The 118,888-nt window shown below is 36.4% G+C and overlaps 2 protein-coding genes, 1 long non-coding RNA gene and 1 pseudogene across 7 annotated transcripts; 2 read left to right on the forward strand and 2 right to left on the reverse strand.

Moving 5' to 3' along the window:
- Window positions 1–933: 933 nt before the first annotated feature.
- Uba6 (ubiquitin like modifier activating enzyme 6) lies at window positions 934–79,996 on the reverse strand. Of its 2 annotated transcripts, XM_027390982.2 has the most exons (34): window positions 78,064–78,132; window positions 75,854–75,991; window positions 74,922–75,016; window positions 68,946–69,040; window positions 68,319–68,347; window positions 65,089–65,183; window positions 64,276–64,387; window positions 59,518–59,598; window positions 58,045–58,167; window positions 57,771–57,894; window positions 52,981–53,084; window positions 51,514–51,576; window positions 51,114–51,190; window positions 50,502–50,568; window positions 48,459–48,602; window positions 47,189–47,256; window positions 45,379–45,457; window positions 44,361–44,441; window positions 40,586–40,663; window positions 39,158–39,339; window positions 37,788–37,893; window positions 35,699–35,788; window positions 35,515–35,595; window positions 34,712–34,840; window positions 33,089–33,140; window positions 32,937–33,000; window positions 31,741–31,810; window positions 30,680–30,751; window positions 28,560–28,677; window positions 26,070–26,263; window positions 25,056–25,183; window positions 23,791–23,878; window positions 22,528–22,622; window positions 934–7,447 (listed from the first exon to the last, which is right to left on the reverse strand). In XM_027390982.2, exons 4-34 carry the CDS (start codon window positions 69,007–69,009, stop codon window positions 7,309–7,311), a joined length of 2,997 nt encoding a protein of 998 aa, XP_027246783.1. In that variant the 5' UTR covers window positions 69,010–69,040; window positions 74,922–75,016; window positions 75,854–75,991; window positions 78,064–78,132; the 3' UTR covers window positions 934–7,308. The 2 variants fall into 2 exon arrangements, with proteins under 2 accessions (XP_027246783.1, XP_027246781.1); XM_027390980.2 differs by lacking the exons at window positions 74,922–75,016; window positions 75,854–75,991 and adding an exon at window positions 79,858–79,996 and having other exon boundaries at window positions 4,003–7,447; window positions 78,064–78,126.
- Window positions 27,810–28,156, forward strand: LOC100761305 (annotated as a pseudogene).
- Window positions 79,997–80,000: 4 nt separating the features above from the next.
- LOC107977289 lies at window positions 80,001–96,915 on the forward strand. 2 transcript variants are annotated; one of them, XR_004772225.1, is made up of 4 exons: window positions 80,001–80,112; window positions 95,514–95,631; window positions 95,870–95,964; window positions 96,545–96,915. It is a non-coding gene; the product is annotated as an uncharacterized LOC107977289 (long non-coding RNA). The 2 variants fall into 2 exon arrangements; XR_003480233.2 differs by having other exon boundaries at window positions 80,003–80,112; window positions 95,873–95,964.
- Window positions 87,679–106,917, reverse strand: Gnrhr (gonadotropin releasing hormone receptor). Of its 3 annotated transcripts, none has more exons than XM_027390983.1 (3): window positions 106,393–106,914; window positions 96,535–96,792; window positions 87,679–87,696 (listed from the first exon to the last, which is right to left on the reverse strand). In XM_027390983.1, exons 1-3 carry the CDS (start codon window positions 106,912–106,914, stop codon window positions 87,679–87,681), a joined length of 798 nt encoding a protein of 265 aa, XP_027246784.1. The 3 variants fall into 3 exon arrangements, with proteins under 3 accessions (XP_027246784.1, XP_027246787.1, XP_027246785.1); XM_027390986.2 differs by lacking the exon at window positions 87,679–87,696 and adding an exon at window positions 94,248–94,492 and having other exon boundaries at window positions 96,573–96,792; window positions 106,393–106,917; XM_027390984.1 differs by lacking the exon at window positions 87,679–87,696 and adding an exon at window positions 94,465–94,492 and having other exon boundaries at window positions 96,573–96,664.
- Window positions 106,918–118,888: the final 11,971 nt, after the last annotated feature.

The raw sequence follows: 118,888 nt of genomic DNA on the forward strand, positions 1-118,888 counted from the left end.
CTGAGGCATAAGGTAATATTTAGAGAATTTGATAATGAACACCTAGCATTGTGTTAGCTCATGCACCAACTGATGGACTTTAACTTAACATCTGAAACTGTTAAGTCAATCATTCCTCCAAGAAAATACAGTGCTTAAAATCTAAAAATTAGCGTTTTTTTTTAAAAAAAGATTTTATGTATTTTAATGTGCCAGATCCCCTGGAACTGGATTACTGACAGGTTTGAGTTGCCATGTGGGTGCTGGGAAATGAAGTTGGATTCTCTCGAAGAGCAGCCCATACTCTTAACTGCTGAACCATCTCTCCAGCCCAGAATAAATACTTTCAATGTGCTAATGGATATGAAAAAGATCAAAGAAAGTTACATACGTACATAAAAATACAAGCATTGACTATTGTCTTATAGAATTCAGAGACTGTAGTATACAACAACAGAACTAAAATAATATATAAAAAATGTGTGATGAAATGCTAAGTTGGAAAAACAAAGTCTATACCTGTATTATAGAACTCTAAAACTTAACCATTGTCATGGATTTGGCAGGTCAATTCAGGAAGGAATGGCTAGTCTCTGGTCTACAAAGTCAAGGCCTAGGCTCACTTTAGAGGCTTTTTGCTCACAAGTCTGATACCTGAGGCTGTTGACAGACTCAATTATTCACGTGGGCTACTCTGGTTTTCTTCACAAACTGATTCTAGGAGTAAGTTTTTAGGAGTAAGTTTTACAAGGGAAATGGTATGCAACAGAATGACATCAAGCCAGTAAGGGTGCTTTGACCCAAGCATGATAATCTTAAATAGGGCTGGGAGTGGTAACATTTGAGGAATATGTAGTCTGTCATATGGTAACGTTAAGGTAAGTTTCATTTTATGCAAGTAGACAGAATTTAATATAGTAAAACCCACTAGTCAAGAGAAAACAATGCATATCCTTTAAGAAAACAGAAATCATGATTTATTTTAATAGAGAATTTAACATAAAAACTGGTGAACATATTTTGGGAGAAATGGAAATATCCACATAAAACACAACTAAAAAAGGAAGGTTAGAACATTATAGAGGCTGGGAGAAATATTCTGCAAGATGGCAGAAAACTACTATAGCCTGCCAAACAATCACCATCAAATCCTAGCAACTGTGGTATGTACTAGGCAAACATCTAAAAATTAGACTATGCAAAGGTTCAAACTAAATGGACAGGAAAATTATTCCATGAGAATACTGACCAAAAAGAACTCCAAGAAGGTTAACGATAAGACTTTAAGGCACAACAAGATAATTCACATTGAGAAGATACAATTCAGCAGGAAAATATAACAAACTAGATTTACACTCTTAGTCACTGTTCTATTGCTGTGAAGAGACAACATGACCAAAGCAACATTTATGAAAGGAAGCATTTTTTGCTTACAGTTTCACAAGTTAGTATATTATTATTATCAGGTGCATGGGGGCTGGCATGGCACTGGAGAACTAGTTAAGAGTTACATCTGATCTGAAGGTGCATGAGCACACACACATACCCACCACACTCACACCCAGAGGGCCTGGCATGGGCTTCTGAAACTTCAAAGCCCACACTCAGTGCCACATTTCCTCCAACAAGACCACACCTCCTAATCCTTCTAATCCTTTATAGTTCCACTCCCTGATGAGTAACCATTCAAGTATGTGAGCCTATGGGAGCCATTCTTACTCAAACCACCACAGATGCACTTACTAATGTTGCCTCAACATATACAACAGAAGCATTCTCTGGGAGTAAAAAGCAAATAAACAGATGATTTTTAATATAACTCTTTGGCTAACTCACATTATAGTTTGTTAAAAACACATAAGGATATAGAAAATTTAATAATATTAAGAGATTTGATGTCACTGACATATACAGCACACAGCTCCTATTGACTACAAAATGTATTAGTTTGAAATTCATAAAAACTGTCATATACTGGACCACAAAGTGAGTCTGAAATGGATTTAAGAATTTAAAAAAATCTTTTAAATTTTCATTAGGATTTTTTTTTTTTATGTTAAAGGAGTGAAGGCTTATTTTGTTCATGGGTGTGGACACTGGAAGACCAAATGTACAGCACTGAAAATTGTGTAGGAACTCTTCCTGGGTCTCAACCTGGCCAGGACCTCCAATGTGAGCCAGAAAAATCATCTTAAGTCAAGTCACTTCCACCTTTGAAATGATTGGTGCTATGGCTGTTTCCCAGTGTCATGATCTCCTCTAACGTAATCACCTTTTAAAGTATCACCTAAAAATAACAATAGCATAGATACTTGGGACTATGTTCCAAACGTGTACTCTTTAGGGACCCACTAAAACAACAGTAAAAGGATGTGAGTTAGGGTTGCAGTGCTACATTTCAGTGATCCTAGATCATTAGAATGTTTTTAAAAACTGGGTTTTTAAATCATCAGTATTTTCCAAGCATAAGGCTTTTGTAATAACCTTTTCATTTGAGTTTCAGTTTAGCTGGATTTTGGTTAAGAAAAAAAAAGATCTACTAATTTTTAGGGCCATTCAAGAGGTGAGGACCCTGCTAACCTCAAACCACATTTGGAACTTTGAAGGGATGAACTTTAAGGGTAAGGGCAGACAAGAAATAAAAGAACAGTAGTCTGAAGTTCAACCTTGAATCACATTAGAAGGGCTAGGAACTACGAGTGCCTGAAATTCCATCAAAGTGATTTTAGTCCCCAGGCAGAAGCAAAACCAAGTCTTTGAAGAATGAAAATATTATTCTAACAAATGATCTCTGCACAATTTCAAGTAAAATACTGGCAAGTATTAAAAGCATACTGGATACAGAGAAAGAACACAAGAAACAAAAGTCAGGTAACAGACTCAGAGGAAGGCTTTAGATTCTGAAATGAGGCAGACTATGCTGCTTGGGCTGGAGACATGGCTAAGGGCACTTGCTGCTCCTGTAGAGGACTAGGATCTGGTTCACAGCATCCCTTCTTGGGCAACTCACAAATGCCTGTAGGACATCTGATGCCTTCTTCTGGCCATTACAGGCACCTGCATATACATGGTATATGGATAAACAGAGGAAGGTGTGCACATGCTTGGAAACACACACCACATACACACATAAACGAGAGATTAAGGGTTTTTTTGGTAAGAAAAGTAAAAACTGCCAGAGTGATCAGTTTGCAAGTTTTCAAAGAAATCTGAGAATGAAAAATAGAAGGGCTAAGAACAATCAAAGACATTTTAACAGAAAAAAAGTTTGGAGGATGAATTTTGCCAAACATAAAAATAATATCAGCTACAGTGACAGAAGCAATACATTATCATTAGGACACAAAAGGAAAGGAACAGAAGGTTCAATAGGAGACACACATACTTTCTAATGCTACTATGATAGAAGTAGGGAAACAAAGAACAGTCTTTACCTAAGTACTACTGGTCAAGTATTAGCCATTATGTTCAGAATTAACTCCTTGTGAATTATACCTTAAGCCTGAAAGGCAAAACTAAAGTGCTTAGAAGACAAGATCCCACAAGCTGAGAATGAAGTTGTAATTATGGAACAAAAGACTGGTCCTGCTAGATATCTAGCTACAGAAGACATTTAAAACTATAAAGACAATAAGAACATGATTTATAGACTTTTCATGTACCAAATGAGGAAAAGCTATGTAACAGATTTGACAAGACACTTTTTCAAAAAACGAAAGTGGAAATGGCCATGTGAAGGGTGCCTATTCTGCCACTCCCCACCTTGCCAGAATAAGAGTATAGAGGAAACAGTCAATGAAATACAACTGAATATCCACCACACTGTCAAAATATAGAAACAAAAACAATCCAAACTGATCTCAATGTGGAGAAAAGGAACATTAGAGCACTCAGAGGATGGTATATGGGAAGGGTTGAAAGGAGGAAATGGAAGGGGAGGAAATGATGTAATTATATTTTAATTTCAAAACTAAAATATTACAAAAGAATACCTACAATCAAGCAATTTTGATCCTAGACATATTATTTGGAATCAAAGAGAAACAAAATACATTTATTATAGAACTGTAATTATTCAAACTAAATACATCTTTCTCATTCACAGTCAATATAACATAAACTGGTATATTAATGCAAAGATAAACTATTACAGCAATGGTAAATAAAATATGGCTACAACAAAGATGGGTGAATCACAGTGAGTGAAAGACATAAAAGAATGTAGAATGATTCTTTACATACAGTTCAAAAGCAGGCAGAATTCAACTGTTCTGTTTAGATTCACACACAGAGGGGGGTACTACCTCAAGAACAAGGTAACAGTTAATACAAAAAAAAAAACTGGACAATAGTAATTACCAGGGGTTTAAGATTTAGTGACTGGGGAGTGACAAGGAAGGTTTCTGATATTGATATCTATTAATTTCAATACTGTTTGGATAAGCAAATATTTTAACATTATTCCTTAAACTGTATATTCACATTTTATATACTTTCAATGTGCATTTCTCAATTAAGACAGGAAGCTTTGGGGGCTGGAGTGATGGCTCAGTGGTTAAGATAATTGGATGCCTTTGCAGAGAACCTGGTGGGTCACAACTATGTGTAACCCGTCTCAGGGGATCTGACGCCCTCTCCTGGCTTCATGAGCACTGCACACGTGTAGTGCATAGACACATAATCCTCAGTCACAAAAACAATCAAACAAACAAACAGCAAGAGAAAACACAAATTGCGTGCTCATTCTTCATCTGACTCCCTAGATCTAAACGTTCTGGTTTCTGGTTTTGAATTGGGACTCAAAAAACCAGAGTCTTGTGTATGCTAGGTAAGTACTCTAAGATAGAGCTACATACAACCCCAACTATGGTTGTAGTTTGTACTTTGACATTGTCCCAACAATGCGCCATGAAAGGTAAACTATAATAATATTTTTATCAAGTTCTACTTTTGGAACAATGTGTAAAGAACTTAAGACACATAATACAACTGCTTCAAATCCTATAAGGAATCGACTTTTGAAACCCCAAACTAGGTTTCTCATGGAGTGGCTATTCTGCCTGGTTTTCTCATTTATTTTTGCTCCTGGGGACTAAAGTTAGGGTTTTGAACTTGTTAAGAACACTCTGCTCCTCTGACTTATATGCCCCAAACTAGTCTGCTTGCAAACTAGTTTGCATAGAAGCAGTATTAACCACAGAATAAGAAGTATAATTAAAATCTCTGCAATGAAGCACAGAGCATGGTTTATGAAATTTCTTAGACTAATTTTTAGGATATATATATATATATATATATATATATATATAATATTGAATGGAGTAACACCAATTGTTTTTTTTTTTGTTTGTTTTTTACACCCAGTATTCAATAGCTATATTTTAGTAGCAATAATCTTAAGGTACAAAATAACAATGAAAAAAGTTGTCATTAACTTTACTGTGGCTTTCCAATTTAGTAATATACCAGGATAGCAATAATCATTACCTACAGGAAACAAAACAAAACAAAACAAAAAAAACAAATGACGAAATGGTTGTAGGTTTAATTGTAAAATAAGCCTAATCCCAGTTGATTTTGTTCACTGAAGCACTCAACAAAGCACGGTTCTCATTTACTTCCAAAGAGACGTGGACTTAGGTAAACATAGCCAAGCTACTGGTTCATGTTTGAAGATTGCTGAATGGTTAACTAGAAAACATATTGCTACCAAAGAACAGAAAACAAAGTAAAAATTGGGAAAGGGGGCTTCTTTTACAAAACTCCTTTTATTGTTCTGACTCTCACTAGGTTCTAAGCCATGGAGCCTTCTTTTTCCTGTATTCAGTTTTATGTAACATTAATTTTGACGATACTAGGAATATGCACAAAGGAAGAGGTAGGATATGATAAAAACAATAGTTTACTTCAAATTTAGTCATTTCTTTAAAATAGATCTTGCCACTTTTCTTCATCGCTCAATGAACGTAATATTTTATTAGAAAGTCACCCATTTCCCAACTGGATACTTCATAAGAAGAGGAAGCCAAAAGTTGGTTAACATAAAGATTTTAAATTATTTGTAAATGGAAAGTAAGCACAGAGTCTAAAGAGAGACCGTTGGAATTAATACTGATGTATTTAATTCATCAAAGTAGCTACTAATGGTCTGAACAAGAGTAGGAGCTCCAGGCAGTGACTTTCGGAGGCTGGAAGCACTTGCTGTTTCAAGTGCATGATAACCCTTGTAAAAGAGTCCCTTGTTTTCACTGATTTCACAGCCAAGCACTGTTTGTATCTTTTAATGGACCCAATTATATTATTAATTGCAATTGTTCATATCAGGAAACAGTATTTCTCTCAATGAAGAAAACCTAAAAAAATATAATTTTTCTATCTCTTGTCAATTCCCATTTTGGGAATGAAGAGTAAAATGACATGCTTCCTTTAAAAAAAAATACTATTTTTTTCTCCATTACATTGCTGGAAGGAAAAAAAAAAGCCAACTCTACTAGTATTAATTTTAAATTTTCATCTATTTCTAAGGATATTCCCTTTATAAAACTTTTCAGTCTTATATACTATGACTAGTTTATAGTTTCAGATAAATAAAATAAAGGCATATTAACAATCAAATGATCTGCTCACATTTATGGATTTTTCTGAGAGTTTTCAGAGTGCATATAACACTGTTAACAATTAGTCCAAGTTAACATGTCATCATCATGGTTTACAACACTGATCATACAGCAAAACTCTTGATTTAGGGAAGGGAGTAATGTAACAAACTCTGTTAGCAGAGGTAACAGGACGCCAACTGTAGCTACACAACTATAAACTCCATTCTTTCATCTATCACTACCATCCCTCCTCCTCTCAGTGCTAAGAAATTTCCAAAGCCTAATTGTGTCAGAGGTACATTATCACACTGTTTATATTGAAAAACTGGGTCTCAAATACCAAATAAAAAAGAAAACGATAAAACAGGATTTGGCTTTTTGAATAGCCGGGATTCACTATTTTCTATTTCTTCATCTTTATTTCTTCTGGCCATAGATAAATGCTTTCTTTTTTCCTTCTTTCCATCCATGTTTAATATACAAACTTGTAAGCATTAGAAAATGGTATTCCAGTTCAAAGTTGCTGTGATCATAGCTGTATGAAGCAACAGATGTGTACTATGCTCCAAAATGTTTTGTAATTCTTCAGTGTAGTTAAGTTTCCTACTGATGTTTCCCTTAAACTTAAGGCAAAAAGAAATCCACAGTATTATGAGCTGATTAATTTTGGCTTCTGAATTAAGTACACTTTCCAAAATAAAGTAGTCCTGGAGTAAGTCTATGACAACTTTTATTCATCAGTGTCATCACTGAAGTAGTATCTTACTGGAGGTCCTGGCAAATCTTCATCTCCATCAGTGTCTGGGGCAAACGACACAGTAAGATCCACATACTTCTTCTCAGTGGAAGGCTTCACAAGTTTATGCATTCTAAGAAAAATAAGCAAGGATGAATACTGTGGTAATTCAGTAAAATGAAATACTTTGCTAATTTAATTGGTACTATTCAGAGACTGTGGACTTGTACATATACTTTAAATTATAATAATCTGCCTAAGCTCTATTAATTTTTCAGTACTAAAAGCTCCATATTGAAAACACTTATCTAATATGACCTCTGCTGGTAATGAGAAAAAAGAAAGGAAAAAAAAAATCCCAAGGAGTATTCAGTGAATCTGAAAAACCGACCTTCTTCCTACACCTCTTCAAGTTTAGAAACATCAGGACCCTCTAGCATTCTTTTTGTTTGTTTGATTTTGTTTTTTTTTTTGTTTTGTTTTGTTTTTGTTTATTGAGACAGGATTTGTCTGTATTGCTTTGGATGTTGTCCTGGAACTTGCTCTGTAGACCAGGCTGGCCTCAAACTCACAGAGATCCACCTGCCTCCCGAGTGCTGGGATTAAAGGCGTCCGTCACCAATGCCCAGCCCCCTCTAGCACTCTTTTAAAGAGAAAAGGTAAGCTTCATTAAAATTCTAAAATACAAGCTGTCCCCATCTATTCTTTCTCCTATGATATGGCTGTCAGAATTCTCCTGAAATGTAAATTGAGGAGTTACCTCATGTCAGGCTCTGGCTATGTTACTAGTTCATTCCCCACATAGCTCTTTCTATTTGACAAGGATACTTGGTCTTCATTCTTTCTATCACTCATATCCATATCATCTGACTTTCCAAAGAGAGATCAAGTGTACTTTTTTACTTCTTAAGCTAAATGTATATGCGCAAGCTGTTTGCTTTTGCATATAATAATCCTCCGTCAAATGCTCAATATAATCTAACCCAAAATCGAGGTTTGAGTTAAGAAAGTCTATGGTGCAATATTGACATCTTTATTATAATGGTTTTAGTTACATTTAATTAATAACCAATGTGTTAGTTTCTCTGAGTAGACTACAACAGGGCTATTTGTATAATAACAAGATAAGTAACAGAACTAGCAATTACAGAATACTACTCCTGTACTATTACATTTTTAGGGTTTACTATTACTTTAACACTGAGTAGCTGTGAGAACAAACATGGAAGAGAATCTTTTCAAACTTACTCAAGGAGCTAAAACAAGTATTAATAAATACCCAAGCATGTGAACATGTCTTTATAAAGCCAAGCTCATGCTCTTACCAAGCTCTTACTGAGTGATCTAAAGTGTCCAGCACTTAAGTAATAAATAAATACCCACTAAATTAAAAATGTAGAACATAAGAAATATAATTCATAAAGCATCTCATGCAACAGGGATCATATACTGGACAACTCTCAAAACAGGTTATTTTTTGCAGCCAATTTTAAATTACATTAATTAACACATGACCACACATTTCACTCACATCTAGGTGGCACACATCACAAGGACTTCTGATGGGGGAAGTACTTCTGTGTATGTTTATCCTATTGATTATTTAATAAAGTTCTGCTTGGCCAATGAAACGGCAAGTTAGGCAGGACTAGGAGTCAAAGAGGATTCTGGGAAATGTAGTAGATAACTGATGATCCAGGCAGGAAGTGACATAGCAAGGAGACTCATATTTAAAGAAGGAGAAACAGGATGGGTCTCTCTCTTTTCCCCTCCGCTATTGCTCCAGTGGCACAATGTGATCCACTGGCAAGGAGGGATGCCAATAAGGCATCCGATAAGTCTTATAAAATATATAGAGATTTATGATAATTAAGACTGAGCTAACAGATGAGAAATTCTAGTCATTGGCCAAGCAGCTTTGAACCTAATACAGGTTTCTGTGTATTCATTTGGGCCCTAACTCAGGCGGGCAGCTGGCATAAAGCACACATGTGGCAGTGGGGCTCGGCGGCTTTTGGCAGAAAGATTTATCGTAACAGACTTCAAATACAGCTTTCAAGTTCTCTAAATAATACTCAAGTGTCCTAATAAAAGCAACTGCAAGACAAAATTAGTGTTTACCTAATATAACAATTTTTAAGGCAAAGGTAAGAATTATGACACACACAAGTGATTAACTTCAACTGATAATCATGTTAAAGAAAACCATCATATTGAGATCTACTTATTCATACAAGCTGTTACTGATGCCTATTTTGTGACAAGTATTGGTCTAACTGCTTGACACAGAACAATGAAGAGATAAAATAAAGATTTATGTATTGTGAATCTTAATATTCTACTGTGAGAGGTAGGAATAATGACAGACATTAATAACACAGGCAAATATGTTGCAGCTGTAACGTAACAGTAAGTGTTATGAAAAAGAGAAAAAGGAGAGGCTAAGGAAAATAATATTTGCTGTGCAAGCATGAAGATCCAAGTTTGATAACTAGAAGCCAAATTAAAAAAGCTAAAAGTGGCAGCATTTGTAGTCTCAGTACTGGGGAAATGGGGACTGGGTTTACAGGCACTGACTATGCAGCTTATCCAAGACAGCAAGCTCTAGGTTATGTGAGAGACATTGCTCCCAACACTGACATTAATTTGTGATCTTTACATATGCTAGAGCACACACCTCACCCCTCTATGTGTACATACAGATTCATATGCACATGAAACAAGATGGTTTTCTGAAAAGATAAACACAGTTGGCATACTCTTTAGTCAAACTAACAAAGGGAAAAAAGACCCAAATTAATTAAATAAGGGACAAAAGGAAATATTACAACAAAACAGGAATTAAATCATAAATCCTATGGACATATCCTAGAAACTTATATTTAACTATGTTCGGAAATCCAAAAGAAATGTATGAATTTCTAAATGCATGTGACTTACCAAAATTAAGCCAAAATGAGATAAAACAGTTTAAACATATAGTGAACATCAAGATAAAAGTGTTTTAAAAAAAAAAGTCCAGAACCAGAATGGTCCACTGCAGAACTCTACCAGGCTTTAAAGAATAACTACTATCAATCCTCAAATTATTCAATGAAACAGAAAAGGAAGAAATGCCTTCAAAGTCACTTTGCAAAGTCAGTATTTCCCTGTTACCAAACCCGATAAAGACACACACAGAGGAAAATTACAGATCAGTCTTCTTGATGAACACAGCAAACTGCACTCAAGAACACATCAAAAAGATCACTCATTATGATTAAGTTTGCTTCATTCTAAAGATACAAGGATGGACATATACAAACCAATAAATGTAATATATCACATAAGTAGACTCATGACCCGAAGTTACATGGTCATATTTCAATAGATACAGTAAAATCATTTGGTAACAAAAACTTGGAAGAGACTAGCAATGGAGGACTATATCTCGGCATAATAAAGGTTGTATGTAACAAATCTACAGTGGGAAATGGAGTAAAACTTAAAGCATTCCCACCAAGTTCAGGAACAAGACATCTGTTTAATACAGTGTTTAAGTCTTAACTAGAGCAATAAGATAGGACAAAGAAGCAAAAGGGATACAAAAGGCAAAAAAATCCTTATTTGCAAAATAATAATTCTTTACCTAAGAGACCTTAAATGCTCCACCACAAATCACACAGAGCTGATAAACATTTTCAGCAAAGTGGCAGGATAAACAGTAACATGAAAAAATTCATCAGCCTTCCAATGATAAACATACTGAAAAGCAAACAAAGGTCACTCTTTCATTCATAAAACTACAGAATACTCTAGAATAAACAAAACCAAGGAAGTGAAACCAAGGAAGTGAAACCAAGGAAGTGAAACCAAGGACCTTTAAAATGAAAACTTTAAAACACAGAAAAAGGAAATTGAAGAATATACTTTCAGAAGATAGAAAGACTCCCATGTTCAAGAATAAACTCTGAGCAAATGATCATCCTGCCAAAAGTAATCTACAGCTTCAATGCAATCACCATCAACATTCCAAGACCATTCTTCAGTGAAAAAGAAAAACAAACAAAACAAAACCCTTAAAATTCATATAGAAACATAAAAGAACCTGAGTAGGCAAAGTAATCTTGGGCAGTGGAGGTATCACAAATAACATAAACATAACAGGGGTGGTACCATAACACCTGATTCGAAGTCATAGCACAGTGCCACTATAGTAAAACCAGCACAGAAACAGACATGTAGATCAACAGAATAGAACAGAGGAGCCACATATATAGCCACATGATTTTTGACATACACATATTGGAGAAAAGATAACATCTTCACAACAAACAGTGTTGGGGAAAGTGGATGAAGAATGGAATTAGATCCTCTCTCTTCTTACACAACAATATCAATTCTAACTGCAACAAAGACCTTAGGGTAAAACTGAAACGTTAGAACTGTCAGAGGAAAAAGCAGGGATTTAGCTTAGAGGCACAGGTAACAACTTTGCGGATAGGTCATCACTAGCTTAGGAAATAACATCAATTGACAGGGGGGACCTCATGAAATAAAAAGCTTCTGTATAACAGAATCCACTCAAGAGGCAATCTACCTACAGAAATGGAGAAAATATTCACCAGTTAAACATCTGAAAAAGGGTTAACATCTAGAATACACAAAGACCTAAAAAAAAAAAAAAAAAGGCAAATAACCCTATTTTAAAAAATTCGTTATAGAACTGAACACAAGAGTTTCCAAAGAAATACAAATGGCTAAAAAAAAGTATTCAAAATTATTAACCATCAGGTATCTGTAATTTAAAAGATTCTGAGATTCCATTTTATCCCAGTCAGAATGGCTATCAATAAGAATATAAACAAGGGGCCGCTGGCCTGACCCCTACAGAGGTGAGTGTACCCTCTGCCCCTGCCCTACTCCTGCCCAATGTCCCATTCACCCCGATCTCTCTGGGCCTACTCCTGCTTAGAGTGGACCCACCCAGGCAGGAAGGAGCTCCCTGAGTGTGTAAACACCTCATTCTTCCTTCCCTCTCTGACCCCTACTGAGTGAGGAGACTACCAGGAGAGGCAAGACCATCCAGAGCTGTGAACATTGAAGTCTTGGCCCACACACACCACCAGCTGACAAGAGGAGATAAAGAGACCCAACCTGCACCCACTGGAAGAAGAGATGGGAAGAAGACAGAATAAGAACACACTCAACAATAGAAAGACCAATATGACACCACCAGAATCTAGGGAATCCACAGCAGCAAGATCTGAAAAGCCCAACACAGAGGATGAAGAAGAGATGGACCTGAAAAACTTATCTTAGGAAGATGATAGGCACCTTTAAAGAGGAAACAAGAAAACCCCTTAAAGAAATAGAAGAAAAAAATTACATGAAATGGAGGAAAAGACAACCCCAAAAATTTTAAGAAATAAACAAATCTCTTAAAGAATCTATAGAAAGCTAAGAAAAAAAAACAACCAAACAAGCCAAACACTTGAAACTTTTCAAGGCATGAAAGCTGAAATAGAAAAAATAAAGAAAACACAGAATGGGGGGATGCTGGAAATAGAAAGGCTGGATAAAGGATTAGGAACTAAAGATGTAAGTATATCCAATAGAATTCAAGAGGTGGAAGAGAGAATCTCAGTTGTTGAAGATTCACTAGAGGATATACAGTCATCGACCAAAAAAAATCTCAAGTCCAACAAATCCCTAACACAAAATATCCAGGAAATATGGGACACCTTGAAAAGGCTGAACCTAAGAATAATAGGTATAGAAAAGGGTGAAGAAATACAGCTCAAGGGCACAGAAAACATATTCAACAAAATCATAGAAGAAAACTTCCCCAACCTACAGAAGGATGTGCCTATGAAAGTACAAGAAGCTTACAGGACAGCAAACAGACTGGAACACAAAAAGATGTCCCCTTGACACATAATAATCAAAACACTAAACCTACAGAATAAAGAGAAAATATTAAAAGCAGCAAAGGAAAAAGGCCAAGTAACATATAAAGGGAGAACTATCAGAATCGAACCCGACAACTCAATGGAAACTTTGAAAGCCAGGTATTTGATAGACATCCTACAAGCACTAAGGGAGCATGGATATCAACCTAGACTACTGTACCCAGCAAAACGTTCAATCACTATAGATGGAGAAAACAAGATATTCCATGACAAAACCAGACTTAAACAATACATTTCCACAAATCCAGCACTAAAGAAAGTTCTGGAAGGAAAACTCCAACCCAACAAAGACAACTACACTAACAAAAACATAGGCAATAGAAAATTCAATTTTACCAAACACGAAAAAAAACAGGAGGGTAAAATCCACACACAATGACACCACCAACAATTAATCCACAACAAACAAGAACCAACAAACAATGGATATTAATATCCCTCAATATCAATGGTCTTAATCTGCTTATAAAAAGATACAGGCTAACAGAATGGATACGAAGAGAGAATCCATCCTTCTGCTGTTTACAAGACACACATCTCAACTTCAAAGACAGGCGTTACCTCAGAGTAAAGCATGGGAAAAAATTTTCCAATCAAATGGGCTCAAGAAACAAGCTGGTGTAGCAATCCTAATATCTAACAAATTAGACTTCAAGCTAAAAATCAATCAAAAGAGATGAAGAAGGGCATTTCATACTCATCACAGGAAAAGTCCATCAAGATGAAGTCTCAATCCTCAACATCTATGCCCCAAATACAAAGGCACCCACAATTGTAAAAGAAACATTACTAAAGTTCAAACCACACATAAAACCCAACACACTTATAGCAGGAGACTTCAACACCCTGCCTGTACCACTAGACAGAACCACCAGACAGAAACTTAACAAAGAAACAAAGGATCTAACAGAAGTTATGACCCAATTGGGTTTAACAGACTTCTATAGAACATTCCATCCAAACACAAAAGAATACACCTTCTTCTCAGAGCCATATGAAACCTTCTCTAAAACTGACCACATACTTGGCAACAAAGCAAACCTCCACAGATACAAAAGAATTGAAATAACCCCCTATATCTTATCAGATCACCAAGCTTTAAAGTTAGAATTCAACAACAATACAAATTGCAGAAAACTCATAGAAATTGAATAACATCCAATTACACCATTCCTGGGTTGAGGAAGAAATAAAAAAAAGAAATTAAAGACTTTCTAGAATTTAATGAGAATGTAGACCAACATACCCAAACTTATGGGACACTCTGAAAGCAGTGCTAAGAGGAAAATTCATAGCACTAAGTCCCCACACGAAGAAACTGGAGATAGTCACACTAGAGAATTGACAGAACAACTGAAAGCTTTAGAGCAAAACGAAGCAAACTCACCATGGAGGAGTAGACGCCAGGAAATAATCAAACTGAGGGTTGAAATCAATAAATTAGAAAGTAGGAAAACATTGAAAAGAATCAATGAAACCAAGTGTTGGTTCTTTGAGATCAACAAGATAGACAAATCTCTATCCAAACTAACCAAAAGGCAGAGAGAGCATGCTAATTAACAAAGTCAGAAACGAAAAGGGGGATATAACAACAGACACTGAGGAAATCCAGAGAATCATCAGGTCATACTTTGAAAACCTGTACTCCACAAAATTTGAAAATCTAAAGGAAACGGAAAATTTCTGGATAGATATCACTAACCAAAATTAACCCAAGAACAGATAAGCAGTTTAAATCGACCTATAATCCCAATGAAATAGAAGCAGTCATCAAAAGTCTCCCAACCAAAAAAAGCCCAGGGCCAGATGGCTTCACTGCAGAATTCTACCAGAAATTCAAACAAGAGCTAATACCAGTACTCCTCAAATTGTTCCACACAATAGAAGCAGAAGGGACATTGCCAAACTTTTTACAAGGCTACAATCACTTTGATATCCAAGCCACACAAAGATACAACTAAAAAAGAGAACTACAGAACAATATCCCTCATGGACATCTATGCAAAAATACTGGCGCATCCAATCCCAGAACACGTCAGAAAAATCATCAACTATGATCAAGTAGGATTCATCCCAGGGATGCAAGGATGGTTCAACAGATGAAAATCCATCAATATAATCCACCATATAAACAAACTGAAAAAGAAAAACCACATGATCATCTCACTAGATGCTGAAAAAGCCTTTGACAAAATCTAACATCCCTTTATGATAAAAATCTTGGAAAAAACAGGAATAACAGGAACATATCTAAACATGATAAAAGCAATATATACCAAACCAACAGCAAACATCAAACTAAATGCAGAGAAACTCAAGCGTTTCCTCTAAAATCAGGAACAAGACAAGGCTGTCTACTCTCTCCATATCTCTTCAATATTGTACTTGAAGTTCTAGCTGGAGCAATAAGACAAGAAAAGGAGATAAAAGGGATACAAATTGGAAAGGTAGAAGTCAAACTTTCACTATTTGCAGATAATATAGTCTACGTAAGTGACCCAAAAAACTCTACCAGGGAACTCCTACAGCTGATGAACACTTTCAGCAAAGTAGCACAATACAAAATTAACTCAAAAAAATCGGTAGCCATACTATATACAGATGATAAATGCAATAAGAAAGAAATCAGGGAAACATCACCCTTCACAATATCCACAAGCAACACAAAATATCTTGGGGTAACACTAACCAAAAAAGTGAAAGACCTGTACAGTAAATGAGTCTTTAAAGAAAGAAATTAAAGAATATACCAAAAGAAATTAAAGACAATGGAAAGATCTCCCATGCTCTTGGATAGGTAAAATCAACTTGCAAAAATGGCAATCTTGCCAAAAGTAATCTACAGATTCAATGTAATCCCTATCAAAATCCCAAAACAGTTCTTCACAGACCTTGAAAGAACAATTCTCAACATTATATGGAAAAACCAAAAACACAGGATAGCCAAAACAACTCTATACAATAAAGGATCTTCTAGAGGCATCACAATCTCTGACTTCAAGTTCTACAATAGAGCCATAGTTCTGAAAACAGCTTGGTATTGGCACAAAAATAGACAGATAGACCAATGGAATTGAACTGAAAACCCTGATGTTAACCCACACACCTATGAACACCTGATTTTTGACAAAGAAGCTAAATCTATACAATGGAAAACAGAAAGCATCTTCAACAAATGGTGCTGGTACAACTGGTCGGACATGCAGACGATTGCAGATAGATCCATATCTGTCACCATGCACAAAACTTAAGTCCAAATGAATCAAAGACCTCAACATAAATCCAGCCACACTGAATCTTCTAGAAGAGAAAGTAGGAGATACCCTTGAACGAATTGGTAGAGGAGACCACTTCCTGAACATTACACCAGTAGCACAGACATTGAGATCTACAATTCATTAATGGGACCTCCTGAAACTCAGAAGCTTCTGTAGGGCAAATGACACAGTAAGACCAAACGACAGCCCACAGAATGGGAAAAGATCTTCACCAACCCCACATCTGACAGTGGGCTGATCTCCAAAATATACAATGAACTCAAGAAGCCAGCCACCAAAACACCAAACAATGAAATTAAAAAGTGGGGTGCAGAACTAAAGAGATAATTGTCAACAGAGGAATCTGAAATGGCTGTAAGACACTTAAGAAAGTGCTCAAAATCCTTGGCCATCAGAGAAATGCAACTCAAAACAACTCTGAGATACCACCTCACACCTGTCAGAATGGCTAAAATCAAAAACACCAATGACAATCTATGCTGGAGAGGATGTGGAGAAAAAGGAACACTCCTCCATTGCTGGTGGGAGTGCGAACTTGTAAGACCACTCTGGAAATCAGTATGGCAGTTGCTCAGAAAAATGGGAATCAGTCTACCTCAAGATCCAGCCATTCCTCTCTTGGGCATATACCCAAATAATGCACGTCCATACAAGGACACATGTTCAACCATGTTCATAGCAACATTGCAATAACCAGAACCTGGAAGCAACCTAGATGCCCCTCAACTGAAGGATGGATAGAGAAAATGTGGTACATTTATACAATGGAGAAAAAAGCAGAAAAAAAGCAATGGAATCTTGAAATTCACAGGCAAATGGATGGAACTAGAAGAAACCATCCTGAGTGAGGTAACCCAGTCATAAAAAGACAAACATTGTATGTACTCACTCATATATGAATTTTAGACATAGAGCAAAGAATTATCAGCCAACAATCCTCTTCACCAAAAAAACTAGGAAACAAGGACTCTAAGAGAAAAATGCATGGACTCCCAGAGAATGGGAAGGGGCAGGATCTCCTGAGCTAATTGGGAGCACGAGGGTAAGGGAGAGGGAGATGGCAGAATGAGGGGAGAAGAGGAGGGGAGAAGAGGAAATGGAGGAGCAGAAATGTTGAGTTGGGAGAAGGATAGAGGAGACCTCCTAGTTCCAAGGAGAGATCTGGCACTAGGGGGATTCCAGAGATCTACAAGGATCACACGAACTGAAAATCTAGGCAATGGTGGAGAGGATACCCTAAATGCCCTTCCCCTATAATGATGACTACTTTATATGCCATCCTAGAGCCCTCATCCAGTGGTTGATGGAAGCAGAGGCAGACATCCACAGATATACACTGAACTAAACTCTGGAACCCAGTTGCAAAGAGGGAGGAATGAAGATCAATGGGGTGGGTACCAAGCTGGTGAACCCCACAGAAACAGCCGGGCTGAACAAGGGGGAGCACATGGACCCCAGACTACTGTCTGAGAGGCCAGCACAGGACTGATCCAGACCCCTGAACATGGATGTCAATGAGGAGGCCTCCGCACTCTACGCAACCCCTGGTAGTGGATCAGTATTTTTCCCTGGTGTAAGAAGGGATTTTGAGAGCCCATCCCAAGGGAAGGGATGCTCTCTTGGCCTGGACACACGGGGGAGGGCCTAGGCCCGGCCCAGGATGATGTGGTGGACTTTGGGGAGCCCCCGTCAAGGGCCCTTCCCTGCCTGGGGAGTAGAGTGGTGGTGGTGGTGGTGGTGGGGAGGTGGGGGAAAGGGATAGAGAGGGAGAAGGGATTGACATGTGAAGCAAGCTTGTTCCTAATTTGAACTAATAAAAAAAAAGAATATAAACAATGACAAATGTTGGTGAGATTATAGGGAAATGGGTACACATACTCACTGTTGTTGGCCGGAGTATAAGCAAGTGAACCACTATGGAAATCAGTGTGGAGGTTTCTCAAAATGTCACAAATAGGACTACCACACAGGTTAGCTCTACTGCTCCTAGACATACACAAAGGATTTCACCTCCTACTATAAACCCTTGTATATCATACACACAAAGGACTCTGCATCCTACTATAGACACTTGCACAGTATGTACACAAAGGACTTCACCTCCTACTACAGACCATTGCACAGCATGTACACAAAGGACTTCACATCCTACTACAGAGACATACAGTGAGCATACAGAGCATGCTCACTCTACTCACAATAGCTGCAAAATGGAGTCAGTCTAAATGTTTATCAACTGATGGATTATGAAAATGTACATTCATAATATAGTAAAAGTTTAAAGGGAAATGCATAAGTGGATAATGCTGTTTCCAGAAGCCGTACATTTAAAAAATTCTTAGTTTGTGTATCCATTTATATATGTGCTGTAAAAAAAAAAAGGGGGGGGGGAGTTATGAAATTTACAGAAGAATGGGTGGAACTCGAAAATACACTAAGTAAGGGTGTATTTTCTGGGTGACCCAGACCCAGAAAGACAAATGTTACATATTCAGATATTTAGATATTCTTTCATATTCAGATCCTACCTTCAAATTCTTAGATTTGTATTTATCATATGCTGCCTGTAGAGGCCACGAAACAAGAAGGTGTTAAGGGATGGAGGGTGGGAGGGAAAGGCCTTAAGAGGGAGAAGACAAAACATGTGATAGAAAAGGAGAAAATGTTAGGAGTGTAAAGTTATAAGTGGGGATGTTATAAAGGAATGGTTAACTGAAACTCAGGATTCATGAAATAACCATATGAAACATTATTTTTTTAAGCTAATTAAAAACACATAAGAGTTTAAATGGAAATATGTAAGTGGACAATGTTGTTTCCAGAAACCATTAAGTTATTCAAGAATTTCTTAATTTGTATACCCATGTATATATGTGCTGTACATGTGTGTAGAAGTTTCTGCCAGGGCATATGTGTGTGAAGGTCAGAGGATAACTGTGGAGGTCATTCTTTCCCATTTATGTGGGTTCTGAGGATCCAACTCAGGTTGCCAGGATTGTGTGGCAATCTGTTTTATCCCTTGAGCCATCCATCTCCTTAGCCCATGTCACAGTTTATTAAACAAAAATCCTAGCATTTGTTTAAATTTTCTTATGAATTGTTGCTCAGGGAGGCCCACAGGCCTCTGAAACAATGCCATTTCTTTTGGATGTCCACATGAGCTACATATGATCCTACTTCTGAAGATACTACCTTCTTTGGCTGAAAGATATAAGAGAAATGAAGCTAGAAGTGAGCTGGAAGGATCCACTCTAATGGATACGTTGTACAGTGTGGGTAGGTGCTATGCAGACTTCTAGGGGTTCAGCTCTGAAAACTGAACCATAATACCAACCTGCCAGGCAGTATGTGCCCAATGCCCAATAGCACAACAGTGGCATGACTGTTAGTGGGATAGCCAAGTGTATTGTTACTGATTTCAGGCCCTACTACACAGGAAGAAATTCATGCTTAGTTCAAGGCTAGGGAAGTTGTAGGCCCTGGATGCATCTACTTCTATGTGAAACAGTACATAGTACTGTTGCTTTGCTAACTGGACAAAGTATTAAACCACCTCCTAAATATCTGTTTCAGTTTTGGTCAGAGAAGATTTTGTCAGCAGTGTGCAAAAGTTAATGAAGAAAGTCCATGTGTTGGGAATAAGTGATGACTGAGCAGTCAGCAGTCTTTCAAAGCTCAGGGAACACTGCAGAAGAGGGAATGGAAAGAATACAAGAGGATGGGAAAGAATGCTGTGTAGTGATATCGTCTGGACACAGCAACAGTGGCTGTACAAAACCGGCCAATCAATGTTCCACAGTTAATGAGGAAGGGCTCTTATTTATTTATTTATTTATTTATTTATTTATTTATTTATTGTTTTTGGAGACAGGGTTTCTCTGTGTAGCTTTGGAGCCTATCCTGGCACTGACTCTGGAGACCAGGCTTGCCTTGAACTCACAGAGATCAGTCTGCCTCTGCCTCCCAAGTGCTGGGATTAAAGGCATGGGCCACCAAGACCCGGCCGAGGAAGGGCTCTTATAGTAGCTATGGTTACTGGAGAAAAAGGAGTCACATTACTCACTGGTAAGTTTCCTGAGCACAAAACAAATAATCCCTTATATAGGCTAATGCAAGTAACTTAAATTAAAAGGGAGGGGGAGCAGTGAGTTAGCTCAGTGGGTAAAGAAGCTTTCTATGCAACCCTGGTAATTCCCAGAACCCATGTCAAAAGAGAGAAAGAGAAAACATTCTACTTTGGTTGTTCACATGTGTGAATGTGTGTACACAATTAAAAATAAAAGGATTTGAGGGACAAGGATATCAAAATAGGAGGGGGGAATGTTAGGAAAAGAATGGATTTAATGGGAGGAGAAGAAGACAAGAGGATAATGGGGGGAATATGATCAAAGTATATTATACATTACAGATTTTGAAAGAATAAATGTTTTTAAAAAAGAAGAGCAAATCAGGGCAAGCATACTAACCTAAAGCTGGAGAGTTTCCAGTGTCAAATAGAATTCAGAAATTACTGTAGAAGATTATTTTAAGATGTGGTACATTTGTTTATGTTGTGGAATATTAAATATAACTCAGAAATTTTTGTACAAGATTATTTTAAGATGTGTTACATTTGTTATGTTGTAGAATATTTGCTTAATAATGCAAAGATGTGCTGTATTCTTTATGTTGTGTTGCATTTGTTTAACTCTGTGGAGCTGTGTTAACTGCCTGACTGAAACATCTGATTGGTCTAATAAAGAGTTGAATGGCTGTTAGCAAGACAGGAGAAAGGACCGGCGGAGCTAATAGGCAGAGAGAATAAATAGGAGGAGAAATGTGGGAGAAGAACGAGGAGCAAAAAGAGAAGAGAGAACTCCAGGAGCCAGCCACCCAGCTACACAGCAAGCCATGGAGTAAGAAGTAAAGAAAGAAATACAGAAATAGAGACAGGGAAAAGCCCAGAGACAAAAGGTAAAGAGAATAATTTAAGAAAAACTGGCTAGAAATAAGCCAAGATAAGACTGCACATTCATAAGAAAGAATAAGCCTCCATGTATTTATCTGGGAGCTGAGCGGCAACTCCTCCCAAGAGAAAAAGAACAAAGAATAAAAAAACAAAAATCAACTACAAGAAAGGTCTCTTTAGGAAGTGCAAAGACCAAAACTGAGAATTCATTAGCCCACTCTCTAATCTTCAAGCAGAGGAAATAACTAGAGCAAAGCCATCACAAGAGAACGACCGTAGTATTACAGAAATACACAGACCAGTGTAGAGGGAAGGAAGGAAATAGGGAAGGACATACAAGGATACAGAGGAGCTAGGTCAACCAGCGCCTTGCAAGCAATTATAAAGATTTTGTTTTTCTTTGGTACTTCTCTTCCTCTAAAATGCAGTATCAGCAGGTAAGAATCTAACGTGCAGTGGGGAAATCTAAATTATTAAATATAACAACTCAACCTTCCCGCTCCTTACATGTCTTCCCGTTTTCATCCTTCACTTTCTCTATAGCATCTACCACTACCTGACCGTATGTAGTTTTTATTCAAACTCCTCAAGTAGAAAGGCTTTTGTTCACAACTGTATCCCCAATGCTTTAAACAAGGCTGGACACATAGCAGGCATCTTTAGCAAAAATCCACTAAATAAATAAAAACAATATTTGGCACTCTTGTTTTATATCTCAATTTTATAAATGCAGTTTTCTATGTTTACATGTAAGACATGCATTACTTTTACTTAACAGTATACTGATCAAATTTCTAAGCCTACTAACTGAAAATGATTTGACTTGTCTATAATAAATTTACAAAGGTGTAATTCTATGGGCCTCATTTGAGAGTTGGACTGTTGGCTGTCCCCTAATAGATTCAGTCTTTACTACAGCGTAAGGCAAGAGTAATGCCTTTTGTATAGATTCTACTAACTTTTTTAACTTTCCAATGTGTATCTTACTTATGTTTTGATTTTTGTGACACTTCTGCACATAATGTTAAATACTTACGTTAACTTTAACCTTTTTGCATGACCCGGCATTATAGGAACGTAAAGCATTTTGACTCCCTGTACCACCATTGTCGGCTCAATTCCATATTTCTCCTAAAGGTAAACACCCCAAAGGAAACAATCAAAGCTTCATTCATATGCAAAGTACACAGGTAAAAATATTTTATATTCACCTAAAAGAAGGCAGACTTATATAAAATACAATTTATATCCTTCCATAAATTTAAAGACTAAAAACTATAGTGGTGATCTTTTATCCATGGTTTCATTTTTCTCAGTTAACCATCACTTGAAAATATTAAATGGAAAGTCTCAGAACTGCACAGTTATGTTCATCCCCAGTATTGAAGACTGACTAGGGATGTCGGCCTGGGGCTCTTCCACAAGCCACAGCCTCAGCACTTAGAAGTAAATGTGTTAAGTTTTACATTATATGCCGTTTCAGGCAGTGTGAGGTCTGAAGCTACCCAAATGTGACTCATTTGCTGGTTTTAGGACATCCACACTGTCTACCTTTCAGCTGTTTAAGTATCTGTCTTTGTTATTAGAATGACTTACTTATCTAGAGCTATTGTTCAAGTAAACACCTTTTCAAAATACAGCAGTCCTCAACCTGTGGGTTGTGATAGCTTTGGGGATCAAATGACCCTTTCACAGGGGTTGCCTAAGACCATCAGGAAACACAGACATTTACATTACAATTCATAACAGTAGGAAAATTACAGTTATGAAGTAGCAAAGAAAATAATTTTATTGTTGGGGTCACTATAAAATGAAGAACTGTACTAAAGGGTTACAGCATTAGGAAAGTGGAGAACCACTGGATTAATAGAAGGCACAAGGTGCAACAATAGTGAGGCTGATAATTCCGACATGCCAAAGGGAAACCATAAAGTGCTTCCTTTCAAAGTAGACAGCTCTCAATATCATAAGGAAAGAAAAACAAAACAAAACACAACAACAAAAACCACACAAAACTCAGAGGCTCAGGTTAAGATCTACTGTAAAATAAGCTAAACAGTCTTGAGAGAAATGCTGTTATTATAGCATGGGTTCTAATATAATACCCTTGCTATTCTCTTACGATGTCTTATTTGTAAAGTACATTAGGTATGTACATACAGAAATGAACCAAGTAATGAATTCAGTACTAACATAATTACAAGGTCCTACTGGAATTCCTACAAATTAGGAGGCATGACATTACACAGAAAGCAGATTTCAAGGTACTAATTAAATCAAGAAAATAAAAATATCCTACTTTAACAGCATTTATGAAATCTGAGAGGGTAAAATCTTCATTTCCATGTACAGTCCACCTGTCCCAAATTGTAAATGATATTCCATCTCTGTTACAGAAAAATATTAATATTAAGAATACAAGCATTAAAATCTCTTTCCATGTAGTAATAAAAATTTACTGCAGTTCATTATTTGTAATATGCTTAGAAATTATTGGGTGGTGGGGGGATATAACTTATAAAATATTCAATAAATATTATAGGTAACCACTTTTATGTTTTGTGTATTTTTTCAGTGTCTTAATTTCAAATATAACATACAAAGTACTCCTCATTTTTTCTTTAATACTGTAAGTTCACATACAAAGTAATGCGTTTATCACATTTTCATGCATGTGTATCAGTGCTCTTTACATCATTCTCCTTTGTCCTCTTTCTGATCTTCTCCTTCCACTCACTGTCTCTCTTTTACTTTCATGTCTTACATATTATATATATAGGTCTGTTATGTTGTATTTCTCTCTCCATGTATGTGCATGTGTATGCATGGACACGAATGCATCCCTTTAATTTTTATTTATTTTTTATTTATTTATTTTTATTAGCTCAAATTAGGAACAAGCTTGTTTTACATGTTAATCCCTTCTCCCTCTCCCTCCCCTCACCCCGCATCCCTCTATTTTTAAATAGTTGTAGGGGTTTAATGATGAGGAAGTTCTAGTTATCAATATCTGAACATTTGGAGTGTCCAAATCATTGGCTGTCATAAGTATGCTAGAATGATCACCTTGGAATATATGTAATTTGGCATGTGTGCAATAGCACCTTATTTCATTTATATGGATTACTTTATTTTGTGTTTTCATAAGTAATGTATGAGGGTGGTAAGAGGATTAGCTCTTCCTGACAAGATACTTCTACTCACATTTCTGGCTGTGGCCAACCTGAAATGTCAAAAACAGACACTCAGGAATTGATTTCTGTTGTTATAAATGTGCAGAATTAGATTCTAAATTTCACAGTGTATAGTCAGACAAGAATGCCTTCAAAATTATCCAAGTTAGGAACCCTAAAGTATAATCGTAAATGGTGTGAGAAAACAACTATTGTGAGGATGCTCTAGCTAGTCTACTTGGAAATAATTCATCAAGATGACGTTTGACTGGGTCCTGAAATAGCAGAAAGGATTAACAAGAAATAGAGATGAAAACCAGTATGCTTCCTTCCTAAGGGTAGAATGTACTTTCTTTCTCATTATGGAAGAAAAACAGACTTTTATACATACCTGATTTCAGTTTTTCTTACTTCAGATGTCTCTGTAAACACTATTATTGGAATGGCTAAATTAAGGAAACAGTTTTTATAAGCTTCAAAGGGATAGCCACCAGCTACTTTGATCATTTCCAAGGCAACCTAAATAAGAGAAGGTGACATGATTACCTAGAGAACAAAAAGTTAAAGCTTCTTGGGATTTTATCAGTCTTGTTCCTTGTGAAGGTTCAAGCCTGGATGTCTCTGTAAATAGTAAGAACAGCTATACACTTACAGTAAAATGTATTTCTTATTTATCTGACATTTTTAGTACATTTTACTTTTAATATTCAGTCTATTCTATATATATATAGTGAACAAAGTTATTTCACTATTTAATCATCCTATTTTCAAAGCAGACACCATAACTCAAAACTAAAGCAATTTAACCAATAAAGGAACAGACAACTAACTCCAATTTTGTAGAGTACTGATAGAGTACAATATAATAAATGGTCTTAATTATCTTTCTCAAGAGACTATCTACTTGACATGGAGAGTGACATGATTTCTGTGGAGGGTGGACGGGAAAGTGACAGGATGGCCAGGTGATCCTGTGTTGCTGCCTTTGGCCCTGTGCTCTAGGAGGATGGTATACTACATCTTTCCTCTGAGTCTGTCTGGTTGTCTCTCCCTGGGTTCTCACAATCAAGTACTCCTAAGGTTCCAGAATGGTCTCCTGGGTTCCAGGACCTGCTCCTGAGCTAGCTGTTGGGCTGGGTCCCTTCTTTCCACCGCCCCCAAACTCAGGAGGGAAGGAAAAGTCATTGACAACAACTATACTCTATCTTGAGTTTATTAACACTATTTTTATACATAGGACCTAGGACTTAGAGATATACCTCATTATATTTTCAGAAATATCTTGAAAGTTTAAATTATAAGATCCATTTTTTTTTTTAATCCCTTCATCTCTAAATTCTGCTTGGCCAGCTAAAGTTGGTGTGATGTTGGGAAGATCTGAGACTTTTTAGAAGAATAAACTTACCAAGCCAGAAACTGCAGCAGTAGATGTTGCTATAGCAGGGATAATTTTACCAGCTATGCGCTTAGTTTTAAACCGGTCAGCTGGTTCAATGCTATACATTTTGGCTCGAAGGTTGGATGCAGCTGTGATGAAATCTATGTGTCCATTATTGTCATCATCTTTTTCAAATGAAAGCACTGCCATCTGAAGGTCACCTGACCAGAGTAATCAGAAGAGCGCATGCTAGTTATGGTAAAGGTTTTATGAGATAAAAAGCAAGGTAAAAATGTACACGTATAAAATTTTCAAATAACCAGATTTCTAATAAAGAAATATACAAGTAACAAAGCTGAAGGACCCACTGAAAGCATTGCTTAGTTAACAAAAATATTAATCATAACCATTTTTGTTATGAACAAAATGAAAATGTATAAAGAAATAAGCAACTGAAGTTATAAAAGAACATGAAAACAATGGCATTAGGACCACCAAACTAAAGAAGTTAGTGTATAAAAAACAGTAAATAGTGAAATAAGAAAAGCCATTTGTGACATTAGCTGCTGCCATGTGGATTATAAAAGTAAATCTTTGATACTACTCAAAATTTAACCCATAAATATTACTTTGAAACATTTTCTCTCTGACAACTAACAAAATCATTTGTGCATCTCTTTGAATATTTCAGATTAGTGATTTCCAATATCACTTTCAAGACTATTAACATGACATATAATGAAATTTTACTGGTTCACACATGAAATCACAGAACTTTGAGAATTACTGATTTATCTAACAAAAGATGGTAAGCATGCCTAAGCAGATGAACGACTAGCTGCTTTTAAAGAATTAAAAGTTCAGCTGTAGCAAAGTTGTTTGTAAAGTCAGATTTTATTCCTGGTAAAACCTGAGAAAGCTAAGAGTAAGTAAAGAGCTTGATACACAGCATGAGGACCTAATTTGAGGTTCCAGAATCTACACAAATGTGAAAATCTGTAATCCCAGTGCCTCTACAGAGAGAGAAGGCAGACACAGGAGTAGCCCTTGAAGCTTGTAGGTCAACTAGCCTGGTGCAAGCATCAGAAGAACCAGCAAAGGGAGGACCAGCACCCAAGTTTATCCTCTGACCTCCGTGTGTGTGCCATGGCATGCACATGTCCATACGCTCATCTATACTCCCCCCCACCCCACCCCCGACACTCCCTCACCCACACTCTTTCTCTCTCACATACACACTCTCTAACATACACATACTCACCCTCTCTCTGAGACTTTTGGTAATTCTTTCCCCTAAAGTGGTATGTTTAAAGGTATGAATAGGTTACTAAGCTTATTTTTTTATTTTGAGATAGGGTCTCACTATGTAGCTTAAGATAACTGTGACTCCCTGATCCTGCTGATCCAGTAAGTCCAGCTAATCTGAACCTTCTGCTCCTTAAAAACAAGCTATTTGCTTGTGTTTTTAGAACTGTTCAATATCTGAAGCATAAAAACAGTAAGAATTACAATACAGCAGTTAATGTAATTTGGAGAATTAGTTTTTAAAACTTGAAGGCAAATACATGAGGAAAAAAATGATGACTTTAGTCATTGTTAAAGGACAGAAATTTTTTTCCCACCATTAAGTAACTTTTATTTTACATTGCAACTCCAGTTACTTCTCCCTCTCCTCTCACCTTATCCCCATCCCACTCCCATCAGCTATGATGACTAAGAATTAGTACCCTTGTCAAGTCTTTTATTAAGCGGGCAAGCGGAGGAATGATGGTTTACATCTCGAATGGACAAGTGTTGGACAGTCGAAATCAGTCCCCATGGAGATTGTCTTTTATAACAGATTTTTTCTGGGGAATAGCAGAATTTGTGTTTTTTTTTTTTTTTTTTTCAAAACTCTGCTTCAGCAAGATGTGAAAAAAAGAAGAGGCTATGGAAGCTCATCTAATTTCAGATACGATGATGGAAGAGGGCCACCAGGAAATCCTCCACGAAGAATGGGTTGAATCAGTCATCTTTAAGGCCCCAGCAGTCCTCCAATGGCTGGTGGATGAGGAAGGTAAATGTCTGCTCTAAGAAGCAGACAACTAAACATACACATGTGTAGAAGGAAGCCATCAAGAGGTGAAGAGCAGCTCACATAGGACAAGATGGTGTATGTCTAAACGAGGACTGTTCTGTGTCCTCACAGATGAATGAGGTCATGTTGGGAATTCCCTCTACAGGATCTGGCATGACTGACATGCAGTTCTATAAATGTACATGTTTATCTCCTTACCTTTTTTGTATAGTTTACTAAAGTATTAATATAGTTTTAATAAGTAAGTATTTTAGGTTGCTAAACTTGATTCTTCATCTTTATATGATTAAACCCTAAAAAATTCCTGATCTGGAAGAAATAAAGGCTATGTATTAAAAAAAAAAAAAAAAAAAAAAAAGAATTAGTCCCCTTGTCAATATGGCTCTCTGAGGAAGTAAGTCTATCATCTACTTCAAGGTATTTGAAAAGGATTGCCTTACTTTTGGTAGCTCTGTTAGATGAAATAGCCTTTTCTAGTAGGAAAACAGCATTCCTCTCATCTTCACTGGAGATAGGAACATTGTCTGGTTTCCTTGCAGTTTCATCTGTTTGAACAACCTTTAAACATATATGTATATAGGTTTATTACTATTATCACATTTTACATCCAGGTTTAACTATTGTTTATCTATTTAATCAAATGATAAGAGAAAATATTTGGTCAATGCCTTTTGTTCATTAATCATTATGGCTTAATATATCTCTTCCCTCATACTATAGTTTACTACCTATCTTCATATGCTGGCAGGTATATGCCATAACCAGGCTCTTCACCTTGGTCACTGAAAGGCCTCCAGTATATCTCAAACAATTTATTTTTCTTATTGGAATATTGTTTATACTGGCCAGATTATATAGATATCTTAAAATCCCACACTTAAATGAAGTTGATATTCAAGTTTTGACTCTGACAGGTCTACATTGACTAAAATTGTATAGTTCAAAGTAGCCGATTCATATAGGACAAAAAAGAAAATATTTGCAAAATATGTAATAGGGGCTAAAAATACTTGCTGATTACTGAGTAGTTCTTTTTATAAAGAATACATCTTCCTTCATATACTAAGTACAGCATCATTAATGCAGCATAAACCACAACTGATTGGGAATTACCTAATAGACAGTACACATAATCAGGAGATGTTTTCAAACCAAAAGAATGTCTCCATCATTAATTATTAAAGTACTACTTACTTTAAAAATTCACCAAATCGTGTTCTGAGATATTAAACATCACAAACATTTAGGACGTACTAAAGAATCAATAAAACAGAAACTTCTACCTGCCATCATGTCTAATTAATATTCTGGCTGTCACATCTATATCTACAAGGGCATGCTGGTCTTAAAGCTTCAGTATGAGCTATTTTAAAGAGTCGTAAAACAGACCATAACTCATATTAAAACCTTAAACTACTCAGGGAAACCTATTAGCCCTGAACTGTTGTACTGATAGAAGCAATGAAAGCCAGAAAACATACTGAATCATGTTTACTAGGGTTTACTCTAGTTTTACCAATGAGAAAGATGGCTTGGAAACTTTTCTTACAAATGACACTGCTTTTTTTTTAATTAAATACTATGTTATTAGTTATAGGTTACATGTCACGAATATTTTACTTAGAAAAACTTACTCACTTACACAAAATTCTACTGGCTACAAAGATGCCTTCCTACAAAATAAAAAGGTAAAACAGCTGTATACAGCACATCTTTGTGGCTAATTTTTAAAGTATATAAAAGAAAGGCCTGTAAAAAATACTTTATATATGCATATAAACATTTATACATCTACTTCTTCAAATTTTCCTATTTTACTGACAACTTCACAGGTTCTGACACTTTCTAAGATATTTTCTGGGCATAATTATCAAACCAATTTTCCATCTATTATTTGTCAGCACACACAAGTGCCACAGTGATACCAAAGCTAAATGTGCTTGAATATAATGGCAATCCATAATAGAACACATCACACTGGTGTTATATGGATCCTCAGTGCTGCCCTACATCATCCAACTGACTTTTCTACTCTGGTCTCAATTACCATATACTCACTCTATCTTCATCTTTCTAGCTTCATCCTCAACTGTTAGTTACTTCGTATTCCACTTACGACACTAGCCATCTTTCCTCAGCTCCCTTCAATTTCCCCGAGAAGTTCTGTCAGGACTACAGCAATGTACACAGGGAATCCAGTTCGGTCTCATCTGTCCTATTAGCTACTTCTAAGGCCCCAGACATCTGTTGCCTGTGTTCTTGCAATAACTGACAGCTTTTCCGCTATGCCTGTATTCACCACCATTCACTATAAGGACAGGCTTCTCTGATTAAGGCAAACAGCTGCTTCTGTCTGGTCAGCAGCAGTCGAAGTGGCAGGTCTACTGGAGCAGGCTCCAGGTGCATTTCTGTTTATACGTAGCCCATCTCCTCTTTGGAATAAAATGTCCTTAAGGACAAAGGCTAATCATTATGGGATTCTCCATGCTGAGAATGGGATTTGCTATAAGCAGCAGTTTAATAACCACTAGCTAGCTAAGTGAATGGACTTCTATCTTACCTTGTTGGAAGGTTTGAATTCCTGAATTTTAACTTCTGAAAGAATATCCATGAGGGTATCCACTGATAAGTCCTGTTTTATTAAAAAAAAAAAAAAAAAAAAAAAAAAAAAAAAAGTTAATTTTATCAACACATGTCTTTGAACTCTGAATCTGAGGTTAAACTATAAAAAAACAGTCCTTTTATCACACTATTTAGCAACTTAGTTAAACAACGTATCACTTGTGTATTTATATCCATTTCAAACATTTACCTCCATTTTGCCAGAATTATCTTAAAGACTAGTGGGGGAAAGGAGGCTGGAGAGAAAATGTACTTTAGTTAACAAACTTAAAATTTTTCTTTCTTCTTACAGGTTTAAAAAAAGGTCCATATTCCCATATCCTCACTGTCAAAGGATGACCTCTCCTGAGTAATGTTATACTTTTAAAAACTAATCAAATTCGTACACTATGAAGCAAGAAATGATAATAGTTCAAGTGGAACTGGATGAACCTGCATCTACATGGAAGCTACTATGAAAAACACTGCTTTTTGAGGACAGGCTTGTAATACAAGACTGAACACTATTATTGATTCCTGGGCCTTTATGTGGTGTTTAACTTTCCAGAAAGAGAAATAGGTAAGCAGACTACAAATAGTTTATTACTTAAGTATGACTGCTTTTCACAAATATTACTTCAATATTTAAATTCAGAAAGAAAATTAGTAGTTTCTATTAACCAGCACTGCAATAAGTAAACAGCTTTTGCAAGTTAGAGTGGACAATAACACAAGAAAAATGTAACACTGTTCTTTTTGATCCAAAGGAATGATTCTAGCTGGGCATGAAGGTGCATGCCTATAATCCGAGTACTTATGAGATGAAAGCAGGAAGAAGTGGAGCTTACAGTGAGTTCCAGATGCACAGTGAACTCTGGACAAGCATCAGCTGTGTGAGCTCACATCTCAAACAAACAAACAAAAGAAAGAACGGCTTATGAGCTAAAAACACACTTCAATGCCACCAACCAATTTAACTATCGTTTTGAATCAACTGCTAGAGCCTGGACAGAATCTTACCTTTTCTGAAAATGGAATGCAATATACCATAGCATATAGTTTTGCAGCACTCTGAAGAAAACTGAGATGCCTTTTGAAATGAAAATAAAAAGCAGTTTGAATGGCAGTTTTAAAGAAGATATTTAAGTCAGCAGGAAACATAACCTTTGGATTAAAACTATGAATTACATTTTAAGAATTTTTGTTGCATAATTAATTTTTACCCTTTTTAAAGTTACAACAATGAAATTCTTGTCTAGACTAAAACAACATAGAAGAAAATACCAAATTTTCTTTTGATACAAAAATGCTTATCAAAAATACTCATAATATTCAAGTAGTCACTAGCAATATCATGAAAAGTGAATAAAAAAAGGTAAAACTATTAGAATACTTGGAGAAAACGCCTTTGAATTCATGAGAAAATATCAGGTATGAATGAGAATACATTAGGTTTGAACAAAGCAAAATAATTAACTTAAAACAAAAGTAGGAATGTTGCATTGGAAAGGCAATTTATCATAATGTAACTCGAGTTCTGAAGCATGCAACAGCCAGGAAAATTAAGCAGAGTGCTATCTGTAGAAAAGAGGTTAGTGAAGATAAGCTAGGTGTCTGATGAGAATTAATTCACATTAAGTACGAATCTCAAAACAGTGCAAACACAGAGACAAGCTAAATCATCACCTGTATTAGTTTAGGCAACTAGTATTAACTGCTTTTTCCACCTTAAGTAAAGTATCTTAGGTTTATTTAGTTTAAGAATGTTTGTTATCATTTTATTTCCTTATGGGTAAAAGTAGGGGTGACTTAGTTTTTTATGGAGTCGATATTTCAAACAATAGTTTTTACCATGTAAATAAATGGATGCATATTTATATAGGAAGGTTGGAGCTGGCTCTGCTGACTAGAATGAATTGTTAACTTTGGAGTTAAGAGTTTTAATCAGCTGGGCATTGGTGGCGCACGCCTTTAATCCCAGCATTCGGGAGGCAGAGCAGAGGCAGAGGCAGGCGGATCTCTGTGAGTTGGAGGCCAGCCTGGTCTCCAGAGCCAGTGCCAGGATAGGCTCCAAAGCTACACAGATAAATCCTGTCTCAAAAAACCAAAACCAAAACCAAAAAAAAAAAAAAAAAAAAAAGTTTTAATCATTTAACACTGAAGACCCACATGGTGCAGCTAAGCTACTGACAGTGAAAATATACATATATACTTACAAAGTTTCATTTAAATCAAATTTTATTGGAGAAGGTGGCCTTTTTGGTGATTGCCAAAACAAACCTGGTAAAAACATAAAATATTACTTTCAATAAATACAGTTTATATCCAGTATGGAACATTATAATTTCTTCTCAATACTTATACTCACTGCCATCTTTTAATCGTGTTTCAAGAGGAAAACAGTGAAGAAGCTGTAGAGCCTAAAAGAGAAAAAAAAAAAAGAAAAAAAAAATTCCCTGTAATTTGTTGCTATCCTAAGGAAAAAAAACATGAAATTAAGAAAATATGCTTTGCTCATATTTTCTCAGGCTTCATAAATCAAACAAAACAAACTTTAAAAGACACAGTGAGGTCTCATAGGTAGGCACAAGTCAGTTTGTTTTCTCCTGTCCTGCTGTTACAGCTTTCTCATAGCAAACGTGAATGAATATTCTTTACCTCACAACTTTTGTACAAACAGCATATTTTATTCATAATTTTGCTTTTTCCTAAGAGCTAATGCTTTGAATAAATATAAAAACAAATGGCATTCAGCATTTCAAAGTTATACACTTAATATATGATTGGAAGAGGGTGAAAATGTAATACAGATCTGTAAACAAAGCTTAAATTTAGGTGAAAGTAAATAATGACTACTATCAACACTATACTCTTTATTTCCATGGTTCTTTTTTCTATAATAGTAATAATAATAATAAATAATAATAAAAACTAAAACAGGACTGGTGCTCTATACTATTTCCATTAATTTTTATTTCAATAATGATGATGATAATAAAAATCAACCAAACAGTAGCAGGTAAAGCTACTGACTGCTAAGCACGTTAACCTGAATTTGATCCCCAGGACCCACACAGTAGATAGAAATGATTCCTTTTAACCTCCACATGAGTACTGTGGCATAAGCACACACCACCCTTCCTCAAAACAAATAATCAAAAATGTAATAATAAAAATAAAACCCCAACTAAACAAAAACACAATCACAAAAGATATAAACTAAGAAGAGTAAAGAGAAACAAAAGGTCAATGATAATTATGATGTAGAGTATGGAGGAAACAAGTCCTATTTCCTGGTGAGACACAAGCTTAGAACATTTCTGTAAAAAGCAAACTGTATAAGAAGTGAAAAGACAAGTGTACTCAAAACTTAAATTAAAAGATGAGCGAATAAATTAAGGGCCTAAGGGAGGGATTAAAAATGTACAGGATATAGTCTGTTTGCTACTCAACTGCAATCAAGAATAATAGGTAGTATATTACTAACTATGTGCTTTGGCCTACCCTAAATGCTTTATATGGATTAGCTTATTTGATGCCTACCACTACTGTGCAATGTACGTTTAATCATTTTAGATTTTCAAAGAAAACACGTAAGATGTGTTTATGAGTTATGGTTGGAAAAGGCAAAATTCAAAAAGAATTTCCATCTGAATTATCAGTCTCTTGTTTCTATTTTGAACAAACTTCTCTAGACTAGGAAATTAATGCATTCCTATTACCTAGAGAGAAAAGTTATCCAAAACCCAACTTTGTATTTAGAGTCAGTTCAATGCATAGCTGACAATCAAGCCAGTAAGTAGAAGCAAAATGTTTTAATTAGTAACATTCAAAGTGAAACTGGTCATATGCCTAGACTTACTCTCAGCTAACTTACTATCAATTTGTGAAAGGCTTGGTGAAAGAAACCAACAGACACTTTAAGTCAGGGCCATTAGTAATAAAGAAATAAGCCATGATCTTTGCTTAATGTCTTAGAACGTATACCTACCTTATGGTTAAAATATTTTTCAAACTTTAGTCTTGCTAATTCTACACACTGGGACCAATTTCTAGGTCTTCTGCTAAGTAGCTTAATAACTTGAAAACAGCCATCTAAACTCTGTCCATTTTCTATTTTCTAGAATAAGACAAAAACAAAGAATAAATACATTCAATTATAAACATAAATACGTTTCAAAAGGAGGAGTCTGAAAGATGGACTCATGGACTTTTCTTTCTTTTTTTTTTTTTGGCTCAAGCCCTTATCTCTCATTCTTCTTTCATTATGAGCAGAATAGCTGGGGACAGCAAATGAAATTGTCCTTAATTCACAACGTTTTCCTATGTGTAAGATAGTACATACCAAAGTGGTGCTTAGTATATGGAATCCTAGGAATAACAGTTAATACAAAATTGACCTTTTTACTTATATATGCTAAAGAAATGTAAGGCAGTATCTTCGAAGGTGGCCTTATTGTGAGAGTAATGAGATTACTGTCCAGTCATGATTATTTTCACTTGAATTGACCTGAAGTTTTTCCCAAGGAGTTTACAAAACCCTTTGATTATCTGTTGCTCTCTTATTACTATATCACATCCTCATTGGGTTGAATAACAAAAGCTAAGGTTTGAAGGTCAAGCAGTGACAATGACATACAGTTCAATTAACCTTAAAAAGGCTATCAGTGACCTAATTTCAGGAGATTTGGGCCACTCTTATTTCTGCAGAAAGGTTTTATTTTCAAGTAACTAGAAAATAAGGTTATCATGACATAAAGTATTAGGTCTGTAGTAAAAGGCATTAACTTTTACCTGTAAAACATCTTCTGCAGAAGGATAGGCTTGCCAAAATTTGTTAAACAATGAAGGCTTGTGGGAAAAGGAACTTTCAAACTGTAAAGGAAAAAAAAAACAAACAACACAACCCAAATATATTTAGAAGTTATAATACTGCCTTTTCTAATTCAGAGAAGACAAATTCATTAACAACTTTTACCTTGTCTCTTGCCCACTGGATAGTATGTTCGATAGCAGCTGGAAAGGACTTTAGAGTACAAAATGGTATTTCCTCTTCTGGGGGGTCCCGCTATTGAAAAATAAAGATCTCATTATTATTTATTGCTGAGTACTTGTGTGGTGTGGCAGAAAGTCCTAATGGCAGATCACCACACATTCTTCACTTTTTTTTTTAATTCTCCAAAAATGACATGTAAAATTTTATAAGATTTCTTCCTAGTTTGGAAAGTGATCCAAGAATCCTTAATATCTATGTTTTCAGCATACTCCAGATCTCTACATGAAGAAAAACATTTGAGCATAGAACTCTTGGTAGTCTCCTAGAGAAAACAGGTATAAAATAAATGGGGAATGATTAAGTTGTTTCATTAGAGGAAGTACCACTGAAGATCTTGTCTATTAGAGGCTGTGTTTACAACCTAGGCTTACTGGTCTACTCAGTCAAAAATTTATGCTTTTTTTACTTAGAGATATGTATTTTAATTTGCTGATTTATGAGCTTTCACTAACATTTTATATATCAAAAAGGGACACTATTAAGATTAGATTATAAGAATTTGAAATAAAAAAATAAAAGAAATTTTAGCAGAAGTAGTAGATGAAAGAATTCCCTACTGTGAAAATCTTGCGATGGCATTCTGCATATCATTTCCCTTCTGTTTAATACACTGATTAAACAAACCTTAATCTACTATATTATCATCATTACATGTATCAATGTATTTCATGAAAGACAGGAAAACACTGAACCCTAAGGATTAAAAAAATTTACTATCTCAAACATATTCTTTAAATCAAGGGACACTGATATTTATAAAAAAACATATACCATGAATTATTTTACTTGAATTGTACATTTTAAAATTATAAAGCCCACAATTATTTCCTAGAAACAGTCTCAACTTTAGCAATATTTTAAAATCATTTATGGGAGTCAAAATGCTATATTTTATGATCTACCTAATATACACACACACACACACACACACACACACACACACACGTGTGGTATATATATGTATCTCACACACACACACACACACAACATTCTGGGTAAATTACCAGGTTTCTATTTTTATCAGGTTTCACAAATATTTCTAATAATGTGCATGCCTGGGTCATACATTCTTATGAGGATAAACTTCAGAAATTAGTACACAGCTATTATACTTGTACCCTTCATTCTTTATATATCGTCCAATATCTTACACAATAAAACCACTCCTAGAAGCTTTTTAAAACCTAGGTTTATTAGAAAATTTAAAAGTTCTGAGAAGCTGGGCCGGGAGAGATGGCTCAGAGGTTAAGAGCACCAACAGCTCTTCCAGAGGTCCTGAGTTCAATTCCCAGCAACCACATGGTGGCTCACAACCATCCGTTATAAGATCTGGTGCCCTCTTCTGGTGTGCAGATAAACATGGAAGCAGAATGTTGTATACATAAAAAAATAAATAAAATCTTAAAAAAAAAAAGTTCTGGGAAGCCGGGTGCTGGTGGCACAACCCTTTAATCCCAGGACTCAGGAGGCAGAGGCAGGCGGATCTCTGTGAGTTTGAAGCCAGCCTGGTCTCCAGAGCGAGTGCCAGAATAGGCTCCAAAGCTACACAAGGAAATCCTGTCTCGAAAACCAAAAACAAAAGAAAACAAAAAAGTTCTGAGAAATAGTAAAGAATACTATTCCAGAAAGGACCCATGTAAAAGCTGGTGTGGAGGTATGTGCTTGTAATCTAGCAGGGAGAGGCAGACAGGGGTGGGGTGGGAGTGAGGGGCAGGGGAATCCCTGGCCAGTCAGTTGAGCCAAATCTAGACTTCCAGAACTCAGTGGGAGACCTTGTCCCAAAAAGTAGAGTTAACAGAGGAAGATACCTGACATGGAACTCTGACCTCTCCAAAGGTATATCCCCTTACACCCTGAACACACACTGAAAACCTGTATTCAACATATTTAAAAATGCTGGTGCACATATGTAGTCACAGCTACACCCAGATTAATAAAGCAAATTCACCAATTCCTCAATGAAGACAAAAATTATGACATGAAAAGACATTTATTCAATATACTGACTTACGTGACTGTTATATGATTCAGTCAACTGAGGTACAATAATTTCAGTATGTCCCTTTGTGCCCATTGTTCCAGAATCTAGAAGAGGCCGTAGATTTGCTAAGCAACGGCTATTTGGAGACAAAAAAAAAAAATAATATATATATATATATATATATATATATATATATATATATAAAATACACAAGTGAGTAATAAAAAGTCAACAGAGGACTGCTACTGCTATTTATTTAATGTTCCACATGCTGATAATTTCTGAATCCAGTGTTGTAGGGAATAGAACATGAACCACACAACAGTTCTACTTCCCAGCCCTATCACATATATATAATTTGTTGTTCAATATAGTAATTTCTGTTTCTTTCTACTTAACTCTACCAAATCCTGGGGGTTTTAAACTTCTATTTCCACCTTAATTATTAACTACAGCATTGTTCTTTTTTTACTTATTTTCTATTTATTGTTTGGTTATTTTCTGACTCTAAGCTGTATCACACTGCATTTTCTCAATTAGTCTTTATCCCAAACAGTATTAACTAAATACTTTCATTGGTAATGTTTTTCTTATATTTTTGTACATGGTGCTTCTAACACATAAACACCCAACAATAAATGCAATATATTTTTCCAATTTTTTTTCTTTCTTCTGCTCGAGATTCGTCTTCTTTCTCATTTCTCAACTGGTCAACTTTCTGTTATATGCTCTAGTATCCTAACATTGTAGTCATATAATGATTCATTCAATTACTGATTTAATAAATCACACTGAATGAAATCACATAAGTGGCACTGAAGATACAGTGGTGGAAATAACTGGTCTCTGGATGAAGGAATTAGTAAAGAAACAAACATTAAATACAGACATATGTCAACAAACAAAAAGTGCCACAATGAAAATGTATTAAGAAAGGAAGATAATATCTGTTTTAAAAAAGATATTTAGGCTGAAACTGAAAGATGAAGGAACAGCTTAAAGGAAAGGGCAGGTAGGTATATTTGGGGAGAAGAATTTTGGAGGAAGAGAAATACAATTTCCTGAGGCCAAAAACCAATTTAGATTCTAAAGTAAAAAGGCTTTTGAAGACCCTAAAGGAGGCAATAAATAGATGGTTAGAATAAGGAGAGCCAGAGAAGACTGGACATATTTAAAGTGGGAGCAATGTCCAGGTGGTAGGTATTGCATGAAAAACATTTAGGATGCTTTATCATTTATGAATTTTTCAAATAGGAAATCACTAGCATGCTTGAATTTGAGTAGTACTATTAGTGACATAAAAAATAATCAGAAAGTTTGGTAATTTTTCAAAAGTGAGGGTGAAAAACAAAAATAAAAATGAAAGCAGTTCTTTATGCATTTGAATTTTAAGAACATACCTGTCTACATATCTCCTGGCTTCCACATTATCTAGTGCTGTAATAATGATATCTTGCTTAGTATAAAATTCATCACTGTATATACTCTCAGTGGCTGGACAAACTTTGTTCAGGTGTGCATCTATTTTTAATTGAGGATTTATTTTCAGAGTTGCTTCAGCAGCAGTATAGCTTTTAGGTTTCTAAACAATTAACAAATAAAAACAGAAGGAATAAATGTTAAACAGAAAAGATGAACTATAACTGAATTCACAAATATTACTCATTTGGAATATATATGAGGTGATAGCAAGATAATGAAACTAGCTCAAATAATTTACATATTAACAATCTAGACAACCTTAATTGTGTAGCAAAGTGCTTTAGAGTTATTAAAACATTAAAAAATAGTATTTATGCCTTAAAAATAATTTTTTTATAAAAGGTTTAGTTATCAGAATCATTGTGTCATTTTCAGGTGCTATGAAGGCCCATTTTGAATACTGGCTCTAAATCTACATTCCTTTAGAGCAGAACATCCTTTGGATTTGTGCATCTGAGTTAATGGTCTTTCTGTCTCTTCTGGCTCTATGAGGCTAACATGTTTTACTCTTACTAGGGAATTAATAAATAGATCTTCATTGTCCATGTAGAGATAACATACAAAGTGAACTGTTTTAATAGGACATATTAATAATTCAAAAGAGGCTCCATTACCATCGCCTTTGTATTTATATAAGAGGATATTGGGTTAACTATGAAACCTACTGTAGTCAATTCTTGTTTATAACATAACTAAGCTTCATGTCCTTAAGACTGATAATGAGTTGACAATACAAGGGAAAATTTTAAACCTAAAGCACATGTTATGATTAACACATTTTACTCCTTTTTGCACTGTTTTTTGATATGGGGTTTCACCATGTAGCTCTCACTAGCCTATTGCTCACTGTGATGCTCACTGTGATGACAAGCCTGGCTTTGCACTCAAGAGCTCTACGTGCCTCTGACTTGAGTACACTGATTAAAGGAATGAGCTACCATGCACTGCCTGTTTCTTTTCCTTATTTTAACGTTTTAATCTCTGAGAAAACTAAGAAGTCTTTTACAATAAAAGAGGATGTTAAATAAAAATAGTACAGCAATTTTAAATACTAAACCCTACCTGTTTTATAACACAAAGAAAAATCTGTGCTTTGTTAAAACCTCAAATTAGAGGACTTGCTTATGGTGATTACAAAATGAAAAGTACTCTCACGTTTTGCAACTCAAATATTAACATCCAAAATTTAATGCAAAAACCAACTTTATTATGCATGAAAGGTAATTTTTTATCTTCTCCATTTTGTTCTTTCCAAAGAACATTTTGTTCTTTCTCTTAAGAGTCTAACAAAGGACAGAATTACCCTGCAACCATTATCTATTTATGAGAAAAAAACAGTGACCCACCTGTATGTGATGGGGACGAAACAGGAATTGTCTGTTCAGATTGGATTTTTCAATCAAATCAGGATCTGTAACTGTAACCTTTTATCAAAGGAGAACAAAACAAATGAATCTGCATTTCTCACTATGACTGAAACAGTACCCTCACATTATTTTTTCTAGTAAAAGTCATTTCAAAAAAAAAAAAAAACTCTGAATGATTGCCAATATGCTATCACATATTTAATTCAATTAATGTGTAGTCAATGAGCAACTTAGTCCAACTAAGGCAGGACCTATAATCTACAAGGCAGTTTAATATTTTTTTAAATAATTTTTGTGTCTGTGGCTATTAGCATGTTTCCAGGGCAGAGCCAACTAGCTGTCTCAGGTAATTTATCTATAGGCCTAAAATACTTGCAATTTAGCCTCTTAAGAAAGCTTAGACTCTAATCCTAAAAGATGAAAGAAAACAAAAAAGGTCAAGATAATGTGCAGAATATGTTATGTGCTACTCAACTAGACTTAAGACCAGCCAGGTACAGTACTGCTCAGTATAGGTTCCAGTTTCAGGGGCTGACTAGTGTTCACACACTAATTTTCCTTTAATCATTTTCCTCATGAATGTGCCTACATTTTTTTTGTGGAATTTTTTTGGTAGAGGATATCTCCTTCAATTTAACAACTACAAATAATAGGGTTGGATACAGTATCTGCAAAAAGGCTCACTGTGTCTTTGATTCTGGACTTCTATGAGGTGAGAAGCTTTAGGGTATTCCCACCACTGTAAGCCTGCAATGACAGTCAAGAGATTGATGACTGAAACTTCTAAAACCACGACCAAAACACATCTTCCCTCATTTGAATGTTTTTCCCAGGTACTTGTCTTTTCAAGGTTCAGAATACCTCCTAATTAATCATTGTGATTAATGATGTTTTGCACTTTTGTTTCCTGAAATCCTATGTTTTATTCTTTCCACTTTGTCTTCTACCAGACTCAACAAGTTTCACATTAGATTTGTAAATTAAACATTTTTATTTGGTTCCAAATTTTGGGACACATACCTCTCTTCTAGAAATCCCAGCTACTGTGGAGGCTGAGACAGGAGAATTTTAACTACAAGGCCTACTGAAACTACAAAGTAAATTTAAGGCCAGCTTAGGTAGATCAACAAGATGCTATCTCTAAGTAAAAAAAAAAAGGGGGGGCAGGAATACAGCTTAGTTTTGGGAGATATGAACAGCATGTGCAAGGACCTAGGTTCAATTCCCCATGCAGAGAAATAACTCTAAAATTAGTTTTAATTAAGTTATCTAAACTCTCCACATTCTAACAAAACACTTTAGTAAGATTTGTAAAAATCATTTTCAATTTTAAATCAGTAATTTTTGTTTTGTTTTGTTTTTGTTTTTGGAGACAGGGTTTCTCTGTGTAGCTTTGGAGCCTATCCTGGCACTGGATCTGGAGACCAGGCTGGCCTTGAACTCACATAGATCCGCCTGCCTTTGCCTCTGCCTCCCGAATGCTGGGATTAAAGGCTTGCACCACCAACGCTGGGCCTAAATCAGTAATTCTTAAAAAATAAATCATTTCACTTACTTGAACCTATGTATGCATATTCATAAATCTCACGGCTTATCCTTCACCATGCCTATACATCTAAGATTTTTCATTTATGTCACATACTTTACTATGCCCTCCTTGAAAGATAATTAAATACAGACATGTAGGCTGAGAGCCATTTTTTCCTTTCATTATAAAGCTAATTTCCATTACTGTCTCGCACTGCCTGTTACTTGTATGTCTCTTCTATAACCTCCTTCTATACTTTGTTAACTTCACTATCACTACATCTGGCTTTTAAGTATACTAACCATACAGAATATATTTTGGGAAAATCATCAATGTTCTGTTTTCTTGTGTTCCTACTTCTCTGTATCTTTGTTTTTAAATTTGAAGTTTTTTTTAAATGTATATTTTTCTATTCCCAGAAGTACTCCCTTTCTTATATGTCTCAGGGTGCTTCATTCCTCTGTGATGGCCGACTCCTCTATAAAGTGGTTCCTTCTCTACTGCATTATTTTTTTTCTTTAAATTATATGTATTTGAATGTGTGAGTACAAATGCACAAGCCACAGTAGGGCATAAATGTGAAGTGTGCCTGTATGTGTATGTTCATGTTGTATGGGCCAGGGTGCATATGTGAAGGCCAAAGAATAACTCGTGCGAGTCAGTTCCCTCCTTCTATTATGTGGGTCCTTGGGATGAAAATTAGGTTGTCAGGCTTCATGGCAAGTATCTTTACTTCATGAGCCATCTCATTTGGCCAGAGTTCTATTTTTTTAAAATCTGAACCATCAATGGAGAATGTTTATTCTGCAAAGTCTATGTGCATTGGATTCATATAGACAGTTAGGACTGAATTTTATAGCTGTTTAAAGAGCTTTGGAGGTTTCAATGAGTGTGAACTTCCTATAATAAATATCTCTGCTTGAAATGTTACCCAAAATAACACTGGATCCATGTATGAGTATGGAACAAGGTCTATGAGACTTAACTTTCTGGTGAGTGATTTCTTTTCTATTTAAAGTTTTAGACATCAAAGGCAGAGAGAAAAAAACATTTCATTTCTCCATTGATTCTAGGTACCTGGAGATTTCTCTTTCCATCTTGGCTGTGTCTATGAACAATTACAGATTTGTTACAGAAAGTCTGTGTTCAGAGTGACAGTGGCTGTCCACATTACATGCTTTGTTTTGCTATTTGATGTTAATGGGTTTGTTCACTACAGTTCTTGTCCAGACCTTTACCTACTAAAAGCACTGTGACCGTCCATACAGTTAAAACACTCAGGTGACCCACAAGTTTACAGTAAAGAAGGGATTTGTTTTTTTTTAAATCAAATAACTTTTAAGCCAGTAGACTTGTGGTTTATGGAGCACAGCTTAGGAAATGCTAAGCATGGATAATATAAACATATACCTACCTATAACTGTAATAACAATAAGTCCCTTTTAAAATGAGAATAAGCTAAAATATGGATTACCATATACTTTGTAGTTACTTGTATAATGCTATTGTTAGTTACTACAATAAATATGAAGTTACTAATGAAAATTTTTATTTTAAAAGGTAAAATAGCAGCGGAGCGTTGGTGGTGCAAGCCTTTAATCCCAGAACTCTGGAGGCAGAGGCAGGCGGATCTCTGTGAGTTTGAAGCCAGCCTGGTCTCCAGAACGAGTGCCAGGATAGGCTCCAAAGCTACACAGAGAAACCCTATCTCAAAAAAACAAAAACAAAAACAAAACAAAAAAGTAAAATAACACTAAAGAAAAGTATTTTAAATGACATCATTTTGCAATGAATTCAGTAGGAAGACTTTTAACTGTATACCAAAGTATGTATTATTCCCACTGTTTGAAAACTCATCATTTAAACTACATTAGTACTTTCCAACTTTCTAATGTCATCTCTCATGTTAATATTTAGTTAACAATAGTATAAAAAATAACAACATGGTTTTCAGTTTGCAAAACTTTGACAATAAGGTTCTTTTTAATTTTAATATTGACAATTACTACAAAAGATAGTCCATTTTCAGTTTTGGAGTATTTCAGAAAGTTAAGAACTAGGAAGCAGAGAATTTGTCACTTAAAAAGTGACCAGAAAACAATGAAAATCTTCCAATTCTCAGTTTAATGAGCTACCTGAAACACAGGCTGGTATAGTCAAAGACAGTTCAAAACAGGGCAACACTAGAAATATGTACGTTTAACTCTCAAAAGCCTTGTATCTTACCATTCCTTTCTCTCTGCCTGTACCAACACCCAGTAATGCAAAATTTTTTAACATTTCACAGCCTATGGCGCCACATCCTACCTATTGAAGAAAAGAAGAGTATAAATGTCAGAAAATAAAACTATAATGTCTACTTAACAAAGAATTTTAATTCAATTTTCTTTTAAATGTTATTACAGTGAATACTATTTTTAAAAATAACCATTTGTGATTCACTTGTGAGAGATTTTACTTTTTACAGGTTTCATAACACCTTATAAGTGTCTTAATTAAAGAAAAAAAAGCACAAAACAAGGAAAATATACTACTTATAATTTCTTTAAACAAAAAACATTTGAAGATTCTGAGCAAAAGCTGAACACAGAACTCATTTTTTTTTTTTTTCAGAACTCATTTTTATAGAGAACAGAAAACAATGACAGAAAAACAAAAAAAAACCACTCAGGCCCAGAACTAGGTAATATGAAAAAAATCTCTTGGACATTTTTCAGCTTATCTGAAAGGTGAGGTAAGTAGAATTTTAAGTAAACCAGATATTTGAAACTTAATTATAAAAGTTTCCATCTATATGCAAAATATCAGTAGCAATTGTTACTTTTTAAAATATTACTTTACAAAAATGATTATTAAAACCAAGTATTATTTTTTAAGACTGGCCAAGAATGTTTTCTGCTCTTGAGAAAAATTTCTCTCAAAATATACTAAGACATTTAAAAAAAGAGAATACATTTACTCATTTCTTAATTTAGTAAGAAAAAAACCCACATTTTAATAGTACTTAATAGGAAATCATTTAATGTTGAAAGCTATAATATTCATGTTTTATTTTGAAATGCACAAATTCTTCAGATCAGAATTGGCTAACTTTTTATGTAAAGGGCCAGACGGTAAATATTTCAAGCTCTGGAGATTATGAGTTGTCAATCACTCATTTAGATCCAGTTGACTTTAAACAATTAACTTGACAGTCAACAGCAGTTTGAGCATACTACATATTCCCATCCTTATTCATACTTACTAGGAAGACATTCAGATTGTGTAGCTTCTGACACAATGCATCCCCAATGCAGGCTCGTAAGGCATCATATCGATCTCCTCTGAAGAAACATTTTCCAAGGAAACAGAAAGATATAAGAAATGCATTTCATTATTGTTAGTAACAATTTAGTATTGTGTTTTAAAGTAGAATATACTGTAAGAGTTTTCTCCATCCCTCCTTACCCCTAAACAAAGAACTAGGTTACTAATGACTGCTAAGAGGGAGAGTCAGCTTCCAGAGAGGAGTCCCCCATTGGTTATCTAATACAAAACAGACAGCCCTGAATTCAAACACACAAAAGCCACACTAATTGGACTTAGAAAGAAGACTGTGTCTATATATTTAAGCATATATGTAAAGACAATTATAAAGAAAGAGGCCATCAATTTGACAGGGAAGGATTGGATAGAAGACAAGGAAGGGGGAATCGATGTAATTATATTTTAATTAAACATTTTTAATATAAAAAAGTTTTCGTCCATTCATGAGAAGAGCTACCTTCTTTGAAAGAGAAAAAAGACCCTACCAATATCCAAATGACTTAAGCGAAGATGACTTTAGTTTACAATAGTCAGTGGATCCAATATAAGATTATCAGTGGATGCCTGAAACTTTGGCTTATACTGATCCCTAAATACACCAAATTTTATAATGTAAGTATGTGCATAAACTTATGACACCAGACACTGGGGTAAGGAAAATTAACAAATTTCTTTCCCTTTCTTTAAAATTTACTGATTTATTTATTTTTGGTTTTACAAGACAGGGTCTTTGTAGCCCTGGCTGTCCAGCAACTTGCTCTGTAGACCAGGTTGGCCTTGAACTCACAGAGATCCACCTGCCTCTGCCTCACAAGTGCTGGGATTAAAGGTGTGCGCCACCAACGCCTGGCTTAAATTTTACTTAATTTAGTTTTGGCTTAGTTGTTTTTTGTTGCGTTGCGACAGGGTCTTGCTTATGATTCCCAGGTTTGTCAGGAACACCTTTCTGCACCCCTACTTAATTATGTGCATGGCTGGCACGCTTGGCTAGACTTACCAAATTTTTACAACCTCAGCATAAAACTTTTTTTTTTCCCTTAGATTAAAAACATTCATTTTTTTTCATATAAAGACTATATCTTACTTTCTTCTCCTTGGTATATTATCACTGCCAGCATCACTACTACCACACATTTGAAGCACACTGCTTACTTCAAAGTTTACTCTGAACGTGTGAAACTCTGATATAAGTTCCAAAGGTTTAATGGACAGACAGAAGGATGATTCATGTCCAAGAAAGGACAGTGTGCAATGTCATCACTCTATACCTAACTATATGTAATTTAAATTCATCAATAGTTATTTCTGTACTTTTCCATTTTTTAATTAAACTGCAGATAAAGAGGGACTACTGTATTCAAGAGAAATAATTTCTAAGATCATAATATTTTTAAAAGGTTCTTAGCAGAATCTATGGGAGGTACCTAGAGTCATTAGCTCATTAAACTGAAAGCAGGACTCTTTGGTTATGTGGTTTTCTAGGATAATGAAATCTCTAGACTTTTAACTGACTTTGAAAAAAATTAATGGCCTCAAATGGAAAGTGATTTATACACCAAAAAAAATCACATACAGCAATCTTTTCCACTAATATGATGACATTTGAATGCTAATCATTCTTATACAAGCCAAGAAGTAAGACGTTAGGAAGAGAGACACCTGACACAGACAGGTGCTTACACAAAATTGCTCAATCTCTGCTTCTTAAAGAGATACTAAGAAAAAACTGAGACAGACTTCAGCATTACCGTGGGAGGAACTCCTCATGACCAGGACTGCCTAGGGATTCCACAGTATCTGCGGCTTCAAGATACAACTTAGAGAAAAGATTAAAAACATAACTATCCATAAAACTTAAATCACAAAAAATCCCCACTTTTCTCTTATAGTTGTTTAATAATCATGGGAAGAAATAACAAAATGGAAATTCAATGTAAAATATTAGAAAAATATATATCCTTAAGACAATTGTGAAACCTGGAAGAACTGTTACAATTCACGTCACTTATCCATCCTAAGGATAATTTTTTTTAATCTTCAGAGGAAATTTTACCTCAAAATCTGTTTTTCTTAACTATAGAAAAATTCCAAAGCCCCATTCAATTTTAAACAAGGAGTACAATTAGCTTGAGAAGGAAGTACCTACTCTGTACTTACTTTCCCACTGTATATATTTTATGTCATCTTTAACCACATACATAGCTATAGAAGAAAAGATACAGGAAGACACTTTCAACATTTTTAGTACAAAAAATAATTTCAAAAACAATTAAAGGAATCTAGCATTACTTATATTTTCATTTAAATAACTTGTTTTAAATTTGAACACAACCAAATGTTTACCTTTGTAAAATAACTGTTAAAAAAACAATTTATATTTCATATGATGTTAATGCTGTAACTACACTGACTTTCACCAATTAACCTGCTATCTATTTAAAATAATTTAGCAGAAAAATGGTATTGTGTGGGTGCAATGTTATATTCAAAATAACTTAAACAAAAAGGACCTGAAGAATGTCTGTAGATTTTTTTGCTAATCAGTTTCCTTCTGGAAACAGATGGGAGTGCTTTTAGTTCCTGTGACGTTTTATCTTACATGGATTAAAAACCATTCCTATATTCTCCATCTTCAGGCAGTATCAAGAATAAAACCTGAAGATCCGTGATGGCAAAATTTCTACAGAACAAGTTTAAGAGTACTGGGAACCTCAAAATGCTGAGTGGTACTAGAAAAAACATTATAGCATAGCAAACTCATTATTTTTATTTTACATGATAGGAAATACATCTGAGAGAACAACTGGGTTACATATATCCCAACAGACAAAATATATTCACCTGTTAAGTTTCAATTAAAGAATTAAGTTTTTGAATTAATTATAGAATTATGTCACTTGCCTTTTCTTTTCTAATATATTTATATAATATTATAACTAACAATTATACAATGTTATAATATTGTAAATAGAACACTCAATTTAAAATGTAAAGAAACAGGAAAGAATTTGAACTGACCCACTGACACAAAGGAGAAAACTTCCCTGTCACAGCTTTTAATACTTCTTGGCTGGCAACACCACCAACTGCTGCAGCAAGTGGGGATAAACAGCCTTGAGCAGTCCACGAGAGCCAGCGCACAATGTCAGGATTCATTTCAGGCTAAAACACAAACCAGAAACCACAGTGATACTAACGGTAGTCACAAAATACCTGTGACTTCAGTGACTAACGGCCAATATCATTAGAATTTAATTTCAAACAAACAAAAAACCCCCAAACTACTCAATTTCCTTCCTAAATAAAAATATCATGCTGGCTTAAGTTTTGGGTTTTTTTTTTTTTTATTTTACTAGTCTCTATTCATTTTTGCTTTTCTGACTGTACTCTAGACTACCATTTCGGGTAAAATGAATACCTACAATTTATCAATTTATAGCTTTTGCTGAAAGAACGGTCCTACAATGCCAGTTACATAAGAAAATAACTGGCATATGAACAGCAAGATAAGCCAATAACTGACTTAAGGAAAGTGAAGTAGTACTAGAAGTAACACAGATCAGAGTTGTAACACAGAAGTAATGCAGACCAGAAATGAACAAAGTAAGAAACCAAAATAATGAAACTAAGAGTTGATTCTCTGAAAAGATAAAAGGTTGACATACTGCCAAAATAGCCAAAAGGAAGGGGTGGGTACCCAAATCACTAAAACGGAAAACGTGATGTTTATACAGATAAAACTGAAATGTGAGGTAACAGGGAATACTTATAAAAAACACACCAGTAATTTAGGGAATCTAGAAAAGAATAAACATACTCCTAGATATCTATGACCTATCAAAATGGAACCAAAGGGACACAAAAGCAACTAAGTGGATATACATTGAGAAGGCAAATTGAAGCAGAAGCAATCAATTTCCCAGCAAATCCAATCCAAGCCCAGGACTGGTTGTATTGATGAGTTCCACCAGGTTTTGAAGAAAACTATAACTCTGTCAAAATATAAAACTTTTAGAAGAGCAAAGAATAACTCTGTGACCATGGTTAATATGTTCATGGTTATGTATGTAGCTCAGTGGTAGGTGCCTCCCTAGCATGAATAAAGTCCTAGGATTGAAGTACCACTACAAAATTTTAAAGTTTTTAGAAAAAACTGGGCACAAACGATGAGAAAAAAAGATAAGTATAAGAGAATATTTCTAAAACATACATAAAAAAGACTCATGAAAACTATAAACATAGCCATAGAATTTCTGATCATTAAAAAAATAAAATTATAAATAGGCAAAGCTTTGAAAACCTACTGTATCCAAAGAAATGTACAGTCACACAAAAATACGCTCAAATTCATTGTTGCTTTGGTGAAATGCAGATCAAATTTATGCACTACATTTTCAAACAGAAACTGTACAATCTGAGAGGAAACATAGAGCTCTCAAGAGGTTGGTACAAGTGAAAGTGATCCAGAGCTTATGAGAAAGCAAAATTGTCCAGCTGTTTTGAAAACATACATGATCGGGCATAAGGTACACACCTTTAATCTCAGCACTTAGGAGGTAAGGACAGGTGAATTTCTGAATTTGATGCTGGCCTACATACAGATTGAGTTTTAGACCAGAGAGGGCTACATAGTGAAAGCCTGTCTCAAAACAAGCAATTCCTTACAAATTAACCATTTTATTTTACTTCTATTACATGACTTTGCAATATATTTATAGATATCTTCACAATAGAAATGAAAATATTTGTCCACACAAAACTCTGTATGTATTTGTAGCTTTATTCACAGAACAATGCTAACCTGAATATAAAAGCAAAAGCAGCAATAGTTAAACGCCACATAATATTCTAAGTACTTTATGAAACCAAGTTATTTAATGTCCACACATGTGAGTTAACCAAATTTTATACATACACAAACTAAAGCAAAGAAAGCAAAGAACTTGGTTAATGCCAAAGGATCAGTAAGCATAGGGAGATCTGAATGTACGGGATGTTAATACATAGAACATTTATGCTATATACAAATACTCAGTCAACCCTAATTTTCTAAGTATTTACCTTCTCTTCCAAGGTTTCACATATAGCTATTGTTAGTTTCAGCAGTTCATCTGAGTCTTGCTGACATCTACAATTTGAAACCAAATATCTCAATTTCAATTTTTTTGAATGGCTGCCTAGATCATATTTAAAACTAAATCATAAGACACATATATAAATAAGAATGAGAAAATCTGGTACTATATAGTAAACTTTGTTTTTAAGCTAACTTCAAATTAACTGCTTTATAAAAATATTACTTCAAAATCATGGTCATCTAAGACAGCTCATAAGATTATATTTAATAAACATATAAGGTAAAAACTTTTTGTAATTTCTGACTTAGGCTAGAAAACATTATCACAATTAACAATTCAACAATTAGCAGGTTTTGGTTTTAAAAGCAATAGATTTTAAAGTCTTCAAATATTAAAAACTCCCATGCAGTATGATTCTACTCTAACAAACTAATCTTTCCCTTTCACCAATAAATCACCCTAAATGGCCTGTTTATGCAGTTTGGCATATTTACTAGGAATGTAATTACAAGAGGCTTAGTTTTATTTTTTTACCTATAATTTCTGAGATACAGTTTTCATAAAAAGAGAAGTTATATTAAACAAAAAGCATTACCTGATATTTGGCTTACGGTTGTAGTTTTCCTGAAACTGGTCCAAGGCAAGCATAGCAGCATGAATCTGAAGAGGTGCCTATTTGAACATGAAAAATTGGCCAACAATTGTTAAGTACTATGGAATAGACTAAATGTTTTTCAACTATTATTTAATTTCACCCTCCCAGTAAAAAGTACACTATGAGCCGGTCGTTGGTGGCGCATGCCTTTAATCCCAGCACTCAGGAGGCAGAGGCAGGCGGATCTCTGTGAGTTTGAGGCCAGCCTGGTCTCCAGAGCGAGTGCCAGGATAGGCTCCAAAGCTACACAGAGAAACCCTTAAAATGAAGGTTTGAATCATTTACCTAATCCCATTCACCACTCTACTGACTGCTTTAAACCTGCAAAGTAAATACTTACCTCAGGTTTGCTAAAATCTGCAATAAGGTACCTTGGATGTTTTATCTGCTTCTCCAGGGATTCCTAATAGGAAAAAAAAAAAAAAAAAAAAAAAGCAAGCAAAACAGTATCACTTTACAGCAAATTGAGTGATTATTTCACAAAATACATAAGCACAATTAAAGCAAGTGATCTTTCTCCAAGGGTGAAAATTTGAGGTTGGACTGCTATAAATTGAACTGTTCACTACTACCTTATTACTGTACCCAAACCCAGTTGCTCTACATAGCAACTTCAAAAGAATTAGTGAAACTATCTTCATAATCCCAAACTGTGTCGTAGTGTAAAAGTTACGATGTATTCTGATATCATCAAATAACTGAGACAAGTTATGCCTGGTTAAGACTTGGGTAGATATCCCAAGTTAAAATCCATATGGGTGTCTATAGGCAAAACAAAGAAAAATTTGAAAAGTAACAATTCCTTAAATATGAAATTATTTGACTAACAAAATTATTTAATAAAAAATTAGGAATCTCAGAGCAAGACAAGTATTCAAAAGCAGATCTGCCTAGCTGTCCCATTTTGATTTGAGTGAAGTCTTGAAGAAAAAAACAAAAAAAACAAAAAATAAAACCTTGAGAAAATAAAACAGGCTCCTTAAAGCCTTTAACATCATCATCAATAAAATCCCAGCAACTAAAGACATGCTAAACACAACAGAAGCAGCCTTTGAATTTGCATGACACTCTGTAGTTCTAAGATACAAGTGCCTCTACACTCCAATTAGCAGTTAGTTTTTCTTCACTACAAATCGCCAATGGGAATTATGTTACATTTCAAACATAATAACACTTATAATAAATACTAAAACAGTAATAATATATATTAACAAACAACTGAGTAATAAAAAGTAACAATCTGGGCTGGAGAAATGGCTCAGTAGTTAAGAGCACTGACTGCTCTTCCAGAGGTCCTGAGTTCAATTCCCAGCAACCACATGCTGGCTCACAATCACCTTGAATGAGATCTGGTGCCTCCTGCTGCCATGCAGGCAGAAGACTGTATACATAATAAATAAATAAAATCTTTAAAAATATTTTATTTTTTTCTTAGGCAGTAAATAATAAGTAGGATAAACTTTCATTATATAGGAGGATACAGCGCCTTTGAGGTATAGTCACATGCATCAATCATATAAGTTACTCTTGTTATAAAATTGTATAAGCTTATATGTATTCACCTAATTTTTCAGTACAGAAGACTGTACATACTAAGGAAGTTTGTGAGCTACAGCCCTATGCCTGTATGCAATTTTTATATTATCAGTTTGTCTCTAAGCTGATTATATTTTCTTCAAGTTGGTTATAAATTGAAAAAATACTAAGAACAGTATATTTTTAAGCTAATTTGAATTAATGAGCATTTTATTATTTTGGGTTATTATCTTTTTTAATAGAAAAAACTTTTATGATAAAAAATACTTACAAAGCAAAATGTTTTAGGAGTCTTAATTTGTACAGCTATGCCTCCATGTAAATATGGATCCAGTCCTATAGTATCACCAATGCTGAAGGAAAATGGTGAGACCACTGAGGAAAAAGACAAAATAAGCATTACACACAGGCATTTAAATTTTAATATATATTATCAGATAGATATTATTCTCCATTTATAAAAGGTTCTAAAACAGATCTTTTCTTCTTTTTTTACTGGGCTGGGGATCTGCTAGGAGCCATACCAAGTACTTCTTCCAATATGAGCTCTGGTACTTAAAAATACTTGAGGAAAACCACTGAGTAAAGAAATGTGAAGTACTTATTATGAAATATAAAATATATTAAAACCTCTATATCATGCTAATACAAATTTTATTGGTACATGAACATATAAAAGAAATAAACTGAGGAACTAAGACATACATTCAAGTACACAGAGACAAAATAAAGTAGCAAATAAAGGTAGAACCTTAAATCAGTGGGGAAAAACAAGATTATTTAGTAATTTGTATGCAAGTAAACTGCAAAGAAATATCCCATCTGGCCGGGCGTTGGTGGCGCACGCCTTTAATCCCATCACTCGGGAGGCAGAGGCAGCTAGATCTCTGTGAGTTCGAGGCCAGCCTGGTCTCCAGAGCAAGTGCCAGGATAGGCTCCAAAGCTATACAGAGAAACCCTGTCTTGATAAACCAAAAAAAGAGAAATATCCCATCTGGATAAGAGTTTTAAATATTAAAACATGCTAACTTTAAAAACATATATAAAAGCACAGGAGAAAAACTACTTTAAAACCAGGAGGAAGCTCTTTTGAAACACCCAAAAAGCATTAACCCTGAAACGTTTGTGATAGAAAAACAAACTGCATGAAAACAGACCTACCATAGCAGAGTGGAGACTCTCACTAATAATGTGTTATTGTCAGTATTCAATTAACCTTTATTGCAAAGTAGTACTCCTACTTTGACAATTACCTTCTGACTTTGCTATGTGGCTTTGTTTTCATGCAGTTTGCTTTTTTTAAGAGTCCTGGGAACTGTGAAGATGATGGCCAGCAGTTCAGCAGGAAACTAGTAAAACACATATTGTTCACATTAAAGCGGAAGAAAACAGCTCCAAAGTTCAAGATATTGAAACTCATTTATAATATGAAAATGCAAAAGGCTACAAAGCATAGGTGCTTTCTGTGTAAGAAAGTGTAAGGAAACCCCTTACTGATACATAATAAACCCATGATGGTTGGCTAACTGCTCAGGAAGAATAACCAAGGATGTGCAAAAACATTTACACTGTTGATCCACTTTGTTATTGGACCATTTAATAATCAAAAAATTATCTGGCGGTGTGGAGAAGCTAGGAAACAAGGACTCTAAGAGACACACATGGTCCCCCAGAGAAGGGGAAAGGGACAAGATCTCCTGAGCAAATTGGGAGCATGGGGAGAGGGGGGAGAGGGAGCTAGGAGAATGAGAAGGGGAGAAGAGGAGGGGTGAGGAGGAATAAGGGAGCAGCAGGAAGGTTGTGTAGTGGGAAGAATTGAGAACAAAATAAGAGATACCATAAGAAGGGAGCCAGTATAGGTTTACAGAGAAATCAGGCAGTAGGGAAACGTCTAGAGATCTACAAGGATGAAACCAACTAACAATCCAAGCAACAGTAGAGAACTACCTTAAATGAGATTGACGACTAACTTATATGCCATCCTAGAGCCTTCATCCAGCAGCTGGTGAAGTAGAAGCAGACAACCACGGCTAAACCTCGAACTGAACTGCAATCCAGTTGCAGAAAAGGAGGAGTGATGAGGAAAGGGGTCCATACCAGGCTGGTGAAACCCACAGAAACAGCTGACCTGAACAAGAGGGAGCTGTTGGTCCCCAGACTGATAGCTGGGAAACCAGCATGGAACTGATCCAGACCCCATGAATGTGGGTGTCAGTGAGGAAGCCTAAGAAATCAATGGGGCTCCCCTTGTAGTGGATCAGTACTTATCCTTAGCATAGGAATGGACTTTGGAAGCCCATTTTACATAGAGGGATACTCCCTCAGCCTAGACACATGGAGGTGGGCCTAGGCCCTATCCCAAAGGATATGACAGATTCTGAAGACCCTCCCCCCATAGAAGGCCTCACCCTCCCCAGGGAGCAGAAATGGTACAGGATAGGTATGGTGTTAGTGGGGGGTAGGAGAGGGAGAGGGAACTGGGATTGACATGTGAAACAATCTTATTTCTAATTTAAATTAAAAAATGAAGAAAAAAGTAATAAAAAATTAAAAAAAATTAACCTGAACAATAAGCTTCTTTATACTTACAAATACATGAGCAAATAGTTAATAGTAATAACACTAAATAGAAAAAGTAAGCAGACACCAAGCTTATTTGCATTTTTTTGGAGAATGGAGGAAATATAAAGTGGGACTTAATTCTAACCCTACTTGAATGCATGTGTACAAATATCTACACATGTATTTATATAACATTGTATGAAATATGAATATACTGTTCTAGAATAACCATGTTTTACTTTGAAGTATTTAACAATTTTTTCACACAACAAAATTATCTTAAGGAAGCAAGTACCAAGTAATAAATGTTAAAATTGATCTTTTTAAATAACATCTCAACTTAAGCAACTTTCACCCCAACATAAATTTTTGGTTAAAAAAAAATGTGGGTTTTAAAAGCCGGGCGTTGGTGGCGCACGCCTTTAATCCCAGCACTCGGGAGGCAGAGGCAGGTGGATCTCTGTGAGTTCAAGACCAGCCTGGTCTACAAGAGCTAGTTCCAGGACAGCCTCCAAAGCCAGAGAAACCCTGTCTTGAAACCACCCCCCCCCAAAAAAAGCGGGTTTTAAAATAAAAAAAAAAAACGTTTCTGAGTGGTGGGGTGGTAGTGCACGCCTTTAATCCCAGCACTCAGAGGCAAAAGCCAGCAGATCTCTGTGAGTTTGAAGCCAGCCTGGTCTATAGAGTGAGCTCCAGGACAGCCAGGGCGATATAGAGAAACCCTATCTTGAACAAACAAACAAACAAACAAACAAACAAACAGCCCAACAATCAAAAATAAATAAGTAAAACTTCATTCTTTGATACCAGGCAACATTTTCCTAGATAGGTAGCTCTAAGAATCTGATCTTATCACCACAATCTAACCCTATATGGTCACCAATGTAAACAAATATAATCCCAAATTATCAAGTTAGTCAACTCCCAAAACAAATACAAATTCTTTATTATGTTCTGAACCTGTGTTTAACATAGATGTACTCAAACATCACATTGATAAGCTTCATTACAAAATACACTATAAGCGGGGTAAGCAGACAGCCCACAGAGGAGAAGAAACTAATCTGATAGCTGTATTTCACAATTGTCTAATACTGAGAATAAATAATTTCAACCATATAAAACAAAACTATAAAACTGCTACTCAATAAATGGGTCAATGAGCTGAACATTTTTCTAAAAACAAACAAACAAAAATATTGGCAATAAGGGAATTGTGAATTAAAATAGATTTCCAATAAACAAAACAAAATGAGGCAAAATAAATGATGATAAATGCTGGTAAGGATGAGGAGAAAGAGGCCTCTTACTCCCTGCAGGTCATTATGTCAACTGTTGCAACCATACACGACTGTATTTGTCAAAAGTCCTAAAGATAAAACTGAGTCATTTTCCTTCAAATACATAAACACACCACAAAAACCACATGTGTGTTGACTAGCACAGCCTTTATGTCCTAAACACAACTATAGGTAAAAAACAGAAATTATGTAGACTAATAGTGATATGAATTAATTACCTCAAATGGGCCCGGCAAAATATCTGGCCATCTTTCCCCTTTAAAAATGAGTATTCTCTTAACCTCTAAGCCATCTCTCCAGCCTGAGCAAACTTCTTCTTTTTTTTTTTTTTTTAAAGATTTTTATTTATTATGTATACAGTCTTCTGCCTGCATGCCAGCAAAGTGCACCAGATCTCATTCAAGTTGGTTATGAGCCACCATGTGGTTGCCGGGAATTGAACTCAGGACCTCTGGAAGAATAGTCAGTGCTCTTAACGCGTGAGCCACAAAGATAACACCAACTAACAATCTAAGCAACAGAGGAGAGGCTACCTTAAATGCCCTCCCCTGATAATGAGATTGATGACTACCTTATATGCTATCCTACAGCCTTCATCCAGCAGCTGGTGGAAGTAGAAGCAGACACCCACAACTAATCGCTGAACTGAACTGGAATCCAGTTGCAGAGAAGAACGAGTGATGGGCAAAGGGGTCCAGACCAGGCTGGAAAAACCCACAGAAACAGCTGACCTGAACAATGGGGAGCTCTTGGTCCCCAGACTGATAGCTGGGATGCCAGCATGGGACTGATCCAGACCCCAGGAACATGGGTTTCAGTGAGGAGACCTCAGAAATCTACAGGATGTCCTGTAGATAAGTTCAGTACTTATCCCTAGCATAGGTGTGGGCTTTGGGAGCCCAATCCATACACTCCTGAAGTAGGTTGCTCAAGTAAATCTTTGTTCACCTAACATTTTTCATAACTGTCTTCTGAAATGTGTTAATATTTAAAATTTCAACTTGTATTATCTCACAGTGTATTTCTTTACTCTCTTTCTCTTAATATTAGCACTGTTTAGTATATCCTCCCTTGTACAATGATTTGAGGCTAAGAGATATAAACAGGTCCGAGATGATATGTTCTAAATACTGAATAAAGTATATGATTATAAATATGCTGAACAACTAAATAGGAATTAATAACACACATAACTTACCAGTTATCTGTTGAACTGATCCATTTAAACCTGTCATTCCATTAATTTCTCGAAATGTTATGAACTGTCCTGTTTCAAGTTTGTGAGGATGATTTTCAAGGCAAGTGACAATGCCTGGATTAGCCTAAAAATAAGAGTGCTCAGTTGAAAACCAAGTTTCTATATACTATTATTATCAGAAAAGTTTTATTTTTTAAAAAAATAATAGTCTATAAATCTTAAAAAATTGGCATTTCTATTCTCTAACATTTTATTAAAATTACTATAATCATACTTGCGTTATGTTTGAAATGAAAATTTCCTTTGGTTCTTCTCCTGTTGTATCTGAAACTTCAAATTCATCACCAAAATCACAAAACAACCTGGACCAAATTCCATGTACATCTGCACTAATAAACTGAAAAGACAGAAATAAATTTGTTTATGTGAATAGGAAAAAAAAAACACCTCAATTATCTTACACTGTTTCATAACTTCATTTAGAATTAAGTATATTCTCTGAAATGTAACATGAATCGTGTACAGAATGAGTCATCCATAGATCAATTTGGGAATCAAGAAATGCACTATTTGGTGAGTGGGTACCTGACACATAAAATCAGAAGTACCCTCAATAGATCACCATTGTATACTGTATGCTGTTTCAGTATCAAAAATTCTGGCTTGGTCATAAATTTCAAGTTCAATACATAAGAAGCAGCTATCTTGGTATAATGGTCTAGGAACGGATGCTTATTATTTTACATAAATAGATATGAGTGTACACTCACCAAAAGCATTAATTAGCAGAAATGAGAAAAGGGCATTAAGCTGGGAGTAGTCTACAGAAAAAAATGTCATAGACATCAAAGTGCAAAACAAGCCATGAAAGGTACACATGAGATTCTTTAACTCAATTACAAATGCTTTACTGAAAGTAATTTTTATAATAACAGCACTGTCTCCATCCCAAAATCTGCAAATAAATTATTTTTTTGTACTTAGAGCTCTTTCTACATCTGTTACAAATATATTCAGCTCTAAAAAAAGGTAGTCACAAGATCTGTGTAACAATGGATGGACTTGAAATGTATAACAACAATAAAGGTTACATATTCTCAGAAGAAAAATACACACATTCTTCCTCATATGCAGAATCTAGCCAATAATAATATATGCATGTATGTAAATAAATGTGCAAGTGGGATAGTATAAAATGTGGAAAAGAAAACATGAAGATATAAATATTGAAGTATGAGGAAGGTCTGAATGTAGGCAATGGACAGTGTTATAAAAGAGAACATAGCCAGGCTTTGGTGGCGCACGCCTTTAATCCCAGCACTTGGGAGGCAGAGGCAGGCGGATCTCTGTAAGTTCAAGGCCAGCCTGGTCTCCAGAGCGAGTGCTAGGATAGGCTCCAAAGCTGCACAGAGAAACCCTGTCTCAAAACCAAAAAAAAAAAAAAAAAAACTTACTATGACTGTACACATATAGAGCTTTTAACAATGAAATGTTCCAAACTTCAGTATTAAAAATGTTCTCCCTTGGCTCAGAGGTTAAGAGCACTGACTGCTCTTCCAGAGGTCCTGAGTTCAATTCCCAGCAACCACATGGTGGCTCACAACCATCCTTTACGAGATCTGGTGCCCTCTTCTGGTGTGCAGATATACATGGAAGCAGAATGTTGGATACATAATAAATAAAATCTTTAAAAAAAAGAAAATGTTCTCCCTTTAGTTAGCTGAATGTCATTACTCAATTATATTACCTTAATTGAAGGGCAACGAGAATGGCAAAAGTCATTGATCTTCTTTTGTAATGTCAGTTTCATTTCAGTCAATACTATGCACTGTTGAGAATACAATAAGGATCAGAAAGTACACAATTGCTTTTATAAAATACAAACTTCTCAATTAGCATGTCAATAAATTGTGCCAAAGAATTACTGTTATCCTCACAAGAAAGTTACCATCCTATATTGTTTTCTGTTCTAGGGTTAATAATTATAGAAGTACAAAATGGAAAACCAAAATAAAAATATATAGAGAACATATGCTCATATTAAATAAAGGACTTCAACTGGAAGCAAACCTTAACACCATATATCGTGTTTGTAGTCTTCCAAAAGAGGGCTGGAGATTTTTCTGTCACTGTCCTGAAATCACTGACATGGCCACCAAAACATTACTTTCAGACAAACTGAATGACAATTACATTTTTAAAAGATATGGGATATTAACTGTCTAATTCTGCATTCAACAGATTCACAAAATAAGTCTTTGCTTTACATTAATATCAGTGTTACTGTATTATTAACTATTAACAATATATCATGTTATACAGTATTATTTAAAATAGCAAATAATTTTCAATGCTTAATTTTTTATTAACATTGTGATACAAGTAGGTATGAAAACAAGATTTTAATATAATTACTTTATACTTAAAAGAGGTGAAATATTTTCTTGAAAACCATTTGCCTATAAAACATTAAAAGATAGACTGAAAAACATCAGAAATATATTATCAGGTCTATTCTCTTCTCAGTGCTTACACACAGAAGTTGAGTAATAGTTTACTGCAAGTGTGGGTGTAAAATATGGTGTGCTTCCTACAGTGAGACATTCCTCCAAAGCCTCTCATTTTGTACTCTTACTAAGTATGCCATGAATGTAAGGTCCTGGCCACTCTATACTTGGAGCCATTCTATTTTCTCAGAATTTTATTTTCCTTCTTAAAAACTTGAGACAAGCCGGACGTTGGTGGCGCACACCTTTAATCCCAACATTCAGGAGGCAGAGGCAGGTGGATCTCTGTAAGTTTCACGCCAGCCTGGTCTCCAGAGCAAGTGCCAGAATAGGCTCCAAAGCTACACAGAGAAACCCTGTCTTGAAAAAAAAAAAAAAAAAAAAAAAGCAGACTTGAGGCAAGAGGTAACATCTCCTTCAGGATAAAAGGCTTACTACTTACTGCAAGACAGCAGGTTCCCTAGCTCCACATTGTCCTTTAAAGCAAACCTACTACCCAGTACTCAAGCAGGCATCTACTGAGTCCTCTGCATTATACTGGTGGGGAGGGGAAGGGCAGCGTTGTGGTAGTAAAAAAATAATGTAATATAATGCCCTAACCCTAAAACTTTTACATTAGTGTAGATTAGCATGTAAATAGCATATATTAGTAGGCTGTGTTATAGCATGTATATACTGATGAAATCCAGCCTCTCTTTTACACCTTTCCCCACACCTACCTGTGTCTCTGTGTTAAGACTGACACACACACATACTCACAAACTAAGTTTTATCAATGTATACAGTGAAGGAAGGGCATTTATGTTTGATTACATATATTCAAGCTCAACAGTGCCACAATGAGCATGGCTTGCAGTTCTTGGTAAGATGATTTCATTTAGGTTGGTTATAAACCTATAAGTGGAATAACTACATCATACAGATTATTAATTAACTTTTTACTTTAAAAATTACGTGCATGGTTATTTTTCCTGCATGCATGTTTGTACACCACTTGCATGCCTGGTGGCAGAGGAGGCCAGAAGAGCCTGTGATTCTCTGGGCCGGAGTTATAGATTGTGAACTGCCATGTAGGTGTTGGGACTTGACTACCCAAGATCACTGCAAGAGTGCTCTTAACTACTGAACCAATTTTCCAATCATGATTATTAATTTTGAGGATCATTCTTGCGAGAATTGTGTAATTTATACTTCTGCCAATATGGCATGAGAATTCCTTTTTGGTGTAGATTCTTGCCAGCATGTCATTGTATTTTTTTAAATAATAGCTTTCTAATTGGGGTGCATGAAATTTTTGAAGTTTATTTCATTATTTTTCCTTTTTTTTGCATAGTGGTAAAAGAACACACAGTATTTCTTTTTCCTTTGAGACATGTAGTCCAGGGTAGTCTTGAATTTAGTGTATGTAGCTAAAAATGACATTGAACTTCTGACTCTCCTGTCTCCATTTTTATACTGGCAGTACTATAGGCATGTCTTACATGTAGTTTTATCTGATGCAGGCCATCAAGCTCAGAGTTTTGTGCATGTTAGTAATCAATCTAGCAACTAAACTACATGCCTAGTCTCCACTATAGCAATTTTTGTGAATCTTGTTTTTTGCCCTATTACATAATGTATTTTAAAGACTATTTCATTTGTTGAGGATATATATATTCTATACTTCTTGGATGAAATGTTCTGTAAATGTCTGCTGCTCAGTAATTATCTATAGTACTTATAACAATGTGTCTACATTACTTAAAATTAATACAATGTAAGGATTACTATGTAGAACTGGCTGGCTTTGTACTCACTATTTAACCCAGAATTTCTTTAAACTATGGCAATCCTTTCTTTGCCTTTCAAATAATAGGAAAGGAGGTATGTGTCACCATAACCAGCTTGCTGTTTGTCAATTTTATGTCTGATGATCTGTCCATTGATGAAACTGCAGTGTTGAAGTCCCCCTCTAACACTGTACTGATTCCTACTTCTTAGATATTACTGAATTGATCCCTTAACTAAATGACTATTTCCATCTCACTGTTACTCTTTGTAAAAATATCTTTTGCTTACTTTTGGTTTACATTTGTGTGTGTGTGTGTGTGTGTGTGTGTGTATACATGTGTGAACTCGGGTGTATGCGTGCACACATTTGAAAGCCAGAGAAGGATGTTGGGGTGTCTTTATTGTAAGAGGACTGCCATATTGCCCTGAGTCATGGTCTCTCACTGAGCCAGAACTCACTGGTTCAGCTAAGACAGCGCAGACAGCTAGGATAGTTCTCAGAATCCTCATCTTACTCCCACCACAATGCTGGCAAAGCCATGTTCTGAGTTCTTTTTATCTGAGTTCTAGGGATAAGAATTCAGTTCCACATGCTTGCAGAGAAAGCACTCTTATGCTTATCTTCCTAGGTGTGGAACATTTTCCCCATCTTTTCACTTTCAGTCTCTGTGTGTTAATTACTCAAGTGAGTTTCTGATAGACGGTATACTGCCAAATCTTGTTTTTGATTCAGTCAATTTGTGTCATCTAACTGGGGAATATAGTCCACTTATACTTAAAATTAATACAATGTAAGGATTTAGGTTTTTCCTAACTGTCTTGAATACCACTTGTTTTAGTTTGCCTGTCTTCTTGGGAATAAAACATGCCATTCCATTCCCTCTTGGTCATGTAAGGTTTTTGTTGGACAGTTTACTGGCTGTTGAAAGAGCATATCTTTAAATGTGATTTGTTCATCTTCGTGGTTTGGCTCTTTTCATTCTGTTCTGTGTACTCTTTACAAACAAGATTTATACTTTCATGTGTATTCATGTATTTCATGTGTATGGTTCTTTTGCTTCTGGATATGACCTCCCTTGAGCATCTTTTAGAAGCTTTGTCCAGTAGTAATGAATTCCTTCAACTTTTTTTAATACTGAAATGACTTTTTCATCTTAGTAGGATAGGCTTTCTAGGTATATAGTAAAGCTAGGTGAATTACTTTTTTTCTTATTTCTTGGGTTCCTATGTATGTTAAAATTTATGTTTCTGATGGGTTATTTTTATGGGTTACACCCTGATGTTTTCTGTCAGTATTTATGAAACATTATAGGCTAATATATTAGGGTATAAATTATATAAAATCTAGTACTAGCTCCAGCATATTTTTAATCTGAAAACTTGTGTTCACCAGGTGCTAGAGAATTCTCAGCTAAAACTTTTTAGCAATATTAATTCTTTCTTATATATAGTGTATGCGTATGTAAACTTTCTTAAATGTTTGCATACTAGATGTCTGAGGTGACATCTAGTATCTTCTATTACTTTCCACTATATTTTTCTGAGACAGTCTTTCACTGAACCTGGAGCTCATCAATTAGCTAGGTTGGATGGCCAGCAAGCAATGGGGATCAGCATGGGTCTTAGGGATCTGAACTTACTTCTTTTTCTTGTATAGCTAGCAATTTACCCACAGAGCCATCTCTCCAGCCTGACATTGACTTTTACTATTTCTATATATCTAATCTCACAAAGTGAATTGTAGAACTGACTGCCCTTGTACTCACTATTTAACCCAGCATTTTTTTAAGCTATGGCAATCCTCCTTTCTTTGTCTCTAAAATAATAGGACTGGAGGTATGTGTCACCATTACCAGCTAAGCTGAATTTTCTTTTTATTTCTTACTCAAAGTTTTCCTTATTTCTGTGTTCTACAGGGTAATTTACTCATGCTTATTTTTCAACTCTCCTATATTTATTAAGCACTGTTTATCAAGTAAATTTTAACTTTTAAAAGAGTAGGAACAAATAAATGCATATTGTTAAAAACCACTGAATTTCAAATGTACATTATTGCCAAATACCCAATGTACATTCAGGAGTTACTAGGGCTTTTTCTCTCAAAAGGACCATTTTAATAGGTATTATTTTAACTTGACTTTTTTCATTCTGCTCCTCAATATATGAGGTTAAACTAGTTATATAACTTCCTTGGAATCTATCAATAACACTTAATACAAAATACTAACCTGGTATTTTTCCAAGAAGGAGAGGTCTGTGGTTTCATCAAATGGGGCAGAGGATGATGAGACATGAACATATGGATTTAGCTCTGCAATATGATGAAGTACAGCTTCAGCCCTAGAAAACAAATACATTTACCAATCTCTTGTTTACTATACTTGAATAACATGAGGAAGACCTAGCACATGAAATTTTAAGGAAAACTAAATGAATCATAGATAAACACAGATTCATTTTTTCATATAGCTACACAATCTTAAGACTATAATCATATTCTGCAGCAAGCCTAACAATCTTTACATATGCCCTTTTACTTCTAATCTACAAGCTTAATTTCTTAATGACAGCACTACTACAGACTTCTTTAGACATAAGAGTGGAAAGGGACTATCAGAGGGAACGAAGAGGATATAGCATCATCAAGGCAGGGAACAGAAAAAGGGAATGGAGTATGTACGTCATAAAAGGAGGAGGAAGGACAATCTAAACAAAAGAGGAGAAGGTGAAGAGGGCTGGGAAGTCAGAGTGTGGGGCCAGGATATAAAAGCAAACTACAATGGTAGATGTGTATAAACATGCCACAATAAAACCCATTACTTTGCTAAGGGAAAAAAAAAAAAAAAAACTTCCTTTAATGATGTCAAATTCATTTCAAAACCTTGACAAAGGAAATGAATATATGCCAGTACTTATTTATCTAAAGCAGTGTTTACTTGTTAAAGTAAACACTATGAGTAAACTGACATCCTTGATATAGAAAATATTCTGAATATAAATATTTAAAAAAAATCTCACGACAATATATCAAATATCTTTACCTGTTTCTCTCATTAGTAACATCATCTTCACACAGAAAGAAATTGGTCCCTAGATCCCATGCTTGGCATTTCTTTGTATCATGAATTGTCAGGGCCTTCAAAATAAGAGGAAAATACACGGTAAGTCCAAACAGAACCAGGATGCACACTACCCCTAAGGCTATTTACAGCATACTGACAATACTATGTATGCAGGGGTAAGAACTAAAAAGGGTATACAATTACACCTTTATTCAGAAGACAGGACTATAAACACCCCCCAAACTGCAACAACTTGATGGAGAAACTACTTAGTGAGAAGCTTTAAAGTTTGGAGGCCTGGGCAATCTATGGGGCCTCTGGCAGTGGTATCAGTATTTATCCCTAGTGCACGAATAGGCTTTGGGAGACCATTCCCCATGGAGGGATACTCTCTCAGCCTAGACACACAGGGGAGGGCCTAGTCCCTGCCCCAAATGATTTGACAGACTTTGATGATCCCCCATAGAAGGCCTCACCCTCCCTGGGGAGTCGATGGGGGATGGAAGGGGGAAATCAGTGGGGAGCATGGAAGAATGGGAGGGAGAGGGAAATAGGATAGATATGTAAAATAAGATTGTTTCTAATTTAAATAAAAAATCTGCATAAGGAAAAAAGAAACACAGAAAGAGACAGATTCATAAACTTCAACAGGATATTTATGCATGCATGTATTTGCTTATATTTAAAGACGAATGAAGACTAAATCAAGTTTAAAAGTGAATGGTCTAAGGGAGAACAAAGTAGAGAGAAACCAGACTAACCTGAAAATATTTTATTTTATGCCTAATTTTGAATTAAATAAATACCCATAGTAGTAATATTAAATCCAACCTGAAATAATCCAAACTATTTTTCAGTTGTTTGTATGATTAACTTGAGGAGTTATTGAATATGATTTTCTTTTAAAAAGCTATCAGTCAAAAGCAAGGGGTTTTAGAAAAGGATAAAAGATACTAATTTTCGGGGCTGGAGAGATGGCTCAGAGGTTAAGAGCGCCAACTGCTCTTCGGGAGATCTTGAGTTCAATTCCCAGCAACCACATGGTGGCTCACAACCATCCATTATGAGATCTGGTGCCCTCTTCTGGTGTACAGATATACACTGAAGCAGAATGTTGTATACATAATAAATAAAATCTTTTAAAAAAATGATAATAAAAAAAGATACTAATTTTCAGTAATTTGTTAGTAATATTGAAATTGTTGTTCTGAAACTCTGTCATACAAGGTAAATATAATATTGGACAAATAAGTAGACTGTCACTAAAATCTATGAATCTTACATAAGAGGAAATACAAACACAGGAAGTGAAAGTAATCATCATTCCTATAGTGAATTAGAAATTTTTGTAGTAACTTATAAAATTAAACTTGAATACACTTCAGTGCTTCATGATGATTAATTAATGTTTTTATTTCTCTCCCTCAAGAAGACTTAAAGTGACAAAACTATGGGGTTATGTCAAAAGAAGTCAGAAAAATAAAGATCCCATTAATGAAAGATGAACCAATTTTAGTAGTAATAAAAAGAATGTATAATGCATAAAAATATAACAATGGTACATTTAAATATACAAATTTGTCATGGAATAGATAAAGTTCATTAGCTATAGCTGAGGGATGATAAGGATGACTTTTGGAAGGGGCAAACAGGGGAAAATTCAGTATAATATTTATCCTGCCTTTTGTACACACAGTCTACACTTTAGTGAAATTTAGTAAGCAATGAAGAAAAAATTTTCTTTCTAAATATTATAGCTAATAAATGAGGAAGAAATTGTTAATTCTTAATGAAGTAATGAATATAGACAATGATGATTAATAGATGAAATAAGGGTAAAGAGAATAACAGAATATTATTGCCTCCTGAAAGAACATAGTATTTCCTACAAAATAGTCTTGTCAAAGGAATCAAATCCCAATTTGAATCTGGATATGGCTACCAGTTTGTAGGAAAATGCAAGATGCAAGTATATGCAACAAAGATTTTTTTCATTCTTTCTATTTTGTAGGAGATAGGTCTTGCTCTGGACCTGTGGCTGGTCTGAAACTAACTTGGTAGACTAGGACAGGCTTGGTCTTCTTGCCTCTTGCCTCTGAAGTGCTGTATTTAGACATATGCCACTATATGTGTCACACAATGACTACTTTCTTCAATAAATAAATTTCGTTAAAGAGAAGACAAAAAATAATCAGGGAAGAAAACCTACAAATTAAAAGAAAGGTGCAGTGTACAGATTCTCTTGGTTCCTGATTAGAACAAAATAAACTATAAAAAAGACTTCTCAAGAAAACAAGATTGAACTCTCAATTGGAAATTTCACGTTTATGTTAGCAAGCTTTCAATGTAGCAATCCAGACTTCTTGATATTTGGGCTTTGGGGTAATCCCTTCTCTTGATTATGGGCTAGACTTACTTATGGACTTAGGTGCTAAAGAATAGACTTTGTCTTGTTAAGTGTAGTCCCTCCTTTGTATAGTGCCTACAGAAGCTAGCTGTCATATTGTGAGCAGCACTATGGAGACAGGCATATGGCTAGAAACAGAGAGTGACCTCTGGTCCTTAGTAAAGAACTAAGGTCTACAGTCCTACAATCTACAAAGAAAGAAAGCTGGGAACAACCAAATATGAGCTTTGTAAACAAATTCTTTGACAAACCACTTCCAAGATGACTGGAGCTCCTCTGTATACTGTTTGCAGCCTTGTAAGAGATCCTTACAGAAGAACAAGCTAAAATCTTTGCCCATGCAAACAGGACATAAGAAATGATGCTGCTAAATTTTGGAGTAAATGATTTTATAGCAATAAAAAAACTAATATAACAATCTTAATAAATTATTAGATTTTAAGGTATTAAAATCTTACTAAGCTATGGTTATATTAAAGATGTATACTAAAATATTTAAGAACAATAAAATATCTTAAGTTCTTAAAGAATTTAACAGTTGCAGCCAGTAGGGAATGGGAAGCAAATATATGAAACATAAATGTACATTGAGTTGGTAACTAAAGCTATGTGACAGGTAATTAAGAATGTGTTAAGAACTCTTTTATGTTTAATTTTCAATAAATTTAGAAAAGAACAACATAACATTATTGATTCTGTTATATAAAATGAAACTATATGACAAAGTACATTGTCACTACAAATCAGTAAAAATAAGACAGTTCATCATGAACCACTTTTCATACTGTGGGTATATACTCACTTTAATCCCTGCAAGAACAAGATTCTTTGCTATAAAGGAATAAGAAAATGAATTAATTAGCATTGCAAATTCATACAAAATACATACAAAATGTGAGCTTCATCATATTTCTGGGTAACTATAACTTTTTTTTTTACTTAAGTTAGAAAATCCAGGAGAAAATCTGAATTGATACAATTTTATATACTCATATCACTTAACGATATCTATTCATTTATCAGTTTTATGAATATATTATGAAACCATAATGAATTAAGAATTATCGTTTAGCAAGGTATGGTAGCATATGCCTTTAGTCCCAGCACTAGGAGGCAAAGACAGACAGATCTCTGTGAATTAAAAGCCAATGTGTTCTACATAGTGAGTTCCACACAGCCAGGACTAAATAGTGAGAACCTGTTTAAACAAAACAAAATAAATGATGACTTAATTAATAGCTATTAAGATTGCCACATGAGAGGCATTTTTGCTTTTCTGTGGAAGACCATACTTGTGCTACAAAATATTTTGTCAAAAATATCTGAACAATATTTTGAATCTAATTTCTTCTAAAGAAAATAGAGTTATATTCTTTATCTTATGCAACTCAAAAGTATCACAGAAATTATAGGAAAAAATATTGCTTACCAATTTCAACTCCAAGACCACCCATACCACTTAAGAAGACATGGGACTTGGCCATCTTCTGCATTGCTGTGTCACCAAGAACATACCTCTGTCGACTATATGTAAAACACAAAGAAAAATAATTATTTCTTCAAAATAAAATATACTTTTTAAGTTTCACCAAATAACAATCATGACACTCAAGTCTGTCTCGAGTTGTTTTAGATGATTTGTACAGCGTTTAAAGCTAACCAACTGAGTTCCTAACTATATAAAACACTTTGAAAAATGAATGTAGTCTGGCACCACAATCCACATTAAAGCAAGGCAGAGTTGAGTAGGAATGGTCCTTTTTATGGAATTATGTGAGTAGACTTGTCATAGTTCCATTCCCTCCTTTTCTACTCATTTAATCATTTCAGTGGTCTCTACAGGCACTTGATTCTGCTGTCTTTGTTTTAAAACTGACTACAAACAAGATTTTGGAGGGAAAAATTCAGTTCTCATAAGAACTTGGTCCTGCTTCAACTTGATGTGCCATGCTTTGTTGACTCCCATGGGAGGCCTATCCTTTCTGAATAGAAAGGGAGGGAATGGATGGGTGCATTGCGGGGAGGTTGGGAGAAGGAATGGGAGGAGAGGAGGGAGGGAAAACTGTGGTCGCTATGTAAAATCAATAAAAAAAATTTTAAAGAAAAAAAAGCTTAAATTCACAGAAGGACTAAAGTTATACAAGGCTTGTGGAGGATGAAAGATGAAACTTACAGATGGTAAATGTTTGAGGACTAAAATTTATACATCCCTAAAGGTATAATGACCTATTTATTCACAGTAATAAAAACTAACTTAAAAATCTTAGAAAGAGGGAGGGAGGAGGGAGGGAGGAGGAGGGGAGGGAGGGAGGGAGAGAAAGAGAGAGAGAGAGAGAGAGAGAGAGAGAGAGAGAGAAGAAGAAGAAGACCTGGTAAAGAACACTTAGGAGCTTGTTGAGCTATGCATCCTAAGAAGAAGCAAGATCAGGCCAAGGATTTAAAAAATATGTGTGTACTGGAAATTTAAAAAAGGTCTGCTATATTGACAAGTCAGTAGCAATAGTTTATCTGAATTAATAGGCAACAGTAATATACCAGTCCTTGTAGATAATACAAGTTTCAAAAAATTCTTATGAGAAACAGACATAAAAGAGTTTGGTGTAAGCAACAAATAGTTTTAGTAATAACCCTTTGGTTATAAGTATTTACTTCTGGATTTAAAACACCCAAATACTTAATGTATCTTAAAAATAATTTGCATATTTTAATATTTTAAAAGCCTGGAAGTGTTGTCTGGTTAGATGAAAATTGTTATCTTTATATTTCCTTCATTGTTCTCTAAAACGACAGAATAAAACCAGAATGTTTTGTACATAGTTGAAATTTCAGTGCTGGGGACTGGTCCCTAAAGCTTAAAACTTTTTCAATCAGTATTTACGACTTTAGTTTTAGAAGTGAAAACTGTACATTTACTTTTCATTGAATATCTGTTAGAGTGTGTTTGGCCTATTTTCAACTTTATATAAATTACAACATTTTGAATGTGTGTCTTGTTTTATTTCTTTTTAATGAAATTACAGGAGATTCTCCTGAGATTATGGTTTTTCACTTTAATTTTTTTTTTAATTAAAATGTTTCATAAGCCGGGCGGTGGTGGCGCATGCCTTTAATCCCAGCACTCGGGAGGCAGAGGCAGGCGTATCTCTGCGAGACCAGCCTGTTCTACAAGAGCTAGTTCCAGGACAGCCTCCAAAGCCACAGGGAAACCCTGTCTCGAAAAACAAAACAAAAAAAAAAAAAAAAAAACAAAACAAAACAAAACAAAACAAAAAAAGTTACATAGTTTTTTCTTTCAGTCTTCCTTATAACCCTGTCTCTCCCCATACTTTGCTATCTCACAAATTCATAGCTTCTGGCATCTTTCTAATTGTTGTTCTCTCACACACACATATGAATATTTATAAGTATATGAAAACAATCTGCTCAGCCTGAATAATAATACTCATATACTCATATGTATATAGGTTCAGTGCTAACCACTTAGCATTAGATAGCCAACTGAGGAACTCTTTCCTGGATAAGATTTCTCCCACTCTTGGCATTCCTTAGTTGCTTATTGTTTTTTGTCTAGGGTTGGGATCTCTTGAGATTTCCCTCTTCGAAGTTAACATGATTTATGTACATGTATGTGTGGGGTCTGTGTAAGTATATCCACAGGGGCTACAAGGGTGTATCAGATATCCTGGAACTGAAGTTACAGGATGTTGTGAGCTGCCTGATATAGGTGCTGGGAAGTGAGCTCTAGTTTTCTGCAAAAGCAGTATGTGCTCTTAACTACTGAGCCATCTCACTAGGCACATTTATGAGATTCAGTCATCTTGATTACATTAATTGATTTACATTAAATGGTCAATCATTTTAATTTTTTCTGACGTATATTATACTGGTGACACTATTAATGGGTGTGTCACACAGCAATGAATATGACCAGTAAAAAGAAATCACCAAGGTAATTTGAGAAATTCCTAGCTACTAAATTTCTATCTTCGCTAAAGGAACACTATGTTCTCATTCTTTAACACAGTAACCCTAGTTTTACTTCCCTGAAGCCACACAGAACTCATCTAGTCCCTCTTTGAAGATGTGTAGATTGTATTCACAATTCACCATCTTCTCTCTTAACATCTCCAATTCTGTAATTCCTAAAACAAACTCATTTCCAGTCCCTCTCAATATTCTAAACATTTTCTCCAGGATGCACTTCAATTTACTCTGTGTCCATATTACTTATTAAAAACAGTATTCTAGAAGGCTAGAGAAATGCCTCAATAGTTAAGAGCACTTGTTACTGTAATGGAGGACCTGGGTTTGGTTCTGGGCACCACTCTAATTCCAAGGAATCCCATGCCCTCTTCTGACCTCGCAGGCTCCAGCCATGCATGTGGTGCACATGCACATGCAGGTAAAAACATTCCATACATAAAAATATAAACATCTAATTATTTTACAAATAATATTGCAGGCATTGGATAGCTTCATTGTACAGAGAAAATAATAGAACTTCATTAAGGGTCACATGGTAAAAAGATAAAAAATGTAAACCTATTCAACAAAATATCTAGGACATGCCACTGAGGTAATCAAATACTGTATAAGGCAATACACAGAAGTACCAGAAGCTATGAGACATCAGCAATACAGATGGTTATTTGTATTAATAGGTTAGGAATGGAGGAACTTCAAAATGAGGTTCATTTAGGTTGATTTCTAAAGAATTAGTATTAGTTCAAAGGTTCATCAACATAGGAAAAGCACAGGGATGTGACTCTGTAGAATGACTGCCTAGCATGCACAATGTTCCAGACTCAATCCTCAGCACTATGCAAACTGGCCAGGTGTTGCATGCCTATTCCAGTGCCTGGGAGGCAGAGGCTTGGAGGGTGAGGAATTCAAGGTCATCCTCAGTTATCTAAGTTTATGGCCAGCCAAGCTTGGAGACTCTACTTTGGGCCAATGTGAAATAATAGGAATTACCTTTATTTTGTTTTAAATAACTGAAAGCTGGTAAAATAGAAACAAAATATTTCAAGCACTAAATAATAGTAATTCAAGACATCAATCTCAAATAGATCATACAACAAGGACATCTGTTCAACGATGTTCATAGCAGCACTATTTGTAATAGCCAGAAACTGGAAGCAGCCTAGATGCCCCTCAACCGAAGAATGCATAGAGAAAATGTGGTACATTCACACAATGGAGTACTGCTCAGAGGAAAACAAAACAACAACAACAACAAACAAAACAAAACAAAACAATGGAATCTTGAAATTTGCAGGCAAATGGATGGATCTAGAAGAATCCTGAGGGAGGTAACCCAATCGCAAAAAGACAAACATGGTATGTACTCACATATATGGATTTTAGACATAGAGTAAGGATTACCAGCCTACAATCCACAATGCAAAAGAAGCTAATAAACAAGGAGGTCCCTAAGAGAGACATACATGGTCCCCTGGAGAAGAGGAGAGGTTCAAGATCTGCTGAGCAAATTGGGAGCACGGGAAGAGGGGGGAGGGAGCTAGGAGAATGAGAAGGGAAGAAGAGGGATGCTGAGGACATGAGGGAGCAAAAAGTATGAGTCAGGGGAAGAATACATGATAACAAGAATGGAGATATTATAATAGAGGGAGACATTTTTGGTTTACAGAGAAATCAGGCACTAGGGAAATGTCTGGAGATCTACAAAGATGACACCAGCTAACAATCTAAGCAACATAGGAGAGGATACCTTAAATGCCCTCCCCTGATAATGAGATTGATGACTGATTTATATGCCATCCTATAGCCTTCATCCAGTAGCTGGTGGAAGTAGAAGCAGACACCCATAACTAATCACTGAACTGAACTGGAACCCAGATGCAGAGAAGGACCAGTGAAGAGCACAGAGGTCCAGACCAGGCTGGTGAAATCCACAGAAACAGCTTACCTGAACATCCAGGAACTCTTGCTCCCCATAGCTGGAATACCAGCATGGGATTGATCCAGACCCCAGGAACATGGGTTTCTGTGAGGAAACCTCAGGAATCTATGGGACCTCCTGTAGAAGCCCAGTATTTATCCCTAGCATAGGTGTGGACTTTGGGAGCCCATTCCATACAGAGGAATACTCCCTGAGCCAAGACACATGGGGGTGGGCCAGGACCATATCCCAAAGGAAATGAAAGACTCTGATGACACCCTATGGAAGGCCTCACTATCCAGGGGGAGCAGAAAAGATATGTAACAGATAAAGTTTTAGTTGGGGTGGGGTAAGGGAGGAGGGGTGGGAGAAGGGAACTGGGATTGTCATGTAAAACAATCCTGTTTCTAATTCAAATAAAAAAAGTTGGAAAAAAAAAACTCTAATAGAAAACAAATTGAGCCTCATTTTATTTATTTACTTTTGAGACAGGGTCTCACTATGTAGCTCTGTAGACTATAGAACTCACAGGGATTCTTCTGCCTCTGCCTTCTGCACACTGGGATTAAATGAGAGAGCCATCACACTCACAGCCTTATTTTAAACATAGCCTGAAGATTTGTAGGTTTCAGCAGAGGGAGGGAAATGCAACTGGAATCTGGTAGTCTCCCTAAACGGAAGAGCTGTAAATTTAAGAAGCTAGAGTTTGGTCAGAGGATGGTTCAGCAGGTAAAGGCACCTGTCACCAAGCCTGATGACTTGATTTCAATCCCTGAGACCCACACATATGCCATGAGTGCATATACACATGGAAATATATACAAAAATATTAAAAAGAACGTTAGGATTTTTAAAGTAGAAGACCAGAAATTAGCAGAAGGCTCTCCAACCTAATTTTAGCATAGATTACCAAACACATGTGGAAAAATCTACAGCTGGAAAAAAATCATCTCAAAGGACAAGGACAACATCACCACTATTAAAATAGAGGCCACAAAACTTTGTGTTTTGCTTTAGTTAAGCACAAAATACCTCACAACATAAATAGCATTAGATACATCATTAAGAATATTACATTAATATGAAGAAAATTTTGCTCCATACTAACTGAAGACTCGTTTGGTCTTAAGCTGAAAAGCAAGCCAGGAAAGGAACACACTGTTTTTACGTATTTAATGGTGTTCCTAAATAAAGCTAAAGAATATTTTAGGAATCTTAACTTACCCAGCATCCAGAAAAACATAAAATCTACAAAGTCTGACATCCATAAAAAAGTTACCAGTATACAAAAAGTAGGGAAATATATCCCATAATGAACTAAACATAATCAACAGGTGCACTTTCAAGAATAACAGATGCTAGAATTAAAAGACAAGGACATTCCATCAATTATAAATATGATCCACATGATCAAGAAGGAAAAGGACAATATAACCAAAAAAAAACCTTTGGAGGATAGAAATATAAATCTAAGATAAAAACAGTATGGATGGAACTAACAACCTGAGGTTCAGCACCAGAACTTCCTAACATGAAAACAGACACAGCCCGAGAACGTTATGCAACTTCTTAGCCAAATATATGTGAAACTGGAATTCCTAAAACAGAATATGGAAAGGAGGGAAGAAAAAAAGAGATGAGTGATTGATGTCAACTTTTTTTCAGGAATACTAAACTCACATACTGCAATGTGAACAATTTCCAAATAAGAACTATAAGGAAAACTAACTGCACCATGTTATATCACAAACCTAGAAAGAAGGTAAAATCCTCAAAGTGGCTAGAGACAATGCGGGAAAGGGAAGAGTCCCCATCAGCTGTCCTCCCAGGCAATCAGAAGCACAGTACAGAAAGTTAGAAAAAATAATAGTAATAATAATAACAGCATCAAAACACAGTGACCCACACCCACCAAAAATATTTCTCCAAATAAAAAGTAAAATAAAGACTTCTTCAAGTATATAAAACCTGAAAAGATTAGTTGTTGGAAGACCTTAATATAAAAAATGTTAAGTCACTTAAGCAGGCAGAAAACAGGAAGAGACAATAATCTGAATTTACCAAAAAGCATGGAGAATATTAGAAATGACAAAAAGTATGGATAAATACGTATTTTTTAACCTTAATTTTTAAAAGATAACTATTTAAGTAACAATAATGATAGTGTGAATTTATAATGCACATAGAACTGAATGTAAGACAATAATAGCACAAATCTTCCAACAGGAAAAAGCAGCATACTGTTGTATGATTTTTATACCATATATTGTATAAAACTAATGCTAATTATACGCAATGAAGTAAAACTAAAAAAGCAAGGCTGGCGAGATGGTTCAACAGGCAAAGTGTTAGGCACAAGCAAGACGACTCTGGCACCCATGGCAGAAGGAAGAAACTTCCCAAATAGCACTACCAACTGAGAACCAAGTATTTACGTGAGTGTGTGTGGACATGTCATATTCAAACCATAACATTATGCTTCATCCTCCGCAGTCAACAGTTCTATCACAACAGTATTAGAAGTCTAAGTCCACAGCATATTCGGAAACTAAAGGCAAACTCTTAGCTCTGAGCTGCAAAATAAAAAACAAAGTTATATACTTCTAAGATAAATAGCAGACTAAGTACTTGCACCCTAGTAGGGAACATCGTGGACAGAGAAGGGAAGGACAAAGCAACAGCAAACAGAGCCAACATGAAAACCGGTAGTTCTTTGTCCAGCATATGGTCTCATATTCACCCAGCCCCGCCCTCATGGTCTAACTGGCTGAACTACATGGCTCTTTCCCATTGGTTCTGCACATTGCCTGCAGCTTTCCTGAAGAGACATTTCCTGTACCAGCATCTCCATCAATCTAGCTAGGTCATTGCCTGGAGCTTAAACTTCATCCTCACAGCTCTGAGCATTGCCCTGTCACATGCTACCCACAGGACCTTGACCTTCCACTCTAAGGTCTCATTGAAATTAAGTTCCCAGTCAAGGGACAGCATGTACTATCTGACATGTAGAGATGTGACAGAGCTCTTCATGGATGTTGGTGCTCCCCTCACAAACATGTTTCTTAAAGTATTGATAGACAAATGTTCCAGATCTCTACAATATAGAGGATATGTTTCTACATAGAAAATCTATTTTAGAATTCTAATTTTCTTAAACTTTGTTACTAAAACTATTTCATTGTGTGTATGCTTGAACTGCTATAATTGTGTAACAGTTTGTGTATGGTGGTTCAAGGATAGCTAGTGCAGTAGGTGATTTCCTTCCACAATGTGGGTACTGCGGATTAATCTTGGGCTGTGAGGCTTGATGGCAAGTGCCTTAACTCAGTGAACCATGTGTCCAGCCCTGAGAGATTTGTGTTTATTTCACCTGAAGCTGAGAAACTTTGTTATTTGATCCTAAGATGCCAGAAACAACAATTCAATTCACCACCACCATATCTCTTAGTTTTCTAGAGGTTCTCAACAATCACTAAATTCTCTGACTCTCAAATTGCTAAGTTAGGAGTATCAATGCATTTACTTTACAGATTTCTTTTTTTTTTTTTTTTTTTGGTTTTTCGAGACAGGATTTCTCTGTGTAGCTTTGGAGCCTATCCTGGCACTCGCTCTGGAGACCAGGCTGGCCTCGAACTCAGAAATCCACCTGCCTCTGCCTCCCAAGTGCTGGGATTAAAGGCGTGGGCCACCAACACCTGACTTGCAGATTTCTTTAAATAGTTAATAGCACAGATTATCAGTACTATCAGGAGAGCGTTTACCACCTTTAAAATTAATCAAATTAATAACTACACACACAATTAAGGAAACTCAGTCTGGAAATTCTATTTCTCTAGACTCATTCCTGGTATAAAATCATACTCCTGGTAAGATTATTTGTCTCATTTCTGTGATAAAATACTGGATGGAAAAACAGACTTATCTGATTCACAGTTTCAAAGAGTTCACTTATGGTTGCTTGGTCTCATGCAGCCACCAGATGTAACAAATCACAACAAGCAGCAGAGAGACAGACTGGAACCAACGGCCAGGTACAACCTTCAGAAGTGATCTACTACTTCAAGTGATTTATTCTTCATGTACCCAGGTCCCATTTCCTAAGTGTCTACATTTCCCCCCAAAGTACTGCCACCTCGGGATCCACAAATGTGTGGAAGACTCTTCCTATTTGAGCCATATCTCATTAAAAAACAAAACAAAACAAAAACTCAACTCATTAAATCCCATTCAAATTATAACTCAGTCACATTTCTCCATTTTCTATAGCTTATATTTTGAGAATACACTGAAATGATCATCGTCTAAAATTTGACTACATAACTCAAGTAGCTGAAGAAACTCCTACACTATCAAGAACATTAATAAAGCCTCTTATCTAAATTCAATACATTTACTTTCATATGGGACAATGAAATACTTCTTACTCCTATCATTTAAGTCTAAAGAAACTTGAGTTTATTTACATAACATTACAACTTTCATACTATATATAACATGAGAAAACCCCATAAAAATCCCAATTTGAATTTGAAAGGAATCTGTAGAATATTCACACAAAATTCTGCACAAGCATACTCTTCAAACACACTATGATATTCTGAACTAATGATTGGAAAAGGTGGGTTTGATTCTCTGACGTTCTTACCTGTATAATCCATCATCGATTTCCACAGATTCTGTTGACATGGTGGGTATTTTTTTACTTGCACTAGGGAGAAAAAAAAAAACTAACTTTTAAAGATCAAATATTGCTTTTGAATATTAATACTCTATAATGTGAAATTCAGTCATGCAAAGAGACCAGGTTCACAAGTTACTAAAGGTCCTTATGTACAAATGTATGTTTTATTAGGTGTCAACTTCTCAGGTTTTTAAATGTGCTTAAGTCAATTTCACTAATTGCTGCTCTGTAAGGCTGTATAGTTGAGATTTTAGAGCAACCAGACAGTAACTGCAACCTACGACATCATCTAGCTAATAAAAATCAGCGTATTCATATAACATACTATTCTGGCAATAAAAGTGCATGCGCGCGCGTGTGCACACACATGTATGCACATACAGAGACACAGTTTTCTATCATCTTGTTCCTACTACACTTTCACTTTCTGTCTTATTTTGGCCAAAATTAATTTGGTGGATTTAATTTCTGAGTACAAATGAGAACATCTGTTCTGCCACTTAATGGCTATGCCTGGCACTAGCTTTCCAAAAAGTTCTGTCTCACTGACTGCTTCAAGAATATGTTCAGCCAGGTGGTGGCGCAGGTGTTTTTAATTCCAGCATTAGGAGCAGAGAAAGATGGATTTCTGTGAGTCTGAGGCCATCGTGGTCTACACAGGCAGTTCCAGGGCAAGCTCTAAAGCTACACAGAGAAACCCTGTCTCAAAAAGACAAAACAAAGATTATGATCAAACCAGTCAAGCCTAATTACACATATTTCTAATCTCAAAACTCCAGGGGAGGAGGGGAGAGAATCTGGGGTTCTAAGCCATCCTTGACTAACTAGAAGGCTTACAACCAGCCTCAAAACCAACAATAATTAACAATAATGACACCTATGAGACAATAAAAATGCTCCGACTAAGGGGTGGTTATTTGTAATAAGTAATATTTCTCAAGTCGATTTTAGCAGCATTCACCTGGGCAGACGCTACAGTTACTTAAATCCATACTTGAAGCCTCCTTTTCAATATGCAACGTAATGCTCAAGGCTATGTCAACTGAAATTAATAAACACGTCGCTTCTATACTTAGTATACAGTATTCTTATACGGGGCAGGATACAAGTGGGGCTTTATGCATTCTAAGATGACTGAAGGAGAAATATCCCAAACATCGGTCAGAGTATACCAGGACCCCATCCCCGTAATCTTGCGGGCTGGGAAAGAAAAACTACAAGACCCCTAAGTGGGAAATAATCATAGGAGCCTTGGGCTCCTCCCCGTGCCCCAGCACCCCCCCGTAGTCAACATGGGGTTCTCGGGGTGTCCAAACTGCAACCGATTCATCCAAACTTGTTCCCTCAAGTAACAAACAGTTTTCCAAGTAGTAAGGTGGCACAGCAGGATGGGGCACAGGGGCGCTGCAGCTGCCTCTTAAAGAGAGGTGCCAAGCAACAGGGGCCACAACCCACTCTTGACCAGGCCCGACAGAAGTGGTGACCTGAGGGGAGGATGCCGGACCCGACCCGGAACTGGGAAGACTCGAGAAGAGCAAATCTCCTCAGCGAAGGCGAGCTGCAGGGCCATCGCCCACGCCGCCACACCCACCGCCCGCTCGCTCGCCCGCTCGCCCGCTCGCCCGCTCACTCGTTCCCTGGGGCTCCCCGCGGCCCCGTGGCCTCCGCGCGCTCCGAGACGTCCGGGAGCAAGACGAGAGCCCGCGTCCACGTTCCTCCGCTTCTTTCGGCCCAGCCCGCTCGGGCCAGGCCTCTCACCTGCAATCTCCCCACGAGGAGCAGGACGCCTCTTCCCGGTGAAGAGCAGCCAACGGCTCGGACCTCTTCATCGCCTTCCGACACTCCGCAGCAGCCAGGGAGGCAGAAAGGGGGCGGGGCCGCGAGGGTCAAGGGGCGGGCGTCTACGTCACCCGAGGCGGAGCTAGGAAGAGCGCCCTGGACTGCGTTTCCTGTCAGCCCCTGGGACACCTGACTTCCGGTTGAGGTGGGGCAGCTGGGCGAGCTTCCTTGCAGGTGAGGGGCGTGGCTAAGTGAAGGAGACTGAGCGCTGAGGGGCGAACACGGAACAGAACCACTGAAATGATACGTCACCTCCGGCTGCGGGAGCTAAACGCGCCAGGGGCTGGGGAGCCGCCGGGGTGACGGAGTTTGCTTTGTAAATCCTTGGGTGTCAGCGTGCCTAAAGGACATCATTTTCCCCAAACCCAAGACAGCCTGGCTGGGATTCCACTTAAAGACTCCATTTAAATAGTCTTGGGCATCCAGTACACGTGAGACACAGATTTCTGTAGTCACTTTCCAGAGCTGCAAAATTTCCGCTTTCATTTTATAGGAGGAAAAAAAAAGAGCTCCAGTTAATGATTTGGTCGGAGACATACAGCCGATAACCCAGATTACCAGTGCTAGTGTCTAAGGATTCTCCTGTAATTCTGTTTTCATTGACTCTTATCTTACCATTTTTAGAAAACAATTGTGTGGACACAATATAGTTAAGAATCTTTCTAAATAGCTGTGTATTTGAAGAAACATCAGCCCAATTGAAAATTTTGGCATTTACTTTGACTATCGATATAATACAATGTTCTGTAAAGTAAAATATTTTTAGCTCAAAATTGTCTTAATATTTTGAAATGAGAGTCCTGCAAGCCTGTTATCCTATGTGTCCATCCATGCTGTTTCCAAAGTTGAGCATCTCAAGAAGCTTGGAAGCCTAAGTTGACTATGTGTAGGATGGGAATTTTTTCAATCCAGTTGTGGACCTTTTTTTTTTTCTTTACTTTAACATTTAAATATACTTGAGCTGTGGCTTATTCTTTCAAAGTTCTGCTCTAGCACTAAATATATCCTGTCTTTTTATTATAAAGGGTTTTTTTTGGGGGGGGCAGTGGGTTAGTGTACGGCCCAGACATGACAAGATCAATAGAGGCCTGAGTTTCAGATTACCCTAAGGCAATACCTGGTTCCAGAAAAGACCACAGACTGAGGCTATGCAGGCAAAACTCAGGAACAGACCATCCAAGGGGAAAGTACCTAAGGCTACAAAGGAAATTCCTAACATTCCAACCTTTGTACATAGGATCACCTGATGTCCCTTAGCCCAGCACACACACCCATCCCCTTTCACCCCAGACAAATGTCAGCCAATCAGGGGTTCTGAACTTTAGAAATCCCTCATCCCAACCTTTGCTATGAAAAAACAAAACAAAACAAAAAACACTCCAACTGAGCTTCAGTCTCTTTCATCATGGCAATGTGTTGGACACATGAAGATTCTTCCTTTTAAAATATTTATTGCCTCCTGGTATTTACATACTATTCACTTCTTCAAAACATATTAGGCTTTTCATAGAGGGAAAAAAGAAAAAAAATCAGCATTTAAAGGACATTCAGCAAAAGGGAAACTGTTCTAATTTAAGAAAAGTGGCATATGAGGGGAAAGACGCCATGTGGCAGAGTTCAAAAATCATAAAATGGGGAAAGGGAAGAGGGTAGACCGGCCTCCAGAGATGGGAGCAGCAGGAGAGGGGAAAGAGGGGGAGAGAGGGAGGGATAAGGAGAAGGGGGGACAGTCAGAAAGGGGGGAAAAGAGAGAAGGATGGGAGGTAGGCACGACCCTTTTAAAAGGGAACACAGTAATGTGGGATATTACCAATACCGAGTCAGGTAAAAATACAAGGGAATTTAATAGGGAAAAGCCTGAATGTGCGCAGTTGGTGCTCTTAGTGTCTACAGCTGAGGGCATATCCTGTCAGAACTCCTAGGACAGGCCAGTTCAGATGCCTTAATACCAACAGAGACTTTTTCATTGTGTACTTTGAAGAGGGAAGGTTTCCACATGACCTAAGAATTGAGTGTCCCCAGCCAACAATAAAGAGCATGTTGGCATACAGCTATAAGGAATTAAATTTATCAGCAACCTATACATGCTTGAAAATGACTGGCTGGAGAACAGAATGTAATCAATGTCTTGATTTCAGTCTTGTAAGTCTGTAAGCAGTCTGTTACGTTGTACCTCAAATTTTGACCTGCAGGATAAGTTAACAGAATTGTGTTCTTTTATGCTTGTGGTGGTTTGGATAAAAATGGCCCCCATAGACCCATAGGAAGTGACACTATTAAGTGGAGTGGCTTTCTTGGAGTAGATTTAGCCTTATTGGAGGAAGTGGGTAGCCTTTGAGATCGTAGGTGCTCAAGCCAAGTCTAGCGCAGCATTCTCTTCCTGCTGCCTGTGGATCAAGATATAGAGTTCTTAACTCCTTCTCCAGAACCACATCTGCCTGAATGCCTCCATACTTCTTGTCATGATGATAATGGATTAAACTTCTGAACTGTAAGCCAATCCCAATTAAATGTTTTCTTTTATAAGAGTTGCCATGGTCACAGTGTCTCTTCACAGCAATAAAACCCTTAAGTAAGACAATGCTATTATGCTTATGGAAATTTGTTGTGTAGTAACAAAAAATATATTGTATTATGTCTAAAACCCTCCCATGGTTCTTTAATATATTTGGCATTAGATTATTATCTTCTATCAATATAGAATATGACTGTGAATCATTGTCAGCTTTTCTGCCTCTGACTTGATCAACCTAAAAGGAATACGAGTTTATTATAACTCCTAGCTTCTGAGGTCCTAGCTTTAGGACCATGCAACATATATATCATGACCAGAGCATATGGCAAAGTGTGATGGACACATCATGAGTGCTAGAAAACAAATGAAGGATATGTTCAAGGCTTCAGTATTCCCTTTACAAGCATATTTCCAAGTGATCTAACTTCTTAAAAGTTCTACTATTCACCCCCACCCCAATAGCACCATGGATTTTAGAGAAAGCATTTAACACACTGGTCTTAAAGCGTATTTATGTTCCAAACCACAGTAGCATGTATCTTACATTTGATGAAATGCAGCATACTTACAAACACATGATAAAATGGTGATTCAAATCTCAATGTCTTTTTTTATCATATTTTTATTTGAATTAGAAACAAGATTGATTTACATGACAATCCCAGTTCCCTTCTCCCTCCCGTCTTCCCCTGCCACCACCATCCCCCACCCCCACCCCCCACCCACCTCCCCCCCCCCCACCCCCCACCCCCCACCCCCCACCCCCCGCCAACTAAAACCCTACCTATCACATACCCTTTCTTCTATTCTTCACTTGACTCAAACTTTCTGCTCCCTCGTGACCTCTGCATCCTTCCTCTTCTCTCCTTCTCATTTTGGTAGCTCCCTCCCACTCTTCCCATGCTCTCAATTTGCTCAGGGGATCTTGACCTTTTCCCCTTCTCCAGGGGACAATGTTTGTCTCTTTTAGGGTCCTCCTTGTTTACTAGTTTCTCTGGCAGTGTGGATTGTAGGCTGGTAATCCTTTACTCTAAGTCTAAAAACCACATATGAGTGAGTACATATCATGTTTGTCTTTTTGTGATTGGGTTACCCTCGCTCAGAATGGTTTCTTCTAGTTCCATGCATTTTCCTGCAAATTTCAAGATTCCATTGTTTTTTTAAATTGTTTTTCCATGTTTATACATTGGGAAAAAATTATCACCAGCCATCTTGACAGTGAGGTTTTATGCCATTAGAAATCAGAATAGTACATTTAGATATTAAAGGCAGAATTTACAAGCCAATTATTTTGTACCCAGTAAAATCAACTCTCATGTTCAAATGATAATCACTGTTATCAACATGTGATTATCAGCAACTGATAAACTATCTTCTTCATGAGTCCTTCATAAATTAATGTTAGGGAATATCCTGACCACCAAAGTAACTAAATCTTTATTTGGGAATGGCCTTAAGTTCTGGGGAGCAAATCATAATCCATTGTTTGTGTTAGCTTTTGTCTTACTCCTACTTCATTCTTGATTATTAATTCTCTCAGGTTCTATCTTGCCATTTCTGAGTTTGAAGCACCTCTTTCAGGATTGTTTTCATTGTCTGTGTTGATGTTATGTTCTTCATTCCTTTTTTTCCTTTTGAACTTGATACTCTATTGCTCACTTGTCTGACAGGTCCTTATTGCTGAACTGAACAGGGTAGGAATCTGAGTTCAGTAAGTACAAATCCATTCTGAGGACCTGAGTTGCAAGAGGCAGTCCTAACAGCCGATTTCAGGGAGGAATGAACTTCCCAGAGGAACCATAGATTACCTTTCCAAACAAAGGATTAGAGCAGATTTGCTGTGGGACTTTAGGAGACATTAAAATGAAGTAGCATTCTCATAGGCTAAAACAAAACAAAACAAACAAACAAAAAACAAAACCCTGCTCTAGTTAAAGGGTCTACATTGCTTTCTTGGAAACTAAAAAATACAGATGTGAAATAAGTTCACAAATTTCTTGATTATGGTTTTGCAACTTGTTGGAGGTGGAAGCTATTTATTTCTCTTTGACAAAGTGATTTGGATCTTCTAACAATGAATGATAGATTTATCTTAATGTGGACAATTCAAACAGTAAAGTGTTTGATAATCTATATGATTTTAGATTAAAGGGTTTTGTCAGTGAAGTCCATAGCTACTCAAGACAGAGGATTCTGTGATACATTCAAGTATGTTCTTAAGAAAAATAAGATTTACTAACTTTATGCCAGACTTTATCACTATCTGTTACTGCTGTTATGGAAAGTGGATATTTATTTCCATAGTCCAAGGTGATCTTTATTTCCCATGGATTTAAGGGAAACTTTTTTTTTTTTAACTTAAAACTCTATCTGTTCCTGTTGTGCAGTATTACCAAATGTGGTTCGATGCTTGCAATGTCCCTCACTCATTTGTTATCCACACTGGTGTGCACTATCTGTTTCCTTCATTTCTTCTGTGCTATGTGTCTGTGTACATGTATGTATATGTGAATGCATGGCTGGTCCCTAATGTTGCAGCATAATATTTTTACTTGCCAACATTTGTTTTTGAAGAATTTCAGATTTACAGAAAATTTGCAAAGTAATATAGAGAATTTATCTAAAATCTTCAAATAACTTGCCCAAAAGATACCATTATGTAGACTGCCATTTTTCAAAACTTAAAAATTGATATTTATGCAATACTATCAAAACCATATACTTTACTAGGATACCAGTCTGTTCTGGTGATTTCCTCCCCCTGCCCCTTTCAGAATCCGTTCTAGGATATGAGGATGCATTTAGGATTACCTGATCCTAGTAAATTTTGTAGGTGAGTATTGTGATGTGTATCTTCCTGAAACATGTAAGCATATGTGAGTTCTATAAATAAAACTGTTTACATTGGAAATTATGTGTAGCCAACAGCATTCATATTATTTTATAATTATAGAACACATTCATACTTCTGCAATATTAAATAATAGCACAGTAAAGATGCTCAATATACAATTTTGTTGATTTACAGAGGATGATTCAAAGAGATTAAATGGCACAAATAAATTCATATGATTTTACTCCTACAACTAGGGCTAGAACCTAGAGTTCTTCCTAGACTTCTGTTCTTCTGGTATATTATATCTACATCTTAGAGACTTGACCACAAATTTCAACTAAAATTAGTTACTGAAGTCAAGTCCGCACATTAGCACATAGCTTCCTGAACTTTGTCCAAGGCAGTTGTCCTAAAATTTGAATGGGTTGGAAGCTAATTATTTTAAAATCCCAGAGGAGATTCCTTTGCAAAGGGAACAAGTTTATTAAAATCTTAATAGTTATTCACTTATGGGCTGTGGGCTGTTGGAATACACATGCTGCAGACAGTGTTTATGTCATCTAGATTCAGATGTTGAAACCGAGTCTCTGCAGTGATGGAATTTGAAGATTGCAGTTATCAGAGCTGAAAACTTAGACATCCCTGTCATCCTTCAGGTCCTATAAGGGCATAGCAAGAGATGCTCTTCTCAGAACCACAGAGGACCTTGCCCTAGATATCGAATTTGTGAGACCTTTGTAGCTTTGGGAGAGTGTGAATAATGAACTTCTGGTTCTTTGTAAGTAGAGCATAGTGGTTTATGTAGAAGCCTGCAATGTAAAGATCAGACTTCTAAAAATATTTTAAAAATATTGCTTATAGAATAAGAGAAGAGAAATCATCATAATCTTGCAAATGAAATACAATTTTCAAGCACATTCTGAAGAAAACAGTTGCTTTTATTTTATGTATGTATTTTGTCTGTATGTGTACTACATGTGTTACTGGTGTACCAAATACCTTGAAGCTATAATTATAGATGTTTGTGGGCCACTTTGTGGATGCTGGAAACTAAACCTAGGTCTTCTGGAAAAGTAATAAATGCTCTCAATCACTGAGCCATCTCTCCAGTCCCTCCAGAACATTTAAATTTCTTAATTTCGTAGGCAACAGTGACTGTGAAGAAAAACGTAGCAAAATTATGCTCCTATATTTAACTATTAACCAATAAGAACAGAAAACAGATGAAAAGCCTAAAAATTCCTAAATGGGGCTTCAAATTCTCATGCTATTCTATGTAGTATTCTGTAAATTCATCTGGATCTGTTCTGATGAGGGGAACTGGAGACATTTAAGTGCCCTTGGAGCTCTAGTAGAGAGATTCAGATTTTAGCCACAGTCACTATTCACCCACCAGTAGACTCACTTGTAGATTAAGCTTGTACAAAAAGTGTGGTTGTCATTGGGAGAAATGGAGGCTTCCTTGCTAAAGGTAGTTGTAGCTCAAAGAGCTAAGCTGGTGAAAAACAAAATCAATGACCACCATAGTTACTCCAAACTAGAAGAGTGAATTTTACAGACAGCATGAAAATGAGCTTAGAAAGGAAGATATAATTATAGGTGGGACCTCAAGAGAAAGATCAAAGGAGAGCTCCGGTGTCTCAGGATTAGGTCCCAGAAAATGGGCACCTTCAAGCTCCTAGACTTGGGGCTTTTATAGTACCTAGGGCAGAAACTGGGGAGAGGTGATGAGGAGGGGGAGTCAGTCAATCAGTACCATGACGTTTCCAGGCACTTCTCAGCTTTGGTCATATGTCATATGTCTTTTCCATGCAGTGGTGCTCACTTAAGTTGTACAAAATGAGAAGAAAGATAATAGGAAATGAGATTAGGAACAATCGACTCAAACAGAAGAGAATCAAGTACATTTCTGGCAAAAAATAAGAATTGAGGTCCCTGTCCTGAAACTGCCTGACCAGTCTCTACTTGTTGTCACCAATGCGGATTCATCCCATGCCTTTTCCTCCATTTGACTGAAACAGTCTGCAGGTCATCTTTCTTATCTTCAGCTTCTTTTCTACTTGGCTTGTCAGCCTGATCCTTCAGCCCAGAGGCCATCTTTACCTCCATGTCAAAGTACACTTGATAGACCCTAGTCGTGTTTCTTCTTAGGCATGAGGCTAAGAGTTTGCATGCCTAGTAGTGTTCCCTGGTTATATATGTGGGGCTGTAGGATAGGATCATATTTTGTGTTGTCTAACCTACTTCCTCTATTTCATAGTTTGCGTATCACTTGTGTATAAGTAGGACTTACTACTGAATTCTTGTCTTTGCTGACTTCTAACAGTCTTTGGTCTCTATCCTGATATGTGTGTGTGTAGTTCTGTTCCTTTGGCTCTGACCTGTGGCTTCATTCTCTGAATTCTGTCTTGAATCTTGCCTGAATAATGACACCTCTTTCCAATTTTGTTTTCTTCTTGAGAAATTTCCTGTTTTGCTTGTGCTGATTTAATGCATCTGCTGTAAGACCATATATTATAACTGGGCAATATACAGGGTATTTTATATATTCTAGGGAGAGAGTAATTAGTATTGACCAAGAGTGGTATAAACTACACATTAAAGGTGTACACACACACACACACACACATAATTTTAAAAGCATCTAAACAGCTAACTGGTGATTTAAATTGAAGACAACTAAAAACTAGAGATGGCAAAGGAGGGAATGAAGATACTTCTCTTTTTGTTCCCTCCAGTTTGTTTGCTTGCTGGCTTGTGTGTCTATTTATCATTTCCCCCAAACTTTTGAATCCACTATGATATCTTCATACTCTTATTAAGTATGTGTCAACTAAAGTTTCCAGAAAATAAGATCCATTTTGTGTTAAAGATTCTAGAAGGCTGATTAACTGGTTAGAATTTAAGTGTATATATAGAGTTAAGTGTTGAGGTATATCTTGGCCTAGCTTTATCCCTCTTACTAGCTGTTCCTTGTTTACCTCCGTGTTTCACCATACATCCTTTTAACTATCAGATGAAACATTTTGGAATGCACTAATGGACTCCTGGATTCAACCAAGACAAAGAGCAAGAGACAGATAGCATCTGAGGCTTATAGCAGAGATGTCCTTGCTTTGCTGTAACCCAAGTCCTTGCAATTCCCGCCAGTATACTTTTTTTATTTTATTTTAGAGGCACTCATATTTACATATCCTTCCCCCCATTCCCTCACCCTCCCATCCTCCCATGCTCCCCACCAATCCCCTAACACACCCCCACCTCCTCCCCAGGGATAGTGAGACCCTCCACAGGGGACTGTCAAAGTCCATCATATCATTTGGGGGAGGGCCTAGGCCCTCCTTGCTGTATCTGGGCTGCAATAGTATCCATCCATAGGGAATGGGCTCCCAAAGTCCATTTGTGCTCTAGGGATAAAGACTGGCTCCACTGTTACAGGTTCCATCAACTGACTTGGCCTCCTAGCTGGCACCCACATTCATAGGGCTTGGTTAGGTCCAATGCTGGTTCCCCAGCTTTATGACTAGGGTCTCTGTGCTCTCACTAGGTCAGGTCAGCTGTTTTCTGCGGGTTTCTCCAGCATGCCTTGGCTCTTTTGCTCCTCTCTCCTTCCTCTCTGCAACTGGATTCCGGGAGTATGGCTCACTGCTCAGCTGTGGGTGCCTCCTTCTGCTTTGATCAGCTACTGGATGAAGGCAGAACCCCACCAGTATACTTTTAAATACTTTCATTTGTGACATTTTTGTACTACAACTATAAAAATTTCACTCAAACTGTTACCACATGGTAACTTAAATACATATTGTCAGGGCATGATCATTCATATTTGGCTCCAGATCTCTTATTCTCTTTGAGGGGAGAGCTATGCTGTTGTTCTTGTTTTGACAAATGCATAATTCAAAATACTCCCCTTCTTTGCTCTGACAGCATCTTCTAGAACATCAGAGTGAGGCTTTTGAAAGACAGTGACCTTAAAGTGAGGGAAGCACTGGTCTGTAAACTAAAATCACCAACAGGAGTGTAGCTATCCTATGTGCGAAAAGCATTATTTTTATGCCATAGGCAGAGTCATAGAGTTATCTTCAGGAAGGTCACTTCTCACCATCTAGTTTACTTTGTCAGCCCAGAACCCCTGATTGGATGGGATAAGTTGGGAGTTGGGTACCAAGTAGCCTCAGACATGGTTCTGAAAGGATCCTTATGATGGGGTTATTCCTGGGCCCTCACAAGAAAGAAGTTATTCTCTGTCTGCTTTGTTAAGATGCAATGCGAGATGACCACTGAAAACCAGCAACGGAGCCTTCAAAAGAACCCAGCCATGCTGGAACCCTGCTTTCTTTATTTCTTGGTCTCCAGGTTTTTCGAAATCAATGTCTTTTGTTTAAGCCATGGAGTCTATGCCAAAAGGTTATTGTAGCCTTTGCTAAGACACCAGCTGTACTTTTGTTGTTGTTATTTATATTTTTTTTATTTTTACATCCCAATCAAAGTTTACCCTCTCTTCCCCCTTCCCAGTTCCTCCCCCATTTCCCCTGCCAGTTGTGCTTTCATGTAGTTGTGCAGTGATTTGAGATCGTCTACTGACCTTCTTGCCATATGGCCTCTTTCAACTTAGATCCTCTTGCTTTTTCACTCAGCCAATTTCAGTTCTACTGGAATTCTAGAGCATTCATTAAGAGATAACCCAGTACGTCTTTACATTTCTTTTCAGAGAGAATGGATGATCATCAATGGAATACTAGTGAACATTACAATAAGTCAAATTATTAGTTTTACTAGCCAGGTAATATTAATGACCTAAACAAGAATATTAGTAAGACCAGGATTAAGTTATCAGGTGTTAAGGTTTAAAGGAATATTATCGGGTGCAGACAACTCTTGAAGTTTTCTACAACAGGAGAGTAGAGAAATGGAGGGTAGCAGATAAAGCTGAGATATTGCTAAACATTGCTATTTTAGTCACCTTTGCCATGTTAATATGTAGCCCTAGCTAGCCTACAACTTGCTATGCAGGCCAGACTGCCCTTGAACTAACAAAGTTCTACCTGCCTCTCCCTTCTGAATGCCAGGTGGTTTATGCCACCAAGCCTGGCTAAAGATTTCATTAAAATTTTAATTTTGTGTGTGTTTTGGAGGCTATGTGCACATGAATGCAGTACCCTTAGGGCAGAAGATTGCATGAGATCTTCTGGAGGTAGAGTTTCAGTAGGTTCTGGGCCCCTGATGTTGGTGATGGGAACTGAGTAAGAACAGTAAGCACTCTTAACTGGTGGGTCATTTCTCAGCCTTTCTTAAAGCTATGTGTGTTATGCAATTAGCATGTACAAGTGCAGCATTTAGTCTTTAAGCCGTGTTCTTTATCCTGTGCTATTTAAACTTGTAATATTTACAGTTTCAATTTTGTTTTAAAAACATAATCAGTGATACCCCCAGCCCCCTCGCCCAGAGATTTTGGCTTAAGGGTTGTCATGATACAGTTTGATACAGGATAAAATGCTGTTGTCATGGAAAAGGGCTTCCCAATGAGAAATTGCCTTTTGGCCCTTGAAATGGTGACAAATAACTTCTAGACAGAATAAAAGAAGTCCAGTGTGAGCAAAGAATCTAATGCAAAACTCTGGTGACCAAGTTTTCTATGGCTACTTTTGGATGTGTCCTGACATGAGGTGGGACTATGCTCCTTCTGATTGGAGATGTCTTCACACCCCTCTCTTTCTTATTGTCCTTCCTTCCTTCCTTGCTTCCTTCTTTCTTTACTTTCTTGGTTTTTTTTCTTTTTGACACAAGATCTCACACTGTAGCCCAGGCTGGTCTCAATTTGTGGTTAGTCGCTCTGCATTTGCTTTCCCAGTGCTGCCTCCCTTCCTTCTGCTTTGATATTTCCATTCCTTACAGCAGAGTACATCTTAGTACAAATTCTAAAAGTATCTTTTATGGAGAAAATGCAGTTTCTTTGTGATAACCATGCAGGTTCTGAAATGGACTCATGAAAGGAATCTCTAACTCAGTTCTAGTCCTTGGGACATACTGTTTAGGATTCTTATGACTCCATTCTGCAAGGTATTGTTCTCTCTGAGTCTGAAAATGAATTGCTGCAACATTTGCTCAATTATTATTTAGTCTGCTTAACTTCTTCAAGAAACTGAATTACTTAAAGAAATACATGTTTTTAACTAATTCAGTAGGCTAAATGAAAGATAAGAAATAAGAGAGTTTAATTATCTGACATATTGGATTTACTCTGCATAACATTTCCTTTCTATGAATAATTTTCATCTTCTATAATAGTACAATACATGAATGGAATATCAGATTTGAAATACTCTGTTGAGTGATATAACTTTCATTTAAAGGGCATGTTTAAATTGACACTGTAAACTTTAGTTTAAATCCATATCTGTATGGATTTAAACCATACACAATATTGACATAGAACTTTTACTTCTTGTGAATTTTCCCAAATATACTGAATCTTAAGATTAAATGTTTAAAAGAATGACTAAACATACTGAAGTGATGCAGTTTCAATATCAACACTTGTATGCATGTATATGAACACACAGATAAGGGATATATTTTATTATAGTAATTTCCATACATATAATCAAGCTGGGATTATTATACTTTTTTGTACCTTTTTGGCAGTCTGGATTAGTTAGCAAATTCTTTCTTTGTATAATCATGACAAATGCCTAAAATAATATAAACATAACTAGAACAAAAATACATTGACATATAATTCTATTCATTGGCTACATAAGTTAAGGGCCTCTGTATCCAGACAGTCCTATAGCAAATATATCTTTAAATGCCCAAGGCAATACCTGACTAGAACAGTTTCTTGAATACATAAGAAACCAGTTGAGCAATGTGCATTTTAAACAGAGATAAGAAAAAGCCCTTAAGTTTACCACATATATATATATATATATGTATATATATATATATTTAAATCCAGAAGTAAGATTTATTATAATTTTAGGAATGAGTATGTTATGAAGATGCTTGGTATGCATTGGTGTTATTGTGACATAGCTATGTCCTGTGTCATCTATACAGTCTTGGTATGAGTACACATGTAAACTTAGAGAATTTCTTACAATGCATGGAAAACTTAGCGTTCCACTCAGTTGAATATGGAACTCTATCAGTGACTTCTGCCAGTTTTTTTTTTTAAATAGAAAGTATGATTAACACAGACGATAAAAAGAGAGAATATTGGAAAGTAATGTGGAATCTGAAAAAATACCCAACACTACAGTAAAACACAAAGTAGAAAATAATAAAGGGAAGGGAAGAAGGAATTTGCCATTGGTCAGTAGTTTGCATTCTATTACCACACATGGCCTAGCATATTTGCAGATTACCCTCATATTTTGTATAGCATTACATAGTTCACATGAATATCTGTTAGATAATTATTGAATTTGAGTTCTCATACTTTACCACCAAGTGAATGCTGTACTCCTTTTATTTTCACCTCCTCCCATTTGTCATGAAACAGATGAGCCTGACCTGAGTTGAGTGAAGCCTGTGGTAGTGTGAAGACATATTTTGGGAACTGCAATTGTTTTAGCAGTAGGTGTTGGTTTCATACTCGCAGCTTTATTCCCCCCCCCAATATTCTCTGCTGTTGCCCGTCATCTTTGTAGGGGGAAGTTGTACGGTTTCTCATCTTGAATTCCATCAAACATCCTCTTTTGTTTGTGTACATGTCAAACCTCCTCTTTTTGTTTGTGTATTTCCTTAATGTTTTTCATTGACTTTCCTCATTTCTTTGTGGGAAATGACTTAGTAGGATAAGGAGATAGGCAAAAAATTCCACCATATTATTAAAATGGATTGTATATTATGCTTACAAGGTAATTAGTATGTGCTTTTTCTTAATTGTATTAAATCAGTATTCATGGCAGTCAGTTTACATAAACCCCATATATTATACAGTCTTTGTAATATTCTAATAGCCTATGAAAAAAAATCTATCCCCTTTAATGCTTCTGCTGTGCAGTGGTATGTCCCAATCTGCAACATGTAATGGGATTAGTTTGTATCATATCAATAATCCTGCCAGGTGATGGAATTGGCTGCTGAATAAGAATCAAAATCCCTTTTTTTTGTTTGTTTGTTTGTTTTTTTTTTGAGACAGGGTTTCTCTGTGGCTTTGGAGGCTGTCCTGGAACTAGCTCTTGTAGACCAGGCTGGTCTCAAACTCACAGAGATCCACCTGCCTCTGCCTCTGCCTCCCAAGTGCTGGGATTAAAGGCGTGCACCACCAACCCCGGGTGAATCAAAATCCTTTTAAAGCCAAAGGGAAAATGGGAGTTGAAAATTGACCTGTGGACATACTTCTGCTGTCTCTGTGCTCCTGGTGTTGTGATAGCATCAATCTATTGTTGCTGCTGACCTGTGGATGTGATTCTGCTGTCTCTGTGCTCCAGGTGTTATGATAGCATCAGTCTGTTGCTGCTGCTGACATATGGACGTGATTCTGTCTCCATGTCATAGGTACTATGATAGTGTCGGTCTGTTATCGATGCTGAGCCCCTTGAGGAAAAAAAAAGCTCCCCAAACCATGCTGATGTTATAAACACATTGCGGTTTCCTAGTCTTACCTTTTGGTATCTTTTAACTTTAGGACATGGTTATTTTAAGTATTTATACTTTATTATTTAAGGAGGAAGTGAAAAGAAGTCCAAATCATATGTAATAAAATATACATATTTTATTACAGATAAGGCAGAGGTTAGTTTAGAAACTCATGATTAAGGACAAATTTCAATATTATTTGAGGTCTTTTCCTTTCATGTGAGGCTCTGACAAAAAGACTGTCTACAAGAACAAAGTTGATAACCTTAGCTTAAACACTGCCTTGCTTGTATATAGGTGTATTGCAAGCGTATTCTCAACTAGTGAAATTAGTTACCTTACTTCTATATTTGTTCTTCTGTAGTCTCTCAATTACAAAGAGAAATATCCATATATAAGTGGGTCGAAGCATGGGTTTAAAAATGCAAAGAGAAAGAAAAAGTGATTAACAGGCTCTGACACCCTGTTTAACATTTCAGGATCAAACCAGTACCAAATTCCTAGGACATAATAGGGAGTCCAGCAGACAATGAACGAGGTGGCAAATGCGACTGTCATCTTTAGGGTTCTCAGCCGTGCTCTTGGGATATTATTCTTGGACTGATTCAGCTGTAGTTCTAGTAAATAAAGAAAAAGAGTAAGTGTTTAAAGTCAGCTTTCTCACAAAAGCAAAAGGATGTAAATGGAAGAAAGATTCATGAATCTTAACTATTGATTATAAGAAAAACAATTCCAATAATGATAATTTACTTTAAAAGATTCCTGCCCTACCCCAACCATGTGTAGTAGTACTCGTTCGTACTACTACCAAGGGAGCAAAGGCAGAAGGCTAACCTGGGCTATGTAATAAAACTGTCTCAGCAAAGAAACAAAATATGCTTTTAGAGCAAGTTTTCTTCTAGGAAAGAATGAAGAGTAGAGCAGTCTTAAAATTAAACTAAGTAGGATTTGAAAAATGGAGGTATTCACACAATAAAACATGAAATTGATTGTTTGCTATATGCTAGATATCAGATATTTGGTGGAGTAGCCAGTAGGAGCATGTTTTCATGCTTATCCTGAATTTTTTTTTATTTATTATATATACAACATTCTGCTTCCATGTATATCTGCACACCAGAAGAGGGCAGCAGATCTCATAAAGGATGGTTGTGAGCCACCATGTGGTTGCTGGGAATTGAACTCAGGACCTTTGGAAGAGCAGTCGGTGCTCTTAACCTCTGAGTCATCTCTCCAGCCCCGTTTATCCTGAATTTTAATGGAGTAATTGTCCTTTCTTCCTTTAAAAATGTTTTTATTTGTATATGTTAATTACATATAATAGTGCCTTCATTCTGAGATATATATCTGTATATGTACATAAATGTCTATATCCAAATTCCATATAAAACTGTATATATATGTATATGTATCTATGTAACTCTATGTATCTATATGTGATTCTATCATTATCTATCTATCTATCTATCTATCTACTATCTATCTATCTACTATCTATCTAATGTTATTTGAATCATATTCATCCCCTTCTCCATAGCTCTCCTGTCCCCTTCCTACTCCTGTCTCTTCTTCCCAGATGGTCCCATTTCTACGTTCATGCCTTCCCCCGTTTTGAATGACCTAATGAATTTCGTTAAGTTTGCTTATAGGAGTAATGGCACCTTAACAAGTAACTACACCACTGAAGAAAATGTCTTTCCTGTTCCTGATCTACTATTGTGCACAAATCTTCTACTGTGCACAAATCTTCAAGAAGGTATGGAGACTTCTGAGCCACCCCTTATCCTTTCTTGTTTTATTTTATTCCATGGTGGAAAATGATAACATGAGATACCATTAGCAGATCTCATCTATAAATTGAGTATATTGTAAAACTATTATTCCAAGGGGCAATTGTAAATTATCAAATAACCTAAAATTTGTGAACTGCTTGCCATAGTATCTAATATACTACCACTCTGCCTAACTGTCGCTCTTTAAATATTGTTTTCCAGTAGAGCTGGCCCTGGTAGTGTGAGTGTGAGTAGACTGGATCTGGGGACCTGAGAGCAGGAGAACTGGCCCTGTTGCTTGTTGCAGGCTGCATTGGGTAAGCTAGCTCTTGCCTTGGTAGTGGCAGGTAGAGACAATGAGGGACAGCTGGCAGGTTGACCAACCCAGATACCACCCAGACCCAGAATCCAGGGCTATGAATTGGTGCACTCCAACATCCATGTCATTTGTTAACTGTTGGAACATGGAGCTGGATGAACCTACAGATACAAAACAGCAGGATCTCCATGACACAGGACAAAAACAGGATATTCAAGAGGAGCCCCAGTGAGAACCCATTATAGGTGGTATAGCCAGAGGCCTCCGGCCAATGAACACTTGCAAGTAACAATGAATGGCCTAAAGGGTAAACTGTGTGACCACACTATAATTTCTAGTACAAGATTCTTCCCTCCCTCCCCCTTTTTTCTCCCTCCCTCCCTCCCTCCTCTCTCTGTTTTGTTTTGTTTTGTTTGGTTTGGTTTGGTTTGGTTTTTCTTTTAAATCTGGTTTGTTTTTAGAGGAGGTTGCAATAGCCGAGAGTGGATGCAAGGAGACTAGGAGATAAGTGGTATAAGAATGCATGATGTAAAATTCACAACAAATCAATTAAAGTTAAAAATATTACCTGTCTACAGTTATTACTCAAATCTAAGGAATACGTACTGCGAGGATCTTGATGAAGGACCCTTGTGAGGGTGAAGATGATTTTGCCATTGCAGATTAGCATGATGAGAAGAGGGAAAATGAAGAGGCAGCTGAAGGTGAAAAAGTTGTAAAAGGCTTGGTGCCACCACTGCGGAAAACTGCAGTGTGTGACACATTGAGAGAAAACTTCCGCTTGCCCAGAGCCATCTTCTAGGTAGATCATCCTGAAGATATATAACTGTGAAAAAGCAACAAAAAATTTGTGTCTTTTTCCAAAAGCATTCCTTCCTTCCTTTATGCCGATAGTCTTCCTACCTAAAGCAATTTCTAAATCCCTAGGCATTACACTTTGACAATTGTATGAAACTTGTAAGTGAGGTTTGCTTAAACTACGCTCGTGTTAGCTTGGATGACCTGTAGGATTTTGTAATTGGTGGAATTATTTCAGCCTTGAAGAACAATGATCACCTAAAGACTTAAACTTCACTTGCACTTTCAGTTCCCCAGAGCAGCCTTGTTGAAAGTGATTTTGTTCATTCTATATCCACAGTGTTTAAAACTGTGCCATAAGCATACATATTAAATTTGTTTTAGACATTGAAAGGTGTAGTAATATGGTATACTTTTTAAAATGGTCAAAACACATAAATGGTTTAGAGGCTTCTCCCCCTGTTCTAAGTGGAAGATAGGCATGAGCAGAGATGTTGGAAAAGGGGGCTGGTGGAAGATAAGCCCCATTCTTGTTTCTCATAGAGTTTTTTTTTTTTTTTTTCTTCGAGACAGGGTTTCTGGAACTAGCTCTTGTAGACCAGGCTGGTCTCGAACTCACAGAGATCCACCTGCCTCTGCCTCCCGAGTGCTGGGATTAAAGGCGTGCGCCACCTGTGCTGGCTGCCTGAAGAGTTCTTATAAAACATAGGCACCACATTTCCGCATAAAGCTTCAGTTTTAAATACATAAAGTTTTGGGGGCTGGAGAGATGGCTCAGAGGTTAAGAGCACCGACTGCTCTTCCAGAGGTCCTGAGTTCAATTCCCAGCAACCACATGGTGGCTCACAACCATCCTTTATGAGATCTGGTGCCCTCTTCTGGTGTGCAGATATTCACGGAAGCAGAATGTTGTATACATAATAAATAAATAAAATCTTTTAAAAAAAAGTTTTGACTGGTCGACAGTTGTGAGTTCAATAATGATTGTCACTTTGAGCAGTCTCAGAAAGAAGTTAGCGCTGAGGCAACCAAGAAAACCAAAATTTTATCTTGGTGGCTGTATCTCTTGGAGTAAGAAAGCTCTTTGTACTTAAACACTCTGAGGTTGCAGATAGGTTTCTCCCATTGTGTGAAGAACCAAGGCAACTGGGAAGCTTCCCACACGTGTCCACTAAACAAGCACCCGCCTCCTTAAAAGACCCAGCTTCCTTCATTATGCCATCCCTTTGTCACCCCTACACCCTGCATGTGTCTGTGCATTTGTATATTTATATTTATTTTCAGCCCTGCCTATGAGGAGAGCCTAGAAATGGCTTGGCTTCTAAATTTCTTACTTTACCAAAAGGATACAGCGCTCATTGGAGTAGATGGCCCAAAGCCTGCGGCAGACAAAATACAATATGTTGTTCAGTTGACTGTGCCAGAGTCTGGGACTGTTCAGAGAAGAACTGAATATGAAAGAAAGACTAAAAATTATTTGGATAAATCTGAGAAAGTTTAATAGTTAAAATAAAGAAGAAGCCAGGTGCACACCTTTAATCCCAGCACTCGGGAGGCAGAGGCAGGCGGATCTCTGTGAGTTCTAGACCAGCCTGGTCTACAAGAGCTAGTTCCAGGACAGCCTCCAAAGCCACAGAGAAACCCTGTCTCAAAAAACCAAAATAAATAAAAAAATAAATAAATAAATAAATAAATAGATAGATAGATAGATAGATAAATAAATAAGAAATTAAAAGTAATGATAAAAGCAGGGTGTGGTGGTGGCACATTCCTTTTGTCCTAGCATTTGGGAGTTAGAAGCAGGCAGACCTCTGTAAGTCCCAGGCCAGCCAAAGCTTTGTAACAAGACCCTGTTTTAAAGAAACAAACTAACAAAATAACAAGCAAAAAGCAGTGGCAAACTATCAATTAAAGCAAGAATTCATGGATCTATATGAATATAAATTATACAACCACAAAATGGGTATAATTGAAAACTTTTCCTTAATATAGAATGTTAACTGATAAAGGGAAAATAAAGTGGAGTTTTTTTGTTCTGTTTTTGCTCATTGTTATACTACTGACTGGCTTCAGCAAAAATCAGCAATAGATGGAATAACAATCGGTGAAAGTTTGAGAATAGGACATTAAAAATATCAAAATATCTACCTGCTAGACACTTATTCATTATAAAGAGAAAGATTATAAAAGGAGAAATATCTATGTAATTAATATTATAGATTATGGGACCAGTTGACATCATTTGTTTCTCTAGACAACTCGTTGAAATGAAACCAGCATTACATCTTCAGTATGTTTACTTAAGATACAGCTTTGAGAAAATCTAAGATAAACCTAAACTGAGGAACAATGTACAAATGGCCTGTACTCTTCAAAATATCACTTTTATGAATCATGAAGGAAGTCTGGAATAGTTCCAGCAAACATGACTTAGGTGACAGCACAGGAACCACCACATCGCCTTGGGTTTTCTTTTGTTAAAAGGGTATAAATTGGAGAACTGGAAGGAATTGAGGAAGAAGAAAACGTGATCAAAATATATTGCTTTTTTTTTTTTACTTAATTTCTTTTAGAGGGCAGGAAATAACTAGGATGACAAATGCAATTTCAGTAGGGCATGTAGAGGAAGTGATAGCATCCCGTTAGTGCTAACTCCTATGGGGTGTGTGAGATCTCTTTAAATACCCAGTGAAGTCAAGACTGGTAAAGAAATGCTGTATCTCCAACTTTTAAAGAACTCAAAAAACCCTTTAGGAGTGACAATAACTGTGGTAGCTTGAACGAGAATGCCCCTGGTAGGCTCATATATTTGCATGCCTACTCTTCAGTTGCATGGTTTGGAAGGGTTAGGAGATGTAGCTGTAGCTTCAGGGCTCTAATGCCCTCTTGTGGTCTACATGGGCATGCCACATACAAAGACGCTTGAAAAACAAATCAGTGAGTAAATTCTAGGTAGACTTTCTATTTTTCCTGACTCATGAAGCACATTTCTTTTTTTTTTAAAATAAATTTTATTTAAATTAAAACCAATCTTATTTTACATACCAATCCCAGTTACCTCTCCCTCCCATCCTTCCACTACCCCCCCATCTCCCCAGCCCACCCCCATCCACTCCTCTGAGAGGATGAGGCCTCCCATGGGGCATCATCAAAGTCTGTCACATCATTTGGGGCAGGACCTAGGTCCTCCCCTGTGTATTTAGGCTAAGAGACTATCCCTCTATAGGGAATGGGCTCCCAAATCCCATTCATGCCCTAGGGATACATCCTGGTTCCACTGCCAGAGGCCCCATAGACTGCCCTGGCCTCCCAACTGACACCCAAGTTCAGGGGGCCTGGATCAGTCCTATGCTGGTTTCCCAGCTGTCAGACTAGGGTCTGTGAGCTCCCACTTGCTCAGGTCAGTCGTTTCTGTGGGTTTCCCCATCATGGTCTTGACACTTTTGCTCATCACTTCTTCCTCTCTACAACTGGATTCCAGGAGTCTGGCCCAGTGCTTAGCTGTGGATCTCTGCTTCTGCTTCCACCAGCTGCTGGGTGAAGGATCTATGATGGAAGCACACCCGAGTGTGTCCTGGAGAAACTTCATTTTCCTGGATTTCTTTACTTTGGGAGGTTTTGAATGTCATCATTTTAAAAGAATTCTGAAATATTACTTTCTTTGTAGATTGGAGGGAAAAAACTTGTATCTTATATTTGTAATTACAGTATTGGTTTTTCAATTTGCAATCTTTTATCAAGTAGAAAATAAAGTTTAGCTTGCCCCTAGGAAGTCTCCAAAATACACTATAACAAGAATGGATATATTATAACAGAGGGAGACATTTTTGGTTTACAGAGAAACCAAGCACTAGGGAAATGTATGGAGATCTACAAAGATGACACCAGCTAACTATCTCAGCAGTGGAGGAGAGGCTACCTTAAATGCCCTCCCCTGATTATGAGATTGATGACTGACTTATATGCCTTCATACAGCAGCTGGTGGAAGTAGAAGCAGACACCCATAACTAATCACTGATCTGAACTGGAATCCAGATGCAGAGAAGGACTAGTGAAGAGCACAGAGGTCCAGACCAGGCTGGTGAAACACACAGAAACAGCTGACCTGAATATCCAGGAACTCTTGCTCCTCAGTCTGATAGCATGGAATACCAGCATGGGACTGATCCAAACCCTAGGAACATGGGTTTCTGTGAGGAAACCTCAGAAACCTATGGGACTTCCTGTAGAAGCCCAGTATTTATCCCTAGCATAGGTGTGGACTTTGGGAGCCCATTTCATATAGAGGAATACTCCCTGAGCCAAGACACACGGGGGTGGGCCTAGACCCTATTCCAAAGGATACGAAAGACTCTGATGACACCCTATGGAAGGCCTCACCATCCAGGGGGAACAGAAAAGATATGTGACAGATAAGGTTTTAGTTGGCGGGGGCGGGGGGGGAGGTAGGGGATGATGGGTGGGAGAAGGGAACCAGGATTGTCATGTAAAACAATCCTGTTTCTAATTCAAATAAAAAAAGTTGGGAAAAAAAAAAAAAAAGAAAAGGAAGTTTAAATTAATCCACTAGAGGGCGACAAAGGATTATATCATTAGTCTCAAATCCAAGAAACCCAAGCAAGTCTGCTAATTTTATTCTAAGGTTCAAGTCAACTTTTTCCCACATTACAGACTGAGTCTTTCTTATCCCATACTTTTCAGCTTGAATTTATTTAAACTGTGGGGTTCTTTTGTGTGTGTGGTGTTTGAGACAAGGTTTCTCTGTGTAGCTTTGGAACCTGTCGTGGAACTTGCTCTGTAGATCAGGTTGGCTTTGAACTCACAGAAATCTAACTGTCTCTGCCTCCTGAGTTCTGGGATCAAGGGTGTGTGCCACTACTTCCAGGCCTAAACTGTAGTTTTAAAGTAGATCAAACACACACACACACACACACACACACACACACACACACACACACACACACTCTCTCTCTCTCTCTCTCTGTCTTGTTCTTAACAGTGTTTATTTTGCCATAATTAAGAATATTGTTTCCCTTCTTTAAAAACAATTGAAGATACTTATTCCTTATTAGCATATGATACTTTGCCCACAGACAGGAATTTAGTAAGAGGATACTGTGGAGTCAATGTTACAATCTTAATACATGATAAACTGATTGGTTTAAAACCAGAAGTTCAAGAAAGCACATGGGGATTCAGAATATTACCCATGAATTAATTTGCTTTAGCCGTGGTTCAATTTATTTTTATTTTCTTCACTGTGCTCTTCTGGGGGATTAATATAGGGATCCGCTTTGCTTTCAGTGGTTCTTTTGTCCTTGGATTCTTTCTTCAATTTCTGTTTTCTTTTTCCTCCTTTATCCATGACTCTTGCCCTTATCAGTGTTTGTGTCACTTTGCCATAATCAAGAACATTCTGTTTACCTTCTTTGGAAGCAACTGAAGGTACTTATTTATTCTTAGAATATGATCTTTTATCCACACTTTACCAAGGCAACTGTAGTAAATACTAAATTTTCTTAAATGTAATTAGCTTCAGTTTCTCCAGCTAAAGTAGAGATCATAACAGAATCTCTACTTTAGTGATGCCATGACAACGGAGTTGCTACATGCAAAGTCCCTGGAATAGTGCCTGCAAAGCTAACACTGGATAAATCTCAGTCATCACTATTATAAAAAATTGAAGCACACAACTTTTCTTTGTATCCATAAATATTTAGTTATACTTCAAGAAACACATACTGTATGTTTTCCCTCTGGATATATATTTGTTACTTTAAGCTTTCTTTCCTATGGGATAGATTTGTCTGATATGGTAAGGTATAGTAGCTAAAACCTCTGGCCATAGTGGTCCATAAGCACTTGTGGGCCCCATTCACATATCCCTGACCCTTAACATATCAGCTACTGTGTTAGTCTTCAGTGTGTGCTTACGGCCCATGCATTGGACAGTAAACGGGAGAATAATGAATCCAAAGCCCTGTGCTACAAAGGGAACCACAGATTTCTAGTGTTTAGGTTGGTTTTAGACAGGCTGTAAGGCCAAGCTGGCCTAGAACACACAGTATTATCAAGGATGACCTTCAACACATCATCCTTTGTCTCCACCTCAAGTTCAGAGACTATACGTATCCTACCCTGTACAGGTTTGGGTTTCTGTAAGCAGAGAAACTGGAGTACAGCATAGGGCTCAGGACAACATGCAGGTTGTCTACTCACAAGGAGGCCCATGGACATATGCTGAGGCCTCCAGAGGGTCTTCACAGCCACACTTAACACCTGAGACTTCTAGTTCCGAGTGCTAAATCTCAGAGTATCAAGGACTGGTTTAATCCTGAGGCTTAGCTGCTTATTTTGGGTTTTTAAAGATCAGTAAAGTTTTGATGTTCTCTTGGGAAAAAAAATAAAGGGCCAGAAAGTCTGTTGTGAGAGTTTGTCTCCTAACTGCATCCATGGCACCCCAACAATAGAGCTGTGTAAAAAGACATGAAAAATGATGACATCAATAGACACACTAACCCAGAAGGGGGGAAATCTCATATGTCCCACTCCTAGACAAAGAACTCAGGCAATTAACAACAATTGTGAGAGGGAGAATTAATTTTTACAAGGAATGAGCTCTCTGTGTAGTACCCAGTACTAAGAAAGTGCTCATTCCTGAAATCATATATTTGTATGTAACATAAAACATACTAAGAAAGTTGTATTTGTATTTGTATCCTTATGTATCTATTTCTAGATCATATGAGCAAACATCCCCATGCACATGCAATGTAATATAATTTCTATACTTATCTCATAACTCTGTCTAGTATTAATTAGGTTACTAGATATAGATATGTAAATAGCCCCATGAACAAAATAGAGTAGTGTAATTTAGACCTTGCCTATAGAATTAACTGTATTATATTGACATTTTCACTCATTAGACATTCCCTGGGCATCTCATATAATATTCATGGGCTTAATTTCTTTCTGCACAAAATAAGAATAATATACATAATTTATATTGTTATAGGGAACATTCATGAAATTATTGCATACAAAGCCATTTAGCATAATTCTGACACGGATTTTTGTCTTCAACTATTATTTCCCATCTGATTATTATTGCTGTTACTGAGTCTAGCATGCTATTACTGTGCTTTAAGCACCATTTGGAGTATTGCTCATGGAAGGTTGAGGATTTATTGAATTTAAGCTGTTTGTCAAGTTCAGAAGTGCATTTTACTCAGTAAATTAGCTCATGTGTCCAGGCAAGTCTCTACATATCTTCAGACCATGCTCCTTTACTCCAAAAACTAAGGAGTGGCCCATGTTTCTTGCCTACAGGCTTGTGTTAACTATACAATTTAAAAGCTGTTTTGGTAATACTCCACATGAACAAGATAAACCAGGAACATAAACTCTTCCTGCAAATACTTTGCAACTCTGCACTCCTGTGGTCTTAAATGACTCTCATTAAGGAATGTGATTTTCAATTATGTTCAGCCACACCTAAATTAGGAAATGACTGGTCATAAATAAAAGCTCCTCCCAAGACTTGACTGCTGGGATATCCTCGTCCCTGTCTCCCTCCTAGATTTTTCCTTCTTATTTCCTCTTCTAACTTATTTTTGGAAATGATAACTTTAAGATTTCTGTTATCATGTTCTGACACAGTTTTCAGTGAGTAGCGTGGCTTTGTGTGCCTTAAGAAAGTTTACTGATTAGTAAGAATACAAGCTAAAATTTTGAAAAATTTGAATAATTTCTTTTCTATATAACTATTTTCTTTAGCTCTTTCTTAAAGAAAAAAACAATTTCCTTTTCATATTTCAGTTTTTTCTTGCTAACTTCAAACAGACATGACTATTAATCTAATCTTTAAAAATAAAGAATGACAGTAGTTAGTTTTATATATAGTACAACTTACATTTAGCATGGCTTATGAATTTATATATATATTTTTGTTTTGGGCCATCTAGCTATGGTAGCCTTGAATTTTCCATCCTACCATCTCATCTCCTAAGTGCTAGTATTAAAAGAATGCACTAGTGTACCAGGTTTTTAATTACCCCTTTAAACTTAAAGTTAAGTGGCATTCTTGAAGTCACATAGCTGAAAGGGCATGGCTAGCAGGTACAAAGCTCTGAGTTTGATCTCCATCATTACACAGACTACATGTGGTTTTATAGACCTGTAATCCCTACACACAGAAAATAGAGGCAGGAGGACCAGAAGTTCAAGGTTATCTTCTGCTACATAGCTAATTTGAGGTCACCCAGGGTTACATAAGACCTTCTGTCAAACAAATAAAAAGATAAAGCATGTGAGAGTTTTCTGGACATGTTAGCAGAGTGTTTGATTCCTCTGATATCATCTTAACCTCAGTCTCATCATGTCATTGCTCGATGATTCAAAAGAAAAAAAATTTTCAAGACAGGTTTTCTCTGTAGCTTTGGAGCCTGTCCTGGGGTCAAAACTATTTTTGTCTTGTTCTACTCTGTTTGAACCTACATATATTTTGTTAAAGTATTTTCATTTTAAAAAGCTACTTCAGATTGAAATTATAATTACTTTATGTCCCCCATCAAATTTTCATAAGATATGATGTATCATAATATCACATTATACTGTATGGATATGCACAATTATAATTTTACAACTAAAATTTTAAATGCTACATTTTTTTATATAGAGCACGTAAAGGCTACCAGCCTTTCTCACAGATTTAAGGCTTTTTGAGTATATCAATACCTTATATAATTAAAGATATTTTTTCTCTTTCATTTACAGATCAAATATTTTATTGTTATATCTTTAAAAATTAATTATATTACCTTCATTAGTGCTGGGGACTGGACATAAGACTTTCAGACAAGGGCTATTCCCCTGGCTACATACCAGTCTTTTTCTGAGTTAGAGTTTCCATATAACTTTGGCTGGCCTTGAACTTGTGATCCCCTTGTCCCAGCATCCTAAGGGTGTGGTAAAAAGTACTCATCCCCATGCCTAGCATTATTTTTAATCGATGACATAAAACTATACACACTCTAAGTTTTAAAATGTATTCTATTAAGTATCCTATTAGGTACTATAAATATTTTCCATCTATGTAAGTCTCATGTTTAAACAGTCTCTTGGTTAACCACTGAATCCATTTCTACCAGAGCAAAAGGAAAGACAGAAGATGCTGAGCACAAAGGGAGAACACCTACAATCCCTTTAGCTTGGGAGGCTGAGGCAGGGGGATTTAAGTTTGAGAACAGCTTTGGCAACATATTTCAAGTCAACTGAAGAGAAAGAATGGGAAAGTAGGAGGGGCTGCGCATATGTTCAGTTGTGAGAAGAGGTTTTAGGGGACATTTACTATGTAGTACAGATCACAATAGATAATTTAATACATCATTCATCTAACCATCATGAAAGCATGTGAAATAGGCATTTATCCCATTTTATGAATCAATCAACAGAGCCTCAGAGAGCTTAAGAAATTTTCCTGAGAAGACAAAATAGTCAGGGTTAAAGTCTACTACTCTGACTTTCAAGAGACCCAGTTCTTAAAGGCCACACGGTAGGCGCTGCCTTGATTCAAGGTTAGATACAAAATAACCATATCCACCAAATTCAGGAGTAATGGTTTACCTGTGGTCCTGCAAAGACAATACTGAGAATCCAGGCGAGGCCGATCATGGACTGTTCTAGTTTGCTGTTGCTTTGTACAGCAAGGGGCCGAGTGATGGCCAGGGAGCGGTCCAGGCTAATCACTACCATCATGAAGGCTGGGGCATACATAGAGAAGAGCTTCAGATAGCTGAGAACTTTGCAGAGGAACTCCCCAGCGTACCATTGTACTGTAATATTCCACATGCCGTCCAGTGGCATGACAATCAGAGTCTCCAGCAGGTTGGCTAAAGTCAAATGCTTTAAGAGCACCTTCATTCTTGAGAGCTTTCTCCCTTTCTCCTTCTTCTGAGTCCACTTCTGCAGCTTCGACAAGAAAGAGGCATTGAAGGCAGTCGAGAGGAGGAAAAGGAAGAAAGTCACTGCCACGCGGATTTTTCCAGATAAGGTTAGAGTGGGAAGCTTGCCCTGTATCAAAGGGATGCTGTTGTTGATGGCTGAGCAGGGATTTTGGTTCTGCTCAAGAGAGGCATTGTTAGCCATATTTCTCCAATGACAGGTTTTAAGAGTCTCTGTTACGTCTGATGTTTTATTGTAACTGAGCACAAAAGAGCTGTTTTATTTCTGCCTTCTTCAGATAGAAACGTCACAGGTTTACATTTATGTCAAATTTATTTTCCCCAAGATAGTCTGGACTTAATGTGAAAGATCAAGGTGAACTTGTTTGGTGGGTTTGTAATCTAAAAGAGTGCTAACAGAAGATGCCAGGCACATGCTGAAGGCCAAGTGTAACTGTACCACCTCAGCAGATGGCCTGTTGCTCACAGTGTTTTATCCTAGATGAAGAAGGACACTTGAACTCTAATTTTGACGTTAACAGTGACTCATAATACTGTTCAATTAACTTTAATGAATACATTTTCTAAAAACTGTTGTGAATAGACAGGTGCAACGTGAAATACATAAAATAATTTAAAGACCTAGATCCTATAGAAAAGTCTGTTGTTTGAAGATCACGTTTCTCAAAATAAGTTTTTCTTTATTTTTCTATTTATTTGTTTTACACCCTGACCTCATCCTCTATGCCCTCCCCCCTCCTCCCCTTGTAGCCTTCCCAACCCATCCCTCCTCTGTATTGGCTCAGAAAGGGGCTGGCTTCCCTTGGGCATCAGCCCAACAATTTTTTTTTTTAAAGAAACAGGATTGAGTAGTCACAGATGGACATATATGCTAACTTAAAACTATCCTACCCAAGGCATGGAGCTAGTACTTCAACTGTCACAAGCAGCCTGCTCTAATACAAATGAATCTAGATTCAAGTTTATCAATCAGTTTTAGTTATCAGAATATCCATGCTGAAATTATAGTAAAATATTTTTTGTTATTGCCTTGATTTTATAATTATGTAAGTGCTGTACTTGTCATTGTTACACAAAATTGACAGGGGAACTAGATACTAGAGAAAAACTAGATACTTGCATAATTATTGTAACTGAATTAATTACATAATATGATTATTTGCAGCCCTATATGTCCTATAATCACCTCACATTGAGGTCACTTAGAATCCTTCTATGTGTTACTTGATAATGTTTAGTCATAGGAATATTGGTATGGCTTTCATTGCAATTTAGGAAGTCACAATTTGCTGTTATCAGATCACTATCTATTTTGCTTCCATCACATCCAAAGCAGGGACACTATTAGGATACAGGTAGCTGTTTTGGTTTAGATGGTACATTTTTGTTGGTTTATTATTTTTTATACTGTATGCTATTCATTTATTTAATGATGAGTTACAGAATATCTACTACACAGACCTCTTTAGCTTTTGCTGGTAATAAGACAGTTTTGTGAAGTTTTATATTTTTTACAGTATGAAGAAAGTCATAAATCAAGGTAAGTTTAAAATATGCAGGTGGGTACATCAGAGAGGCAGTTACAGCAAGGTGGGGGAAACTTTTCAATAGGTGTAAGCTTTGGTTAGTTGCAACCAGTTGCCCACTATCTCATCTATCTCATTTATTAAGCACAGATGCAGTACAAACGTGCAGTTGGCTCTCAATGTTTTTGTCATGGCTATGTTCTATAAACTTCTGGAAACACTGAGCCAGTGAACATCAACTATGATTCCTAGTGAAACAAAGCATGAGGTCCTAGAACCAAGGCCGATTGCCAAAGCCCTGTAAAAACCACTGGTCTTATCAGAACCAAAACTTGCTCTCCATATCGCTTTCCAAGCACAAGTAACGGGCGTTTAAAAAATTCTTTTGTAGTGGCAGAATTTGCCTCACCTGGAAGCATAACATTTTCCATCCCTTATTTTAGGAAATACGCAACGGAGAATATCTTGGGCTTTCAACTTTGTGTGAATGTTCTTCACTGCATTATAAAACAGAATGACACAACAAAAATAGAAAACAGATCTCTTGCAATGAATGAGGAATTTAGCCACTTTTCCAGAGCTTCACCATGTAGAGTAAATCTCTCGCTTTCTGGAACAATCTGTCTTGTGCAGACTCGTGAGTTTTATGAATGAGAATTCCTGGTAAGAGTTGTGCCTGCACAGACATATTGGCTGATTAAAACTACAGTGATATGGAGAGGTTGGAATGTTGCAAGTCAAGAGGCTAATTTCCTATCTTGGTACCTTCCACCCCGCTGATAGCCATTCCTTACTCACCTTTCTGTCAGAACTAACATCATTTGACAAATAGATAAATATCTCTTGAAATACATTAACTTGGTTTCCACTAACCAGAAACACCGACAATGCCATCAGAGGCCTATGGAAAAGCTTCCTCTATCTTGCCATAGCCACCTCTCTGATGTACCCACCAGTGCATTTTAAACATACCTTGATTTATGAATTACTTTGTTCTGTAAAACTATAAAACTTCATGAAATTGCTTATTTGTTGGAACATGGAATTTAGGGTAACCTAAAACTGTGTTCCTGGGACATGGTCACTCAAAATGGCTCTGGAATAAACTCCTTTTTTCTTTAAGGTGAGTGCTGTGGCCTTTCGCCCCCCTTTTCCTTTTCTCTTTCCCCCCTCTCTCCCCCTCTTCCCCCACCACTATCTCTCTCCCCATGAACATTTTCCTTCTTTTCCTCGGTGGGTTTTCTCCATATAGTGCATCAGAACTCTTTTGTACATCGTCCCACTGGGTAGCAAAGCATATTAGCAACATACTTCCAAACCATTTCAAATAGAGAAACCACTAACACAAAGCTCAGAAGTGTGAAGAGCTGGACACTAAAAACACCACCAAAGGGCTGCTGATCTGCAGTGTGAGAACTGAAGAGAAAAACTGACATTGACCTTTACCCTGTTCATTTTCAGCTTGGAAACTGTGTCAGGAAGCTGGCCTCTTTGGTCATACTGTATGTTTCCAGGCAGTGAGGATGATGGAAGCATTAACTGATCTTAGGGGTAACCTGTGCCCCAAGTCAGCTCTGATTGTCAATAAGCCAATAAGAAGAGCCAATTCATAGTGAAATCAGAAAAAGGAGATTTATTCAATGTGGCCACATGGGGAGAGTGACAAAAGCAAACCCCACAAATCCATTCTGAAGTGAGAGAAGATTATAGGACAAGGATTTGCTCATCTAAGCAGTCTGGTCTAGTATAGTTCCACCCACCATCAACCCTGAGTTTCAGGCTCATCTTGTGTGAAATCTGTCAGGAAGACAAGTTACCTATCTAGCTGGTGCTGTTCTTCTCTTAGCATGAGATCCCTGGAGAAATTCCTATTTCTTTAGGGTCTGTTGTTTCATTACTTTGACAGTTAGATTGAGATACACAAATGTATCTTAATTATATCTTTGTTTTTGCCAGGGATGATACTTTTCCCCACTTTCTGATTTAGCATCAATAAACAGAATAAAAGCGGGGACCAAAGTTAGAATTCATTTGTAAGTACCAGGTGGCTGTGCATATGAATCATTTTTCATAACTTCTTGTTCTTAGTTGTTCATAACTAAGAATGTTGTCATTGGATTGCAAGTGAACATTAGCAAATCAATACATTTGCAAATATAAAATTTTTATTGAATTTTCAATAAGGAGGATCAGAAATAATTAAGAGTAGTCAAAAGAAACTGAAGAAATTTCAAATTCTACCAAATCTGTCAAGTAAATTATATAGCAAAGCACTCGTAACATTAGAAATAGAAAAATTTCCAAACATTTTATAAATAGTTTATAAAATAATATTAATAATAGTATAGTTTACAAAAATAGTTTATAAAAGAAATATCACTTTATGAACTCTCAGATATTGAGATTTTAATCTAGAAAGTAAAATCCTGTTTACATAGAATATAAATAAAACATTTGCAACCATAAATATACCTACTATCATAGCTATTATGAGTTCTTTGTGAGAAGACAGTCCTAATTGTTATAGTTTATTTTTCTTTAGAACTCAAAATGCTCCAGTTCAGTTAATCTGATCAAGGCCATGTTCTTGCAGCAAAGGAAAAATAAAAGGAATAGCAAGATAATCACTGGGTTGGATCTATGAATCTGTAAAGCTAGGACATGTAGGCCAGCAACACAAATCATACCAAAACCAAAGTCAAAAGTAAAACCAAACCAAACCAAAATGAAAGGGCAAATGTTCATGTTAAAAATCCCAAGTAGGTTTTGCCCTTTGTTTTCTACTTTTTGTTTGTTCATTTTGCAGAGCTGGCAAGTGAACCAAGGGAAGGCTACTGAGCTACTCTGTTAGTTCTGTCTTCCTTCCTTCCCTTCTTCCTTTCCCCTTCTCTCCCATTGATATCTCTTCTTTCAGTCTCTACTGTCTGTCTCCTTCTCTCCCTTCTCTTCCTCTCTGCTTGTTTTCTTTCCTTTATTGTGGAAGAAACTGTAATCAGCAGAATTTTGGCAAGAATACAGGAGATGGGTGGGAAAGGAAACACACACACTGGGGTGCTTATTCATTTTATATAGAGAATTTTATTTTTGTTCAGTATTTGATAGTACAGAATGTAAAACATCTTCAGTTTTCAGGGTTCACTGATATTTTTAGTCCATGCTGAGAATGCTGCTTCTTCACATAAATGCATAATTAAAGATAAAATGTCATTTCTGAAATCCTTTCCTAATCGTAAGCCAAAATTCATTTAATAATTTCTTAAGATGAAATCTATGTCAGCAACTCAAGCAGATTTTTTTTAACTTCTATTGATTTTTTTGTGGATTTCACATCATGCATTCCAATCCCACTTATCTCCTAATTTCCTTAATCTGCCCTCTGCCCTTGAAACCTTCCCCAATCAAAATAAAATTCAAAAGAAAAATCAGAAACAAAAACAAAAAAAAAAGAGGAATCTTGTCTTGGAAGCTATAGTATGACCTGTTGAGTCACATGGTTTAACCTTTAGTCTATCAAACAGCAAATTTTAAAGTCAGAGAATACAGTAACCTGGTATCTGACCTGAGGTGTCTTAGACAACATTTGTTGAAGTTGCATGGATGACTACATACTACATACTAGAGTACAAAGTGTGCATACTGTATGTTCAGAACTAGGCTGTGGTTAAGGCATGTGATATAACATGGTAAGCCGTTATTTTTCACATTAACTATATATATATATATATATATATATATATTAAGTTATAGAGAAAAATAAATTTATGATTAGGACTGATTATTTAATTCAGTTTTGGTTGTCAAAAGTCTTTTATCATTTTCAAATTCTTCATGACCCTTGCATTCATTTATAAGATGGGATGTATAGTCAAAGGTTTGGTAGCTGGGTTGGTTTCCCAGTCCCAACACTGGAAGCCTTATTTAGTTACAAAAAATGGCCAGTTCAGGCTCCATATCCCCCATTACTAGGAGTGCTTGCTAGAGTCACTTTCCTACATTTTAGGAAGTTTCCACTGCACTAGTTTTTCACATCCTTCCCCAATTCTAATTGTCTCACCCCATACTCTCTTTCTTGCTACCATCTGATCCCTCCTGTTCTGATTCTCACCTGCCCACAGACCAACCACAAAATTGCTCTATTTCCCCTCCCTAGGAAGATCCATGCACTCCCCCTAGAGCCCCTTGCTACTTAACCTCTCTGGCTCTGTGAATTGTAGCATGCTTATTCTTTATTTAACAACTAATATCTTATAAGTGAGAACATACTGTGTTTGCCTTTCTGGGTATGGGTAGCCTTGCTCAGGATAATTTTTTTCTAGTTTCATCTATTTGCCTGTCAATTTCATGATGTCATTGTTTTTGATGGTTGAGTAATGCTCCATTGTGTAAATGTACCACATTTTCTTTGTCTGTTCTTCAGTTGAGGGACATCTGGGTTGTTTCCAGTTCCTGGCTATTATGAATAAAGCTGCTGTGAACACAGTTGAGCAAGTGTCCTTGTGGTAGGGTGGAAGATCTTTTGAGTATATGCCCAAGAGTGGCATAGCTGGATCTTGAGATAAATCGATCCTAATTTTCTGAGGAACTGCCATATTGATTTCCATAGAGGCTGTGCAAGTTTGCATTGCCACCAGCAATGGAGGAGTGTTCATCTTGCTCCACATCCCCTCCAGCATAAGCTGTCACTTGTGTTTTTGATCTTTAGCCATTCTGACATATATAATATGGAATCTCAAAGTCATTTTGATTTGCATTTCCCTGATGATTAAGGATGCTGAACATTTCTTTAAGTATTTCTCAGCCATTTGAGATCCCTCTATGGAGAATTCTATGTTTAGATATGTACCCCATTTTTAAACCCTATTATTTGGTTTGTTGATGTCTAGTTTCTTGAGTTCTTTATGTATTTTGGATATTAGCCCTCTATTGGATGTGGAGTTTGTGAATATCTTTTCCCATTCTGTAAACTGCCATTTTATTCTATTAACACTGTCCTTTGCCTTACAGAAGCCTTTCAGTTTCATGTGGTCCCACTTACTAACTGTAGATCTTACCTGATTTTTAATGAAGAAGCAAGAAATATGCAATAGCAAAAAGAAAGCGTCTTGAATAGGTGTTGCTGGTCTAGCTGGATGTCTGCATATAGAAGAATGCAAATAAATTCATATCTATCATCCTGCACAAAATTCAAGTCCAAGTGGATCAAAGAGCTCTATATAAAACCAGACACACTGAATCTGATAGAAGAGAAAGAAGGGAATAGCCTTGCATTCATTGACACAGGAGCTAACTTACTAAAAGGAGACCCTCTTAAAGAGTGTGAAGTCTTTTTTTTTTATTAGACACAATTTCTAGAAGCCAGCAGAAACATAGGCAGCTGTAGTAATGATGAATCTTCTGCAGTTACAGAACTGAATTGGTCCTGGATCATATTTTTCTTACTTCTTGACCCTAATTGGCTATTTTTCCTTTTAATTTAAATCCAGAATCTAAAGGAAGAGAGGGGTGATGGTTAGGAAAGGATCCAGAGCATCAAGCCATAGGCTTTTCACATATCCTTACCAATGAGAAGGAAAGAGAAGAAGACAAGTCTTTCAAAGAAGAATAGAGGAAATGTATTTGGTTAAAACAGTTTTCCAAAGATACAATGTAATATCAGATTAAAGGAATGATGCTATGACAACTGTGAAATAAGAAAAAGAAAAAAATGTATTCATCTTTTATTAGACAAATGTGAAGAAGGAATGTGGCCCATTATAAGGAAATATTTATGTAAAAATACTGGGAAGGAAAGGAATAAATCCTAAAAAACATTCATATTTTTAAAAGGATATTTATATACAATGTTTAAAATGTCATATTTGCTAGCATTTTCTGAAAGTACACCTTGATGTAATTCTAAATTCAGTAAGATGTGTCAAGTATAAATTGTAGGGATTGTGGTTGGGAACTCACATACTATTTCTGTCAATCAGATTCAAGAAAAACATAAATCATTAATATCAGAAATAAAGAATAAGCATAATGATGGCATGGCATTTACTTTTCAAAAGTGGTATGTTCACTAACTTTTGGAGCTTTTCATCTTTTACTTAAAAAAAAAAAAAAACACTTGTAGAGGTGCCCAATGAGATCAGAAGAAGTCCCTGGAGCTGGAGTTACAGATAGTTGTGAGCTGTCATGTGGTTGTTGGGAAATAAGCCCAGTTCTGTGGAAGAGCAGCAAGTCCTCTCAACCCTTAAGCTGTCCTTCCTGCCTTAGTCATTCTCTTTTAAAGTTACAATCAAGAAAGTATAAATTTAAACTGACAGTATCACAATTATAATATTTATTTCAACAATTTTTTAACAAGTACCAAAATAAGAATTATATGTCAGTGTTTCATAAAACTTGTATTCAATACTCATGGCTACCTTTGGAGGTAGAAATTATTATTACTCTAATTCTACAGTGGGGAAATGGAAACCATTGTTAGGTGACTTGCTCCAAATCACATAGCTGTTAGGAAGCAGAAATGGTTTGGATATGTATAAAAAGCCCACCTGTAGGCATGACTTTTTCCCTCATAAATCATAAATACTTATTTCAGAATCAATGACCAATGACATTATTTGAAGGCATATTTTCATTGCACAGTTTTAAATAATAAATAGGGCATAAGAATAAAACATAGTTGAGTGGGACATGATGGTACACATCTTTAATCCCAGTACTCTAGGGGCAGAGGCAGGTACATCCCTATGAATCTGAGGCTGTCCTGATCTACATAGTGAGTTCCAGGGCATCCAGGGATAAATAGTGATACTTTATGTTGAGAAAAACAAAATAATTAAAAATAAATAAATACAATAAAAACCCCAGAGATGTTATCATTAAATAACAAGGCATTTGTAAAGCATTTTTAGTCAAGTACTTCTAAAATTTTTAATTATTCTTATTCTACTAGAATGTGTTATTTGAAAGGATCAGAAAGATGGATCATCAGAAGGTACTTGCCACCAAGAAGGATCAACTTAGATCACGGTGATCCCTAGAACCCACCCAATAGAAGGAGAGAACTGACTCCTGTAGTGTTGCTCTGCGTTGCATGCCATGACATACTCATACAGCCCACACTATAAATAAATACATGTAAAAAATATTCTGGAATGTACAGACATGCCTTTAGGTTTCACCAAATCAAAATCTAAGAATGTTATCAAATAGCATCTAAGACCTATAGTAGACATTTCCCCTGCTCTGTTGTAATTTGTCTACCTCATGAATCTATTGATGTATTTAAAAGTGTCTTGATCTAGAAAAACTTCATGAAGCTGTTACCATGCTGGAAGATGGTATTTTGGGCAACCTAAATATGTGTTCCCAAACATTATATTTGGTACCAAAATAAGCTGTCTTATTCATTTTGAGGTGAGAGCTATGATTCTTTTTTTATCAACGTAAGAAAGGACTGTGTTGGAACATTGTATCTGGGATAACTCCTGCCTTTTCCCAGGCCATGGTCATTCATTTTTGGCACAAGAACACACTGCATCTAATTTTTTTCTGAGTTGAGAGATGTGTTGATTTCACTGACACCTCTCTTCTATCCTTTTAAATTTGAAAATCAAGGTGGTGTGGCTGTTTTTTAAAAATCAAGAGAATTCTTGTAAAAGCAAGTATGAACAGTCAGAAGAGAAAAGTTTTGATTTGCTTTTCGTCTTGTGTTGTTTACTTAATGCAGTGGTTTTCAACCTGTGGGTTGCATATCAGATATCCTGCATATCAAATATTCACATTGCAATTCTTAACTGTAGCAAAATTACAGTTATGAAGTAGCAAAGCAACATGAGGAAATATTTTAAAGGGTGGCAGCACTAAGAAGGTTGAGATGAAAAGTTTTCTGTTTGAAAAGCTGTTTCTACTTAAACTACCTTCTGAGGGGAAGTAAACCCATTATGCCAGAATGGTTCTGAGTGGGTCTACATGTACTTTCCTGTATAAACAAAAGCAACAACAACCTGAAAAGTAGTAAAATCAGCAGAGTTAAATAAGGGAAATCAGAGATCAAAGTAGAATTGTTAGTGAACACAGCAAGTTGTAACAAAACTGGTATTACTAGATATTGAATCATCTGAGGAAGGAGTCTATAAGCCATAGCTTGGTACAAATAGTCACAAAGGTAGTGACATTGAATGGCACTCACAAAGTGACTGCACTCACAAATGCATCAGGTTTAAAAAGTGAAGGAAGAATCAAGCAGAACATCAAATCTTCAGCTCATTCAAAGCTTGCTACATTACTAGTAAAGAGGAGTGGTAAAGCACACTTCCACAGCAGAACCTGTAGTGCTATCGGTGGGGCAGGAGAGTGAGGTCCAGGAGAGCTTGCACAAGTGTGGCTAATTCAGCATATCATGGGAACCAACAGATGGGTCTTCTGGACACCAGCCCCACTGGCTCTGGCTGGAGCTTTGGCCCCCATGTAGAAGCTCTCCTGAGTCTGAAGGTGATGCATGGCTCACTGTGATACTAACGTGAATAGCCCCATGTAGAGACTTGAGATATTCATGTAACATGGTACAGTAAATTGTATGTAGAACTGCCTGTCGCAGATAGAGCCCAAGAAAGCACACAGTGTAAATAGGCACAGAGAGAAGGTTTTATGTGCCATAAAAATCCCAACTTTTTGTACACTGGTATCATTTTTAACTATTACACTTCTGTTTTTTTGCTCAACCCACTTTCTCCCATGGAACTACATATTTTTTTCTGATTAACTTTTGGTGTTTCTACTATCCATGTAATTCCTTCCAATCTCTAGTCCAATTACAAGAACCTGGAACTTTCCAATGGGCTCATGCCCCCATACCTCCTGATAGTGCTCACCTATGTAATAAACTTAGTAGTTACTTATATCCAGGGTAACAAGTTTCCTTGTTGTCATGAAAGCTATTTTAGCTATTTAATTGATAAAGATCATATACATTCAAAGTATAAAAATGACTTTATATGTGTTTGGCAATCTCCAGCTTATAGCCAACACTATTCTATTTCAGTTAATTTAAAATATTCTACATGTAACAAATGATTCCATATTTGTTTTACTAGGTCTGATTTATTTCATTTATTATAATGTGATATAGGTTCATTCTCTTTAATTTTTAAATTTTAAAAATTATTTTTACATATATGGGTGTTTGACCTGCATCTGTGTCTATGTGCCATGAATGTGCCTGGTGCCCTTGGAGGCCTCTTTGAGATACTGATTTTATTCCTTTGTATATATACCTAATACCATTGTTGGCCTATGATTGTACTATTTGTAATTTCTTTAGAAACTTTCATATTATTCTTCACAGTGCATTTATAAATTTACATACTCATTAACAGTCTTTTTACTTCTTTTCTTTTTAATAGCAGTCATCCTAACAAGTGTAAGGTGGTAATGATTGTGGTTTAATTTTTACTTTGTGTTGAGTGTTGACATTGATACTCTCTTTTTACCTGCTGGATATATATATATATATATATATATATATATATATATATATATATATCTCTGGAAGAAAGGCCTATTTGGGACATTTATACATTTTGAAATTGGTCTGTTGGTTCTTGTTTCTTTTGGTACAGGGCCTTCTTGTTTTCGTGTATATTTTGGCTATTTATTATATACTTGTCAGATGTATGGCTTACAAACGCTTTCTTTCATCTAGTAGGCTGCCTTTTCATTTTGTTGACTGCTGTACAGAAAGAAGCCTTTTAGTTTTGCAGTTTTACTACTCATTTTATTATTTATTGTAGTATGAGATTTTGGTCTCAGACCCACAGAAATCACTGCCCAACTAGTGCTAAGGAGCCTTTTGTCTTGTGCCTATATGTAAATACAGGGGTTTTGCAGTTTCAGATGTCATGTGTAAGTCTTCACTCTTGAGTAGCTTTTGAGAAAAGCTCCAGTTTAATTTCCTTACATGTGTTCTTGTCGTGGAGTCTTGCCAGAGACTTTTTATAGTAGAAATACCTGTATCTGAAGGGAGACCCAGTAATTATAACACTGGTGTCCAGATGGAGAGAAACCATTATTACTGTTTTTATTTTCTGTTTTGACTCATATTGAGGAAAGGGAATCTATTATTATACAGTGTATCATCATGCAGCTGGGCCATTAAAATCATCTTTATTTGAAGGTATACTCTGAAATTTTGCTGACAATACATGTGTCATCATGCGAAAATGTTTCCTGAATCAAAAATGAAATATTTTATACTTTTCTAACATTGGCAGTTAATTCTCTTTGTGCATATTAAGAAATGAAGTGAAGGAGAGAGAGTATGGGTTGTTTAAACCATTAGTGTGTTTTGAGTTTTTTCCAACAGGACAGAATATACATAACATGCAGAATCTATCACTTAAAACTTAGCATTAATAAACACAATATAGTCTTTATCACATTATATGATTCTGAGTAATATTCTATTAATTCAGGACATAAATTTCACATAGGGTAGCAGATAACTAATTTTTTTTTGTTTTTTTCGAGACAGGGTTTCTCTGTGTAGCTTTGGAGCCTATCCTGCCACTCGCCCTGGAGACCAGGCTGGCCTTGAACTCACAGAGATCCACCTGCTTCTGCCTCCCGAGTGCTGGGATTAAA

Source organism: Cricetulus griseus (assembly GCF_003668045.3).
Source record: "Cricetulus griseus strain 17A/GY chromosome 1 unlocalized genomic scaffold, alternate assembly CriGri-PICRH-1.0 chr1_1, whole genome shotgun sequence".
NCBI classification, from domain to species: Eukaryota; Metazoa; Chordata; class Mammalia; order Rodentia; family Cricetidae; genus Cricetulus; species Cricetulus griseus.

Coding starts and splice junctions, on each gene's coding strand:
- Gnrhr (XM_027390986.2), bottom strand. CDS start 106,914: ATGGCTAACAATGCCTCTCTTGAGCAGAACCAAAATCCCTGCTCAGCC. Junction 96,793..106,392: donor TTGTCTTTGCAGGACCACAG/GTAAACCATTAC, acceptor GCTTTTTCACAG/TTATATATCTTCAGGATGAT. Junction 94,493..96,572: donor CCTTCATCAAGATCCTCGCA/GTACGTATTCCT, acceptor TTTATTTACTAG/AACTACAGCTGAATCAGTCC.
- Uba6 (XM_027390980.2), bottom strand. CDS start 79,928: ATGAAGAGGTCCGAGCCGTTGGCTGCTCTTCACCGGGAAGAGGCGTCC. Junction 39,340..40,585: donor TTCGTCCCCATCACATACAG/GTGGGTCACTGT, acceptor TTAATTGTTTAG/AAACCTAAAAGCTATACTGC. Junction 35,596..35,698: donor TCCAGTGGGCAAGAGACAAG/GTAAAAGTTGTT, acceptor TTTCCTTTACAG/TTTGAAAGTTCCTTTTCCCA.